The sequence below is a fragment of the Ylistrum balloti genome, unplaced genomic scaffold (genome assembly GCF_031769215.1).
Source record: "Ylistrum balloti isolate Yb309-2 unplaced genomic scaffold, AGI_CSIRO_Ybal_v1 Utg370566, whole genome shotgun sequence".
NCBI lineage: Eukaryota > Metazoa > Mollusca > Bivalvia > Pectinida > Pectinidae > Ylistrum > Ylistrum balloti.
Window position 1 is genome coordinate 345,421 of NW_026782355.1, and position 144,179 is coordinate 489,599.

The 144,179-nt window shown below is 36.0% G+C and overlaps 2 protein-coding genes and 1 long non-coding RNA gene across 3 annotated transcripts; all 3 read left to right on the forward strand.

Moving 5' to 3' along the window:
- The first annotated feature begins 5,701 nt into the window (after positions 1 to 5,701).
- LOC132556351 (thrombospondin type-1 domain-containing protein 4-like) lies at positions 5,702 to 105,929 on the forward strand. The gene is made up of 12 exons (XM_060220744.1): positions 5,702 to 5,713; positions 28,406 to 28,528; positions 86,395 to 86,584; positions 88,980 to 89,149; positions 92,338 to 92,881; positions 95,686 to 95,815; positions 98,152 to 98,356; positions 98,807 to 98,977; positions 99,322 to 99,504; positions 100,395 to 100,577; positions 101,830 to 101,983; positions 103,791 to 105,929. The coding sequence occupies exons 2-12, from the start codon at positions 28,481 to 28,483 to the stop codon at positions 103,910 to 103,912; spliced, it is 2,100 nt and encodes a 699-aa protein (XP_060076727.1). The 5' UTR covers positions 5,702 to 5,713; positions 28,406 to 28,480; the 3' UTR covers positions 103,913 to 105,929.
- Positions 105,930 to 106,095: 166 nt separating this feature from the next.
- On the forward strand, positions 106,096 to 107,434 carry LOC132556357 (uncharacterized). The gene is made up of 2 exons (XR_009554467.1): positions 106,096 to 106,302; positions 106,434 to 107,434. It is a non-coding gene; the product is annotated as an uncharacterized LOC132556357 (long non-coding RNA).
- Positions 107,435 to 139,391: 31,957 nt separating this feature from the next.
- LOC132556344 (uncharacterized) lies at positions 139,392 to 140,645 on the forward strand. The gene has a single exon (XM_060220734.1). It carries the CDS (start codon positions 139,392 to 139,394, stop codon positions 140,643 to 140,645), a length of 1,254 nt encoding a protein of 417 aa, XP_060076717.1.
- Positions 140,646 to 144,179: the final 3,534 nt, after the last annotated feature.

The following is a 144,179-nucleotide window of genomic DNA, read 5'->3' on the forward strand; positions in this document are numbered from 1 at the left end:
AAATAAGTATGGATCTAGCCCTTTATAGATTAGATTTTTATAATAAATGTGGACTATCAAAGAGAGCCATGGATAGTGTCTAGTCAGATTTAATCAATTCAGTTTCTCTGCTATCCCCATCAGAAATGTCCCACCCAAAAAACTTTTATAGGGTGAGTTTTTGAAAGGCTTCTGTTTACCATGTTTTGTCCTTACACGCCTATGTAGAATGCTTCTAACTCTACATGCTTGAAATATTGTACACCTTGTAATGTCGCTGGATACTAAATGGTTTAAAACATAATCTTAAAACACACAAGTCTACGATATTTCATTGGTAAGATATCGTATAATCGGGATAATCATGCTTTTATTTTGATATTACATAACAAAACAGCAAGCAATATTCACAATGTTTTAATGTCACAAAAGTTTTTATGTAACTTTTTCAATTTTTTTTTTATCATCAAAGAAAAGGACCTCTGTTTAATGTAGGGTGGGAAACTTGTGAGGTCATCTATTACAGTAACAACTGGTGAAGGAAATCACACTTGTACCAAACTGATACTTAACTAACTACATCTCTGTTAATTACCACAGCTGCATTGTACATATTTGTGTTACAGGAGAGTTATGTACACAGATCTCTAATTGTGGGGAGGGAACCTGCTCAAAGGAATGTCTAGTAAATGATACCAGGCATGGGCGGAAACTGTTTCCATGTCAGCATCGTGATGGCAGGGTCGAGGGGAGTCGCTGAGAGAATGAGACCATTTCTGGCTAGAGAATCTAATTAACTCTACAACACATTGTTCCCTCTGTGTGATAAGACCACTTTAATGTTGTATATTTGTATGATAAATCAGTAGGAGTTAAAATTATGGATGGTTTCTATTTCAAATATTTACCAATTAACTTTAAGAGATGTGGAATTTGTGATTGTCAGGTGCCAGTTTTTGTATCTACTGCCATTATAAACATCGATCCGTATATATACCACACCACATTCCTTATCCCTCACTCCAACAACAGCGTAAAGTTCTTATAGTCACTTTTTTGTCTCGACAATCTGACACAAAAGACAATACATGTAGGGTGTAGTGACAGGGAGTTGTAGAAACATTTCAAACTCATGTCTCTTTTGGTCCATAATGTTTACCAGGCCCTGATCATGTTGATTTCTGCGACCTCTGGCTAACATATTTATTGAAGTTATAAAGCACACATGTCCTACATGGCATTCTCATTGGAATGTTTCATTCATGATACAAGATGTATATGTATACAAGAGCACATGACAAATGTACATGTAACACATACAGAACCATGTTTAAGGTACTGGATTTTTTATTGATAACAATGAACATTGTGTGACCTTTAAATTAGCAATACACTGTATAAAAATGTGTGATTTCCTAACTGTTTGATATATCCTTCACATAACCTGATTTATATTTCTTGATATAGATTTATATCATTGTGATGTACTATGAATAATCTTAATGAATTTGATTTTTTACTCATACTAGGTTGACCTTTGACACCAGCACCTTTACATGGTAGTAGTTGTTTGTTTGCTGGGTGTTTCGCCCTGTCAACACCTGGGGTCATTTTGGGGCAGTGTCTCAGTAATAACCTTATCATCATGAGCAATATGAGGGAGGCTCATCGAAACATATCTACAGTTACAAGGGTATAGTGAGCTTCCAGGTAGGTACTGAATCACACACCTTAGATCTTCACCTGAGAAACACAAAACATTGTGATGATGTTCAGAAAACATTACTCAGACATGTTTAAAGTATCATTTACATGTATTTGACTTGATTGATTTCACCAACAACCTCGATCTTGGCCTCACATCAAGCAATATCTGATCTGACAGATGTTTACACCGAAGAAGTTATTTTTAAAAACTGAGTCTTGAACGTGATCTAACACTTAATTTTGTTTATATTGGCCTTCAGTTTTGAAGAAACCTAAAATCTTAAATAAGTACATTATCACATCTTCATGTAATTATGAAATGCTTTTACAGGCTTACGGACCTTGACTCACCCAATGATTTCATTGTTAGACTGTAGTACTTCCCATAATGACCTTGACCTTTCATTTTGTAATCTTTGTCATAATGTTATCACAGAACACTGTACAAAGACAAAATGAGGTTATACATGTAGGACTTCTACATCCTCAGAAAAAGCTAGGCTATGATTCAGGATGTTTCACAGATGGACTTTAAATTAATGAAAGGCTGATTTCTGAAGATATTTCATTTAAGTCAGATTTCAATTAGCATGCAAAATAGGTACTTGAAAAAGAGAAAAATCTGATAAAAGTGTAAACAATCTGCACATTGCTTGTTTCAACCTCATGCATACTATAGCTCTTTACTTAACTTACAAATTTGGAACCAAAGTCAAGGTCATTAGTGAAAGTCACATGGAGTGCATGCACTGTAAGGTTTGAGAGAAATCAATTTGACAGTTATAGCTGTATTCAAATAGTTTATACTCCCTTTTTGTATACATGCAGTAAATGTATCCTAACTGAATCCATTCTTTTGAGACAGAAGAAATATATCATTGGGTTTTTGTGGTTAGTAAAGAAGTGTGTGAATGCTATAGAATGCTTTTTATTTCTCACACTGGTGTACTTGAAGTCTAGAATTGGAAAGTCAAAATATTTGGAGATAAATTGTTGCTCAGAAATGTGAATTTAACTTTTTTGGGGATACTGAAGGTTTTCCTGTTGGTGGCTAATCTCTTCACTGTTAGAAAAGTAAAGGCATTAATTTTTGTACTTTCAAGCACTTTTAGATAGTTTAAGCATGTCACACTGCTTAAATACTAGCTGTCACATATTAACACAGCAAAGTTTGTGTTTAATTCTATTGGTAGTCTTCTAATGAAAACCTGAGTTAGAAGGTGGTCTCTGAGACACAGCCTCCTTTCTGAGGTGATTCACAATGACCAAGCAATGGTGAAAGGAAATAAGTTTCCAGCATGGTATTCCCTATCATTTGCTACACTGAACTTTTAGAACAGTTGGACATCAATGCAATTTGATTATGAAAATTCTTTAAAGAACTATGATCTTCACACAAATTCATATACAGATATTGCTGTACAACCCTATATTTTGCTTCAAACCTTTACTCTTCCTTAATGCTTTAATGGACTTCATTGAAATTTTGTCCGAAACATCATGTAACGTTATGGTGCTGCTGTTGTTTACCTTATTCTTTGAGAGCATGACATTATTTATTTGAAGTGACATTTACATGGCAGGTGTTGTCAATTAAGTAGAACTTATCCTTCAACAACTCTTATTCTACTGCTTGTTTTTTTCAGAAGTCACTGTGTTAATCTTTCTTTTGCTCATATTTGGGTTTGAATTCAGATTTTGTTGATACGTGTGTATTTTCTTTGTTATTGTAACAGACATGGTAGCATGGCACACACTGCCAGTCCTTGCACATCCTATAACAAACCATTTGGGACAAAGCCTATCCCTCATTCAGAGGACAGCCACATCAAAGGCCAAAAGTGAGGTGTTGTCATGAGAAATAAGGAAAGGAAAAAATATTCCAAACGAAAAAAGAAGAGAGAGATAGAAATTCCTTGTAGGGTAGGCTGGAAACACAACATAGAAATAGTCTTACTTGTAGGGTAGGCTGGAAACACAATATAGAAATAGTCTTACTTGTAGGGTAGGCTTGATACACAACACAGAAATAGTCTTACTTGTAGGGTAGGCTTGATACACAATATAGAAATAGTCTTACTTGTAGGGTAGGCTTGATACACAACACAGAAATAGTCTTACTTGTAGGGTAGGCTTGATACACAGTATAGAAATAGTCTTACTTGTAGGGTAGGCTGGATACACAATATAGAAATAGTCTTACTTGTAGGGTAGGCTGGATACACAATATAGAAATAGTCTTACTTGTAGGGTAGGCTGGATACACAATATAGAAATAGTCTTACTTGTAGGGTAGGCTTGATACACAACACAGAAATAGTCTTACTTGTAGGGTAGGCTTGATACACAGTATAGAAATAGTCTTACTTGTAGGGTAGGCTGGATACACAATATAGAAATAGTCTTACTTGTAAGGTAGGCTGGATACACAATATAGAAATAGTCTTACTTGTAGGGTAGGCTGGATACACAACACAGAAATAGTCTTACTTGTAGGGTAGGCTTGATACACAATATAGAAATAGTCTTACTTGTAGGGTAGGCTTGATACACAATATAGAAATAGTCTTACTTGTAGGGTAGGCTGGAAACACAGTATAGAAATAGTCTTACTTGTAGGGTAGGCTGGAAACACAATATAGAAATAGTCTTACTTGTAGGGTAGGCTGGATACACAATATAGAAATAGTCTTACTTGTAGGGTAGGCTGGATTAATGAAATAGAAATACTGAAATGAAAAACAAAAAAGCTATGTGTTAAACAGACCAAAGAAGAGCCCTTTAATAACCTGTAACATCATGATTATCCAAAGCACAAAAAGCTGAGAGTAGGAAGCCATTTAATTTGTGGTAAAGACTCATTATCAGCAGAGGAGTTTGATGGCAGAGATTGATTAGTGGTACAGCTGATAGTACAAGGAATTCTTTACAGCAACTTAACCTTAAACTATAGCACAAATCAAATATAGGGCTGGAAAGTGTGTTTACAATATATCTGTAAACTAAATGTTTCATTTCAGGATTTTTTATTGTATGTTTTTATGTCAATATTATTTCAAACAGATATTATTGCTATAAATGAAATACGAATGGGGTTTTTGTTGTTTTGCTTCAATTTTCTTTTTGCCTCCATAAAGATGCTGGTTGAATTCGGTGGCAGGAACACAAATAAAAAACAACATCTACGCAGCTGTCTCACATAACACCCTAGCACAAACATTGCTGTAGAATGTCCATTAGCTATGTGTACACAGACGAGAGATATCTCCATCAACATTGTTTACTGCTTTCAAATATGTGTTGACATATGTTTATTTCTGTCCGTGATTAACACAAAAAACAATATGCAGTATCATCTAATTGTAGAAATAGATTGTGATTTGGAATTCATTAGCTGAATGTCTGCCAATATTCTTACTTCCCTTCTATACACAGCATTTCAAATCTATCACCCTGGCTGTTTGTAATCTAGGCAAGGTGGCAAATTCAAGATTCGATATTTTATTTTTAATATTTTTGTGTAGGTGTTTTTTTTATGACATAACATTTTCTGGTAATGTAACAATTTCAAATTAGTCAAATGTAAACTATTTATATCATAAAATGATTGTCTATCATGAATCTGTGCGATAATTTTGTGTGTATGCGACCTCGTCAATTAATATTCTGCCCTCCTTTTATGCTTCTTTTATCACAGGATACACCTGAGACCAGACACTGACTTTTTCCTTTCTGTAGTAAAATTTAATATAACATTTGCTTACAAAAAGTCCCATACCAGTCATACCTTTGTTTTGATTTCATTGTAAAGATACAGGTGCCTTGTTTCTTTAATTTCAGTCTTGTGTTGTATATATGTAGTGAAATAGCTTGCTTCAAATTTGTTGAACATTTTAACTGGATAATTCTTGAAATTCCAGTTTTTTTAATGTGTTATTTAAATTTTCAGGTTTTGTTTGGAATTTGGTGGTGATGGGTGTTTTATTGACTATTGGAGATAGTGAGAAGTGAACAGACATGAAAACAAGTGAGTGTAACGATGCTTACATAAGTACACAGTAAAATATCAGATCTCATTGTTATTTGCCAAGAAACCATAACACAAGTTAGCTGTTACTTATCTTTCACTCCCAGCTTCATGCATTTGTTTTTTGAGACTTTTTAGAGAGTTGTGTCAGACTCTTAAAGTCTAAATGTCGTTCATAATGGTTTACCTATAGATACCACCCATGGTTATGTTACTCTCATTGTAACGACTATAAGATTTACCCCAGTAATGTTTCTGTCATTGTAACAACTAAGATTTACTCCAGTAATGTTACTGTCATTGTACTGACTGTAAGAGTTACTCCAGTAATGTTTCTGTCATTGTAACAACTAAGATTTACTCCAGTAATGTTACTGTCATTGTAACAACTAAGATTTACCCCAGTAATGTTACTGTCATTGTACTGACTGTAAGATTTACCCCAGTAATGTTTCTGTCATTGTACTGACTGTAAGATTTACCCCAGTAATGTTACTGTCATTGTAACAACTAAGATTTACCCCAGTAATGTTACTGTCATTGTACTGACTGTAAGATTTACTCCAGTAATGTTTCTGTCATTGTACTGACTGTAAGAACAACTAAGATTTACCCCAGTAATGTTACTGTCATTGTAAGTACTGTAAGATTTACCCCAGTAATGTTTCTGTCATTGTACTGACTGTAAGATTTACTCCAGTAATGTTACTGTCATTTTACTGACTGTAAGATTTACCCCAGTAATGTTACTGTCATTGTACTGACTGTAAGATTTACCCCAGTAATGTTACTGTCATTGTAACAACTAAGATTTACCCCAGTAATGTTTCTGTCATTGTACTGACTGTAAGATTTACCCCAGTAATGTTACTGTCATTGTAACAACTAAGATTTACCCCAGTAATGTTTCTGTCATTGTACTGACTGTAAGATTTACCCCAGTAATGTTACTGTCATTGTAACAACTAAGATTTACCCCAGTAATGTTACTGTCATTGTAACAACTAAGATTTACCCCAGTAATGTTTCTGTCATTGTACTGACTGTAAGATTTACCCCAGTAATGTTTCTGTCATTGTACTGACTGTAAGATTTACCCCAGTAATGTTTCTGTCATTGTACTGACTGTAAGATTTACCCCAGTAATGTTACTGTCATTGTAACAACTAAGATTTACCCCAGTAATGTTTCTGTCATTGTACTGACTGTAAGATTTACCCCAGTAATGTTACTGTCATTGTACTGACTGTAAGATTTACCCCAGTAATGTTACTGTCATTGTACTGACTGTAAGATTTACCCCAGTAATGTTACTGTCATTGTAACAACTAAGATTTACCCCAGTAATGTTACTGTCATTTTAACAACTGTAAGATTTACCCCAGTAATGTTTCTGTCATTGTACTGACTGTAAGATTTACCCCAGTAATGTTACTGTCATTGTACTGACTGTAAGATTTACCCCAGTAATGTTACTGTCATTGTACTGACTGTAAGATTTACCCCAGTAATGTTACTGTCATTGTAACAACTAAGATTTACCCCAGTAATGTTTCTGTCAGTACTGTAAGATTTACCCCAGTAATGTTACTGTCATTGTACTGACTGTAAGATTTACCCCAGTAATGTTTCTGTCATTGTAAGTACTGTAAGATTTACCCCAGTAATGTTTCTGTCATTGTAAGTACTGTAAGATTTACCCCAGTAATGTTTCTGTCATTGTAACGACTGTAAGATTTACCCCAGTAATGTTACTGTCATTGTACTGACTGTAAGATTTACCCCAGTAATGTTACTGTCATTGTACTGACTGTAAGATTTACTCCAGTAATGTTACTGTCATTGTACTGACTGTAAGATTTACCCCAGTAATGTTACTGTCATTGTAACACTGTAAGATTTACCCCAGTAATGTTACTGTCATTGTACTGACTGTAAGATTTACTCCAGTAATGTTACTGTCATTGTAACAACTGTAAGATTTACTCCAGTAATGTTACTGTCATTGTAACTACTGTAAGATTTACCCCAGTAATGTTACTGTCATTGTAACGACTGTAAGATTTACCCCAGTAATGTTACTGTCATTGTAACGACTGTAAGATTTACTCCAGTAATGTTACTGTCATTGTAAGTACTGTAAGATTTACCCCAGTAATGTTACTGTCATTGTAACTACTGTAAGATTTACCCCAGTAATGTTACTGTCTTTGTACTGACTGTAAGATTTCCCCCAGTAATGTTTCTGTCATTTTAACAACTGTAAGATTTCCCCCAGTAATGTTTCTGTCATTTTACTGACTGTAAGATTTACCCCAGTAATGTTACTGTCATTGTACTGACTGTAAGATTTACCCCAGTAATGTTACTGTCATTGTAACGACTGTAAGATTTACCCCAGTAATGTTTCTGTCATTGTAACTACTGTAAGATTTACCCTAGTAATGTTTCTGTCATTGTACTGGCTGTAAGAGTTACTCCAGTAATGTTTCTGTCATTGTACTGACTGTAAGATTTCCCCCAGTAATGTTTCTGTCATTTTAACAATTGTAAGATTTACTCCAGTAATGTTTCTGTCTTTGTCATAACTTTTGTTTTTGTAAAAAATATCAATGTTTTTTGTCCCTTTATACTCTTTAAATGTGCTTACTATTTAGTTAAATATCTGTCCTAGGCACAGACACCATTGTTTTAGGAAAATTTTATGTTTTACGTAAATAATGTAATAGGGTTTAAAGGAATTATGCTACCTTGTACGCTACTATTTCATTTGTTGGAAAAGGCAATGTTTAAATATACCAGTTCATTGGGTTAAGGAGTTATGCTACCTGTCTATTACTTTGCTATCTGGGTTAACTTGGCTGGAATTTCTTGTAAACCTTCAGGTTTGTCTTTTGGGTAGGAATTATTGGTAAGATGGCTGCTTCCCAGTCTCCTTTTCCCCCTTGTTCGGGGTGTGTGAGTGTCTGTGAGCAAACCATCCTTCGGGCACCCTGATTTCACCAGTTTCTGGTTTTGGAATTCTTCTTCGACACATACTCCTGGGTTTGCTGGGTTGTGACTCATTATACCCCCCGCAACGAAGTTAGGGGGGGTATACTGGAATCAGGTTGTCCGTCTGTCTTGGCGTCCGTCCGTCCGTCTGTCTGTAGACACATTTTGTCCGGCTAACTCCTCCTAAACCTGTGAACCGATTTTGATGAAACTTTACAGGAATATTAAGGATCATGTGTAGATATGCATGCCCCTTTCTTTTTTTGAAAATTTTGGTTGCCATGGTAACTGGTCACTATAAACAAGTTTTCTAATAAATGTCCATAACTCCTCAGTTATTTGACCGATTGTATTCAAACTTAGTAAAAAGATGTAATTAAGTAAGGCCAATAATTGGACATATTAGACGTTTCCCAAACTGTTACCGCGGAAACACAATCCTGGCCTCTGATTGGTCAAAATTTAGATATTGTCCAATTTTGACCAAATTTGGTATATAGGGTTATTAGGGGATGCCAAACATTATAAAATAGGTTTCGTTGCCATGACAAACATGTGTAGATATGCATGCCCCTTTCTCTTTTTGAAAATTTTGGTTGCCATGGTAACTGGTCACTATAAACAAGTTTTCTAGTAAATGTCCATAACTCCTCAGTTATTTGACCGATTGTATTCAAACTTAGTAAAAAGATGTAATTCAGTAAGGCCAATAATTGGACATATTAGACGTTTCCCAAACTGTTACCGCGGAAACACAATCCTGGCCTCTGATTGGTCAAAATTTAGATATTGTCCAATTTTGACCAAATTTAGTATATAGGGTTATTAGGGGATGCCAAACATTATAAAATAGGTTTCGTTGCCATGACAAACATGAGTGTTTAGTGTAGATCAAGAACATAACGGCAGACATTTTTTTGTCTCTGTGGCCCTTCAGTGGAAAATATTACTTCAATAAAGATGTAAGTATTGCAAGACTCTCTTGATCATGAACAACATGTATTCCACCCCTTCTGATTTCCAGAAATGCAGGCACATGCAGAATATGTCAATTACTCTCAGAATAACACTTTAACTTATCCATTGACTCGTTGCAGTGTGCGGGGGGTATTGGTCAGTCATCTAGGCGACAGTTCTAGTTGTTTTAGTGAGTTGATGGAGGTTAATGCCAATGACTATGCCACATGTGATGTGTTGAGTTGCTCGCATCTCAACCAGCTAAGCTTGAGTCGATTGACAGAGCTTGCAGCCTGCCCCGGCAAGATTGGGGACTTGATGGTGTAAGGCTCTAAAGAGCACCACAAGATAGAAACTGATTCCATCTGTATCTATATTGGGTATCTGATCTGTCTGAGGGTTGGATTTCTGAGACAGAACCGGCCGTCATTAAGTTACATCTACCCTGAATGCAGCATTGAGAGCTTTGGCTGTGTTGCAGGTGTCATCGATCATCAATAATGTGTTGGCATTTTTCTGTTTTGAAAAACCACCCAGTCAAGGAGCCTTATCTCTCCCATCTGGTGACTGCCTGCTTCTCAGGCCCTAGTCTTTTTGGAGAGGCCCTTCCTTCTGTGCAGAAGGATCTGAAGGAGGACTCAGTTGCCTTATCACTCAATGGAGAGGATTCAGGTCAAGAAAGCCATCACATCTAAGGGGTCAGTGCCTCTTAAGAAGAAGACTAAACATTCGGATACACAGTCTTCTTCAAAGCTGACTTTTGAGCCTTACTTCAAAGGCAACAAGGAGGAGGGTAAGATGGTTAAAAATCTTCCTGGGAGCAAGTAGAAAGGTTCTTGATTCCCTTCTCCCCTCCTTAGTCGCTACGGGCAAAGAGCTTGTCTGGAAGGGCAGCTCAGGGATCAAGCTCAGATCCATTTCTCATAGGATAAGACTTTAGGTCCCTTTCACTTCATACCTCTCCAAATGTTTCACTTGGTCAACTGGGACCCTTATTCAAGGGAATGGGAAGTTTGGCTTCCTCTGAACCAGTCAATAGTTATCGTGTATCTGGAGAGATCTGTTCACCACATTTCAGAACAATCAGTTGCTGACTTCTGTGTCTCCCTTTCCAGATTCAAGGGCTTGGGCCATGGATGCTCTTTCTATGGACTGGATGGGGATACATGCCTATGCATTTCCCTCATTTAATATTTAATCTTATATGATGTGCAGGATGCTGTAGAAGTTTTAGGAGCTTTATTGTTCTTGACTTCTGATGATGCCCTTGTGGTTTCCAGGTTTCCAGAGCTCTTGTAATTCTGGTGAAAAACCATTGGCTTTCCCCTTCAGAGTGAATCTCATTCACCAGCCAGTCTAGGATAATGGACTTTTGTCCAGAGGTCCTCCATCTTCATGCGTGGAGGTTCAGGAAGTCTTCCTCAGGTGGACTTTTCTTGAGAGGTGTCAGATCCCATTGCTCAATCTATCAGGACTTCCTCTTCTGCCATCTACCAATCATGATGGAAAATTTTCTGTAATTGGTGTTTTGGGGGTTTCTTGAACCTCTTTCTTTCTACTTGAAGTTGTCTCTGAATTGTGCTGTTTGTCATGATCTGCCTGTCGTAAAAGTCTCCATTCTGGTAAGGCAAATTCACCTGTTAAAGTTATGGCGATTATTAATGAAACTGAGGTCTTTTCAAGTAAAACCAATTTTAATGATAAAATACTTATCATAACTTTATAGAGTCCCACCCTCCTCTCCTCCCCTTTCCAGTCTGGCTGCCCTTTTTGCTCCATAAAGGTTTTTGAGAATGGGAAATCACTCTCTGTGTCTCTGTCAGACTGGCTAACGGGACATTATTGTAGAGAAAGCAGGATATTTGAAACTTAATTGTATTTTTGACTGCAAAGATGGTAAGTATTATGTCATGTAAGCAGTCTGCTCCTGTGTGACCTGTTAAAGGTGATGTTTAAATGCACCAATTAATTTGGTTAAGGAGTTATTCTACCAGTCTAGATCTGTTACTTAGTTACCTGTTAAGAAAATGTGTAGAACTGTATACTGGTAAACTGGTTATAATGTGTAGTACTGTATAGAGTAAACTGGTTAGTGTGTGTAGTACTGTATAGAGGTAAACTGGTTTGTGTGTGTAGTACTGTATAGAGGTAAACAGGTTAGTGTGTGTAGTACTGTATAGAGGTAAACAGGTTAGTGTGTGTAGTACTGTATAGAGGTAAACTGGTTAGTGTGTGTAGTACTGTATAGAGGTAAACAGGTTAGTGTGTGTAGTACTGTATAGAGGTAAACTGGTTTGTGTGTGTAGTACTGTGTATAGGTAAACTGGTTATAATGTGTAGTACTGTATAGAGTAAACTGGTTAGTGTGTGTAGTACTGTATAGAGGTTAACTGGTTAGTGTGTGTAGTACTGTATAGAGGTAAACAGGTTAGTGTGTGTAGTACTGTATAGAGGTAAACTGGTTTGTGTGTGTAGTACTGTATAGAGTAAACTGGTTAGTTTGTGTAGAACTGTATAGAGGTAAACTGGTTTGTGTGTGTAGTACTGTATAGAGGTAAACAGGTTAGTGTGTGTAGTACTGTATAGAGGTAAACTGGTTAGTGTGTGTAGTACTGTATAGAGGTAAACTGGTTAGTGTGTGTAGTACTGTATAGAGGTAAACTGGTTTGTGTGTGTAGTACTGTATAGAGGTAAACTGGTTTGTGTGTGTAGTACTGTATAGAGTTAAACTGGTTAGTGTGTGTAGTACTGTATAGAGGTAAACAGGTTAGTGTGTGTAGTACTGTATAGAGGTAAACTGGTTAGTGTGTGTAGTACTGTATAGAGGTAAACAGGTTAGTGTGTGTAGTACTGTATAGAGGCAAACAGGTTAGTGTGTGTAGTACTGTATAGAGGTAAACTGGTTAGTGTGTGTAGTACTGTATAGAGGTAAACAGGTTAGTGTGTGTAGTACTGTATAGAGGTAAACTGGTTTGTGTGTGTAAACTGGTTAGTGTGTGTGTTACTGTATAAACTGGTTGTTTGTGTAGTACTGTATAGAGGTAAACTGGTTAGTGTGTGTAGTACTGTATAGAGGTAAACTGGTTAGTGTGTGTAGTACTGTATAGAGGTAAACTGGTTAGTGTGTGTAGTACTGTATAGAGGTAAACTGGTTAGTGTGTGTAGTACTGTATAGAGGTAAACAGGTTAGTGTGTGTAGTACTGTATAGAGGTTAATACTGTATAGAGGTTAACTGGTTAGTGTGTGTAGTACTGTATAGAGGTTAACTGGTTAGTGTGTAGTACTGTATAGAGGTAAACTGTTAGTGTGTGTGTGTATAGAGGTTAACTGGTTAGTGTGTGTAGTACTGTATAGAGGTTAACAGGTTAGTGTGTGCAGTACTGTATAGAGGTAAACTGGTTAGTGTGTGTAGTACTGTATAGAGGTAAACTGGTTAGTGTGTGTAGTACTGTGTGTAGTACTGTATAGAGGTAAACTGGTTAGTGTGTGTGTGTAGTACTGTAAACAGGGTGTGTAGAGTACTGGTTAGTGTGTGTAGTAGAAGTAAACTGGTTAGTGTGTGTAGTACTGTATAGAGGTTAACTGGTTAGTGTGTGTAGTACTGTATAGAGGTAAACAGGTTTGTGTGTGTAGTACTGTATAGAGGTAAACTGGTTAGTGTGTGTAGTACTGTATAGAGGTAAACTGGTTAGTGTGTGTAGTACTGTATAGAGGTAAACAGGTTAGTGTGTGTAGTACTGTATAGAGGTAAACTGGTTAGTGTGTGTAGTACTGTATAGAGGTAAACTGGTTAGTGTGTGTAGTACTGTATAGAGGTAAACAGGTTAGTGTGTGTGTGTAGAGGTAAACTGGTTAGTGTGTGTAGTACTGGAGGTAAACTGTTAGTGTGTGTAGTACTGTATAGAGGTAAACAGGTTAGGTAAACTGGTGTGTGTAGTACTGTATAGAGTAAAGGTAAACTGTATAGAGGTAAAGGTTAGTGTGTGTGTGTAGTACTGTATAGAGGTAAACTGGTTAGTGTGTGTAGTACTGTATAGAGGTAAACTGGTTAGTGTGTGTAGTACTGTATAGAGGTAAACAGGTTAGTGTGTGTAGTACTGTATAGAGGTAAACTGGTTAGTGTGTGTAGTACTGTATAGAGGTTAGTGTGTGTAGTACTGTATAGAGGCAAACAGGTTAGTGTGTGTAGTACTGTATAGAGGTAAACTGGTTAGTTTGTGTAGAACTGTATAGAGGTAAACTGGTGTAGTACTGTATAGAGGTGTGTAGTGTGTGTAGAACTGTATAGAGGTAAACTGGTTAGTTTGTGTAGAACTGTATAGAGGTTAACAGGTTAGTGTGTGCAGTACTGTATAGAGTAAACTGGTTAGTGTGTGTAGTACTGTATGTGTGAGGTAAACAGGTTAGTGTGTGTGTAGTACTGTATAGAGGTAAACTGGTTAGTGTGTGTGTGTAGTACTGTATAGAGGTAAACTGGTTAGTGTGTGTGTAGTACTGGTTAGTGGTAAACAGGTTTGTGTTTTTAGTACTGTTTTTTTGCAAACTGGTTAGTGTGTGTAGTACTGTATAGAGGTAAACTGGTTAGTGTGTGTAGTACTGTATAGAGGTAAACAGGTTTAAACTGGTTAGTGTGTGTGTAGTACTGGTTAGTGTGTGTATAGAGGTAAACTGGTTAGTTTGTGTAGAACTGTATAGAGGTAAACTGGTTATAATGTGTAGAACTGTATAGAGGTAAACTGGTTAGTTTGTGTAGAACTGTATAGAGGTAAACAGGTTAGTGTGTGTAGTACTGTATAGAGGTAAACTGGTTAGTGTGTGTAGTACTGTATAGAGGTAAACAGGTTAGTGTGTGTAGTACTGTATAGAGGTAAACAGGTTAGTGTGTGCAGTACTGTATAGAGGTAAACTGGTTAGTGTGTGTAGTACTGTATAGAGGTAAACTGGTTAGTGTGTGTAGTACTGTATAGAGGTAAACTGGTTAGTGTGTGTAGTACTGTATAGAGGTAAACTGGTTTGTGTGTGTGTGTAGTACTGTATAGAGTTAAACTGGTTAGTGTGTGTAGTACTGTATAGAGGTAAACTGGTTTGTGTGTGTAGTACTGTATAGAGGTTAACTGGTTAGTGTGTGTAGTACTGTATAGAGGTAAACAGGTTAGTGTGTGTAGTACTGTATAGAGGTTATTTCCTTCCTTGAAAAATAATAACAACTGAAATTGGTTGATAGATTTCATACTAAAACATTAGCAGTTGGAAAAGAAAGAAATGACTTTGAGAATCTGTTTATCAATTCACCCATCCAGTATAAGGGGTTGGGGTGATATTAATGGATATTGTAACTGTCGAGATAACATTAGACCAGGTGTGACTTTCTTGTATTAAGGGAATATTGTGTCTGTCCCACTAACATAAGGCCAGGTGTTCCTTCCTAGTATAAAGGGGATATTGTGTCTGTCCCAATAACATAAGACTAGGTGTTCCTTTCTAGCTTCGAGAGGAGATTGTTTCTGTCTCACTGACACAAGGCCAGGTGTTCCTTCCTAGTATAAAGGGGATATTGTATCTGTCCCTCTAACACAAGGCCATGTGTTCCTTCCTAGTATAAAGGGGATATTGTATCTGTCCCACTGACACAAGGCCAGGTGTTCCTTTCTAGCTTAAAAGGGATATTGTACCTGTCCCACTGACACAAGGCCATGTGTTCCTTCCTAGTATGAAGGGGATATTGTATATTTCCCACTAACATAAGGCCAGGTGTTCCTTCCTAGTATAAAGGGGATATTGTATCTGTCCCACTAACATTAAGTCATGTTTTCCTTCCTAGTATAAAGAGGATATTGTATCTGTCCCACTAACATCAGGCCATGTGTTCCTTCCTAGTATGAAGGGAATATTGTATATTTCCCACTAACATAAGGCCAGGTGTTCCATTCTAGCTTAAAGGGGATACTGTATCTGTCCCACTAACATAAGACCAGGTGTTCCTTCCTAGTATAAGGGGATATTGTATCTGTCCGAATAACATCAGGCCATGTGTTCCTTCCTAGTATAAAAGGGATATTGTATCTGTCCCACTAACATAAGGCCAGGTGTTCCTTTCTAGTATAAAAGGGATATTGTATCTGTCCAACTAACATCAGGCTAGGTGTTCCTTCCTGGTATAAAAGGGATATTGTAACTGTCCCAGTAACATCAGGCCAGGTGTTCCTTTCTAGTATAAAAGGGATATTGTATCTGTCCAACTAACATCAGGCTAGGTGTTCCTTCCTGGTATAAAAAGGATATTGTAACTGTCCCAGTAACATCAGGCCAGGTGTTCCTTTCTAGTATAAAAGGGATATTGTAACTGTCCCAGTAACATCAGGCTAGGTGTTCCTTCCTGGTATAAAAGGGATATTGTAACTGTCCCAGTAACATCAGGCTAGGTGTTCCTTCCTGGTATAAAAGGGATATTGTAACTGTCCCAGTAACATCAGGCCAGGTGTTCCTTTCTAGTATAAAAGGGATATTGTATCTGTCCAACTAACATCAGGCTAGGTGTTCCTTCCTGGTATAAAAGGGATATTGTATCTGTCCCACTAACATAAGGCCAGGTGTTCCTTTCTAGTATAAAAGGGATATTGTATCTGTCCAACTAACATCAGGCTAGGTGTTCCTTCCTGGTATAAAAGGGATATTGTAACTGTCCCAGTAACATCAGGCCAGGTGTTCCTTTCTAGTATAAAAGGGATATTGTATCTGTCCCTCTAACATCAGGCTAGGTGTTCCTTCCTAGTATAAAGGGGATATTGTATCTGTCCAAGTAACATCAGTCCAGTGTTCCTCTCTAGCATAAAGGGTATATAGTAACTGTCCCAGTAACATCAGGACAGAATTTCATGTAAGTACAAAAGGGAAATAACTCCACTGAGCTTCTTCACTGAATTTTTAATCTTACCTTTTTTTTAACTGAAACATAACACCAATACACTGTTGTAAAGTAAACCTTATATCTTTACAGAAAATTACCAATAAATCTAAATATGCATATAGGCATTAAACTATAAAAACTGGCCTACAGCTTCATAATGAAATAAGACTATGTTAAAATTAAACAAAGCCTGCAGTGGTAAGCTTATCTAGTGTACAAAACAGGAATTTTGTTTGCTGTAGACATCAATCAAATAAATGTTTTGCAATCTTTTGACAAAAAGCTTTGATTGAAGCCTTGTTTGAGCTAGTTTCATCTAATGTAGCACTTGTTATTAGCACACCTGGTCTGATGGACTGGTGAGCTTATGTCGTGGCACATGGCATCCTCCTGTTATATGTCAATTTTTTTTACTATAAATAACTACTAGTCATGAATGACTGAATGGATTTTAACCGAATTTGATTTGAGGCATTTTGGGGGGGTCTCAGCCCCCTGGGGCCAGATGGATGGGTCCCATTATTGGTAATTTTGCAAGTTATTTAAAATTGTACTCCTCCTATAGGAACAAACTGATACTGCTCAGATTTGGTCTGAAGCATTCTTGGGTGAAACAGAATGAATTTTGTATATACCCAAGAAGCTGAAGGGGCAGGGCTCATTAGGTGAAAAAGAGCAAATTCTTTAAAATCCTATTCCTCCAGAAAGAATGATTGAAATTTTGTCCAAAATTTGGTCTGTAGAATTTTAGAGTTAAACAATTTCAAATTTACTTCAATTTAGATGTTTTGACTTGTTATTACCTTTTTAATATACTTCATTGACATGGGATCGGCACATTTTGTTATGCCCTGTGGTGTGTATTGTCATTTTCAAAATTAAAAGGCAAAATATGAAATTCAATATTAAAAAAGGTACAGGTTTGGAAAATATTATAAGCAAATAACTTTGTCAACTGTAAAATTTATATAATGTCATCCTTGCTTAAATATCTAGAGAACAATGTATAGTGTAATAGTATATTCATGAATCACACAGGCCAAAGGATTTCATTCTACATCATAAAGTAGATATACAATGTCTCTGACAAATTTAACACAACACATTAGTGTGACAGGGACTGACACATCGAACTCAATACATTGGTGAGACAGGAACTGACACATCGAACTCCATACATTGGTGAGACGGGGACTGACACATCGAACTCAATACATTGGTGAGACAGGAACTGACACATCGAACTCAATACATTGGTGAGACAGGAACTGATACATCTAACTCAATACATTGGTGAGACGGGGACTGACACATCGAACTCAATACATTGGTGAGACAGGAACTGACACATCGAACTCAATACATTGGTGAGACAGGGACTGACACATCGAACTCAATACATTGGTGAGACAGGGACTGACACATCGAACTCAATACATTGGTGAGACAGGGACTGACACATCGAACTCAATACATTGGTGAGACAGGGACTGACACATCGAACTCAATACATTGGTGAGACAGACAGGAACTGACACATTGGTGAGACAGGGACTGACACATCGAACTCAATACATTGGTGAGACAGGAACTGACACATCTAACTCAATACATTGGTGAGACAGGAACTGACACATCTAACTCAATACATTGGTGAGACAGGGACTGACACATCTAACTCAATACATTGGTGAGACAGGAACTGACACATCGAACTCAATACATTGGTGAGACAGGGACTGACACATCGAACTCAATACATTGGTGAGACAGGGACTGACACATCGAACTCAATACATTGGTGAGACAGGGACTGACACATCGAACTCAATACATTGGTGAGACAGGGACTGACACATCTAACTCAATACATTGGTGAGACAGGGACTGACACATCGAACTCAATACATTGGTGAGACAGGGACTGACACATCGAACTCAATACATTGGGGAGACAGGGACTGACACATCTAACTCAATACATTGGTGAGACAGGGACTGACACATCGAACTCAATACATTGGTGAGACAGGGACTGACACATCTAACTCAATACATTGGTGAGACAGGGACTGACACATCGAACTCAATACATTGGTGAGACAGGGACTGACACATCGAACTCAATACATTGGGGAGACAGGGACTGACACATCTAACTCAATACACTGGTGAGACAGGGACTGACACGTCGAACTCAATACACTGGTGAGACAGGGACTGACACGTCGAACTCAATACATTGGTGAGACAGGGACTGACACATCGAACTCAATACATTGGTGAGACAGGGACTGACACGTCGAACTCAATACATTGGTGAGACAGGGACTGACACGTCGAACTCAATACATTGGTGAGACAGGGACTGACACGTCGAACTCAATACATTGGTGAGACAGGAACTGACACGTCGAACTCAATACATTGGTGAGACAGGGACTGACACGTCGAACTCAATACATTGGTGAGACAGGGACTGACACGTCGAACTCAATACATTGGTGAGACAGGGACTGACACGTCGAACTCAATACATTGGTGAGACAGGGACTGACACGTCGAACTCAATACATTGGGGAGACAGGGACTGACACGTCGAACTCAATACATTGGTGAGACAGGGACTGACACATCTAACTCAATACATTGGTGAGACAGGGACTGACACATCGAACTCAATACATTGGGGAGACAGGAACTGACACGTCGAACTCAATACATTGGTGAGACAGGGACTGACACGTCGAACTCAATACATTGGTGAGACAGGGACTGACACATCTAAATCAATACATTGGTGACATGGTGATGTTCCGTTTTGACTTTGTGAACATACCATCGGTGATGATGGATAGAGGGTAATATTGTGGCAGATAGGCTCGTGTGTTTAAATCATGGTATAACAGAGTGATGACGATTAAATATTGATCTGACCAATTGCAATGATTTTTGCCACATTACACAGTAAATGTCCACTTTTTATTAAGGCTCTCAGAACACTGGTTCACTGTTTGTTGTACCTCGGTTGTAATTGTGTAATGAAACAGGATCATTATACTATACTAAATGGTTATAAACTGTTTCATTTTGTAGCTGTTGTTCTCAAAGCTGATCCATCTTCTTACTGAGTCAGAGAGAGAAACCTTTCTACCAAAAGCACCTTTTTCCTACCAGTTAGAGAGAATTTTTTCTATTAAAATCACCATCTTCCTACCAGTCAGAGTGAAAGATTTCTATTAAAAGCACCATCTCCCTACCAGTCAGAGAAAGAAACCTTTCTACCAAAAGCACCTTCTTCCTACCAGTTAGAGAGAATTTTTTCTATTAAAAGCACCATCTTCCTACCAGTCAGAGAAAAATCTTTCTACCAAAAGTACCATCTTCCTACCAGTCAGAGTGAAATCTTTCTATTAAAAGCACCATCTTCCTACCAGTCAGAGTGAAAGATTTCTATTAAAAGCACCATCTCCTTACCAGTCTGAGAGAAAACTTTTTGTTAAAAACACCATCTTCCTACCAGTCAGAGCGAAATCTTTCTATTAAAAGCACCATCTCCTTACCAATTCGAGTGAAAGCTTTCTATTAAAAGCACCATCTTCCTACCATTCATAGAGAGAAATTATTCTATTAAAATCACCTTCTTCCTACCAATCAGAGAGAATTTTTTCTATTAAATCTAGTATCTTCCTACCAATCAGAGAGAATTTTTTCTATTAAAAGTATTATCTTCATACCAATCAGAGAGAAATCTATTTTTCAAGTGTTTATTAGATATTGCATGTAGAAAATCCCCAGGGTCATATGACTATAGCTGATAAATATTCTTAAACTTATCCGTTGATCAGTAATCAATAATTCTAAGATTAATTCAATGCAACTGTCCCAACATCCATGTTAATGCTGTCTGTTGGAAATTGAATTTGTCTTTGAGAGTTGTTTGTCTGATTGGAAGAAGATAAATCCAATCAGAGAATACTTGACAGGTACCCCTGCCATGTATGTCACGTTGTAGTCACACAATCTGTGTGTCTCCCAGAACTTTTAGGATAGTCATGGTGTCAACTATAAGTGTTAGGCTTGTAACAAAGTTTGCTCTGACTCCTACCTCTCCTGTGGGGTCTGTGATACATCTTACATTCCCACACCAGTAAGCTGACAGAGTTATACACATGTTAGTGATGTTTGTATACATTGTATTCAGGATTAACAGGGTGTAGAAGGCACTTCTTCAAGTCTTTTGGTGACAGATTTGGTCATTGATATGACTACCAGGAAACCTCTTTGGCATCTATTCATTTGGTCATATGATTTGTCTTGGCTAAACACAAAAATACAACAGACTACACTCAAAATACTTAGAAAGACTAGTGTGTCTTTGGAATCATATCATGGCAATGTCAGTTATTTACAATAAAGACAGGTGTCTTTGGAATCATATTATGGTAATGTCAGGTATTTACAATAAAGACAGGTGTCTTCAGAATCATATTATGGTAATGTCAGGTATTTACAATAAAGACAGGTGTCTTCAGAATCATATTATGATAATGTCATGTATTTACAATAAAGACAGGTGTCTTCAGAATCATATTATGGTAATGTCAGGTATTTACAATAAAGACAGGTGTCTTCAGAATCATATTATGGTAATGTCAGGTATTTACAATAAAGACAGGTGTCTTCAGAATCATATTATGGTAATGTCAGGTATTTACAATAAAGACAGGTGTCTTCAGAATCATATTATGGTAATGTCAGGTATTTACAATAAAGACAGGTGTCTTCAGAATCATATTATGGTAATGTCAGGTATTTACAATAAAGACAGGTGTCTTCAGAATCATATTATGGTAATGTCAGGTATTTACAATAAAGACAGGTGTCTTCAGAATCATATTATGGTAATGTCAGGTATTTACAATAAAGACAGGTGTCTTCAGAATCATATTATGGTAATGTCAGGTATTTACAATAAAGACAGGTGTCTTCAGAATCATATGATTATAATGTCAGGTATCAACAGAAAAGACAGGTGTCTTTGGAATCATGTGATGATAATGTCAGGTATTAAAAGAAAAGACAGGTGTCTTTGGAATCATGCGTTGATAATGTCAGGTATTAACAATAAAGACAGGTGTCTTCAGAATCATATTATGGTAATGTCAGGTATTTACAATAAAGACAGGTGTCTTCAGAATCATATTATGATAATGTCAGGTATTTACAATAAAGACAGGTGTCTTCAGAATCATATTATGGTAATGTCAGGTATTTACAATAAAGACAGGTGTCTTCAGAATCATATTATGGTAATGTCAGGTATTTACAATAAAGACAGGTGTCTTCAGAATCATATTATGGTAATGTCAGGTATTTACAATAAAGACAGGTGTCTTCAGAATCATATTATGGTAATGTCAGGTATTTACAATAAAGACAGGTGTCTTCAGAATCATATTATGATAATGTCAGGTATTTACAATAAAGACAGGTGTCTTCAGAATCATATTATGGTAATGTCAGGTATTTACAATAAAGACAGGTGTCTTCAGAATCATATGATTATAATGTCAGGTATTAACAGAAAAGACAGGTGTCTTTGGAATCATGTGATGATAATGTCAGGTATTAAAAGAAAAGACAGGTGTCTTTGGAATCATGCGTTGATAATGTCAGGTATTAACAATAAAGACAGGTGTGTCTTTAGTATCACTTAGCTCTGATGTCAGGTTGTTTACTACTTTTTCATTGCTTACATGTTATAAACTTAGAGAAATTGGATTGAATTAAGTTTGTTTGACTACTCAGTGGTCAGAGTGAACAGGTTGCATTGTACTGTACATAAACGATAATTTACCTTTCACATTGAGGAAGACTAAAGTATAAATTTATTGTTGTCAGAGTCTAAGATGTCTACAGCAGGAGAAGATAATGTATTGGTTGTTGTTCCAGAAAGTGTACTTAATGAGAAGCCAAGAAATACAATTATATCATTACTTTAACAGGAAAACAGATAAAGTTGCCATGGTAACGGATACACCCCATTGATGGCTGTATTCCCGGAGGAAGCTATTGCATACCTGTACATAAAAATATTCACCACCTTATGGTCTCACTTCATAAACGTTATCAGAGGTCAGTGAAGGTCATCATTAAAAAGCAGACAGTGTACAAGTACATGAACAGTAAAAGTCATGAGATTTTGTTTCAGAGATACGTTTTGTTAAGAAGATTCTGTAGGTCAACAGAGAGTAAGGGTATATAATCCAGTCAGTGTTTTATATAATAATATACGCCCCATGAAAGTTTTTAGAGGTCACTTGAGGTCATCAATAAATGTTAAGGCATGTCAGTTAATGGGAACTTATTCACAAGATAGCTCTACCTCATCAGGATATGAAAGGCTACACTAGGTCATTGTTTTATGATAAAAGTGCAGAACACCCATACCACAAGCCAACGGCATAGTTTTTGTTCCCAGTAGGATCTGAGGATAGGCTTCCTGCATACTGTAGTCTGAATATTTATGTAGGGGTCAGTCCTGGATAGCTGTGACCTGTGGGTCAACAAAGGTCATCTATAAAGCTAAGGGTCATCCCACAAAAAAGAAGAAGAAGACCTAAGTGATATAATTTTGATAAGACACTTATCATGAGTGACATATGTAGGGGAATACAACAGTATAAAACATATGATGTTGAAGGTCACTGTTTCATTTACCTACTACTGACATTGGGGTGTGTTAACTCTTGTTAAAAGTAAGTTTATAATTATTGTGTATGCATGTTTGTCTGTGTAAAAGATCTGTAATATGGTCAGACATCATATCATTATCATAGACTTTAGGTATGTCAATCAAAGATGTCATACATTTGGTTTTGTAGGTAAATGGATTCCATGTAGTCAATCAGACAGTTTTGTAGGTAAATGGATTCCATGTAGTCGATCAGACAGTTTTGTAGGTAAATGGATTCCATGTAGTCGATCAGACAGTTTTGTAGGTAAATGGATTCCATGTAGTCGATCAGACAGTTTTGTAGGTAAATGGATTCCATGTAGTCGATCAGACAGTTTTGTAGGTAAATGGATTCCATGTAGTCGATCAGACAATTTTGTAGGTAAATGGATTCCATGTAGTCGATCAGACAATTTTGTAGGTAAATGGATTCCATGTAGTCGATCAGACAGTTTTGTAGGTAAATGGATTCCATGTAGTCGATCAGACAGTTTTGTAGGTAAATGGATTCCATGTATGTCGATCAGACAGTTTTGTAGGTAAATGGATTCCATGTATGTCGATCAGACAGTTTTGTAGGTAAATGGTCTCGATGTATGTCGATCAGACAGTTTTGTAGGTAAATGGACTCGATGTATGTCGATCAGACAGTTTTGTAGGTAAATGGACTCGATGCATGTCGATCAGACAGTTTTGTAGGTAAATGGAATCCATTTATGTTGATCAGACAATTTTGTAGGTAAATGGATTCCATGTAGTCGATCAGACAGTTTTGTAGGTAAATGGATTCCATGTAGTCGATCAGACAGTTTTGTAGGTAAATGGATTCCATGTAGACAGTTTTGTAGGTAAATGGATTCCATGTAGTCGATCAGACAATTTTGTAGGTAAATGGATTCCATGTAGTCGATCAGACAATTTTGTAGGTAAATGGACTCGATGTATGTCGATCAGACAGTTTTGTAGGTAAATGGATTCCATGTAGTCGATCAGACAATTTTGTAGGTAAATGGACTCCATGCATGTCGATCAGACAATTTTGTAGGTAAATGGATTCCATGTATGTCAATCAGACAGTTTTGTAGGTAAATGGACTCCATGCATGTCGATCAGACAATTTTGTAGGTAAATGGATTCCATGTAGTCGATCAGACAGTTTTGTAGGTAAATGGACTCCATGCATGTCGATCAGACAGTTTTGAAGGTAAATGGATTCCATGTATGTCGATCAGACAGTTTTGTAGGTAAATGGAATCCATGTTTGTCGATCAGACAGTTTTGTAGGTAAATGGAATCCATGTTTGTCGATCAGACAGTTTTGTAGGTAAATGGACTCCATGTATGTCGATCAGACAGTTTTGTAGGTAAATGGAATCCATGTTTGTCGATCAGACAGTTTTGTAGGTAAATGGAATCCATGTTTGTCGATCAGACAGTTTTGTAGGTAAGTGAATTCTAGGTAGTCAAACCTCCCTTAAAGGCCCTTTATACAAAGGCCACCTATCTGTAAAGGCCATTTTTGGATCCCTATGAAATGCAATTCACAGTAATCAAAAGACCATCTGTGTATAAAAGTCACTTTTGTCTGCTCCATTGAGTGGCCATTACAGACAGGTTTGACGGTATGTCAATCAGATAGTCAGTTAGTTTTGTAGGTAACTCCATACAGGTTGATCAGATAGTCAGTTAGTTTTGTACGTAACTCCATACAGGTTGATCAGATTTAGTTTTGTACGTAACTCCATACAGGTTGATCAGATAGTCAGTTAGTTTTGTACGTAACTCCATACAGGTTGATCAGATACTTAGTTTTGTAGGTAAGTAGATTCCATACAGGTTGACCACAGAGTCAGTTAGTTTTGTAGGTAAGTAGATTATAAATACATGTCGCCTTACTTAGAGTGCTAATCAAACAAATCTCAGACAGAGGATTGAGAAATTGGACAAATTATAGTATTAACGTCATCTTGAAAGCAGTGGGGACACTCTTAACTATGCATGTCTTATCAAATCCATGACAATAAATAGGATTTCTTAAGCTGCACTTGACTCATGAAGTAATGACATAAAAAAGTATCCTTCATACTTCCAGACGTACTTGTTACCAGGTATGGTTGCCGTTTCCAGGTGTGATATACCTGTAATGTGCTACCTAAAACAAGATTTTACTACCATACACATCATGTAGTAATTTCAGAATACTGGAATGTGATTTGAAATGTTCAAAAAATTTCCGTATGTATGTAGGTATTTACTTGGACAAGTGTTATTTGCTGATGTCTGAGTGGGTTTGAAAATTAGGATCTCCTCCATGATTAGGTAGTCAAAAATATACAAGTCTTATATTTGTTTGTTTTTGTCATTATTTTCTTGTATTATGTTAATTTCTACTTGATCACTGTGACAGTACAAAACTGTAGTTATCAATATCAATATTAATTGACCAGGAAAGTTTTACTTTAATGTAATTACTACATTGTTAGATACAGGTCCTCAGCTGATCAATTTACATAAACGAACATGCCAGAATGAACTGTAAAATTACATGAGTCAGTCGTTAATAGAAAAATCAATTTTGTTATTAATGGTTTTACTGGATGCTACAAGATAAAGATTATAACAGTTAAACAAGGCAGTAAGAAACATCTAGTTATATAAAACATAATACTGTTCCCTACAGATATCTACAATGTGAGAATCTATTTTGTATTATGAAATGAACTACAGCTAAACACACAGGTTTGTAATAATGTAATTATCATGTCTACCTTGACCTTTGTTCTTTATGCTATGTTGTCTACCTTGACCTTTGTTCTTTATGCTATGTTGTCTACCTTGACCTTTGTTCTTTATGCTATTTCATCTACCTTGACCTTTGTTCTTTATGCTATGTTGTCTACCTTGACCTTTGTTCTTTATGCTATTTCATCTACCTTGACCTTTGTTCTTTATGCTATTTCATCTACCTTGACCTTTGTTCTTTATGCTATGTTGTCTACCTTGACCTTTGTTCTTTATGCTATTTCATCTACCTTGACCTTTGTTCTTTATGATTTGTTGTCTACCTTGACCTTTGTTCTTTATGCTATGTTGCCTACCTTGACCTTTGTTCTTTACGCTATGTTGTCTTCCTTGACCTTTGTTATGATACTATGTTGTCTACCTTGACCTTTGTTCTTTATGCTATGTTGTCTACCTTGACCTTTGTTCTTTATGCTATGTTGTCTACGTTGACCTTTGTTCTGTATGCTAAGTTAATTGTTATCTATGGTATACATTTAGCAATGTATTAACAACATTTGTAAACTGAAGGAATCTGAACCTTATTGTTTATCAAACTGATACATTGTTATGTATTGGACACCATTCCTATACCTAGAATACTGCCTGTATTGACAGCATTATATTTACCTGTCTGTAATGCTTTATATTGGTTGTCTATAAATATCAGTATATATTATACACACCTGCTTATTACATTGGTTACAGTTATAAAGGATTCACAACACATGCATACTCAAGAATGTTTCGCTCAATTTTTTCCCAGTCATATTTTTAATAAAGATAGATTTATTTGCTTCTTTGCACCTCTGCTATAGGCTCTTACCTGTGTAAATTTGCATATTATGCAATGTCAATTGTTTATAGAGGTGTGTACAGGTATGTTTTATTGAAAGTAGGGACACTGTTGTCACTGGTGAGATGGTACACATGGCCAGCAGTCAAAACATGTACTTATCAGGTATATATATCAAGTCGGCCAAACTCTGGCAATACCAATTTTCACAAGTTAAATAAATATCTGTGTACGGTGTGTTTGTATGCTACACCTGATATGGAATGGTAGTTTTGCAGCTGAGTACGAAGAAGGAAAACTACAACTGTATAAAGCTTGTTGACACTATGGTGGAATTATTGTTCAGACAAGACAGGTTGTCAGATTAAACAGGTAGCACGAAGGCCTATATAATACTACTAATGGTTGTGTTGGGTTAGGTTCATAATACAGGAATAACTATACATGTATGTACCTTAAGTCTGAAAAATGGAGATATATATATATATTGATATGGAAAAAGGATGTCTTTAGGACATCAGATATAATGCTTAGCTAAGAAAGTATAAAGGGTATCCTGACAGTATAAAGGGTACCATGTGACTGTATAATGTGAATCATGTGACAGTATATTGGATATCATGTGACAGTATATTGGATATCATGTGACAGTATAATGGGAATCATGTGAGAGTATACAGAGTATCATGTGACAGTATAATGGGAATCATGTGAGAGTATACAGGGTATCATGTGACAGTATAAAGGATACCATGTGACAGTATATTGGGTATCATGTGACAGTATAAAGAATGTAATGTGACAGTATATTGGGTATCATGTGACAGTATAATAGGAATCGTGTGGCAGTATACAGGGTATCATGTGACAATATAAAGGATACCATGTGACAATTAATAGGATATCAAGTGGCATTTTATATTATACCCTGTGACAGTATAAAGAGTATTGTGATGATATATATGGTACCTTGCAATGGTACATATCATATCATGTGACAGTATATATGATATCATGTGACAGTATGTAGGCTATCATGTGACAGTAGATATGATAGCCCCATGACATTATACAGCGTATCATGTAATAGTTTACATGATACCCTTTTTAGAGTTAATTTTTGTTTGACAGGAAATGCTGATATGATATCCTGGGACAAACAGATAATCAATATCTGACAAAAAATAAAATACCACAGAACAGTATATATGTTACTATAAGACATTCCAACAACAATATGTGTATTTGTATGATATTCTATGAAAAATGTAAATTAGTTATTCAATCAATAAATACATGTACAAGATTTGATAACAGTGAGTGTGATATCATTGGGCACATATAAGCTGTAGCCGTGATAGAGCATTCCAGACTACCCTGTACCTATATGTCTGAGCTGTGTACCCTCCCAGTGTGGAGAGTTCTACCCTCAGATGAAGGACAGTGCTGTGAGTGACAAGCGAGGAAACTCATTCACAAAAATCAGCTACACTAACTGTGTTGGTATTGGTTTACAGGGGAGGCTGTGAGGTAGGATGTGTAGTTATAACTGCCACATACACACAGATCTGCTCAGGTGTTGGGACTAATACATGGAAAGGATGCTGGACCGCTGCCTCAGTGTACTTCTCATACTACAGGTAAGTCATTTATATCTTGCTGGATTACAGTCATTAATGAAAACATATTTCTTTAATTGATGACATTACCTCAAATTTTATTAAGATAAATTCTAACCCTGTTTTGTGTAGAAGAATATTTTCTGAGATAAACATTCATTTTGTCAAAATTTTCAGCTGATTTTTTAAGCATGATACACCTGTACAAAAATCTAAATCAAGGATCTTCTTTACCTTATGAATATGGATATTTACCTGCACATTGGGGACTTAATACTTACACACGTCAACACAAAACAGGTGTATCATAATAACCAATACACTAATTTTTTATGGCCTTTTTTCTATATTTTCAAAAATAATGACCATTTTGGCATGTCAACTAGCGCGAACAGATACTGGATTAGAGAACTACATAGTCTGTATATCACTTGTTAGGTAAGAACTTAAATTGGTGTAATTTTTCTAACAGTAACCAGCAAGCTATCCTAGCTCTAGTGAAGGACAAATGGGACAATATATGTATTTATCAGAGAAAATTTACATAAAACTTCTAAAAGAATTTGAAAATAAGAATCATATGCGTGTATTGAATAAACAGTAACTTGTCCGTTAATACTTTTTCTAAAGAGCATAATGTAATAGAAGATGGTATATATTCACACAGATAATGTTTTTCTGTATTTTTTACCTGTAATAAATCACTTTAAGTACACCTGTAAATTTAAGCTGGGTTGTAGATCTATCAAATCTGATAAGAACCATTTTTATTTTAACATTTTGAGAATGTTAGAGAACTGATCAGTACTCTCCTTATTTTCTTACTTATCAGTTTGAATGAAAGCAAGTGTTGATACAAACATTCAACTCGATAAAAATGAAACAAAATGGAAATAAACTGTTTCCTTATCAGCAGTGTAAGACTTTAAGCACTGCACCGTGTTGTCGTAACATACACATGAATAACTCCCATGAATGAGACTTTACCTGCAGTACATTAATAATTAGCAAAAGTGTGTAAACTTATTGTAACTATTACTCTATATTCTGGATATCACACAGGTCATAAGTGTGACATAACTACTCAGTGACAAGGACCAGAAAATATACTGAAATGCATAAAATTACAAGGATTTAAAGTCTCACTTTCTCGAGTTGAAAGCAACCACAAGTTTTAAGACAACTCTAAAGGAAGCATGATTTTAAATGATTTGTTATTTGGCCTATTTTCAAATAACAGAAATACAGGAGAGAAGATGAAATTTTCACCTGTTTCACACACACTAGAACAGATGACCTCTTGACCTGTTTCACACACACCAGAATGGATGACCTCTTGACCTGTTTAACACACAGCTGAACGGGATGACCTCTTGACCTGTTTAACACACAGCAGAGCAGGATGACCTCTTGACCTGTTTAACACACAGCTGAATGGGATGACCTCTTGACCTGTTTTACACACAGCTGAATGGGATGACCTCTTGACCTGTTTAACACACAGCTGAATGGGATGACCTCTTGACCTGTTTAACACACAGCTGAACGGGATGACCTCTTGACCTGTTTAACACACAGCAAGCAGGATGACCTCTTGACCTGTTTAACACACAGCTGAATGGGATGACCTCTTGACCTGTTTTACACACAGCTGAATGGGATGACCTCTTGACCTGAATAACACACAGCTGAATGGGATGACCTCTTGACCTGTTTAACACACAGCTGAACGGGATGACCTCTTGACCTGTTTAACACACAGTAGAACATGATCAACTATGACCTGGTTTCCACACAGTAGAACAAGAACACCTCATGAGCTGGTTTCCATGGTGTAAAACAGTGTGACCACCTTTTTCACATACAGTAGACAAGGATGACCTCTGACCTGCTTCACACACAGTAGAATTTCTGACATGTTTTACACACAGGGGAAATCTGTATTATTGACTAAAAGTAAACTGATACAGAATATTAGATGTGAAAAAGGTATTCTATTTCTGCTGCCTTGTGTTTTCTGCCCAGCATAGCAGTGTTTTCTGTGCTGTCGGACATCATCTTGTTCAATAATTAACAGACAAACAAATTGACATGCATGTTCCTAATCTACTCTTGTAGAAAGGATACATATATATTAATTTGTATCCAACAGCAATGTTGGTGAGAGGAAAATTGTTTATGAACAAAACAGAGGTTATATACATCTAATACACTGAATCCATGATTGAATATCAAACTCTTTGTAGCTTTGACCAACAACAAATTTGTGGTGTTTAATGCATGTATGTTTAATAGCTTGTATTGTGATATGTGTATCCAAGTATGATTACAAATCTGTATCAGAATTTGTCAATACAACTTTAAATCAAAATAATAGAACTGAAAGGTTATGACCTTCAGAACCTTGAAATCCTGTTTGTCAGAATAAATTCTGACATGGCACCTTTTGAAATATTTTAATGTACATGTACTGGTTGTACCAAAACCAGTGATTTTTGGTATTTGATAACAGACATGGTGTAAGGTTACAGCTCTCTCTCATACCTGTTTACTGAATAAAGTATAATACCTTCTTTTCATCTATGAAAGTATAAATACATTTTACCTATATGCTGGTCACCCAGAAACAGGAAATACCTGTTGTTATAATCATGGCTAACGTTTACACATTCCAGAAATTAGAAAGGTAACATAAAAAATATTGAGATGTTTTGTTACAAATATGTTTATTGTTTGGATCCTGGTACAATAAAGAAGTCTTATTCATGAAACCATCCTGTCATTTGATTTTAAATGGGGTAAACCATGTAAGATAGCTCTGTAGCAGGTATTTCATTACCTACAGATACCAAGTTAAAAGGAAACTGTTCAAAAGAAATTGTGACTAATAGTAAGGCCTAAACGAAACAATATCTTAATAGTTCATCATTACCACCCAAGGCTTCTGTTTGACAAAACCACAGGGAAAGTACATCATAAGTTTTCGTTAATTTTAGATAATTACACATGAAGGGTATTTTATAGAAAGAAAATGTTTCAAGGCCATGTAGCACTTGTGTATGGGTCATCACCTTACACAAGGGTCATCACCTTACACCAGGGTTATCACCTTACACAAGGGTCATCACCTCACACAAGGGTCATAATTCTATACAAGGGACATCACCATACACAAGGGTCATCACCTTACACAAGGGTCATGATTCTATACAAGGGACATCACCATACACAAGGGTCATCACCATACACAAGGGTCATGGTTCTATATAAGGGTCATCACCATACACAAGGGTCATGATTCTATATAAGGGTCATCATCATACACAAAGGTCATGGTTCTATATAAGCATCATCATCATACACAAAGGTCATCACCATACACAAGGGTCATGGTTCTATACAAGGGACATCACCATACATAAAGGGTATGGTTCTATACAAGGGTCAACACCATACACAAGGGTCATCACCATACACAAGGGCCATGGTTCTATACAAGGGTCATCACCATACACAAAGGTCATCACCATACACAAGGGTCATGGTTCTATACAAGGGTCATCACCATACACAAGGGGCATGGTTCTATACATATTCTAATATATTCAATATGCATTCTATGTACCAGGGTTATAGTTATATTCATATACAAGGTTCCCATTTACAAAGGGAAACATTTCCTTTGCATGTATACTCAAGGATAACTGATCACCTGTTGGTGTAAGTTGAGGTCATCAAGGTCAGGTTTTCTGTTTTGTTTACATGTTATATACTTCTGATTCAACATGGTTGTGTACAGTAGAGCCTGCTGTTAGCATCAATGACAACATCTGTTATTATCCACTTGTAACTGTATTTTTATGACATTTGTACAGCAATGTCTCCAACATTTATATTTTGAGTTTATGAATATACAACTTAATTCTGTAGATGTGTACAAAACCCAGTAATGCTGTGGAATATTTACTTTTAATCATTAAAATGAGTTAAAAACATATCACATGAAATATAAACAGAGAGTGAATTAACCGTCTGTGGCATCATTATAAATGTTGTCAATGCAGGAGAAGGCTTTCTTTTACTACAAATGATTTTGTTTTACTCAGGATCTCATTTGTCAGGTTTCAGTCTGATTGTAAATTCAACTGGAAGGCATATAGTCTTGATATCAAATTTTATAATCCTGCTGCCAAGTTGTGAACTTATATTACAAATGGACCAAATACAAATCCCAAACACATTGTTTGTTTTTGTCCGTAAATCTGAAATGTACCAAATGATTTAAACATTTCTATGATTGTGATTGAAAAAAAACGACACTTTTTGAAAATCCTAGAAATTACATATGGAATCAAAGTTTTCTGTCAGGGGATTGAGACTTAAATTATACCTGAATTTCCAACGTATTGTAATACCACAGTCACTGTTTCATAATCTAACCAGGCATTGCGTCCTCTGTTGTCGTGACTTGCTGCGGAGATATATAACTCCTCCGTCATCTTGTCAGCGTGCAGTGAGGCAGACGGGTTGAGTGTTGGATAGCATAATCCATCTCCTACACATAGAACAACAAAACATTATGGTGATTAAATGTAATTATCAGTACCACATATCATCTCTGATATATAGGTTTGGTCGGATAGAGTTTTCGGTGCACTTTGTTTCAATGGGAAAGGGGTCTAAGCCATGAAGCAACATCCCTTTTCCTTTTTCAATGTTTTCTACAAATCATTACCAGTCATAAATGATCAGGTAGATTTTGATCAAATATTGTCTAAAGCAACCTTAGGGACTTCGGGAAAAGGGAAAAAAATTTAAAAAAATGGTTGGTCTGTTCTCCCCTAGGACCTGAAACGCCAGGCCCAACTTGAAGAAATTTTGCAAATTTATAATATTCTTCTTAGTAGAAGTAGAAAATTTTATCCAGATTATGTCTGAAACATCCATGGTTGAAGAGGACTCAAGTTTGTCTGACCCCAATATTGGCTGAGGGGCAATGCCATTTTGAGAAATAGAGGATTTGATTTTAAAATCCTTCATTCTTTTTAGGAGGAAAGGTATGAAGGTAAATCGATGGGAAGGGAAACCAAGTTAGTATAAATGGAGAGACCAAGGAGAAGGGCCCAAATTTATATTCTTTAAAATCCTATAAGAATCATTTCAAAGTCCTTCTGTTGAAATGCCACCATGCCACACGCAAGTGTGGAGGAGGGAGAGTTTTGTGTTAAAGTCAGTTACCACTGTCATCCCATTTCATTTACACCATAAACCTGAAATAGTGTTTTGTGTTCATAAAATGGAAAATGCTTTAAAAGTTATCTATGCTGATTAAATTTGAAGTTTATTTCGTTTTTATCAGAGTTAAGGAAAGATTAAATAAAAACTTTGAGAATGTCATCAGTATTAATAATGGTGATATCATTTGAAGTAGTGATCAATGACGTACATAGTTTACTGGTGGAGGGGTGTACACAGCTTACTGGTGGGGGGGGGGGGGGCGTACACAGCTAACTGACGGAGGGGTGTACGTAGCTTACTGGTGGAGGGGTGTACATAGCTTACTGGTGGAGGGGTGTACATAACTTACTGGCGGAGGGGCGTACACAGCTAACTGGCGGAGGGGTGTACGTAGCTTACTGGTGGAGGGGCGTACATAGCTTACTGGTGGAGGGGCGTATACAGCTAACTGGCAGAGGGGTGTACGTAGCTTACTGGTGGAGGGGTGTACACAGCTTACTGGTGGGGGGGTGTACACAGCTTACTGGTGGAGGGGTATACACAGCTTACTGGTGGGGGGGTGTACACAGATTACTGGTGGAGGGGTGTACATAGCTTACTGGTGGAGGGGTGTACACAGCTTACTGGTGGGGGGGTGTACACAGCTTACTGGTGGAGGGGTATACACAGCTTACTGGTGGGGGGGTGTACATAGCTTAGTGGCGGAGGGGCACACACAGCTTACTGGTGGAGGGGCGTACACAGCTAACTGGCAGAGGGGTGTACGTAGCTTACTGGTGGAGGGGTGTACACAGCTTACTGGTGGGGGGGTGTACACAGCTTACTGGTGGAGGGGTATACACAGCTTACTGGTGGGGGGGTGTACACAGATTACTGGTGGAGGGGTGTACATAGCTTACTGGTGGAGGGGTGTACACAGCTTACTGGTGGGGGGGTGTACACAGCTTACTGGTGGAGGGGTGTACACAGCTTACTGGTGGGGGGGTGTACATAGCTTAGTGGCGGAGGGGCGCACACAGCTAACTGGCGGAGGGGTGTACGTAGCTTACTGGTGTAGGGGCGTACACAGCTTACTGGTGGAGGGGTGTACAGAGCTTACTGGTGGAGGGGTATACACAGCTTACTGGTGGAGGGGCGTACACAGCTTACTGGTGGAGGGGTGTACACAGTAGGGACGGAGCAGGTTTATAAAATTGTACCTGTTTCTATTATCATGTATTTGAAATTGGACTACAGTGTTGATTGGCTGTTAAAATGCCACCTATGGTAGGTGTATCAATGATAACATGTCACCTGACACTGTCTCGGACAGAATTGGTTATAGTAGTGTTGTATCGAGGTAATAAGACCACACTTAATCAATGTCAGGTGATAATAAAGCTAGGGATTAAGACACCTTAATGATAACTAGGTCAACATTAGCCGACCTTGTCACCAACGACACAACCTTTTCTGGTCATCTATCAATCCCCAAAAGTTTGGTTTGGTTTCCTTATCTGACATGTATTTGGGGTGATATCTAAATAATTTGGCAGCAGTCAAATTAAAAGATGATGACATTAATCAATTATGGACTTTATTGGTATGTTTTCAATGTGATAAATGTATTTACAGGAAGGAGCTTGTTAGAGGAACAGCTTTGTCAAGTATGAAACAGAATTTAAACAGATAAGTGAGAAGTTTATGTGTTCGACAGAAATTAATCAAATGAAATTATCTTAGTGATGAGCAGCATTTGTAAGGAAATAAAGAAATGGCCACTTCTGTAATGTAAACAGAGATGGTCATAATACACAGGGATAAGATATCTCACAATAGAGGCTGTCACTTCTCTAATGTAAACTGAGATGGTCAGAATACACAGGGATAAGATATCTCACAATAGAGGCTGTCACTTCTCTAATGTAAAGTGAGGTGGTCAGAATACACAGGGATAAGATGTCTCACAGTAGAGACAGCCACTTCTCTAATGTAAACAGAGATGGTCAGAATACACAGGGATAAGATATCTCACAATAGAGGCTGTCACTTCTCTAATGTAAACTGAGATGGTCAGAATACACAGGGGATAGAGGCTGTCACTTCTCTAATGTAAAGTGAGGTGGTCAGAATACACAGGGATAAGATGTCTCACACTAGAGGCTGCCACTTCTCTAATGTAAACTGAGATGGTCAGAATACACAGGGATAAGATATCTCACACTAGAGGCTGCCACTTCTCTAATGTAAACAGAGATGGTCAGAATACACAGGGATAAGATGTCTATAGAGACAGCCATTCTCTAATGTAAACTGAATGGTCAGAATACACAGGGATAAGATGTCTCACACTAGAGGCTGTCACTTCTCTAATGTAAACTGAGATGGTCAGAATACACAGGGATAAGATATCTCACACTAGAGGCTGCCACTTCTCTAATGTAAACAGAGATGGTCAGAATACACAGGGATAAGATGTCTCACAGTAGAGACAGCCACTTCTCTAATGTAAACAGAGATGGTCAGAATACACAGGGATAAGATGTCTCACAATAGAGGCAGTCACTTCTCTAATGTAAACTGAGATGGTCAGAATACACAGGGATAAGATGTCTCACAATAGAGGCTATCATTTCTCTAATGTAAACTGAGATGGTCAGAATACACAGGGATAAGATGTCTCACACTAGAGGCAGTCACTTCTCTAATGTAAAGTGAGGTGGTCAGAATATACAGGGATAAGATGTCTCACACTGGAGGCTGTCACTTCTCTAATGTAAAGTGAGGTGGTCAGAATACACAGGGATAAGATATCTCACACTGGAGGCTGTCACTTCTCTAGTGTAAACTGAGATGGTCAGAATACACAGGGATAAGATATCTCACACTAGAGGCAGTCACTTCTCTAGTGTAAACTGAGATGGTCAGAATACACAGGGATAAGATATCTCACACTAGAGGCTCACTTTTCTCACATGAACAGAGATGGTTGGAATTGATAGAAGGCAACACTTTAGAAATGGTCACCGAATAGGCATTATTGCAATAGAGAGAAGCTAAATAGACATGGCTACTGTAGAGAGATCATAGGAGGTATTCACAGATAGAGATATGGTCAGTTACCACAGTGACTCATTGGGAGTGGGAAAGTGGTCACTGGATATACAGTGGATACATAAATGTGATATAAACTACTATCTACCTATAAATCTCCAGGATACGGTATTTCATCTTATATCATTGGTGAATGAAAATATGTAAAAATAGGTGGGAGAATCTAATTTCAATTAAAATGAAACATTCGTTTTATCAAAACTTAATAAAGTGCTGCTTTTAAGTCTTTAGATTTCAATTTCTTTTTCATTTCAAATTGTCAAAAAAAATATAATTTGATTCAATTTGATGAGATGTAATTCAACCACTAAGTAGTTTTCATATCCCATCTCATAAATGATTATTTACTTTAATCAAGGTATATAGATGAAAGCCTAACATGCAAAGGAACTGATGTACCTACCACATTTATCATAGATACAGTGTCAAGGTCACATATAAAGGTCATTAGGTACAAATGAGTTTCTCTTCTGAAAGATAAGTGATGTATACATTGTAAACACTATATCTTTAATGTTGAAGATAAACAAATTAAACAATATTTCTGTGCAGGATAATTTGAAATTACACCAGGAAAGACTGGTTATCTAATATGAAAGTTGGAGGTAGAATATTCTGGTTATTATTACTTGTAATTGTATGTTTACCAATGTATTGTTTTAATTATATTTGTATACATTCGCCATCTTGATGTCTGACTCTGTGATTTGATTATAAAGAAGCTGAAAAACTGTAAAACATTTGACTATGCTTCATCTATGAGAAGTACATAAGAGCTGGCTTACCTCCCCTTGCTGACCTCACATGGCTTGTTTCTCTGACCAGGACAGAGGTTAAGCATTACAACCCAAAACGTTGGAATGAATATTACTTCCTGAAGTCAAACATTCATGAAATAACACATCATTACAGAATTAGCATAGAATACATTGCAGATGCATAACAGTGGTTTGCTATGTTATAAAACAATACACATATATATGACTTTTCCTTGGATTAAAATGAACTGGTCATTTGAATATAAATTCAATTTATTTCACAACAATTGTGAAACAAGCTATCAGCATATATCACTCTTGTTGGTCCAAATGGAAGAGGGCAAGGCATCTTGTTGGAGGAAAGTAGAGTACCCAGTGAAATCTACATGGTCACGCAGGTGACTCCATACATTGTCATGTATGTACAGGCAATTGAACCCTGGGTGTGTCAACTCTGCACCACCCAACCAGTCTGAGGTGATTGATATAGTGAAGCCAGCGAAAAATTGATGCTGTGGATGGTACCTAAAAGGGGAGCTAGTGAGTATGATGATGTGGATGGTACCTTAAAGGGAAGCCAGTGAATATGATGATGTGGATGGTACCTTAAAGGGAAGCCAGTGAATATGATGTTGTGGATAGTACCTAAAATGGAAGCCAGTGAATATGATGATGTGGATGGTACCTTAAAGGGAAGCCAGTGAATATGATGTTGTGGATAGTACCTAAAATGGAAGCCAGTGAATATGATGATGTGGATGGTACCTTAAAGGGAAGCCAGTGAATATGATGTTGTGGATAGTACCTAAAATGGAAGCCAGTGAATATGATGATGTGGATGGTACCTTAAAGGGAAGCAAGTGAATATGATGATGTGGACAGAATTGCCATATGAGCTGGCTACTGGTCATAGAGGAAGTAGATGCTATGGTTTATTCTCAAACCAGCTCAGCTCGCTTAATACATTGTAGGGTTTCTTATAAACTGAAAACATTCTATTTTATTCTCCCACCTCACAAAAACAAAAAATAATAAGAAGAACGACCCCTCCAAAAAAAGGAAAAAGATTTTACTGGTGAAATGCATTATATGAATCATATTATATAGCTATAAGTTAAAGACCTGAGCAGGGGAGGTAATTCATGCCAGATGAAGAGAAACATTTATTTTTATACCACTGTACACAGTTTTAGTGCAAGGATCCAAACCCTATCAAAGACAAACATACAGGATATACAACATATCAAGTCTCAGTTCCTTCTCTTGATTCTCTCATTAATTTTAATTTCTGTTCTAACCAAACTGAGTTCAGTTTGCAAATTGCTTGATATAAAAGGGGATTACTGAAGCTGGGAGGACAGTGTGTAGATAGAAGACAGATTTACAATCAAACAGACCAAATTATCTGGTTTATACCTGGTTTTAATTTCCCTTTTTGTATCCTCATTACATTTTAATGGATCAATTCATTACCTACATCCAGTTCTTGGTTTTCTAACTTAATGATTTCTTATTCAGCAAATTCTAAAAATATCTACAATGTAATGAACAAGTTAATATCTCTAATCTGCAATTCATTTTCATTAACATTCACTTTCCTGCTGGGCCCTTAGATAGAATCATGTGTCAATTACTTTGCAACAATTCAGAAATTGTGAGAGCTATTATGTATAACCATATTCAAAAAGGAAACTGATTGGCTACTTCCATTGGGTGTTTCCTTGGATGTTTCTCAAGGGAGTTTTCTGAATCTTGTGGGTGTTTCCTGTGGGTGTTTCTCTGAATCTCCCAGGTGTTTCCTGTGGGTGTTTCTCTGAATCTCCCAGGTGTTTCCTGTGGGTGTTTCTCTGAATCTCCCAGGTGTTTCCTGTGGTTATTTCTCTGAATCTCCCAGGTGTTTCCTGTGGGTGTTTCTCTGAATCTCCCAGGTGTTTCCTGTGGGTGTTTCTCTGAATCTCCCAGGTGTTTCCTGTGGGTGTTTCTCTAAAATTCTCAGGTGTTTCCAGTGGATGTTTCTCTGAATCTCCCAGGTGTTTCCTGTGGATGTTTCTCTGAATCTCCCAGGTGTTTCCTGTGGGTGTTTCTCTGAACCCCTCAGGTATTTCCTGTGGTTGTTTCTCTGAATCTCCAAGGTGTTTCCTGTGGGTGTTTCTCTGAATCTTGTGGGTGTTTCCTGTGGGTGTTTCTCTGAATCTTGTGGGTGTTTCCTGTGGGTGTTTCTCTGAATCTTGTGGGTGTTTCCTGTGAGTGTTTCTCTGAATCTCCAAGGTGTTTCCTGTAATTATTTCTCTGAATCTCCCAGGTGTTTCCTGTGGGTGTTTCTCTGAATCTCCCAGGTGTTTCCTGTGGGTGTTTCTCTGAACCCCTCAGGTGTTTCCTGTGGGTGTTTCTCTGAACCCCTCAGGTATTTCCTGTGGTTGTTTCTCTGAATCTCCCAGGTGTTTCCTGTGGTTGTTTCTCTGAATCTCCCAGGTGTTTCCTGTGGGTGTTTCTCTGAAATTCTCAGGTGTTTCCAGTGGATGTTTCTCTGAATCTCTCAGATGAATCTTGCGAGTGTTTCCATTAAGTGATTCCTTAAGTTTTTCCCTGGGTTAACATATACTCTGATGTTTCCTGTGGGTGTTTCCTGTGGATGTTTCTCTGAATCTCCCAGGTGTTTCCTGTGGGTGTTTCTCTGAATCTCCCAGGTGTTTCCTGTGGGTGTTTCTCTGAATCTCCCAGGTGTTTCCTGTGGGTGTTTCTCTGAATCTTGTGGGTGTTTCCTGTGGGTGTTTCTCTGAATCTCCCAGGTGTTTCCTGTGGTTGTTTCTCTGAATCTCCAAGGTGTTTCCTGTGGGTGTTTCTCTGAATCTTGTGGGTGTTTCCTGTGGGTGTTTCTCTGAATCTCCCAGGTGTTTCCTGTGAGTGTTTCTCTGAATCTTCCAGGTGTTTCCTTTGGGTGTTTCTCTGAATCTCCCAGGTGTTTCCTGTGGGTGTTTCTCTGAATCTCCCGGGTGTTTCCTGTGGATGTTTCTCTGAATCTCCAAGGTGTTTCCTGTAATTATTTCTCTGAATCTCCCAGGTGTTTCCTGTGGGTGTTTCTCTGAATCTCCCAGGTGTTTCCTGTGGGTGTTTCTCTGAATCCCTCAGGTGTTTCCTGTGGGTGTTTCTCTGAACCCCTCAGGTGTTTCCTGTGGGTGTTTCTCTGAATCTTGTGGGTGTTTCCTGTGGGTGTTTCTCTGAATCTTGTGGGTGTTTCCTGTGGGTGTTTCTCTGAACCCCTCAGGTATTTCCTGTGGTTGTTTCTCTGAATCTCCCAGGTGTTTCCTGTGGTTGTTTCTCTGAATCTCCCAGGTGTTTCCTGTGGGTGTTTCTCTGAAATTCTCAGGTGTTTCCAGTGGATGTTTCTCTGAATCTCTCAGATGAATCTTGCGAGTGTTTCCATTAAGTGATTCCTTAAGTTTTTCCCTGGGTTAACATATACTCTGACGTTTCCTGTGGGTGTTTCCTGTGGGTGTTTCTCTGAATCTCTCAGGTGTTTCCTGAGGGTGTTTCTTTGAATCCCTCAGATGTATCTTGGGAGTGTTTCCATTAAGTGATTCCTCAAGTTTTTCCCCGGGGTACACATATTCTGATGTTTCCCTCAGGTGTTTCTTTTGGGTGTTTCCTGTGGGTGTTTCCTGAGGGTGTTTCTCTGAATCCTTCAGGTGTATCCTGTGGTTGTTGTTTTTTTCTCGGAAATTTCCCTAGGATGTTTTTTCCTTGTGTTTTTCCCTCCCGTGTTATCCTTGAGTGTTTCTCTCTAGTTTTCCATGGGTGTTTCCCTGGGGTGTATTCCTTGTGTTTTCCCTCCTGTGTTATCCTTGAGTGTATCTCTTTAGTTTCCCATAGGTGTTTCCATGGGGTGTATTCCTTGTGTTTTCCCTCCCGTGTTATCCTTGAGTGTTTCTCTCTAGTTTCCCATGGGTGTTTCCCTGGGGTGTATTCCTTGTGTTTTCCCTCCCGTGTTATCCTTGAGTGTTTCTCTCTAGTTTCCCATGGGTGTTTCCCTGGGGTGTATTCCTTGTGTTTTCCCTCCCGTGTTATCCTTGAGTGTTTCTCTCTAGTTTCCCATGGGTGTTTCCCTGGGGTGTATTCCTTGTGTTTTCCCTCCCGTGTTATCCTTGAGTGTTTCTCTCTAGTTTCCCATGGGTGTTTCCCTGGGGTGTATTCCTTGTGTTTTCCCTCCCGTGTTATCCTTGAGTGTTTCTCTCTAGTTTCCCATGGGTGTTTCCCTGGGGTGTATTCCTTGTGTTTTCCCTCCCGTGTTATCCTTGAGTGTTTCTCTCTAGTTTCCCATGGGTGTTTCCCTGGGGTGTATTCCTTGTGTTTTCCCTCCCGTGTTATCCTTGAGTGTTTCTCTCTAGTTTCCCATGGGTGTTTCCCTGGGGTGTATTCCTTGTGTTTTCCCCTCAGGTGTTTTCCGCAGTCTCCCCTTTTTCAGTGATAAAGGTTCTACACATGAATTACATTACTAGGGGATACTTCTGGTTGTATTTAGCAAGTTTTTATTTCTTTGAGGAAATAAAACCAAATAGTTTACATATTATATAAGCAATTATTTCAGTTATCATAGCCCACTTATATCAATTTTTTATCAGTGATATTAATCTCACCTTTAAGATGAGAATTATATAAAATGGAGTGTGTATGTGTGTTTTTGGGTTTTACTATTTTACTGTTTTACTGTTTTGTCAGGAGTATGAGATATTCAACACATTCAATATACAACTTATTTATCAAATACCAAAATTCCAAAAAATAAAAAAAACAACAGAATATACATGACTAGAAGTAGCAAAAGTGTTCTGGTTAAAGGTTCCATACAATTTCAGTGATTCTAACCTCCCATGATTTTGACTTCTTTGAAGAGGAAATCAAGACATAAAAGTCACACCTATTTCTACATTTCTAACTCAAAAGTTTTTTGAACTGTGTCTATAAACAGTTGGAAAACTTACACATAATGTCTTTTATTACAGTATTACCACTGAGGGATTTTTGATAGTTAGCTACAATATATTATCCGGGTATGTTCACAGAGTCCGACATGGAAGGATTTTTATCGTTAGCTACGATATATTACCCGGATACATTCACAGAGTCTGACTTTTTAAAGTTGATTTTGTTTTTTACATTCATTATCTGAGAGAAACAGGATGTGACACAAAATGGAACGCTTTCAATCTATCTAAGATACCCAACATTATCAGGTCTGCTGGGACAAAATCTGAAACTACCAGTTTATTGATATGACTCCTGTTCATTGTCTTGTTTCATCCAAGACCAAAGTGAATCAAATTGGCCAAAATTTTAAAAATCATTCTCCGTCAGACACAGATATGGTGGAAACAATGCTGTAACTCTTTGTGGATCTGTAGATACTTTGCCATTAAAATAAAAATGAATTGTGAACTTCATGATCCCACGCAAAATCTCATTTCCTCATGAGAAAGTTTACCATAATCACACTTTGTAGTATGGATACACACTGTCTTTAGACTTATTAGAATTTATAATGGTAGTGTGATGTTGTACATGTTTGTCCTTTGTGACTCCAATAGACTTAACATAGACATGACAATTTTCTGTATCAGTTCCAGGAGACTGGAATCAAAGCACTTCTAATTATTATTCTTGGTGTTTGACAGGGCATAGGGCACTGTTGCTATTGACAAGATAACATAGTTGGAGTCCTTCTCACAAATTTTTTTTTTGTTTTTGCAAAAACACTTTCTACATTTGAATTACGTGTACAATGTACATACATATGCACATCACAAAAACAAAACCAACAGTCTTGATATAACCCAGGTGACCATTTAAGTCCCTTGGGCCTCTTGTTTTGCAGTATTTTTTGCATAAAAATAATTCATAATTTCTACTGAAAAACAGTCATATCAAATTTTCGTTGTCCTGGACCCAGTTTGTAACAACTCCCTTTAAAATTGAAAAACGTGATGATATGTTTGCTACAGAAATGGTTACTGAAAATGTTCTTAAAACAAGTTTTCAAGTAATTGTACTTATTATTTAATAACAAAACACCTACACAGAATTCAAAAACCTTTTTTCAAATACAGACTACAAACAATACCTTTTATCCTGTCTGCTAAACTTTCAAGTGACCCTGACTCAGTAAAATGGGTTTACTTGTAAATACTTACATTTCTCATGTCAAAAAATGAATGGGAACAGGAAAAACGTTTATAATTTCAATCTGATAAAAACACTGATTTCATTTTGTACGGTAGGAAATATGGATATTTTTCTTTCAGAAATGGATTCTGTTTTGGACAGCATCATGTTTACACAAGCTAAAGTTCCTTGCAGGTGCGTCTCAGGAATGATATCATGCATGAATTAAGAAAAAAGATGTAAAACATGTTGTAAAACTGAGCACAATATCCAAAAGTTATCTATTTTACATTCCTTTCATCAACAAAGTCCTTAGATAGTGATAGACAAATATTGTAAGAAATTGGATGTCCATTCCAAAAATCTAAAGCGGTGAAATTGTTGATGGTTTTGATTATCTAGTGAGAATCATCTGGTAAGTGAACCCTGGAAAGTGTTTCAGTTTTAATAGAAAGCGTTTGGTAGTGCAGCAAATTGTTATACAGAATTGATAGCAGTTGTTATAGAAGATTACAGACATGCCATACAGTCATACATTTCACTACATTTTATCACGGTGATGCTGAAATCAATTTTACCTTTTTCTGTTCTGTCCTATTTCTGTGTGTTTTTTGTTTCGTTCACACATGCTTTTGCCTCTGACATCTGTAAAAGACTATCAGAATTTTACTTCAATATTCTAAAAACAAAGCATCATGAATATTTTAGCCAAATTGGTTCTGCAGTGAGATATTTGTATTTTATTTTGAACTGTCACATTTTATAAAATCACACCTTCCCAGAGTTCATATCAATATGAGCTACAGTGATCACTTTGTATAGTCTTCATGCAGAAACTTCTATTATGGAAAGTATGCTCAATCCTCATAGGTATTGAGGAAACAGAATGCTGGCACTGTGAGAGACGAAATGAAGGCTTTACAGCTGATTTGTACCAGGTATATGAAAAGGCCACAAATCATCTTTATCCTGAGTCAGCCAGGTTCTGCAGGTGTGAAAATATTCTAAACATATCATTTATACATGTACAATGTTTATGATGATACTGTAATACACAGATATCAGTTAACTTTCTTATGCCACGGCATTATGTCAATCAACCATCCAGCAATGTTTTTTGTTCATATGACTTTGCTCCTTAATCAAAAGTCCCAGGGTCATGATATTTGGTCAGTAATGAATGCTTGGGTAAAGGCCTTGCCCAAGTTAAAGGGTACAGAGATAAAATATGTTAAAATTTTACAGTCTTTTTTTATTGACCAAAAGACAGTGGGCTATGATAGGACCAGTAGCATACTTGGTTGGTTGTTTGACAGATTTTCCATCTCCGCGACTCCTCTCGTGTCCTTGTATCATCTCACCGATTAACATCGGTATTCTGGCGATGCAAGAGCCTGGACAACCTGCATCCCCTTCAGTAGGCTGAAACCGTCTCTAGCGGTGATTGTTTGATTATCCTAGTTTTTGTAACTGGCTCCAGAGCCTAATATTGCCTTATTCTATCTCTAGCAGTTGTGACATGTCCAGAAGCGGAAGAGTTGAGGGTCTATCTAGCTTTGGCATGTGTTAGGTCAGTTTTGAAGGCTATCTAATGCTTGAAAACTAATTGTATAGTCTAACACTATCCCTAGACCCTTGGACCAGTGTTATCACACCTGTTCCTTTTTGAAAAGTCACAGAGGGATCTTAAGCATGCAAGAGTGGAAATGGGCCACCGATTATAGTCCCCTCCACCAGACTATGGTTAGTGGCTAGATTGGTGCAGATGTAATTATAGTTAATACATGTTTTTTTGTTGTTCTGTCTTGGAAACGTTTCCAATCATATTGTCTAAGCTACTTTATCACTTTTACAAATGTCTGTTGCTTTCTGCGATTCCATTCCTTTCCTCCTGCAAACATCTGTTCACTATCCCGACTTTTTATAATTATGAATGTGATTTGTGTGAATATGTTGATTTTGAAGAGTCATGAGAGGTTTCTGTAACATACTGGGCTGAAGGGTTTTTAAACTTATTTAAATGATATGACCTTGATCCATGTTTAAGGTGACAGGAGTAAAATGTGTTAAAACACTAAATCAGCTCCTTCACAAAATGTCATGATAATTTTGACTATGCTTGGGTATAAGGTTTTTAACTTTGTTGGAATAAAGGACAATGTAAGTGTATACTATTCCTACGCAGGCAAAAGCGTGAGCCGAGTCCAGCTCATTTGACGATATGCATGTGTTTGAACCCAGTATAGAATAAATGTAGGCGTGTTGTTTGTCTGTCTGTGTTACCCAGTGCATTTAAATACATGCAGTCAGCTTGGGATAGATTATATAAAAATGTATATTTTTTGAAAAGTCAGTGGAAATTCATTATTGTTTATATCAAATTGTGTATAGAATAGAAATCTGTTGTAGAAATAGGACGTAGTACTGAATGATGTCATTTTACTGTTGATTGTGTACAATGATCAGTACACTCAACTGCAAGGCGCCCAGATATGTCAACTGATGTTTCAGGACTGGGGATCATAGATTGATCAGCTTATACATCATCACCATGGTTTCTTACCTGTTATCCCTGTACTGTATTAATGAACTGTTCTTCGTAATAAAATTGGACCAATCTAATACTTTATTGAGGTTAGGAAGGAGTAATGAAGTTTCAGAGAGAGAATTATGTTACCTTCAGTATTGTACATTTTTTTTCAAATGATACCTGGTTTTATGGTGATATCTTAGTGATATAATGATAAATTAATTATTAGTTGTTTATAATCTCAGTAAACCTTAGACAGTTCAAGGATGAAATTGTCAGTAACATGCAGACATACATGGTGTTGTTGATAGGAGGGACGGCGGTTGATAATTGTACACAGCAATAATTTCTCTAGTAATCATCAACATTTCCCTCCTCACAGAATGTAATCTACACCACATGATCCACCAGATACCGATGATGTCATTCTACCTAAGACATGGTTATACATGTACTTTGGTGTATCTTAAGTAACCATGACATTTTGGTATGACTGTATAATATGTTGTCACATGTGTTTAATGCTTAGTATTTGCATTTGATTTTACAATGGTAGTCTTGGTCGTGGAATCATATCAACTCCAGTTATCTTAAAAAAAATGAATAATGATTAAACACCTGGATATTGTTAAAAGAACTGTAGGCTACTTGAAGGATAAAAAAATTTCATATCATATTGAGAATATACCAAGTGGTCTGTCAGACTGACTGTGGTACATGTACATTCTGTAGACTATCACACTGTGTTACATGTACATTCTGTAGACTGTCTGTCAGACTGTGTGTTACATGTACATTCTGTAGACTATCACACTGTGTGTTACATGTACATTCTGTAGACTGTCTGTCACACTGACTGTGTTACATGTACATTCTGTAGACTGTCTGTCAGACTGTGTGTTAAGTGTACATTCTGTAGACTGTCTGTCACACTGTGTGTTATATAATCTCTACAAAGACGTATCACACTGTGTTATATAATCTCCACAGAGACGTATCACACTGTGTTATATAATCTCCACAGAGATGTATCACACTGTGTGTTATATAATCTCTACAGAGACGTATCACACTGTGTTATATAATCTCTACAGAGACGTATTACACTGCTATATAATCTCTACAGAGACGTATCACACTGTGTTATATAATCTCTACAGAGACGTATCACACTGTGTGGACGTATCAGAGACTGTGTGTTATATAATCTCTACAGAGACGTATCACACTGTTATATGTTATATACTGTGTTATATAATCTCTACAGAGACGTATCACACTGTGTTATATAATCTCTACAGAGACGTATCACACTGCTATATAATCTCTACAGAGACGTATCACACTGTGTTATATAATCTCTACAGAGACGTATCACACTGTGTGTTATATAATCTTTACAGAGACGTACCATACTGTGTTATATAATCTCTACAGAGACGTATCACACTGCTATATAATCTCTACAGAGACGAATCACACTGTGTGTTATATATAATCTCTACAGAGACGTACCACACTGTGAGTTATATAATTTCTACAGAGACGTATCACACTGTGTTATATAATCTCTACAGAGACGTATCACACTGTGTTATATAATCTCTACAGGGACGTATCACACTGTGTTATATAATCTCTACAGAGACGTATCACACTGTGTTATATAATCTCTACAGAGACGTATCACACTGTGTTATATAATCTCTACAGAGACGTATCACACTGTGTGTTATATAATCTCTACAGAGACGTATCACACTGTGTTATATAATCTCTACAGAGACGTATCACACTGTGTTATATAATCTCTACAGAGACGTATCACACTATGTTATACAATCTCTACAGAGACGTATCACACTGTGTTATATAATCTCTACAGAGACGTATCACACTGTGTGTTATATAATCTCTACAGAGACGTATCACACTGTGTTATATAATCTCTACAGAGACGTATCACACTGTGTTATATAATCTCTACAGAGACGTATCACACTGTGTTATATAATCTCTACAGAGACGTATCACACTGTGTTATATAATCTCTACAGAGACGTATCACACTGTTATATAATCTCTACTGAGACGTATCACACTGTGTTATATAATCTCTACAGAGACGTATCACACTGTGTTATATAATCTCTACAGAGACGTATCACACTGTGTTATATAATCTCTACAGAGACGTATCACACTGTGTTATATAATCTCTACAGAGACGTATCACACTGTGTTATATAATCTCTACAGAGACGTATCACACTGTGTTATATAATCTCTACAGAGACGTATCACGCTGTGTTATATAATCTCTACAGAGACGTATCACACTGTGTTATATAATCTCTACAGAGACGTATCACACTGTTATATAATCTCTACAGAGACGTATCACACTGTGTTATATAATCTCTACAGAGACGTATCACACTGTGTTATATAATCTCTACAGAGACGTATCACACTGTGTTATATAATATCTACAGAGACGTATCACACTGTGTTATATAATCTCTACAGAGACGTATCACACTGTGTTATATAATCTCTACAGAGACGTATCACACTGTGTGTTATATAATCTCTACAGAGACGTATCACACTGTGTTATATAATCTCTACAGAGACGTATCACACTGTGTTATATAATCTCTACAGAGACGTATCACACTGTGTTATATAATCTCTACAGAGACGTATCACACTGTGTTATATAATCTCTACAGAGACGTATCACACTGTGTTATATAATCTCTACAGAGACGTATCACACTGTGTTATATAATATCTACAGAGACGTATCACACTGTGTTATATAATCTCTACAGAGACGTATCACACTGTGTTATATAATCTCTACAGAGACGTATCACACTGTGTTATATAATCTCTACAGAGACGTATCACACTGTGTTATATAATCTCTACAGAGACGTATCACACTGTGTTATATAATCTCTACAGAGACGTATCACACTGTGTTATATAATCTCTACAGAGACGTATCACACTGTGTTATATAATCTCTACAGAGACGTATCACACTGTGTGTTATATAATCTCTACAGAGACGTATCACACTGTGTTATATAATCTCTACAGAGACGTATCACACTGTGTTATATAATCTCTACAGAGACGTATCACACTGTGTTATATAATCTCTACAGAGACGTATCACACTGTGTTATATAATCTCTACAGAGACGTATCACACTGTGTGTTATATAATCTCTACAGAGACGTATCACACTGTGTTATATAATCTCTACAGAGACGTATCACACTGTGTTATATAATCTCTACAGAGACGTATCACACTGTGTGTTATATAATCTCTACAGAGACGTATCACACTGTGTTATATAATCTCTACAGAGACGTATCACACTGCTATATAATCTCTACAGAGACGTATCACACCGTGCTATATAATCTCAACAGAGACGTATCACACTGTGTGTTATATAATCTCTACAGAGACGTATCACACTGTGTTATATAATCTCTACAGAGACGTATCACACTGTGTTATATAATCTCTACAGAGACGTATCACACTGTGTTATATAATCTCTACAGAGACGTATCACGCTGTGTTATATAATCTCTACAGAGACGTATCACACTGTGTTATATAATATCTACAGAGACGTATCACACTGTGTTATATAATCTCTACAGAGACGTATCACACTGTGTTATATAATCTCTACAGAGACGTATCACACTGTGTTATATAATCTCTACAGAGACGTATCACACTGTGTGTTATATAATCTCTACAGAGACGTATCACACTGTGTTATATAATCTCTACAGAGACGTATCACACTGTGTGTTATATAATCTCTACAGAGACGTATCACACTGTGTGTTATATAATCTCTACAGAGACGTATCACACTGTGTGTTATATAATCTCTACAGAGACGTATCACACTGTGTTATATAATCTCTACAGAGACGTATCACACTGTGTGTTATATAATCTCTACAGAGACGTATCACACTGTGTTATATAATCTCTACAGAGACGTATCACACTGTGTTATATAATCTCAACAGAGACGTATCCAGTGCTGTAGCATCTTAATGGCTTGAGAAATTTTGGCAAAACCAAATTTCACACACTTAGTTAACGTTTATAGAGTACCATTTGATATGAAAAAGTATAGTTTACTAAAATTGTGTTATGTTTTCCTATCAAATCAGAGTTATGGCCCCTTCTTTTTTGTGGGGAGTGGCTGGAGATTGAGGGCTATGCATTACTTTTCCTGTAAATATATTTATTTAACTCTTCTAATTGCCTCTGATGTTTCTACATTTTCTACATACTGCTATTAAGTCCTGGCACCTGTATAGAATAAAGCTATGTGATGGTTGAAATGTCTGATGTGAAAACCTTTGCTTTTAACATTGGTTTGTATAGAAAATAGACTCGTTTTTACTTCCTTGTCTCAGCTCAACCTTAAGAAACGATATCTAAGCATTGCTTTTGCATTCTTGACCGACTTTTTTAAAAAGGAAAGTCAACATTTGACAGGAAGGGAGAGATCAAAGTCTGACATAATCGAAGAAGGGTTATAAAGAAAAGGTAGAATTTAATCTGTCAAAACTTTTTTTTATAGATTTCAAGTAGAAATAAATCCTTTAACTTGGATTACAGTTTAAGACACTGAATGTGTAGGAGGTTGTCACTGCATAAGTGCTCTCAATTAGCCTGGAATTGTAAAGATCCGTGATTTGATGGATCTAAATTAGTGTACCAGTGGTTCTCATGTAAATAGGGACAGGAAATTGGGAAATAAAAGCTGTGCACTCTACCCGTAACACCCTCCCCCCCCTCCTCCAACATGTCAAAGTACATGACGATTTTTGTGTGAGTTACGATGTTTTAAGTCTGTGTCATTTATCTGCAATAACAACACTATAATCTTTCAAAATGCACCTAATCCGTGAGGTAGAAGCCTCGGACTGGAACACTAGGTGTGTACAGGTGCATTTCGTGATAAATCAAGGACATGTTGGTGATAAATAGTATCATTATGCCATTGATTGTGTTTACTATTGTATACCCCATTACCCAATCACAGCCTCGGCACCCTTCCTCAGTAAACACTGGCTCTCTTAACTAGGGGTCAGAGTTTAGGCTGGTAGATCTAGACCACAACACACTTCACTTCAGGTATGGATCACTGTCTATAAGATAGCCTATGGAAGCACGCACATACCACAGATGTTATTCATGATCAATGAAAGAAAAAAACTCTTTATTTTCAAATTGTACATAGGATGTTATTGAAATTTGCATGATTTTGATTTTTTATTTCTGAAAGAAAAGAAACTGGGTCTGATAAATGTTGACATATGACTTAATTCTGCTAGTTATATATATATATTTTTTTTTCTCTTCCTCAGGATAAATATTGATATCATCCGATATCATGTCTGTTTATATTATCCCTACACTCATCTTCATTTCCTTCATTATATTTTTCAACATAACCCTCTCCTGCATCGACCTCATATTCTTCTGTCTCATCCTTAGATATAACAGATCAATTGTTGCATTTTAACACACCTTTCCTGGTGTTCATAACTTTTCAGAAGTTCTATTGTGATCACCTTTGTGTGGCATCATGCATCATGCATCTGTTTGTAATCCGTCATGCATCTGCAAACTTTTACCATTTTCGACTTATTCTCAAGAACCCCTGAACTGATTTCAATGAAATTTTGCAGAAACATTCCCTGGCCTAAGATGAATAAAAAAGCGAATTATAAGGTCCCCAGGCCACAGGTTCAAATTGACTCAAATTTCAAAAACCTCAACACCCATATATGGTAGAATCAAATAAAAGTGCTTTAAGATGCTTTACCAAAATTGTGAACTTCATAACCCCAGGGTCTCACATTTCCCTGTGGGGAAGAGGTAAAGTTTATTTTAGTTTGTATTGGAAAAAATTATTTTTGAGAATAATTTGTTTAATTTCCATTCAAAATATTTTTAATTTGGTTAGAATTATGAGCAAAGAATGATGGCTTGATGGTATGCCCATATCAATCCCAGGTGACTCTCAGGGACTACAGGGCAGGGCCAAAATGAGTTCTATTGACTTAGATTTCAAAAATTTTCTTTTCAAAACTCAGGTATGGTAGAATCAAATGCTCTTCATGGATGAAAGCATTTTAAGTTGTTTAACCAAAATGGCTCTCACACTTCTCCTTGGGTAGGAGGTTAACTTGACTATAATTTTTATAGAAAAATTGCATTTTTGAGAATAATATTGTTAATTTCCCATTGGAGATAACTATGTGAGAATTATTAGAAGTTTTGATTATTTATATGTATTGACACAGGCTTACTATCATCAATGTCACATTTCTTTTTCATGACACTTACCCTTTAAACTTTACATTCAGTATTTCTTATCTCAGGTGATTGGCAAGACTGCTAGGCCTCTTGTTGTTATATGGTACGGAAATGTAAAGTTAGTTTTAATATTAACAAGAATTCCTGACTAATATGAAGTGACCTTTGGTGATTTATCTCATTGGCATGTAACATACACCTGCAGTGTAACCATACATGGAATTAAATTTTTTGTGTGACCTCCACTGACAATTAGATGTAAGGATTCAATGCCCTTGCAATAATCACAGCCAAAACTAGTACCAGAATAACAGGGTCGGTTGTAAAGGAGATCTTCACAGAAATAAAATGTATACAAGAAAGACGTGATTAATTTATCGCACTAAGTATCTGATAACTGTGTAATGATTATCTGATCTAACAGTTAGATAATCATGAGCGTTTAGTCCGATAGGCTCCCTGTTTCATTTGAATTTCTTGGATCTGACCCTGCAATTTGTACAGTACATTGGCCATCTTTGGGTGCAGATCCCTGGTGCTTGGTACCTTTCGTGGTTTGTGGTTTGTCAGGAAGCTGAGAAATGGATTGGTCTATGCTGGTGTGTTTGAGTTCTTTGATGAGACTATCTACCCTAATTACTCGGGATGACATGTGATGGACCTCACTTATGTTGCTCAGTGAGGCAGCCACCATGTACTACAAGGAGATCCACCTCAAAATGACCTTGGCTGTTAACGGGGCAATAAACCCGGCTAACAAACAACAAGATCTCTTGTACCTGTATCTACCTTGACAACACCCAAATCAACTTCAGGGCATTCAAAACAAGTTAAATAGGTTGTAAACAAAATTATTGTTTAGTGAATAACTAAATAAAAATCTTTATTTTCAAAGGGGTATACAAAAGATGTAATTGGTTAACACATCGTGTCCTTGTTGAATGTCTGTAAGTCACCCACAAAGTTTTGGATATTCTGAAAGGTGGAATTAAATTAGATTTAAAAGTAATAGAAAATCATACACCGTTGAAATGATATTAATTAACTTTATTGATTTGTATGATAACATGTATCCTGGTTCCATATTCAGTGTTGAAAAGGGACCCCAGGATAATAGCATATCTTTTGTCATATCACAAATTATAAAAATGGATCACAAATTGCACTTTATCTTGTAGTTCATCATAACAGACCCAAATATCACAAGTCAAGGTTAGGATTGTCATCAAAGATTTAAACTTGCCATACATAAAATATAGCATAAGCTCTCAAAAATAAGAAAACAACATCAATTTCATTTCATAAACCTACGATCTTGAAAAAATTCTGAAAATTTTTATTATCTACATACATCTTATAAACTTTGAGTTTGACAAATAATCAAGGAGTTTATCATACTTGTAGTAATGGATCAATACTCAAAATGTTTTATTTAATACTGATGTGGTAAATTTATCAAAAAATGAAAAGGGGTTGTGCTACATATACTCACAGAACTATCAGATGCATTTCAGATTAACAGCAGATACATGTAAGAAGAAAAATATACTATAACATTCTGGGGTCATTTTCCGACGTTAAATATAGGCCTCTGTTAAATTAATGAATTCCACAGGGAATAGTGTCACAGTTTTCTGAGGTTCATTTTAACATAGGCTATAAATGCAGGGTCATTTTTATGAAAGAGAAAAACAGAAAAGAACAGGAAAGTGGATGACAATGTTTAGGAACCTTTTACTACTTGGGAATGGCACCATATTATAACAAGGTCCTACTTTCAACATTGAATATAGATCCGGGGTAATTTAGTATGATAGAGCAAACATGTTTGTCATGATATTCTGCGTTCCATTTTTAAAGTTGAATATAGAACCAGGGTAATTTATCATAACATAAGAAGGAATATGCCTCAGTATCTGTGAATCCTTTTTCAGCATGGAATACAATAGCAGGGTCATTTAATTAATTAATCAAGAAAGGAGTCATAATATTCTGGGTCCTTTCTTCAATGTTGAATATGGAATGGGGATGATTGATACAATTAATGCTATCCAGGGATGTTTGTCAGATGTTTCGGGGTCCTCTTTCAATGTTGAATTTTAAGCCAAAGCCTTTTTTTTTTTAGAGAAAATAGCAAGGAAATTGTGTCTTAATATTCTGGTGTCCTTTTTCCACATTGTCAGTGAAATAATGAGTTATTGTTTGGGGATCAATGGGTCAAGGCAAATCTTACTGTAATGACAAAGTGGGTTACTTGTTACAACCATTGGGATAAAACCTCACTGGTCAGTTATGGGGCAAAAGGTGAACCAAATCAATTCTGAAATCATATGTGGTTTTTTTTTCTACATTTCTAACAAATGTATATATGTAGTTATGGGGAGGAAGTCTTCACTGTTCACTTACATGCCTTGACCTGCAGGCAAAGACCTCATGGACCAGGGATGATCCAGGATCTACACATTGACCCCTGGTCAAAGACCACAGGACCCAAGGGACCAGAGATGATCTGGGATTAATTCATGTCATGTGTGTATTCATCTCTATTCCAAACAAAAATGTATGTGGATGTAGGGTGGGGATCTTAACTGTTTCCACGATTAGATTCATGAGCTAAGATCCAAGGGACTTTGGATGACTCCAGGGTCAGTTCCTATGTCCAGGATCAGTTCCTATGTCCAGGATCAGTTCCTATGTCAATGATCAGTTCCTATGTCCAGGGTCAGTTCCTATGTCCAGGATCAGTTCCTATGTCCAGGGTCACAGGGTCAGTTCCTATGTCCATGTTCAGTTCCTATGTCCAGGGTCAGTTCCTATGTCAATGATCAGTTCTTATGTCCAGGGTTAGTTCCTATGTCCATGATCAGTTCCTATGTCCAGGGTCAGTTCCTATGTCATAAGTGTGTTTTTTGCTCTATTATTGTGGCGTCATCACCTTTAACTTGTATCTCCAGACTGCTGAGTCATCACCTTTAACTTGTAAGACTTATCTCTAGACTGCCGAGTCATCACCTTTAACTTGTAAGACTTATCTCCAGACTGCTGAGTCATCACCTTTAACTTGTAAGAATATCTCCAGACTGCTGAGTCATCACCTTTAACTTGTAAGACTTATCTCCAGACTGCTGAGTCATCACCTTTAACTTGTAAGACTTATCTCCAGACTGCTGAGTCATCACCTTTAACTTGTAAGACTTATCTCCAGACTGCTGAGTCATCACCTTTAACTTGTAAGAATATCTCCAGACTGCTGAGTCATCACCCTTAACTTGTAAGAATATCTCCAGACTGCTGAGTCATCACCTTTAACATGGTATTTTTTCTGTTGATTACATCTACAACCATGTATCATGTATGAATAAAATACATTGGTAGATAAAGATCTAGACCAAATGTCAAAAAAAGTTGATGTGGTGATTTTAATTATTACCCTGGCTTGCAACTGCCGTTAAAGATTTCTCATTATTGTGTTGTCAGTCCACCAGAATAAACATTAGTGAAATTGTATTTTCTGTGTGTTAACATTTCCCTCAGAAGCAGTTTACTGACTGAACTGTATTATGAGACCACCCAAGTAACACAACATTCTTAGTGTTTATATTTTCCATGACAGAACCTGTATTATGAGACCACCCAGGTAACAAAACACTCTTAGTCTTTAGATTTTCCATGACAGAACCTGTATTATGAGACCACCCAGGTAACACAACATTTTTAGTGTTTAAATTTTCCATGACAGAACCTGTATTATGAGACCACCCAGGTAACACAACATTTTTAGTGTTTATATTTTCCATGAGAGAACCTGTATTATGAGACCACCCAAGCAACACAACATTCTTAGTGTTTATATCTTCCATGACAGAACCTGTATTTTGAGATCACTGTGTGTAACACAACATTCTTAGTCTTTATATTTTCCATGACAGAACCTGTATTATGAGACCACCCAGGTAACACAACATTTTTAGTGTTTAAATTTTCCATGACAGAACCTGTATTATGAGACCATCCAGGTAACACAACATTTTTAGTGTTTATATTTTCCATGACAGAACCTGTATTATGAGACCACCCAAGCAACACAACATTCTTAGTGTTTATATCTTCCATGACAGAACCTGTATTTTGAGATCACCCAGGTAACACAACATTCTTAGTCTTTATATTTTCCATGACAGAACCTGTATTATGAGACCACCCAGGTAACACAACATTCTTAGTCTTTATATTTTCCATGACAGAACCTGTATTATGAGACCACCCAGGTAACACAACATTTTTAGTGTTTAAATTTTCCATGACAGAACCTGTATTATGAGACCACCCAGGTAACACAACATTTTTAGTGTTTAAATTTTCCATGACAGAACCTGTATTATGAGACCACCCAAGCAACACAACATTCTTAGTGTTTATATTTTCCATGAGAGAACCTGTATTATGAGACCACCCAAGCAACACAACATTCTTAGTGTTTATATTTTCCATGAGAGAACCTGTATTATGAGACCACCCAAGCAACACAACATTCTTAGTGTTTATATTTTCCATGACAGAACCTGTTTTATGAGACCACCCAAGTGACACAACATTCTTAGTGTTTAAATTTTCTGTCACTGTACCTGTATTATCAGACCACCAAAGTTACACAACATGCTTAATGTTTAAATTTTTCATGACTGAACCTGTATTAAGAGACCACTAAAATAAAACAACATTCTAGATGTTTAGATTCCCCATTAAATAAATTTATTGACTGAACTTGTTTGTATTTGAAGACCACCTGTGTATAAGACCATAAGGCATTTGAAATATTAAAGTTCCAAAGAAAAATGATTACCAGACTGAACCTGTGTCGAGAAACCACTGCTTTTACTAAATTACCTTTCTAAAATTACTGAAATACCTTTACATTTAACTCCAAAAGTCGAACACTGATAGCATGTCATCAGAGATTGTTGTCAGCATGCAACTGGAGTAGACATTAAAAGTGTTTATGATGTACAGAATGGGACGTCCTGTGTGTCTCCTGTAGATTTTAAATTACAGCCCGCGATTAGCCAAGGATGTGCCTTGTCTGCATGCTTTTATCTTAACCCATAAACGTCTGTTGTTTGTTTGACTGTTTTTTTCTAATTTATTACGTTCCTCACCCCATTGTATAATAACTTGAAGTATTCTAATCCAATTTAATATTTCTGAAATAGGATTACTTACACTTCTGCCATCAAACTCCATGAAAAGGATTTATCACATTTCAACATGAATATGCTCCGTAGAGGATCTAAAGTATTTAACTTAAAAACAGTGTGGACCTCCTCCATTTTAACACATTGACTTTAATTGCTTGTGATAATTCAGACAGGTAACCTGACCAGGTATAATAGTGGTTATATTTATTTTGCATAATTCATTTATTGTTGTAGAACAAGAATTTATGCTAGTTAATTTACAAAGCAAACAGAATTTTGATTAAAATTCAAATATATCACTGATATTTTAAAGTTCCCGTTGGGTATAATATGTACCTGTATGGAACACCTGTCTCATTCCTATCACTATCTACCTGTAGTTACACGTATGTATGGTAGACATATAATTAATGCTATATAGTAGCAGCAGATGAGCTTTTCAGATCAACATCATGTGTTCTTTGTCAGCTTAACCAACTATTTTCCAAAATTTTCAAACTACCCCTACTTAAAAAGATATATTGTTTTAGATATCTTACTGAAAGAATATTTATATACCTTAAAAAACAACATATATATTTTTTCAGTTAAACATTAGAATTAGTGTTTTTTTGTTTATATTATACTGAGTTAACTGTTTTTAGCTGATTGTTTGACTGTGTTTACTAAGGAACATCATTTGACAGAGCACGCACTCCTGTGTACAGGTAAACAAAGTTGCATTATCTTGCAAGGATAAATGAAAATAAAGTAATCGCTCAATGTTTTCTTTGACATCAAGAACATGTTTGGAGACCTGATGTGTGTGACTATGATAAGCATCTCTGATAGAAAAAGTTGCAGAATCTCCTTGTTACTTTAAGATAAGATTAAAGAATAATATTGGTATTTTATTTATGCAAAACTTGTAAGCTTATCAGGTGTGTCAGTGCAGAGGTTTGTGTAAACTAACTGAACATGTTTTGTGAAGAATCGAGGCATGAAATCGCCGTAGAAATTGAGCAATGTATCATAAAAGTGGCATTGTTACCTATTGTTAACATATTTTACAAGTGAATACATTTTTATATTTTTGTCATCTCTTTTTTATTATAAGTTTATTTTGCTGAGTAATGCTGGTGTACCATTATATACACGTGTAAAAAAGCTTCAGAGCCAGTAGGAATGATTAATATATATGTTGATGAAATATGATTTCAAATTATTTTAAATGGATACATTTTACCTAATGTTTAGCAGATACAGGAGAAATGTGGGAAGTTTGAAGAGGATATTTAAACACATTTGTGAAGTTGGTGTTGTGTAATTGTCTACACTAAACACACACCGCAGAGGCATGTGACTTACTAAATATTACTTAGTCCAAGTTCAATCAATTTTGGAATTACTTTCTATATATACCAGTGTGTATATTCTCTGATACGTCTTTGTATAGTATTCCCAATTAGATTAAGTATCACCCTCTACAAACATAATGTTACCCTCTACAAACATAATGTTACCTTGTACATACATAATGTTACCCTCTACAAAAATAATGTTACCCTGTACATACATAATGTTACCCTGAATATATACATAATATTACCCTGTATATACATAATGTTACCCTGTATATACATAATGTTACCCTCTACAAACATAATGTTACCATGTATGTTCATAATGTTACCCTCTACAAACACAATATTACCCTGTACATACATAATGTTACCCTGAATATATACATAATATTACCCTGTATATACATAATGTTACCCTGTACATACATAATGTTACCCTGTATGTACATAATCTTACCCTCTATAAACATAATGTTACCCTGTATGTACATAATGTTACCCTCTACAAACATAATGTTACCATGTATGTTCATAATGTTACCCTGTACATACATAATGTTACCCTGTATATACATAATGTTACCCTGTACATACATAATGTTACCCTGTATCATGTTACCCTGTATATACTTAATGTTACCATGTAGACACATATACATATTGAAACCTTGTAGATACACTGCATACATGCAGTGATACAAGTCAGAGTGATCAAGGAATACTGATACAGTGTGGCTGGTTGTAAAATAAAGTTAGTAGATTTATAGGTAAAGTATGTAAGTATATTATTATATCTCATATTTGTAACAGTGTCAGCGTAATTGGCTAAAAAACCATCATCTGACAGGAGGATAATTAGATATAAAATGTTGTATTTCCTTTGATGACCTTCCTGCCTGGTGAGCTGATGTCAGAGTTGTTGCCCTTCCATTTGTTCATGTAAATGTCAGATGAACAAACAGACAAATGATGTTGTGATACCATATTTATCCTCTATTAAGCCCACTTCCCTGGTGGAAATGTATAGTATTAAAGTTAGTGAACTGCTTTAAGCTTACAATTCTGAAATTGACGATTCTACAAAAATGAAGAAGGGGCTTATGTGTGGTCAGAGGTTTTTAAGTGGATAAAAATGTCACAGAGTTACCAACAATTAGTCAGGATTTATGTGTTACACCAGCAGATTATTAAGGATGTAACAGTATAACAGTTAGCTGTTTCAGATCAATTTTGTTGACTTGAAACTTTTCACTTTTTCAAATTACAAAACAATTTATGACTGTGGTCGTTGGAAAATAAGAGGATTTGTTTCCACTCTCAGATATCAACCTGGGTATTAAATGTATTATATTACTCTGTATATGGTACCCTGTAAATGTTATTGTGTGTACCCTTCTATTTTCATATAATAATACACTGTGTTTATTACCCTTATATGGTATAACCCAGTAATTATCAATGCTATATATGTGATATTAATTAACATGTATATCATCTATTTAGTAAAACATCAAAGTTAAATGCATGTTAAGTGCATGGACTTTCCAACATACATTTTTGCATATTTCAATCAAATTAAACTAAATGATTTAGGCAATTAATACCATGTATATTTTGATATAATTATCTATAATTTCGAAGATTGGTACTTGCACCAAATAACACACAGATGTACGTACAGAATGTTTGTTTGTTTGTTTACAAACATTTATCAATGTAATTACCTGCACTGTGGCTGTGATTAATTGTTTGTATTTTTTGTTGTATCTCTTAAATTTTTGTTGGTTCATTTTCACTGGCAAAATCAAGATGATTAAAGCAACATTTACAAATTTTCACACCTGATGTAAAAGTAAGAATCTATATCTTTTCTGGGTTTTTATCTCATGAAAGATGCATCTAAATACTTTTCTCTTGCAGATGTAAAATTTAACAAAATCTGTCTTTCAGATATGAATGAGTATTGACATTTACTGCTGAAAAAAAGCAGCTTTAGCTGACAAACGATATGCACCCCCACCTGAATGCTAATAAGCTAAAGAGAAAAACAGTGTGAAACATTAGCATGGATAATATATGTGTATGTACGAGTTGCTTGGAGTGCTGTAGTGAATGTTACAGTATTGTGTCCTAACTTGTGATACCTATCTCAGAGCCTAGGTCTGTAGTTTTACTCTAAATCAAGCTTTCAATATATTGGATCGTAAATTTGTTTCATTTTATATCTGTTTTTATGACATACAACTTAGAAGTTTCTATTTTTACAAGTCATAGCAAGCAAATTTTAAAGCTTCAAGATGTGTTTAATAAAATTTCATATCAAATGAAATCAAATTTTTAAGTTTTTACCACACTATTACTGACAGGTTTCGAAGCTAAAAAAAAATGTGAAGGACAAAATTAAAGGGAGGCAGACATTTTGTTTTGCCATTTTCAATTCAGGACTTAACATCACTGTCCAAATCATGATATCACAATCAATCAATTTCTGACTGATGCAGTGAATGAAAATTGCTCCAGGTATATTACAATAGTGACATCTATGTAATATATAACATGGGGGGAGTTCACTGTCTGATATCAGAGAGTATATGTAATAATTAGGAATTGTTACAGTCATTTAAATCCTTACTTTATACAATGTTATACTCTGTTAGGAATTGTTACAGTCATTTAAATCCTTACTTTATACAGTGTTATACTCTGTTAGGAATTGTTACAGTCATTTAAATCCTTACTTTATACACTGTTATACTCTGTTAGGAATTGTTACAGTCATTTAAATCCTTACTTTATACAATGTTATACTCTGTTAGGAATTGTTACAGTCATTTAAATCCTTACTTTATACAATGTTATACTCTGAATTGTTACAGTCATTTAAATCCTTACTTTATACAATGTTATACTCTGTTAGGAATTGTTACAGTCATTTAAATCCTTACTTTATACACTGTTATACTCTGTTAGGAATTGTTACAGTCATTTAAATCCTTACTTTATACAATGTTATACTCTGTTAGGAATTGTTACAGTCATTTAAATCCTTACTTTATACACTGTTATACTCTGTTAGATCTTAACGGACTTGGAAAACCATCCAAATAGCCTCCAGTACTACTGGTATAACAGATTCAGACTTGATGCATATATCCTGTCCTTACTAACTTGCAATAATTACAGAGACCACAGTGCATGCCTGAAACATATTGGCATAGCCAAGGTCAGCAAGAGTTATAGAAAGACTAATTATGACTTATTCAAACTTGTAATATGGCTTTTAGAAATATGTATATAGCAACACACTTGTAAAATTTTAATACATGTATTTGGAAATAGAAATAATTTTAAAACAGAAAAAAAAAAAATTTAGCAAGAATTAGAAATAGAAATGCCTTCTATTGAACTATGAACCTTGTATACTACCAAGCTTTTGAGTACATATACATGTAACAGCTTTGTGAAGGGAATTTAAGTAACCCTACAGCAGTCATGTGTAAGAAAAAATATACTCCAAAAATGGCAAATGGGAATCTCCTTCAAGATTATAGCTGGTGCAGTAGTACTTCGGTGTTTATAGACGGCATTCTTTTGACGATTGTCCCTTTGTCGGCTGTCTCGTGATCATGGGGAAGAGTTCATGGTCATTTACTGCTAAACAAAATCATATGTGATGCATACACTGCTATTAATATCTGTTTTACCACTTTTGAAATAAACTTACTAAATCTGTTTTGACATTTATTGTAAGCTGTTGTCAGATTTTTGTGTAGTTCATTGAACAAAAAGTGTGAAAAGTGTTGAGTTGAAACCACTTTGAGGGAGACACAAATCTTAGTGAGTGAGAAACAGGGCTAGAAATGGCCCCTGTATTGAACCAAAACTGCCAACTTCATGTGAAATATGTTTATCTTTTCAAGATAAGTACAAAATATTTGTCAAGTATTTGAATACATGTAAATATTTAGTTCTCTATCAATCAACAACAGACCCTAACACTACACTTAGTCTCCACTTGGTTCCTGATATGGAACTCTTTTCATACCCTCACCATGAAATGGCAGGGCATTATATATATAATATACTGTGTTGTCCTTGCTGTTGTTCAGTCATAATTTGATTTCCGTGAGTATATACTGCTTAAATACCCAATAACAGTGAAAACTTCCATTCTATTTCTTTGTTTGCCATTGAAGATGTGAAAAAGTTTAAAACCTCGCACTAACAAATAACAGTAACTATCCAAACGCGATCAGAAGCATACTTGGTTGGTCTAACCCCCTGAGGGGAGGGGCCCAATAGGGGAAATCATTTTCAATTCTTTGTCTTCTATAAGGATGAGAGTTGAAACACCCTTTAGGCAAGTGGAATGCGACATCCATTAGCCAGTAGAATGTACAGATATTATTCAGGTGTGAAGTGAATTTTTATTATATATTACATTTTAAACTGCAATATGGCTGCCTAGGTCATTATCATTTGCATGCATTACCTCCAGATTTTGAACACCCAAGAAAAGACAAATTCTGTTGTTATCAAGTCGTACATTTTTTTGTGTTACTTTTCAATGGAATTGTACTTTGGGATATATTTGTTTGGTATGTAGCTCACACCTGATCCCTTGTCCATCATCAATCAACTTTTTACCAAAAACTTGCTACTGCAACAGTGAATTTTAATCAAATTTGGTCAGAAATATTCTTTGTAGAAGGGGAACCAATTTTATGTAAAATCTTTAAAATCCTTCTTTTTTGTAGAAACAGTAGGAAAGACAAAAGTTTGTCCAAATTTGGAGTATCATCCTGAAGTTATTCCTTCGATGAAGGGAAAACACTTCTGAACTGAATAACCTTGGGCAAGGGGGCAGAGGTGTTTCCAACACTGTTACTTCAAAAACATGATGAAGGCATCTGATTGGTCGAAATTTTGTTATTGACCGATTGTGCTTAAAATTGAAATATAAGGGCTTTCAGACAATTACAATACAATGGTACCATCTTCAAATACATCCAATGTCATTTGGTTGCTGTGGTAACCACAGAAGGCCCATTAGACTGCTTTTAATGTTGTTGACTAATTTCAATGACACTACACAGGGATGTTTATGACTATGTGTATATGTGCGAATGTGCATGCAAATTTCTTTTTAGGAGAAATTTGGGTTGCCGTGGTAACCAGGTCACTATACTCAAGTTTTCATAAAAAATACCATAACTCTTAGCCCTTTGATAGATTTTATTTAAACTTGATCAAGTGCTACAGCTAATTAGAGCCTTTAATTTGACATATAAGGTGTTCCAAAGCCTTTACCATGGGTTCTGATCGGTCAAAATTAAGATATTATCTGATTAAGTTAAAATTTGATATGACATGGAGAACGAGAAAAAAGTGGTTACCATTTGCTTGCCACGGTGACCAAATGAAGGCTTTTGAAAGGAATCTTGTTGGGACAACCCTTCTGAAACTATTGTTATTGAGTGAGATGTTATTTAGCCATCCTGGTGAATATGCGATTATTCTATCTTTGGATGGCACTTCTTGTCTATTACAGCAAAATTCCAGCATCTTATAAGGCTTGCACACAGAGACAAGTAGTACAGGTATACCAAGCACACGGAATTCACACAAGTAAACATATCTAACTTTCTGATATATCTGATGTTATCATAGACTTCATGTTAAAAGTAAAATGATAATGGAACTTTGCTTGAAATATAAACATGAACATTTTAACAGCTAGTTTACTGGACAAAATGAATCAGTAAGTCTCCTCAATGATCTATAAACATGTCCATGTCACATTTATATGTAAATCCAGCACTTCTACTTTATTGATTCCTAAGTTGAAAGTTAAATCAAGTCTAATTTGGAGTGTGCTGCTCTCTTTGATGGAATTTCTTGTACAGTTGATGTATTACTCATGACACCCAGCTATGTGATAGTCGACACCTCATGTCTAAAGAGGTGTTGATCTGTTAGCTGTGTAAACTAAGCCAAAACGTGATGATTAGCACGAACATCACACATTTCTAAGGGGAGCTGACGATAGGTAAATACTACAACTGTTACTCTATCAGGGTACAAAAGAACATGAAATAACGGGAAATGGTAGAACAAGAAGGTTGTAAGAAAACCAGCAAATAAATTGTAAACCTTTTGAAGGTACTTCTTGAGAAATGTTAAACTTCATAGTTCATCTGTAGAATTTTTTAAATATCCTTCTAATTTATTTACTCTTCAAAAAGTTAAAGTTAAATTGTTTATATATACCGCCATGCTTTAGTCGTGCTTTTTAATTTGAAAACTTATGCTCATCCCAACAGTTGGATGTGTGTGCCAAAAAATAAAGCCAATCAGGGCTAAGCTTGGTAACCAGCACACCTACAATGTGCACACTACACAAGAATGAGGCCAAGCCAATCAGGGCTAAGCTTGGTAACCAGCACACCTACAATGTGCACACTACACAAGAATGAGGCCAAGCCAATCAGGGCTAAGCTTGGTAACCAGCACACCTACAATGTGCACACTACACAAGAATGAGGCCAAGCCAATCAGGGAAAGCTTGTTAACCAGCACACCTACAATGTGCACACTACACAAGAATGAGGCCAAGCCAATCAGGGAAAGCTTGTTAACCAGCACACCTACAATGTGCACACTACACAAGAATGAGGCCAAGCCAATCAGGGCTAAGCTTGGTAACCAGCACACCTACAATGTGCACACTACACAAGAATGAGGCCAAGCCAATCAGGGCTAAGCTTGGTAACCAGCACACCTACAATGTGCACACTACACAAGAATGAGGCCAAGCCAATCAGGGCTAAGCTTGTTAACCAGCACACCTACAATGTGCACACTACACAAGAATGAGGCCAAGCCAATCAGGGCTAAGCTTGTTAACCAGCACACCTACAATGTGCACACTACACAAGAATGAGGCCAAGCCAATCAGGGCTAAGCTTGTTAACCAGCACACCTACAATGTGCACACTACACAAGAATGAGGCCAAGCCAATCAGGGCTAAGCTTGTTAACCAGCACACCTACAATGTGCACACTACACAAGAATGAGGCCAAACCAATCAGGGCTAAGCTTGGTAACCAGCACACCTACAATGTGCACACTACACAAGAATGAGGCCAAGCCAATCAGGGCTAAGCTTGTTAACCAGCACACCTACAATGTGCACACTACACAAGAATGAGGCCAAGCCAATCAGGGAAAGCTTGTTAACCAGCACACCTACAATGTGCACACTACACAAGAATGAGGCCAAGCCAATCAGGGCTAAGCTTGGTAACCAGCACACCTACAATGTGCACACTACACAAGAATGAGGCCAAGCCAATCAGGGCTAAGCTTGTTAACCAGCACACCTACAATGTGCACACTACACAAGAATGAGGCCAAGCCAATCAGGGAAAGCTTGTTAACCAGCACACCTACAATGTGCACACTACACAAGAATGAAGCCAAGCCAATCAGGGCTAAGCTTGTTAACCAGCACACCTACAATGTGCACACTACACAAGAATGAGGCCAAGCCAATCAGGGCTAAGCTTGTTAACCAGCACACCTACAATGTGCACACTACACAAGAATGAAGCCAAGCCAATCAGGGCTAAGCTTGTTAACCAGCACACCTACAATGTGCACACTACACAAGAATGAGGCCAAGCCAATCAGGGCTAAGCTTGTTAATTAACCAGCACACCTATAATGTGCACACTACACAAGAATGAGGCCAAGTCAATCAGGGCTAAGCTTGTAAACAAGCACACCTATAATATGCAAATGACAAATGGAATGGGGATCAGCCAATAAGTGTGAAGCTTGTTACCAAATGCATCAACAGTGTACAATATTTTCTCTTTCCAATTATGACGCAATTCGATCACAGAGCCAGTTTTGGTATAGCACTCTGTGTTTTACAAATACATGTATTTTCAAGTAAAAGTATTTCCACTTAATATTGATACATGTATGATAAAACAGTTGATAGATATCACATTTTTCTGTTTTCCTGAGACCTGATGAGGCCTATATTTCCCCCTATCTCACCTCGTGAAATATACCTGGTCCAGGGTAACTGATTAAATCATGGAAGTCCATACTTCAAATGTGAACTGAATGATGCTGTAGAATGGTTTTTATAGTCATAAGTGAAAAGTGACATTCTAATTCATATGATATGTAAAACAGCATTTCATTGGTCCTTGAAATAAATGAATCAGTATTATTGACTCTCTTTGACCCTAAAAGGCAGATTGACAAATTTCTTTTGAAATTTGATGGCATATTTTGTGATTACACTACTATTACCTGTAGTCAATATACTAGCATATAAACCTCAGTCTGTATAGTCACAATATTCTCTGCTCGTATCATTGGCCCTAAAAGATGTACAGAGAATAAAGATTTGTCACAAATATTGAAATGCATTGTGTTCACTAATTTTAGAATTCGCTGAATATCTTCATTATCACTAGGAATCCCCAGTGCTGATTTAGTGTGAAATTTTCATTTTCCAGTGCGTTTTGTGGACCCTGATATACTGTGTTATAAGTGTCAGAGCAGTGTAGATTGCCTTTAGTACCGTCCAGTATAATTCTTCAGGTCTCGGAGGAATCTGCAAGGTGTTACATTGTTGGGATGTCATGATTATCAGGCTATAAATTTTTATTTACATACCGATGAAAGCTCACAATTTACAGACAATGTTTTGTTGAAACAAATAATTTAGAAATGTCTTTTGTATGCGAGGAAAGTTGCAGGGGATATAGTCCAGCATTGATCTTCAGGGAACAAAATTGATGGACATATCGCAAACAGATCAGAAATAATCAGGATCACTTCCACCTTGTCCTTAGTGTCTGTTACTATGGGAACTCCACAGGGATTTTCTAACACAATTGTTTTTATCTGTTAGGCACGGAGATGATAAAGTTGTGGTCACATGGCTATCACCGTTTTTGTGCTGGGATGATTCCACCACACACTCCTAGACAGTATCATTTTACTTACTTTGGCACACTAAAAAGTGCACAATCTGCCAAAAGCTGAATTTATCTTAATCATTCTGATAAGTTATTTAGAGTTGATAAAAGTAGAAATAATTTCCTGGATACACAAAGCTGCCATAACATGTAAGTGTAATCAATGTTTCCACAAATACTGCATGTAGTAAACACTGTTTTTCATGTTGTCTAATCCAAATGAATACCAACTTTTTTCTCGGTCTCTTGCCTTTTTTATATGCCTGCCTCAAATTTTGATTGGACATTTATTTGTCTTGGGATCTCTTTGTACACTTTTCAACCGATCTGTTTTTAATTGGTTTGAAAACTGTAACATGAGATGCAGTTCTCATGGACAATATTTTGATTCATTAATATTTCAAAAACGAATTGTCTTCTGCTATTTTTAGCATTGTCCAGATCTCTTTCAGTTTTCCACACATTACTTTTATCATATCATTCATCATTAAAACATTTAGCTGTCTTGACAGTTTGCCCATTATCACCATCCAAATTCATATTCTTTTTGATACTACAAATCCTTAATATTTCTTGGGCATGGGACTGGCATATATTGTTTTTCCCTGCAGTATTCTTGTTATATCATTATCAATGATGCCACCTTGTCTCACTAATTGGATACATGAGTACCTCTGTCTCATACTGGAACCAAGATATATTTCCCTGAATAGTTTTATTTGTAATAGGAAAGAGAAACTTCTGAAAAGATTCACATGCATGAGCTGAAACTAGCATATTATGTGCTCTCAATTCTTAAACTGCTCCACAAGTTCTTTCATAAATCGAATGTCTTTGTCCTAATGGCTCTTATGTTAATTTTAGCCATTAAGATTCTACTGCACCAGTAATGGTCATCTGTCTCCTATAGCTAAACTTTAAGTGGTCAATGGCACTGTTTCTATAAAGCAAAAATATCTTGCCGGCATTAGAGAGATCCAGCTAAAGACCTCTCATGCTTGGAGAGGTCAAGGTCACCAAATCTTTTCCCACATCTCCTTTTGATAATTTGATTGTTTTTTATTATTGTATTCAAAATACAAAAAAAAAATTTAAGATTTGTTCTCAAATAGGTTATCATATATCAAAACCAGATAATATGATGTGGATAGGAACTTGCAGAAATGATCTGCCAGGAGTAAGGATGTATATATATGTGTTTCAGAAGCATGAAGATTGAGAAGTACTGCTGAAAATGTTTCTGTAAATAGAATGAAAAAACAAAGGAAAACAATACTGGGGTAGTAGGTGAGAATTGTGATGAAAAAATACAAGAGGAAATAATGGGAAAGTTGCTTCAGATATTGAAAAAATCTTAACTTTCAACATATTTAAAATGTAAAGAATGGCAAAATGTAAGGAAAATTCAGTTTGGATATATAAACAGATTGAAGATGAGGAAATATTATGGTCTTAAAGTAAAAACAACCAAAAAGTTTTAATAATTAGACTTTATCTATGAGTCATTAATTCAGTTTTGAGAAAAGTGATCCAAAATGTCTTGTTTGACATTGGAAACCACCTTTTATAGAGAAGTGCTATATTATTACTACAACCGAACTGTCTGTTGGCTACTACCACACATCAAAACTGAAATAGAGAAGAATTGAAAGAATTAAAAAGATTGCCTGCATGAGCTCCTGGGTACCAACATTGTTGCCTTCTGTATTGAATCAGAATACATAATGATCTTGTGTTGTAAACCTTGATGTCTGTGCTAACATAGACAAAATGAAGTGTTTAAATATGTATAAACTGGTATACCCTGGCAATTGATTTTCCCTAATATTCTAGTAGAATGGAAAGGTAGCTTTTTTAGTAATTCTATCAAGGATGAGTATCAGTATGTTTCCATTTTGACTTACTGTCTACATCCCAGGGTACTAAAAGATTCAGCTATATGTTACTATCATTGAAATATTTCCCTCAGGTGACATCACTTAATCTGGTATGAATTACATGTAATATTGTAGTTATCTACCCTGGGTACATCAACATGATAGGCTATTCTCCCCTAGGTTATGTTTACATGATAGATTATCTCCCCTAGGTTACATTTACATGATGGGTTATCTCCCCTAGGTTACATTTACATGATAGATTATCTCCCCTAGGTTACATTTACATGATGGGTTACCTCCCCTAGGTTACATTTACATGATAGGTTATCTCCCCTAGGTTACATTTACATGATGGGCTATCTCCCCTAGGTTACATTTACATGATGGGTTATCTCCCCTAGGTTTCATTTACATGATGGATTATCTTCCCTATTTATCTGAAGTTATAGGTCATGTTAGAGATATACAGGTACAGAAAATTGGTTATGAAAATTACATTCTTAAATGTTTATATATTTATATTCCAGAAATAAAGGTTGTGTAACTGAAAAATTACCTGTGATTTCTGATATGTGATTGCCATGGTTACCAACTCCAAAATGCTTAAAATGCAAAAATACTACTAACCTAACACTGCAATATGACAGAAGTAATTTATATCTAACTACCTATCTTAGAATTAACAACACTGTCATGGTAACAAATTACTTATATTTCAGCAAAATCCAACTCGGAATGCCTTCACAATATGGCCTCATGTCCATACATGTACTAAGGAAATTTCACTTCCTGTAAAGCTAGTTTTCAACGTGTAGACACAGATTTGAGACTGCTCAAATAATCTCCAACACTATGCAAAAATATGATTATGAAAAATATGAAACCCTGTATCATCCACTTCAAGAAGACAAATTTTAGCAAGGATTTATTATCTAAGTTTTAATCAAAACCTTTATAATGGGGTAATCTAATGAACAAAAATATCTACCATGGCCACAGCAAGAAACTGTGTACTGCTTCCTTGAATTTACATAATTGTTTATCTCCCAAAGGTTGCATTTCCTATACACTGATTATCTCCCCTAGGTTACCTTTGCATGATAAATTATCTTGCCTAGGTTACATTTGCAAGACAGCTTTCTCCCAAAGGTTACATCTATGTGACTGGTTATCAGCCATAAGTTATAAAATGTGATTAGTTATCTCCCCTTTTTTCAATTTCCATAACATATTATCTCTCCTACGTTACATATCCATGCTTTATTTCTCCCCTAGGTTACCTGACTGCTGTATACAGCTATGCTGTGTGGGACCTTTGTGATGAATGTAGGTCTTTTTATACTACTGTCAGAGTGGTAATCTACACACCTAAAATGGGCATTATTTGGCATTACCTTTAATCAACAATTACCTCTGATTACAAATTAGGCGAAATTAGGGCCAATTGAACTTTCCCTCAAATTACACGACTGTCAGTCTGAAGCAAAATCAATTGATTGGCTTCATTAGTAAAACAGGCCAAGTTCATTTACACAGGAAGACATTGTAAGTGAATGGTGAATTTGTATTACAAGAATTAAAGTGACTGAAAACAAGTAATGTGGAGTTTGTATAATATAGATAAACTTACAGGATATGAGTTCACTTACAGAGTATGAGTTAACTAAAAGGATACGAGTTAACTAAAAGGATATGAGTTAACTAAATGGATATGAGTTAACTAAAAGGATATGAGTTAACTAAAAGGGTATGAGTGAGTAAATGGTGAGTTTGTGTTACATGAAAGTAAACCAACTGGAAACAAGTAATGTTGAGTTTGTATAAATAACCTGACATGATATGAGTTTACTTACAAGATTTGAGTAAATGCCAGGATAAAAGTTAACTGATAGTATATGAATTAAGTGACAGGATACGAGTTATAGAATTTGAGAAATTGAGTTAAAAAGGGTGGAAAGGGTGTAAATTAGGTGTAAGATGAGAATTCACTGACAGGATACTAGGTTAACAGGCCTACAGGTGATATTCATGATTCTAGACAGAATGGTGTTAATTTTAACAGGAAATCAAAAAGATATGTCTTTGTTGTGATTCAGGTGATAAAAAGAATGATGATGTAAACACCTGGGACAAATCAAAATTGCTTACTATGATATTCCTTGTAGACCATCAGGAATAATGCATATGACTTGATCATCATGGAGCACTTGGCTATGTAACTAACCATTCGCACTTTATTGCTTTAGAGATAAATCACTTTGTAAATGTACAACAATTAAATTGTTTTAAGGATGTTGCGGGCTTGTGTTTTTGGTGTTTGGCCAGCATTGTATTAACCTCAAAATTGTGATCAGGAGATACATATGTATATACTTACATGTATTCTCTAATGCGATATGGGAACCTTTTTTATATATCCATCAAAATACCTATCACTTGGAAGCTTTGAAACCTAATAACTGACACATAAATCTCAGTGAAATTATGCCTTTATGTTCATATCTTAAGCATGAGTATGTGTCAGACATAAATATATTTATGTTATGTGCTAAAACATAATTCTTTCATTTTCCAAACTTTCCATTTCAACACATTTTTACAGATGTGGGTCATAAATATATGACCAAATACAAAATTAATGGACAGGTAAAGCCTCAAATAAAGTTGTTTTCAGAGAGATTTCATCAGACATAACTGTCCAGATGTTACAGAGGGGTTTAGCAAGTAAATTTTTTTTCTTCTTGTTTCAGAGATTCCAGTTATCTTTGTCTCAGTTTCCAGGTTTTTGCATCACTGAATTTGGTTGGGATAAATTGGCTTAACCTTAATTACACTTCGTATTACCTTTTATTCCATACTTTTATTGGGAGGGGGGCAATTATCCGTCTTTTCCTGGATTTGTTAAAGTTTGTGAGTGCTCTAGTTGCTTCATTCTGTGTGGGATTCCCATCAAACTTCACATGTTTATTAAGCATCAAAATGTCTCAGTTTCAGGGATTTTGGATCAAAGTAAAGCTCATTGTTACTATTTTTAGAAAATCCTTGTCAATGCACTAGGAGCTCATTCCAAAAGGAATATCCCATCAAATTCACACTTCCAAAGCATCAAATTATCATGTAAAGTTGGTGTTTCAGGGTTGTCAGGTCATGGTCACTGTTACTATTGGTTAAAAATATATATTTTTACAGTGTAATAGCTTGTGAAGGTCAGTAGGGAACGTTTACAGTGTAATAGCTTGTGAAGGTCAGTAGAGAACGTTTACAGTGTAATAGCTTGTGAAGGTCAGTAGAGAACATTTACAGTGTAATAGCTTGTGAAGGTCAGTAGAGAACGTTTACAGTGTAATAGCTTGTGAAGGTCAGTAGGGAACGTTTACAGTGTAATAGCTTGTGAAGGTCAGTAGAGAACATTTACAGTGTAATAGCTTGTGAAGGTCAGTAGAGAACGTTTACAGTGTAATAGCTTGTGAAGGTCAGTAGAGAATATTTACAGTGTAATAACTTGTGAAGGTCAGTAGAGAACATTTACAGTGTAATAGCTTGTGAAGGTCAGTAGAGAACATTTACAGTGTAATAGCTTGTGAAGGTCAGTAGAGAACGTTTACAGTGTAATAGCTTGTGAAGGTCAGTAGAGAACGTTTACAGTGTAATAGCTTGTGAAGGTCAGTAGAGAACGTTTACAGTGTAATAGCTTGTGAAGGTCAGTAGAGAACGTTTACAGTGTAATAGCTTGTGAAGGTCAGTAGAGAACATTTACAGTGTAATAGCTTGTGAAGGCAAATAGAGAACGTTTACAGTGTAATAGCTTGTGAAGGTCAGTAGAGAACATTTATTGCTTCAGCATCATTCAGGATGCTTGTTTCTTTCGTTTCAGTTATTGGCAGGTTATATGTTGGCCTTTAATATCATGTAGATTCATGTTTAAGTAACATGTCCAGTTTTTTGTTTTATTTAGTTGAGTTCGTATAAAAAGATATCCTCTGTCCCATTTCTTTCACCATAAAGAGCATACTTAATCATCATTTTTTTGGTTCAATTTTTATTTTTACATTCTGAAGGTGAACTGGCCTAAAGAAATGATTCTAGTGTGGCACAAAAAGTTGATTAAGCAATATATCACTTTGACCTTGGTGCACACAGATGACATATATTAAAACATCAAATGATTTCCATGTCATTAGGCCTGCAGTGGGATCAGATGTCTGACATCTAACTTGTAACAAAACTATAAGAGTCTTTGTGCCACATGACATTTTTGACATGAGCTACAGGTAAAGTAGGTGAACACACCTTGTTCATTAGATACTAACAGTCTTTGATATTGTTTGATGAAAGAAATAAGGTGAGGACCCATAAAATTGTGCCGTAAATTTTACTTCTATTGTAAAACTGAAGATATGCATACATCCATGTGCAGGTTAATACAGTGCAATGTAAGAGTGAATGTCTCCATCCTAATATAAGTTGTCTTGGAAGGTACATGTAGCTTGTTTTTTTCAATTTCAAAAATAATAAAAGCAAAGATTTTCATTTGAAGCTAATTAATTATTGTAAAATCATGTTTTCTTTGTGCTCAAATTTCCTGGTTTTCTATAAATGTGCATTTTCACTGGCACTTGATTTCATTGATATATCTTGCTCCTGAAATTAAGTCATACTATAATCCATGTCAACTTTTGTCCTTTTGTCATGTTGTGGACACATAAATTGTGGATTTAGCGTACCCATGAATGCAGTGAAAACAAATCTCTCAAAAAGAAATGATTTTATAGTATATATCAGAAGGGAAGAAAATGCAGTTATGCGATTGAAAGGAAACATGCATGTAAATCTGTAACCATTTTATTTTTGTGTTTCCTACTGTAGCTTCTGTAGAGATAAATGTGTCGTGATGACAAAGGGCCGCCCTCATATATCATGTACATTAGACCTAAATTCCGAGTCTTGAACTGGATTACTCAGTGTTACAAGAACCTGCGTAATTTTCACTCTGCAATTTGTATGTGTCCCCCATGAAACATCTTAATTCATTTCATTCATTGTAGCAGTGATAAATTGTTGAGATATCAAAAGTTCACAACATTATTGAGCACAGTTTGCAAGATTGACGTTTTCTTGTACCAGTCAGCAATAGACCGGAGACCCCCTCATAGAGATTGGTGATATCCATTACCACAATATCTGTCAAATTGTCCAAAAATATTCAATTATGTCACACTGTTTTGTCAAATTCAGACATAAGAGGTAAAAATCACATTTACACAGCACAGTTCCATTTGTTTCAGGGCATTTTGCAAACATTTTGAAAGGATTACGAGGGAGTCTCTCTTCTAATACATTTATGTTTTGACACTGTGTTTAAGTCTTTATTGTTAATGTAATATTCAAGGCTATTCTGCAGAAAGATGGTATTAATTGTGTACAGTATAGTTGATCTGTGTGACTTTGATACATAGCTGCCAATGACAATCAGCAATTTGAGATGTATCACACTGTAGGCTTCCATTCATTATTGCTGTCTTTGTTGTTGTCATCTGAGTATGACAATGGTAACAATTTTGTTTAAGGTCGGTGAAAGATCATACCAGCCAATACAAGATCATACCAGCCAGTACCAGGCACAGCAACTGTTGGCTATTAAATATATCATTGAGAGGGTGGAAACCAACTTAGAGAGAATGAAAGTGAAACTATGAGATCAGAGTCTGACCACACAAATAATTAGCTAACAGAGCTGTATATAGTGGAATATTTTTACTGGATATTGAAATGCTGGTTTCTTTACAGATGTTCTAATCTTACCAATTAACCATAAAAACTTCCATTTTATGCTAAGAGTGCTGCTGTAGGGAAATTGTTTGCTGAAAATAAAAATACTTCTATAAACCATGATTTTTTTAATAGTAAATTAACAATATAGTGACTTTTTTCAAGCAATATCATTTTTACAATTGAAACATTAATAAGAATTAACATTAGTGATTGAAAATATTTCACTTTACTATAATTACAAAACAAGTTATTTCAACTAAAGAATAAACATTACTCATTAAACAGATAAGTATATCATCACAAAATGCAATGTACAATTGTATATAAAACTGACATTAATTATTTCTGGAGAATGATTGTGAAACAGCTACTTCAAAGTTATCAACAAAAATAATTTTCAAAAATAGGGATCTGTGAAACATAATTACTTCATTTTCAATTGTTTTACAATGGACAAATAAATACTGATCTTTATGGTTTTTGTTTTAAAGGGAGATAACTTCAATGCAAATCTCGGGTAGACATAAGAATATAATATGTAATGATACTGTCTTAAACATGAAATTGAATAATGATTATTTTATGAACTTCAATAAAAGTTTGTAAATACTTTGAAAGTACACAACTTTAGATGCAAATATTCATGGAAAAGTAATTATGATCTAACCCTCAATAACTTCCATTTGAAATAAAACATATAGTCTGTATGTCCTAAGTATTATTGTAGACCAGTACTGCTGTGATATTGGCCCAGCAGAAGACTTCGCATGGTCTGTACCCAGTATAATTTACCTAAGTATACCTTTGCTGCCAATAGAAACATCAATTTTGGTTGGGGATTTGAGCTGATAACCTTTCACTGAGAGACTGGTGTGTTCTCAGTTAAAAGTTGTTGACATTACAAGTTTCACATTTTTAAACTTTTGTCTGGTTTTGTAATTGAAGTGTGTCCATGGTACTGTGTCTGTAGAATTGAAAACTAAAAAGGTCAGGAGAATGCCAGTTTTGTGTACCCAAGCCATAAAGTGTTTGTCTCTAAGAAACCACAGAGAACAGGCACTGCTTTACAAGCATTCTGTTTACACAATGAAAATAATAAAAAAGATTAAAACAAATTTTTAGCAATATGAAATCATACTTCAAGTTTTTCTGATTTAAATTAATTTATTTTTATGGAAAAGAAAACAAATATCATCAATTTTTATGGTAGATTGTTACAGTTGTAATATTGACAATGATAAAATTACTGTATATAGGAAATATCTGCCCAGGTTTACTTTCCCTCTCACATCAAATGTTTATTTCACGCTGAAAGATGTCAAATCCAATATTTCAGTCTTTCAAGTATAAACTTTAACTTACTCTTTGCTTTCATAGTTATGTCAAAACGAAGATACTTGCAAAAGCTGAATTGCCGCAAATATTTCAAAGAACAAAATTTGGATGTATATTTCTCAAAATTGTCACTTAATACAAAGACATGTACCTATAATCCAGCACATCATGCACCACTGAACCCACTTTACTTATGATTTGGAAATATGTGGAAGAATTGTTTGTCCAACTATTGAACCAATATACCACATTAGTATAAGGTAGGTTACAATATGGTGTCAATAAAGGATATCTTGGTGATGTAGACACTTGGTGTGTGCCAGGACGTGTTACAGAGTTGATACCGATGATGGATAACTTGAGAAAGCTCCGATATATGTTTAGTGTGAATCACAAGAAAGCAACTCGTCAATCTTGGAGGTGGACATGTTTAATATATAATTACGCGTCTGTCCAAATTTGTGTTAGGTAACCGATAATTGATGATAATATGAGTCTTAATGATGTAATGTCAAGAATTAAAGTGATTCACACCCTGGGATTATACACCCGTTTGTTAAGATGATATATTATCAGTGTTAGGAAGATTTGACACACACATTCAGGAACTCTATATTTAGAGATTTTGATCATAGGACCTGAATATCAACTTTTTAGTGTTCCTCATATATACGATACAAAACATGGAATATCATGGCTGTGTCAGACTATCCTGATACAGTGTAAAGGTCAATATTTCCATATCCAGTTTGGTAACCTTTCCCACAACTGTTTTTACATCAGTATTTCTCAAGTTATAAGGAAATGTAGTCCTAAGCTCAACATTTCAGGCTAAGTCTGTATATGTCATTGGTAATGGGTAGGAATAAGCAAAGCCTATAAATAAAACTATATACAGAATTTGAAATGGAACTCAATCAATACAACAATGAGGCTACTGGAAAAAGTAAGATAAAAGGCCGCCTGAATTTGCCTCTGCCGTGTTAAGCTTTTTTGGTACCAATGTGAGCAAAAATCAATCAAGGCTTGAGTGGACTGATGTAACATTAGGAAACTTCCCTGTTTACATAACCATAAAGTTTTATCAATTATGCACAAAATGCATATCGTTTTCCATAAGTTTACAACATTAATATGGAAAGAATGGACATTTGTTGATAAGCATTGTGATGACCATAATATCAGATAATTCAGTTCAGCATCTCTTGCCAACCTATTTTTGGTAATGGTGCACATTTGAGAAATAATGCTAATCAGAGCTGAATATCAAAGCTGCTACAGATTCCTGTAAAATAAATGTCAAATTCAAAACATAATGGCATCTGATTTTGCTGTTGTCTTCTTTGACTCTTTATCAGACAGTTTTTATCATATCTACATATCACATATGGTCCTAATAAGTGTAGAATATAAAAAAGCATTTAGACGCACTGGAATAATAAGTGTTGTATGTAGAAAAATAAAGTCTTAATTAGTGTTATTGTCAGACACACTGGGCTTATAAGTGTTGTATATAGAAAAATAGGGTCATAGTTAGTGTTATCCTCAGACACACTGGGTCCTAGTTAGTGTTATCGTCAGACACACTGGGTCCTAGTTAGTGTTATCGTCTGACACATTGGGTCCTAGTTAGTGTTATCTTCAGACATACTGAGTCCTAGTTAGTGTTATCTTCAGACAAACTGGGTCCCAGTTAGTGTTATCGTCAGACACATTGGGTCCTAGTTAGTGCTATCTTCAGACACATTGGGTCCTAGTTAGTGTTTTCTTCAGACATACTGAGTCCTAGTTAGTGTTATCTTCAGACACATTGGGTCCTAGGTAGTGTTATCTTCAGACACACTGGGCTAATAAGTGTTGTATATAGAAAAACAGGGTCCTAGTTAGTGTTGTATATAGACACACAGGGTCCTAGTTAGTGTTGATATTGTAGTCAGACACACAGGGTCCTAGTGAGTGTTGATATTGTAGTCAGGCACACAGGTTCCCAGTGAGTGATGACATATTTAAACACACAGGGTCCCAGTGGGCGATGATGTATTCAGACATACAGGGTCCCAGTGAGTGTATTGTTGTTTCTGACATACAGGGTCCTAGTGGGTGTTGCATTCACCAACACACAGGGTCCTGTGTAATCTCACTATCTGCTTCTATTTTACTTTTTATGAACATTATTGACATTAATGTATGCAGAAAAGTCTTATCTTTATTGCTTCTTGATTGAATTTGTTTCAGACAGATGATTTCCCATTAATATGTATGTACCTAGCAGTAATAAGGCAATGTTCCTGTGTAAAATCTACCATTAATATGTATGTACCTAGCAGTAATAAGGCAATGTTCCTGTGTAAAATCTACCATTAATATGTATGTACCTAGCAGTAATAAGGCAATGTTCCTGTGTAAAATCTACCATTAATATGTATGTACCTAGCAGTAATAAGGCAATGTTCCTGTGTAAAATCTACCATTAATATGTATGTACCTAGCAGTAATAAGGCAATGTTCCTGTGTAAAATCTACCAGATCAAACTGTATCACTAATATAATGATGTAATGCTTCTGCAATGGTGAATACGGTAAATACCATTCAATCCTGTTAAATCTGATCACAATGATGTATACGGTAAATACCATTCAATCCTGTTAAATCTAATCACAATGATGTATACGGTACGGTAAATACCATTCAATCCTGTTAAATCTAATCACAATGATGTATACGGTAAATACCATTCAATCCTGTTAAATCTAATCACAATGATGTATACGGTAAATACCATTCAATCCTGTTAAATCTAATCACAATGATGTATACGGTAAATACCATTCAATCCTGTTAAATCTAATCACAATGATGTATACGGTACGGTAAATACCATTCAATCCTGTTAAATCTAATCACAATGATGTATACGGTAAATACCATTCAATCCTGTTAAATCTAATCACAATGATGTATATGGTAAATACCATTCAATCCTGTTAAATCTAATCACAATGATGTATACGGTACGGTAAATACCATTCAATCCTGTTAAATCTAATCACAATGATGTATACGGTACGGTAAATACCATTCAATCCTGTTAAATCTAATCACAATGATGTATACAGTAAATACCATTCAATCCTGTTAAATCTGATCACAATGATGTATATGGTACGGTAAATACCATTCAATCCTGTTAAATCTAATCACAATGATGTATACGGTAAATACCATTCAATCCTGTTAAATCTAATCACAATGATGTATACGGTAAATACCATTCAATCCTGTTAAATCTAATCACAATGATGTATATGGTAAATACCATTCAATCCTGTTAAATCTAATCACAATGATGTATACGGTAAATACCATTCAATCCTGTTAAATCTAATCACAATGATGTATACGGTACGGTAAATACCATTCAATCCTGTTAAATCTAATCACAATGATGTATATGGTAAATACCATTCAATCCTGTTAAATCTAATCACAATGATGTATACGGTAAATACCATTCAATCCTGTTAAATCTAATCACAATGATGTATACGGTACGGTAAATACCATTCAATCCTGTTAAATCTAATCACAATGATGTATACGGTAAATACCATTCAATCCTGTTAAATCTAATCACAATGATGTATACGGTACGGTAAATACCATTCAATCCTGTTAAATCTAATCACAATGATGTATACGGTAAATACCATTCAATCCTGTTAAATCTAATCAAAATGATGTATACGGTAAATACCATTCAATCCTGTTAAATCTAATCACAATGATGTATACGGTAAATACCATTCAATCCTGTTAAATCTAATCACAATGATGTATACGGTAAATACCATTCAATCCTGTTAAATCTAATCACAATGATGTATATGGTGGTAAATACCATTCAATCCTGTTAAATCTAATCACAATGATGTATACGGTAAATACCATTCAATCCTGTTAAATCTAATCACAATGATGTATACGGTAAATACCATTCAATCCTGTTAAATCTAATCACAATGATGTATACGGTAAATACCATTCAATCCTGTTAAATCTAATCACAATGATGTATACGGTAAATACCATTCAATCCTGTTAAATCTAATCACAATGATGTATACGGTACGGTAAATACCATTCAATCCTGTTAAATCTAATCACAATGATGTATACGGTACGGTAAATACCATTCAATCCTGTTAAATCTAATCACAATGATGTATACGGTAAATACCATTCAATCCTGTTAAATCTAATCACAATGATGTATATGGTACGGTAAATACCATTCAATCCTGTTAAATCTAATCACAATGATGTATACGGTAAATACCATTCAATCCTGTTAAATCTAATCACAATGATGTATACGGTAAATACCATTCAATCCTGTTAAATCTAATCACAATGATGTATACGGTACGGTAAATACCATTCAATCCTGTTAAATCTAATCACAATGATGTATACGGTACGGTAAATACCATTCAATCCTGTTAAATCTAATCAAAATGATGTATACGGTAAATACCATTCAATCCTGTTAAATCTAATCACAATGATGTATACGGTAAATACCATTCAATCCTGTTAAATCTAATCACAATGATGTATATGGTACGGTAAATACCATTCAATCCTGTTAAATCTAATCACAATGATGTATACGGTACAGTAAATACCTTTCAATTATGTAAACGGTGAGTACCTTATCAGTTTCGTTGAATCTAATTATAATAATAACATAAACCTTGATCATGAATTATGAGGTATATGTAAGTTCTGCTGGTACATGTAGCTGTTAGCATAAAGGATAGCTGTTTGGGACAAATGAAAATAATATCTTCACCAGATTTGATTAATTTTTCAGATTTAACATCTAAATTGTATTAACAAAGCTCGTGGAATGATCTCCTGTTGTAGTACTACTATTAGTTGATAGCTTTTTTTTTTTGTTTTGCTTTCTAAACAAAGGATTAATTATTGCTGAGCAGCAATGAACATGAACCAGTGCAATTGTTGAACAACTGTGAACATGAACCAAGACCCTTCTTCAATTGATAGTGAATATGAACTTACATGCCTAACATCAGTGAACACAAAACAGTACATATGCTTAACATCAGTGAACACGAAACAGTACACATACTTAACTTCAGTGATCATAAAACAGTACACATGCTTAACATCACTGATCATAAAACAGTACACATGCTTAACATCACTGATCATAAAACAGTACACATGCTTAACATCACTGATCATAAAACAGTACACATGCTTAACATCACTGATCATAAAACAGTACACATGCTTAACATCACTGATCATAAAACAGTACACATGCTGAACATCACTGATCATAAAACAGTACACATGCTGAACATCAGTGAACACGAAACAGTACACAAGCTTAACATCAGTGAACACAAAACAGTACACTTGTTAAGCATGGTTTTGTGTACTTGCATAGCAGGAATAAGACAAAAGTGTATAGAAGGAATTATTTGGGGTATGGGCGAGTACACCGGCTTAGGCACCAGACTGACTGACCTTTCTGTTATGTAATAAAACATAAAACTATGTATTTAATGGTCTTCCATGTTGTCTTCCCAACACTTCATTCAATAGATACACACGAAATTTCATAAGGTATCATAATTCATCAACTTTATCAGGTGATTTTCAGTTATACTTGGATTATACTAGGTCAGTAAAAGTAAAATTCCGAGGAGATGTGTAGTTAAGTACCTTTTGTCACACAGATGTTAAAAGAATTTGTAACAAGTTTATCAGGAATCCTGGTGTCATATTCACATGCTATCAGTTGTTATCTACCTTAAAATATTTGGGAAATAGCATGTATGTATTTATTAAAATTTTGCTTGTCATCATGACTTTTTCATCATAGTAATTTAAACCAAGAAAGATAACTCTTACTGTTTGTCTCAGCAGTGTTACAGATAAAACAACGAAAGAAAGCCCAGAGACGCTGTCCACAACTGCTGAGATTGATCAAATAGAACTTGTACTATTATCATCTGCTATAATCTAGGTTTCCAAGTGTTACTCTTTTCATTTGTAAATCAAACTTAAATTAATAATCAGGCGCAGATCCAGGATTTTAGGTTAGGTTAGAGGCGGCCTACATTTTAACTGAAAAATTATATCTTCTATATTAAAGGATCATTCTTAAAAAAATTGATCTAAAATATAAGGTATGATAACGTTATGGTAAATCTATTAATGAATTACAAAAATATTGGGAGGGTATATAAATAATACAGTATCCCTCCCCTAAGGACCCCTTCTTTCACACCTGATGACAATTATACAAATCGTCAACAGAATGAAAACTAAAGAACAATGGCAAATCAATGTAAGACAAGTGATTCTTACGGTAGCATAATAATAACCATTGTAATCGACTTTTTCAATGTCTGATTTTGGGTGTAGCTCCCATTTTTTTTTTTTTTTACCCAAATTCATATAAATGATGATCAGTTACAGCATGTGATACAGCCAGTTTTTGAGAGACCAACATTGATGTGATACAGCCAGTTTTTGATAGACCAACATTGATGTGACACAGCCTGTTTTTGAGAGACCAACATTGATGTGACACAGCCAGTTTTTGATATATCAACATTGATGTGATACAGCCTGTTTCTGAGAGACTACCATTGATGTGATACAGTCTGTTTTGAGAGACTACCATTGATGTGATACAGCCTGTTTTTGATAGACCAACATTGATGTGATACATCCTGTTTCTGAGAGACTATCATTGATGTGATACAGTCTGTTTTGAGAGACCACCATTGACGTGATACAGCCTGTTTCTGAGAGACTACATTGATGTGATACAGCTTGTTTTTGAGAGACCACCATTGATGTGACACAGCCAGTTTTTGATAGACCAACATTGATGTGATACAGCCTGTTTTTGAGAGACCAACATTGATGTGATACAGCCTGTTTTTGATAGACCAACATTGATGTGATACAGCCTGTTTTTGATAGACCAACATTGATGTGATACAGTCTGTTTTTGAGAGACCACCATTGATGTGATACAGCCTGTTTTTGATAGACCAACATTGATGTGATACAGCTTGTTTTTGAGAGACCACCATTGATGTGATACAGCCTGTTTTTGATAGACCAACATTGATGTGATACAGCCTGTTTTTGAGAGACCAACATTGATGTGATACAGCCTGTTTTTGAGAGACCACCATTGATGTGATACAGCCTGTTTTTGAGAGACCACCATTGATGTGATACAGCCTGTTTTTGAGAGACCACCATTGATGTGATACAGCCTGTTTTTGAGAGACCAACATTGATGTGATACAGCCTGTTTTTGAGAGACCAGCATTGATGTGATACAGCCTGTTTTTGAGAGACCACCATTGATGTGATACAGCCTGTTTTTGAGAGACCACCATTGATGTGATACAGCCTGTTTTTGAGAGACCAACATTGATGTGACACAGCCAGTTTTTGATATATCAACATTGATGTGATACAGCCTGTTTCTGAGAGACTACCATTGATGTGATACAGCCTGTTTTTGAGAGACTACCATTGATGTGATACAGCCTGTTTTTGAGAGACCACCATTGATGTGATACAGCCTGTTTTTGATAGACCACCATTGATGTGATACAGCATGTTTTTGAGAGACCACCATTGATGTGATACATCCTGTTTTTGAGAGATTACCATTGATGTGATACAGCCTGTTTTTGAGAGACCACCATTGATGTGATACAGCCTGTTTTTGAGAGACCACCATTGATGTGATACAGCCTGTTTTTGAGAGACCACCATTGATGTGATAAATCCTGTTTCTGAGAGACCACCATTGATGTGATACAGCCTGTTTTTGATAGACCAACATTGATGTGATACAGCCTGTTTTTGAGAGACCACCATTGATGTGATACAGCCAGTTTTTGAGAGACCACCATTGATGTGATAAATCCTGTTTCTGAGAGACCACCATTGATGTGATACAGCCTGTTTTTGAGAGACCACCATTGATGTGATACAGCCTGTTTCTGAGAGACAACCATTGATGTGATACAGCCTGTTACTGAGAGACTATAATTGATGTGATACAGCCAGTTTTTGAGAGACCACCATTGATGTGATACAGCCTGTTTTTTAAAGACCACCATTGATGTGATACAGCATGTTTTTGAGAGACCACCATTGATGTGATAAATCCTGTTTCTGAGAGATTACCATTGATGTGATACAGCCAGTTTTTGAGAGACCACCATTGATGTGATACAGCCTGTTTTTGAGAGACCACCATTGATGTGATACAGCCTGTTTTTGAGAGACCACCATTGATGTGATACAGCCTGTTTTTGAGAGACCACCATTGATGTGATACATCCTGTTTCTGAGAGACTACCATTGATGTGATACAGCCTGTTTCTGAGAGATCATCATTGATGTGGCACAGCCTGTTTTTGAGAGACCACCATTGATGTGATACAGCCTGTTTCTGAGAGACCACCATTGATGTGATACAGCCTGTTTCTGAGAGACCACCATTGATGTGATACAGCCTGTTTTTGAGAGACCACCATTGATGTGATACAGCCTGTTTTTGAGAGACCAACATTGATGTGATACAGTCTGTTTTTGAGAAACCACCATTGATGTGATAAAGCCTGTTTTTGAGAGACCATCATTGATGTGATACATCCTGTTTCTGAGAGACTACCATTGATGTGATACAGCCTGTTTCTGAGAGATCATCATTGATGTGGCACAGCCTGTTTTTGAGATACAGCCTGTTTCTGAGAGACCACCATTGATGTGATACAGCCTGTTTCTGAGAGACTATCATTGATGTGATACAGCCTGTTTCTGAGAGACTACCATTGATGTGATACAGCCTGTTTCTGAGAGACCAACATTGATGTGATACAGCCTGTTTCTGAGAGATCATCATTGATGTGATACAGCCTCTTTTTTTTTGGAGATGATAAAAGTAGGATGCAGTAAATTATCTTGTATGTTGGGAATAATATTAATCATCCAACTTGTTGCATGTCATTTAAATATCTAAAATGGGTAAGAAATCTTGACTGGTTCTGTTATCCTTCTTTCATGGACAGGAGAGTGTATCTAACTGAAATTTTTATGTATTTTATTTTGATTTGTTTGTTTCAGGTGGCATGTTCACTGGTGTTGAGTGAGAGTACGTGTTCCCAGTGTGACCGTGGCGCACTAAGATGTCAGAAGATATCTGGGATCTATACAGTCAAGTATTTGAGTCAAGGCTACCATCCTATTGTGGACATACCAGCAGGTGCTTGTAACGTCAATGTTACAGAGCTCAAAAACAGCAGAAACTACCTCGGTATGTATAGACTGACTTCCACATCTCATGTGTGTACCTATTTAGTAAGGAAATTAATTACAACATCAGGTTGTCCTGTGTCTAAAGTTAAAAATCTTCATAATTTTCCTCTATTTTCTTCGTAAAGTATCTGGGAAAATCTCAAAATTAAACACGATGCAAGGACCCTTAATTATGTTAAGTTAGATTTATTTGAAGATAAAAACAAACAAAAACAAAACGACCAGCATATGTTGAGTCATTATTTGTGTTGTAAAAAAGTAATTACCATCAAGTGATGAACAGAAAACAAGCTGCCATGAATTCAAACCTGATAGCAGAAAAAAATCTATAAATGATACATTTAACAATAAATGTCTAAAACATGACCTAAAGGTGTTTTACCTACAATATACTGACATGTATTAAGGAGTTATGCTATACTGTACATATCAAATTCTGACATGTATTAAGGAGTTATGCTATATTGTACATATCAAACTCTGGACATGTATTAAGGAGTTATGCTACACTATACATGTTATTCTTTGACATGTATTAAGGAGTTAAGCTACAATGTACATATTAATCTTTGAGATGTGTTAAGGAGTCATGCTACACTGTACATATAAATCTTTGACATGTATTAAGGAGTTCTGCTACACTGTACATATAAATCTTTGACATGTATTAAGGAGTTAAGCTACAATGTACATATTAATCTTTGAGATGTGTTAAGGAGTTATGCTAAACTGTACATATAAATCTTTGACATGTATTAAGGAGTTCTGCTACACTGTACATATAAATCTTTGACATGTATTAAGGAGTTAAGCTACAATGTACATATTAATCTTTGAGATGTGTTAAGGAGTTATGCTAAACTGTACATATAAATCTTTGACATGTATTAAGGAGTTATGCTACACTGTACATATAAATCTTTGACATGTATTAAGGAGTTATGCTACAATGTACATATTAATCTTTGACATGTATTAAGGAGTTATACTATACTGTACATATCAAACTCTGACATGTATTAAGGAGTTCTGCTACACCGTACATTTCAGTCTCTGACATGTATTAAAGAGTTACATTTTACAGTAACTATCAAACTCTGACTTATGTAGAGGAGTTACACTACAACGTGTGTTTTTTACGTACATAATATGTATACCATAGATTGTTTTAAAGATATATCCTTCTGTATCTATAATGATACGCTGGCATGTAACAAGGATGCCATTGGACACTATAGGACATGTACGATGTATGAACGATGTTTGCTTTACTCCATGTACAGTACCCCAATATCATTTATTGATTTCTTGTTTAAATAAGCTATTCAAGAAGAAAACAACTGTACATCATAACTTTTTTCAATGATTTGGACTTGACCAATCTGATACTTTAGACCTATTTGATTAATTGTGATTAAATTTAAAGGGAAAGGTTAGTGGATTTGGTATTTTTGTTTCCCAACTGAAAAATCCCTAATGTTTATCATATATTCATATATTTTTGGGTATTACAACCAAGCCGTATGCTGTAGTTATCAGTGGCAGGTGAAAATGTCCTTCATTTTTCACCTGGATACCTGAAAGTATGCAGGGGATTGATAGATAAGGGTAAATCGGGAGAATCAATCACAACAGGCAGCAGGCAAGTTCTTTATACCTTATTATGTACCTCATCTACAAATTTTGCCCACAGTATTGGTCTTTTTCAGGACAACACATCAGTGAAACTCTACCTCTAAAGTAGTAAAAATGTGGCCAGCTTTCTTATATTCATTATGACATTTAAGTATCTAGCCTGTTGTAATTGATTCTCCTGGTGTGTTAATATATCTATCAATACTGCTTATGAAAACTTTGTTTAGAAATATTGAAAAAAGCCAAAGATGACATTAGAATATGATAAATGAAGAGAATCCTTGTATGTTTAGTTAGACATAATTTAATGCTTGTTTGTAAACAATAGCTGTGTTAACTTGAAAATTAATTGTGACTTGATGATCTAATAACATAGCTGCTTCCTGACACAACAGAGAATCATACTTCTGGATCAATAGTATCTATCCGATATCATATCAATTAAACATCAAGGGAGAGAAACTAATCAACATATACCCATGGGGAGATAACTCTAACAAAGCAGAAAGTTTTAGACATTATAGTTATGAAAATAAAGTGAAAAATAATATGGAGTTCCTTGGGAAAGATCTCTTACACAAATCACAGGAATTACCTCTGAGGTATGGTGTAAACTTTAGGTAGGTAACTTTCACACAAGACATATACATATGGACAATGATTTCAGTCTCAAGTTTTCAGATCCTTAAGATACACATAATATGTTCCCTTTCATTTTATAGACTTTCAGAAAACTTGATGTTTTCTCACTTTTATAGCTTTAAAAGCAAGCACAGGACACTGGATTTTGAATGGTCGATGGGTCAAGAACAAACCTGGACTGTATCACGGAGCAGGAACACAGTTTAGGTATGACAAAGACAGTTCCAGGTGTCCTAGCGAGTGTATCTGGGGACATGGGCCACTCAAACACAAGGTCACGGTACAGGTAAGTTGGTTATTATATTTAACAAGGTCTGTAGGTAGATATCTGATTGTATTTTGTTGTTAATTAATCTTTGAAGTTCATTAAGACTCAGTTTGTTCCTCTTCTACTGATGCCATCATATACATAACGAAGGAGATATATTCTTCTCCATATGATTCCATGGTGAACCTGTAACCTCTTGTTAAGTGTTAATGTAACAACAATCCGACATTGAATCTGATGTAGTTTATGTCATTCTAAACACTCTATCCATGGGCTTATTACTTGTCAGATATCATAAAGGTGCTAAAATCCATTGCCACATGTAAGATAATGTTTTGTCCTTTATTCCCACCAAGCAAGATGCGTTACGTTTGAGAGTAAATATTTTGCATATCATTGAGAGCTACTACACCAAGGTAACTTTAATAAGAAAAAAAATTAGCATATTTTCATCATTCATGTTAGAAAAAAGATATAGAAAGTCATGGTCATTACTAATATAGGCATTACATAGATGTTCCTAGGATGATAAAAAAAATCAGTAAAGGGTGATGTCTGTTCATTTCCTTTTTTTTTTTTTTAGATAGCCTCTAAATAACCATGTGGTCTAGGGCAAAGACACTTTATGTGACTTGCTGAGTAACACAATATCAAGTTTGCCTACCTAAATGAACTTGACATGTATTCAAGGTCAAACAAGTCAAATATATCAAAGTTTCCAAAAACCAACTTTTCAAGCATGTTTGAGAAGATATTTATCTTAAGTGCAAACCACAATTTAAAACTGTATTTTCACGTGCTTTGGAAAATGTCTGTTTCCTTTCCCAAGCAAAGAGTGCATGGTGACAGTCACTGAATTTTAATGACATTCACTATTCGGCAAATTGAAAAAAGTGTTACAATAAAAGTCAGCTGTCAAATTAACAAGACATATTTTCATCCGAATGGCACTATTAAACTGCAGGCAGTCTTAGGAACAGTTGATGTATTCATCCACTTTGCCCCTTTTAGCTGTATGCGAGATAATATGGGATCTGACGTACTAGGATGTCAGGGGAGTTCTTACCTCACCAGAAGGGTCAAGTGAGCTTATGCAACTGTTTGACATCCATCATCTTTTCCGTTTAAACAACTTCTTCTTGATAAACAAAAAGCCTACAATCATGATATCTGGCTACAAGGTTCTTTGAATGAAGTCAGACAAGATTTTTAAAAAGAAATGACCACGACTCATATTCAAGGTCACAGTGGTCAAATATGTAAAACCATTCAAAGGACTTCTTCTGATGCAACCAAAAGGCCTAGCATTGTGATACTTGGCTGATAACTTCTTGCAATGAAGGTGAACATATCAATTGAAAGGAAATAACCATGACCCATACATGTATATTCATAACCATAGGGGTCAAATATGTTAATACCTTCAAACAATATTCTTTTAATGAACTGTCTAGATTTATAATATTTGTCAATTAGGTTCCTGAGATGAAATCCAACAAAGTTGTCAAAAGAAATAGCCTTGACCCATCTTCTTGGTCACAGGGATCAACATCTTCTTTTCATAAATCAAGACTTGTCAATTATGTGAATATTAACGTATTTGTTAAAAGCCTAAGATTTCATGGCCAGTTGAGTGATGCAGGCCTGTTGGGCCTTGTGGTTAATGAATCATTGATTCTGAGTAATTACATTAATCCTATGTATTGATTAGTGTTATTGTAACACATTGTTCAAATTATCTACCAGGAATCAAATGTATAAAAAACATCTAAGAACAAGCTGCTGATATTTTAGGACTCATAACTCATTTTGGTAAATATTGTCCAAATAAATTTCTTAATTGATTTGAAGGTCTTAGAGGTCAGATGCATTTAGAATAGATAGAAGGATTTAGGTTATAGAGCTGACACCATCAGTTATCACTTGGTTGGATATAAGGTTCCTTCACTCTTCAGTCAGATACCCTGAAGTATGCAGGGTGACTGAGCAGAATCAGGTAGGAATGTCAGTCACAACAACATCAGAGTAGCTGTCTAAATTTATTCCATCACTGTCGACCAGTTTCACCTGTTAGTAAGCTTCATAAGGACAACCAACTCAATGTTCTACCCTTAAAGTACACACAATGCTGGCACCCTATTCTATACACAGAGATATAGTACTGTGATGAAGTCTTTGTTGATTCCAAAGTTAATTACGTAATATAAAGTCTCTAGTTTCGATTCTCTCTCTGTCTTTGGGAGGTGTTTGGGGTTGACACTAATGCCTCCCAAGTCTTGTCACTAACAGTGACGTCTTCCTTCAGCATCTTCATGGCTTCACCAAGTCTAGCTTTGCCTTAGTGAAACTTTGTTGTTAAATGATATTTTAGCTGCCTCCTGGGTTTTGTTGCTCATGGCTCTGTGGTATAAATTAGGGGCTCCTTTTTCTGAGCTAATCTACATTCCTTCTGTGACCTTTTGCAAATCTTGCACCTGTACCAATGCAAGTACATACCTTCGTAGATTTCATATAACTTCCAATTTGTATCCCAATACAATGTATTCTTCATGTCATTCCTTGCTTGTTGTGTGTTTTCTTATTCTTCACCGTGGTAAATGTTACATGATTATGTTGAGGCCCTCATGTTGTTTCGTTTACAAAATTTGTACATAGTATTCCTGCAAACAAAGGCACGACTGATGTTTACATCCATCTTGAAGCCAATAACAATGATATTCCTGATATTGTGACCCTGTTATACAATGCCTCTTTGGAGGCTCCGATACCCTCATTGTGGGGTATAAAAATGTATAGTGCAGGTACGTCCGCAGTACAGAATATGCTGTCCTTTGGAAAAATTCCTAGTTCCACAACACTCCTTAATAGGCCATTGCTAACCCTCATGTATAATTCCATATGATTCCATTTTAATGGTGTTAAGTAGTAATCTCCATCGCTGGGCAAAACTGGTCGTCAGTAATGTATTACACTGAGAAATCTTCTCTGATGCTGTTGTGATTGATACTCTTACCAGAATAGATAGAGATACAGGCCCATTGGGACCCTTATTTCATTATTGGTCTTTTAACATATTATAAGTTAAATTTGTTCCAAAACTGTTTTTCACTTAAGTTTTCTCTTAGTCCACTATTCAACAAAGATTGATGAATATTTCATGATGGTCGACTGACAACAAACAATAATTTTGTTCTGTCAATACACAGATATTGTATGCCTGGACGAATGAAGGCGTTATATATGAGTTCACCCTGCCCCCAGATGTAGAGTATACATCTCCTACGAATCTAGTCCCTGCGGGGCATACCGTCCATAGGCGTCGCCATCACCATCGCCGGCCACATTACCGACCCTCAAATTTACGAAATGTTTCAAGCACCTCTGTGAATCAGAATAATTATGGAAAACATTCAAGAGTAGAGAGTGATCCTACTTTCTCACACCATTTGGGGTCAAAGATTAGAGTTGAACAACAACAACCCGGAAGTATTCGTCTTCAGCCACGTCCAGAGTATGTGTCTCCTGCAGAAACCAACACAGGCTATCAGGCCCTGCGGTCAGTAGGATCGAGTGTGAGATATGGTGTCAGACCACTGTTTACTGAGCACAGGGAAGAGCTGACCAGTGAGGACAGAAGCACAAGCCGTGCCCTTGAGATACCAAGTGGTGGGACCAACTCCCTTGTCCTTCAAAGTCTGTATTCATGGAGGATAGCAGGATTTACAGCCTGTACTCATACCTGTGGGTCAGGTAAGGTGGCTTAAGATACAGGACAAGGTTTCATGTTTAGCTAACAAGGTCACGGACAAGGTTTCATGTTTCGCTTACAAGGTCAAGGACAAGGTTTCATGTTTAGCTTACAAGGTCAAGGACAAGGTTTCATGTTTAGCTTACATGGTCTACTTATTGCCGGCATCTGACATTCGGCATCAGTGAGCTATTACTGAAAATTGCTAATTACATTTGTACTAGTCATGAGCGACTGAACAGATTTTAATTGAAGTTGCTTAGAGGCATGTTTGAGGGATGGGGAAATCATCCGAGGGGTGGGGCCCAGAAGAGGAAATTTAGCAATTTCTTTAAAATCCTTCTTCTGTAGGATGATTGGATTTTGTCCAAATTTGATATGAAACAGAATAGGGTGAATGGGAATCAATTTTGTATACACTGTGGGTCAAGGCCCCATCAGGAACCTGGGTGAATGGTCAGGGCCCGATAGAGGAAATAGTGTAAATTCTGAAAGATTCTTCTTCTTTTGTAGAAAGTTAAGGAATCTATCCAAATTTCATTTAAAACATCCTGGCATGAAGGGAAATCAGTTTTATATAACTGTGGATCTTGGAACCTGAGGGCATATGGGCAGTTTCAAAGAGGGGAAATAGAAATTTTTTAAGGCCTTCTGTGATTAAAATTTCAAAAATGTATAAAATGAATGTCTTTTTAAAAATGAAACATCACATACTTCTTCTTTTGTAGAAAGTTAAGGAATCTATCCAAATTTCATTTAAAACATCCTGGCATGAAGGGAAATCAGTTTTGAGTAAACTGTGGATCTCTGCTCCCTGAGGGCATATGGGCAGTTTCAAAGAGGGGAAATAGAGCAATTTTTTAAGGCCTTCTGTGATTAAAATTGTGGCAAGCAAAAATGTATAAAATGAATGTCTTTTTAAAAATGAAACACTTCACATACTATAAAGTCCTGCGTCCCCAGTTACTGTATAGTCTCAATGTTCCCTGTTACTGGATAGTCTCAATGTTCCCTGTAACTATATAGTCTCAATGTTCCCTGTTACTATATAGTCTCAATGTTCCCTGTTACTGTATAGTCTCAATGTTCCCTGTTACTGGATAGTCTCAATGTTCCCTGTTACTGGATAGTCTCAATGTTCCCTGTTACTGTATAGTCTCAATGTTCCCTGTTACTGAATAGTCTCAATGTTCCCTGTAACTATATAGTCTCAATGTTCCCTGTAACTATATTGTCTCAATGTTTCTTGTAACTATATAGTCTCAATGTTCCCTGTTACTGTATAATCTCAATGTTCCCTGTAACTGTATAGTCTCAATGTTCCCTGTAACTATATAGTCTCAATGTTCCCTGTTACTGTATAATCTCAATGTTCCCTGTAACTATATAGTCTCAATGTTCCCTATATAGTCTCAATGTTCCCTGTAACTATATAGTGTCAATGTTCCCTGTAACTATATTGTCTCAATGTTTCCTGTAACTATATAACTATATAGTCTCAATGTTCCCTGTAACTATATAGTCTCAATGTTCCCTGTAACTATATAGTCTCAATGTTCCTGTACATATATTACTGTAACTGTATAGTCTCAATGTTCCCTGTAACTATATAGTTTCAATGTTCCCTATAACTATATAGTCTCAATGTTCCCTGTAACTATATAGTCTCAATGTTCCCTGTTACTGTATAGTCTCAATGTTCCTTGTAACTATATAGTCTCAATATAGTCTCAATGTTCCCTTTAACTATATAGTCTCAATGTTCCCTGTAACTATATAGTCTCAATGTTCCCTGTTACTGTATAATCTCAATGTTCCCTGTAACTGTATAGTCTCAATGTTCACTGTAACTATATAGTCTCAATGTTCCCTGTTACTGTATAGTCTCAATGTTCCCTGTAACTGTATAGTCTCAATGTTCCCTGTAACTGTATAGTCTCAATGTTCCCTGTAACTATATAGTCTCAATGTTCTCTCTTACTGTATAATCTCAATGTTCCCTGTTACTGTATAGTCTCAATGTTCCCTGTTACTGTATAGTCTCAATGTTCCCTGTAACTATATAGTCTCAATGTTCCCTGTTACTGTATAGTTTCAATGTTCCCTGTAGCTATATAGTCTCAATGTTTCCTGTTACTGAATAGTCTCTGTGTCTCCCGTTACTGTATAGTCCTTGTGTCTATACTGTTACTGTATAGTCTGAATGTTCCCTGTTACTGTATAGTCTCTGTGTCTCCCGTTACTGTTAAGTCCTTGTGTCTCCTGTTACTGTATAGTCCCAGTGTACCCTGTTACTGTATAGTCTCAATGTTCCCTGTAGCTATATATTCTCAATGTTCCCTGTTACTGTATAGTCTCTGTCTCCCGTTACTGTATAGTCCTTGTGTCTCCTGTTACTGTATAGTCCCAGTGTACCCTGTTACTGTATAGTCTCAATGTTCCCTGTAGCTATATAGTCTCAATGTTCCCTGTTACTGTATAGTCTCTGTGTCTCCCGTTACTGTATAGTCCTTGTGTCTCCTGTTACTGGATAGTCTCAATGTTTCCTGTAACTGTATAGTCTAAATGTTCCCTGTTACTGTATAGTCTCAATGTTCCCTGTTACTGTATAGTCCTTGTGTGTCCTGTTACAGTATAGTCCCAGTGTACCCTGTTACTGTGTAGTTCCTGTGTTCCCTATTAGTCTATAGTCTCTGTGTCCTTGTTACATTATATAGTCCTATTACTGCTTCAAGTGGTAATAGTTAGAATGGAGTATTTGTTTTGTAATTGTTAAGATATATAAATGTTTTTCTTTGCTGTACAGGTACACAGGAGACAGAAGTGTTGTGTGTACTTAAGACAACCCAGGTCCAGGTTACGGACGACAACTGTGATGTATCACTTCGCCCACCCAAACAGACCGTCACGTGTAACAAGTCACCCTGTCCTCCACAGTAAAATCTTCCTTTAATTTTAGATTTTATGAAATAATATTATGTCTAAAAACATCAGATTTTAAGGAAACTCTTTTCTTTGAGAGGGTAGGGGTGTTTAAAGGGAATCTAGGACAGAAAACTTCAAGGAGAATACCCACATGGTAGCTGACAAGAAACTCTATTTCAAGAACTGATGGGGAATCCCCACTTCGTAACTGACAAGAAACAAGAATTTACATGGAATCCTCCTTTGGTAATAAGAAACTCCTTTGAAGAATTTGTGGGGAATCTGGCCACAGGGTAATAGACAGGAAACCACTTTTGAAGAATTCTTGAGAAATCCCCACTTGGTCACTGACAAGGAACTTCCTTTATTTTAAGAAATTATCAGGAATTCCCTCATGATAACTGAATGGGTCTACTTTTTAGGAATTGAGAACAATTGGCAGGAAACTTCTTCTGAGGAATTCATGAGGTATCTGCACTAAGTAACTGACAGGGAACTGCACATTAGAGTGAATAGGGTACCCACACTAATTGGTAAGAGGGAATTCCTTTGTAAGAATGAAACGGGACTCCTGTCTCGGTAACTTACAGGAAATTCCTTTTAAATAATTTATGGACAGTCTGTACTTGCTAATAAGGAATTCTGTTTAAAGGAATTTTTGGGAAATCCCCTCTTGTATTTGGTAACTTAAAGGGAATTCCTTTCTAAAAGTTGGTAAAGGATGAACTTTGTAGGTGATAAGCTGATATAGAAAGTTTGAAGAGTAATAACATTCTTCCATTCAAGCTATCATCCATCCACTGCATGTAGCTTAGGCTAAAAACAATAAAAATGACAACTCCTATTCTTATGATGTAGTAAGTTCACTAAATGAGAGCTTTACCAAGCAAACAAGGAAAAAAGCTGATGTAACCAACAGTAATGTTTCCCAGGGGCATCTCTATGTTTGCATGATCCTTCTATCTATGTGCTTGTTGCAGATTTATCCAAGTTAGAGTAGAATTTAAATTACATCATCATCCAGCTTTATAGTAGCTATATGTCAACTGACTTTTTTATTTCATACATGTTGAAATCATTTACATTTTAACAATTCTGATGTTGACATGAAAATTGCTGTCATTCAGATGAATTGTAGCATCCCATTTTAAATTATACACATTACAACTGTTAAACCTTCATCATGAAATCTTAACTGATGATGTGGATGAGTTTTAAAAGTATTACCTGAAATCTTATCATACCTGTAACACCTTCGTCAACCCACCCATTCAGGTAAACAAAATTGGCTGATGCAGCACTGTTTACATAATGATTTGTGATGTGTTAGAGAAATGACATTAGTGCTACCTGCTTTACCTGTAAAAATACCTGTTGACGAGATGATGGGGAGGCGGGGAAGTTCAAACAAGGTGGTATAGCATTAAGTCTGTCATTTGACTACAGCATTCCATAAAGTACATACAACCTAATAGCTATTACATTGGACCGTAAATCACATGTATTATCATGTATGGCTGCCCACCTGTAATGGTTTACACAACAACTCACCAGTCCAACAGGTGATTGTCTGTTAATCCAACATGAGACTAGAACTGTTAACTTGTCTGACAATTGAAGGACTAAGTACATGTATTTACTAACCAGTTTTTACAGGCTCAGCTTGACCTTTCTCTGATATGTGTTAGAGTGAGATGTGACCACATCATTGAAGATTTGGATTTTAAAATCCCATAAATTATAAAGTATCTACAACAAATATTTATATATTAAAAGTACCTATAATTTTATAAAAAATAAATGAAGACTTAACAAATTTTGTTTAAATAATCAATAATTTGTTAATTTGTATTGAAGTGCACTACCTTGATGGCTGTGTTTGTTATAGTACTCAGTAATTCTAAAATCACATGGGTTTTTATCTCAATAGATGTTTTTGTCATTAAGAGTTCAAAGTCAGGACCCATACATATTTCTAAGAACAAGATACAGTGTTATTTTTTAAAACTGCACTAATTAATTTACTGTATTTTAAATGAATGTGTTTTTATCGCCGACTAAAATATATAAATCACAGACTAGGAGATATGTGTACATCAAATCCCATGATCATAAACATTGACATCATCACATCCATTACTTACATTTTTTTGGTAAAAGAAATCTTTCACATGTTTACAATTTATGTAATGAAAGAAAGTTCTCACAAAGTTTCATTATGCGATCCAGATTATAGCTAAAATGAAATATTTTAGATTTGTTTGTTCACTATATCAATTTTCCTCTAACACCTGCAGGAATCCCTGTAAGTACATGTACCCTATATCTGAGTGAATGATATTTGTAGGTGGGAGCTTCACTCCTGGTCAGTTTGCTCCGTGACATGTGGGCGTGGAACACAGTCAAGGCGAGTGGAGTGTAAGAGACGAATCTCTGGAGAAAATCATATCAGTGTTTCAGCATCCCTTTGTGATGCTGAAGAAAAGCCTGCAATAGTACAGCAGTGTGAGAATGATCCCTGTACCCGATGGAAGACAGGGAACTGGGGCCAGGTATTCATCACTTCTTACATGTAATGTATGATAACGTGTATCAAACCAAATGTACAAGTTAAAATGATCCTTTATAATGTAGAGCAGTGTTAATAGATCCTATTTGTGTAGTTATCTGACAATAAGCCATGCCCAATAACAAACCTACCTGTAGCTCTAGTTGTTATCTAAACTAACAAATGTTGGCTGCTTCGTCATTTTCCTGCACTAAGGATGAAGTTCCACAATGAGTGCTGACCATTTGTTTAGGAAATGTCATACATTTTTTTTTTTTGTCTGAGCAATGAAAACATTCATAACAAATGAAATTAGATAATATGAAGTAATAGGTTTTCAGTGCAGTGCTGAGGTCCCAGTACTCATCTGAGATTCTACAGCTTGTTATGAGAAGCTCTGTTTCAAGTATTGTGCTGAGATCTTTCTTGCTGTTATGAAATGTTCTGTTTTCAGTGCTCAGTGAATTGTGGTAGTGGTGAGAGGCGTAGAACTGTCCAGTGTGTGGACTCTCAGGACAGGCCTGTAACAGCAGAGCTATGTGATTCCCCTACCCCTCGGGATGTAGAAACATGTAACCAGGGTCCTTGTGAACACCACTGGTTCTTCTCTAAGTGGTCACATGAGGTATTGAAAACAAATATGTTTTATTTCAATGAAACAGCAGATTATCAGGTTGTGTTTGTGATCTCTGTCATATTTGGTGGCCTGGATTTTCTTCCTGATAAATACAAAACATACTCTCCTGAACAGTCCAATATGGCTAAATAATAAATTTTTTCATTTCAGAATAATTCCTGTCTTGTCCGCTCTGTAAGGAAAGTTGCTTTAAAGAGACAGATCAAATAAACAAAACCAAAATCAATTTTACATTTTACTAAATTTGAAAAAATTATTAAATTTTCCCAAACTTTTTTAATGATCAGTAATATTTTTAATGTTAAAGCTTATCATCTCTTCTGTGTTGATAGTGTTCCAGGTCCTGTAATGGAGGAGTGAAGACTCGCAGTGTTCATTGTGCCACTATTCGAGGCCACAAGTCCCTGGATGTAAACTGTGATCTTGCCAGTCGGCCTGAAGACCAACAGCAGTGCCAGAACAGCAGAGGCAGTGGCCACTGTGGCAATGATTGGTTTGCTGGTCCCTGGAGTCAGGTACAGTGTACATATCAGGTGGTAATACCCAATAATATATACATCTGGGGTGTATAACAAGTCTGTCTGTCTGTAATTTTTTGTTATTGCTATTTTTTCTAGAAATACTGCATAAATCTTTCTCAAATTTCATCTTGTAAGTACCACTTGATCCCTAAATGTGTCCTTTTGATTTTGGGACAGATCAGAGAAACAAAATTGCCGACAGGCAGCCATCTTGGATTTTGACAATGACATTGTGTTGTTGCTATTTCTCAAAAAGTATGTGATGGATCTCCCTTACATTTCATTTATGGGTTTCCTTGTCCCTAGTTGCACTTGTTAGTTTTGGACAGATCAGAAAAACAGTCCCCAACAGGCAGCCATCTTAGATCATAACAATAAAAGTACTATATGGATCTTTCTCAAATTTCGTATGTAAGTTCCTCTTTGTCCCTGCTTGTACTCAGAAAAATAAAAAGGCTGACATGCAGCCATCTTGGATTTTGACCCTGAAAGTTTTTTATCAGTTTCTTCAGAAATAAGTAAAGGATCATTCTTAAATGGTGTATATAGGTCCCCAGTTGTAACCTTTTGATTTGGGAATGATAAGAAAAACAAAATGGCCAACAGGTGAACATCTTGAATTAGGTAGTTAAAATTTATTATGGCTATTTCTGATATGACTATATTGTATAACAGCAAAAACAGAGGAAAAGAGAAATAAAGAAGGGAAAAGATTCAACTTCTACAGAAGAAATAAAAACAATGGTGGATGCCAAGATATCTTGTATAGCTTACAAAACAACAATTCACTAGTATGATATTTCAGACAGAGTTACATAAGAATGACTTTTAAAGAAAACTTGTATATTTGTGTCCTGCATAACTCAAAATAACTGTTTCTGCAGTGTTCCACTTCCTGTGGTGAAGGTGTAAGGGCACGCCATGTCTTGTGCCTGGCAGTGGATAAAAATCAGAACAGTCGGGCTGTACCACTAGACAGGTGTGATAACAACACAAAACCAGCATCACAAGAACTATGTCAGAAGTCCTCCTGTGGAGCACAGTGGCACATGTCTGAATGGACACAGGTAACTATTTCAAAAGATTTATCTCCCGCCTACAGTGGGAAACCTCAAAATGGACACAAGTAACTATTTCAAAAGATTTATCTCCCTCCTACACTGGGAAACCTCTAAATGGACACAGGTAACTATTTCAAAAGAGTTATCTTCCCCCTACAGTGGGAAACCTCTAAATGGACACTGGTAACTATTTCAAAAGAATTATCTCCCTCCTACATTCGGAAACCTCTAAATGGACACAGGTAACTATTTCAGAAGAGTTATCTACCTCCTATAGTGGAAAACCTCTAAATGGACACAGGTAATGTTCTGTCCAAAAGATTTAATCCATTTATATCATATTGAACAAGTGAATGGAAATGAGTAACTGTTCAAAGAAATTATCTCCCTTCTATGGTGATAACAACACAAAACCAGCATCACAAGAACAATGACAGAAGTCCTCCTGTGGATCACAGTGGCACATGCCTGAATGGACACAGGTAACAGGTTCAGTGAAATCTCAGTTCTGTAAAGTTATCTCCCCTTCTATGTTTGGAAGTGTCTGGACACTTTTTACTTTTCAAAGAAGTAACATCACTGAATCTCCACATATCTGTTAGGCAGTGTAAGAGTTACATGAAGAAGTTGGTAAATGTGTAAAAACTCTCACCAAGGACATCACAGTCATATGTACTCATAATTATCTAACCTTATTTCAGACATACACGTATTATTGATAAATCTTCTTTGTTGTAAAACTTAGTTTCAGTAGTTTGAGTAACAAACTGATAACAATACTAGGCAAATGGTCAGATATCAGTCACTGCATTGTCATGATCTATTCAGACTTCTGGTAAAAAAGCTTCTGCATTTGTTTCGGTATCTGCAATGCAATATGACATTTTCTCTCATTTCTACCTGTGTAACACTGGTCTGTCCATGGCAATACACCCATGTTCATTATTCTTGTGTCAAAACACACTCCCATGTAATACACATGTGTATACGTGTGTAGAAGTGTGATGTATTCCAATTCCCAATTGACATCATTGCCCGATACAAAATATATGTACATGTGTACAAACAGTTATTTGTAGTTACTCCTTTACCTTTTGTTTTGATTTATACACCTATATGGTTATAAAATAGATGTTTGACAGACAAGGCTTTAAGTGCCCATGCTCCCTAAATCACCATGATCAACATTGTACAATATAGAACCATTCCTCCCAAGATGACTTTAACTTTGAAACTTGGCTATATGATAAACTTTCAGTGCCCTGTAACCTGTGGAGAAGGTCAGGTGACTCGTACTGTGATGTGTCTAGATGAGGCTAAACAGCCTTCGACAAGCTGTGACCAGTCTGACCGTCCTCCATCTCGGGATACTTGTACTCAGAGAACGTGTATGAGCAGTTTGTCAGATGCAGGTAACAGATTCTAGAGATGCGATGGTGATTTACCCTTCAAAAACCCAGCTCAGGAATAACTTATCTTCTTATCATCACAAGTAAAGAAGACAGGAATACATACAATTTACCATTTAAAAGGCCCTGTTTACCAATAAGCCCACCCTCATAAACTTTAACATGACCCACTGCTATCAAGGATGTACTCCTTTGATGTTTTGATTATAATTCAATATAAAATGAATTCCAACATGATATATAAGACTTTTGTCTTTTTGTGTACTCTGTTGTCTTTACTTGTACTTATAAGTTAAAAACAGGTGATTTATATCACGTTTTGAAGAAAATTTCATTGGTGGACTACATTTTTGTAAGCGACGTTGATGTCGTGATTTGGTTAATGGCGTCAACAATTTCAACATCCTCTGATTGCTAAGGTAGTTCTCAGTTGAGTATAACTGTGGAAGTCATGGGTAGATTTCAACTAACTTTTGCATAAATTATTGCCACAAATCACAGATTTCAAATTCTTTGATTCCAGCTTGGTGACCATTTTTCTGGATTTCTAGGACCCAGAAATAGATATTTCAGTTGATTTTTTTATCTTGGAAAAACTAGCTAATAGGATGAAAATTGCAAAAAATAAAGCACAAGGACCCCGTCTGTTTTAATCATGAAAAGCATCCTCAAAAATGTTTCTATCAAAATTTAAAGGTTTAATACTAGAAAGATACTCAAATAAAGGATTTATGTCATTTTGGAATATTTTCCTTTTTTAGTTGCTATGCAGTTTAAAGTTCATTAAATCAAATTTTTGTTTTTTTATAAAGTTGTGAAAATAACAATATATTTGTTATCAGTACTGGAAAAAGGAGTGCAGTAGTATTGATGTTTTGCATTTAATCTTCTTTCTAAAACCAAACTTTTCAAAAAATCATCAACAGAACAATAGTATAATACCAGATTTGGTTTTAATTCTCAGAGGTGTACATCCTTAAATATGTATATATTATATAATGATTTCAGAGGTGTACATCCTTAAATATGTATATAATATATAATGATCTCAGAGGTGTACATCCTTAAATATGTATATATTATATAATGATCTCAGAGGTGTACATCCTTAAATATGTATATATTATATAATGATCTCAGAGGTGTACGTCCTTAAATATGTATATAATATATAATGATCTCAGAGGTGTACATCCTTAAATATGTATATATTATATAATGATCTCAGAGGTGTACATTCTTAAATATGTATATAATATATAATGATCTCAGAGGTGTACATCCTTAAATATGTATATAATATATAATGATCTCAGAGGTGTACATCCTTAAATATGTATATATTATATAATGATCTCAGAGGTGTACATCCTTAAATATGTATATAATATATAATGATCTCAGAGGTGTACATCCTTAAATATGTATATATTATATAATGATCTCAGAGGTGTACATTCTTAAATATGTATATAATATATAATGATCTCAGAGGTGTACATCCTTAAATATGTATATAATATATAATGATCTCAGAGGTGTACATCCTTAAATATGTATATAATATATAATGATCTCAGAGGTGTACATCCTTAAATATGTATATAATATATAATGATCTCAGAGGTGTACATCCTTAAATATGTATATAATATATAATGGCATGTATATTTTGTAAAAACCTGTAAACCAAAGATGTAATTGCAAACAAAAAACCAAAATGAGGCAGCTCACCTGTTTGTTAAAATATCATACATATAACACTTTTGCCATGCCAACATCTGCTGAGACAAACTTCTTTATTTTTCAGATCCCTCCTGCAAAGATCGTTATAGCAACTGTCAGTTAGTTGTACAAGCTCGTCTGTGTCGCTATGACTACTACAGTCAAATCTGTTGTGCTGCTTGTTATCATGAACAAAAAGTCAACTGACATAGCTCATACAATGACTGATATTAAACACATATCTGCCTGTAAAAATATTCTGCATTCCAGAAAGATCGGTCATGTAACACGTTGATTGTAAGACCTATTCAAGGTTAGATGTATGTAGTAATCAGACCTAGAATACCATGAAATAGGTCACTGTGTGACAGTTCTCAAGGTTCATACAATTTACTGGCTTGTTTGGTAGTAAAAAGGCTTCAGAAATAGTCTTGTAAGAATTTTGTCGGTTCATTGTGTGAAGCAGGCTTGAAGAAAATCACTAAACACTGCTGAGAAGAGAATACAACCATAAATATATTGTCCATTGTTTTCAGCATTGTGTACAGGTAGGTGGAAAGTTCTGTGACTATATGGAAGTTATGACTGGTTGTGTCTGAGTCTGTAGGATGAATTAATATCATTTTAAAATGTTGACATCATCATATGTAGAGTTATTTGATTGTTGGGTTTCTTGACATGGATTAAATTTGAGCTGGTAACATGTCTAAGTGGCTCTAGTGAGGAGCTGCATTGTCAAGGCCTGTAAAACTATGTACAGTGGATGATGATGTTGAAATCTTATACAAATATAGATATGATTTAAATATCTAAACCTGTATAGATACAAATATTGTACAATGTTCTAAGCTCCCTATAATTTGCTATCACCATAACCATTAATTGTTGCTGTGTAGTTAATACTAGAGCAACAATCGTTCCACTCTTTTATGACAATCAGAAAGCTGCACAGAGATGCTAATTAAAATTTTAACCAGGTAAGCATGTCATTTTCTATCACATGACGTCATGCATTTATGCGTTGATAAACCATGAAATAATGTAATAAATCACAGGACAGTCATGTGACATTTTATTAGCTTAATGAATTCTTGACTTGTATCTGTTAAAAGTTGTTAGTTGTTTTTCCTTGCCTATAATGTTATTTGATTCCCCGATATTTGTGAAAGTATTCTGAAAGAAAAATTGTCTGTGCTTATGATGATTAGGGTTAGGGTTCATTTCAAACAAGGTCCAGTCCTAGTTCACCTGCTAATGCTGTCATTTACTGATAGTTTATCTACATGTAAGAAAACGTTCTCTAATTATGTGACATATGCAGTAATTTCAGTTGGTAATTTTTCTGGCAATATGTTAAAAATACATGTAATATCAGTAAAATATTTTTTTCGGTCAATAGCCATTCTGAGTATGTCACAAACTACAGCATTTCCATTGTAGGACATATTACTTATGTTTGTTACAGATCTTGATAAAAGACAGGTAGTTGTTATCATTATTAGGATTAAAGAACATTATAAGGTATTATATGAATTCTCAATAAAACATTTGAGTTTCAGTTCACATTAATTCTTTCTGGATTCCATCATTGCTTAGTGATGTGAACTTAATCTAACCAGTGTTAAGATACTTAAATTAGGTAGGGAGATCTGTGTATGTCTGTGTTTGAGAGATAGGAGAGAGGTGAGAGAGCAGGGGCGAAATGATAGAGAGGTGGATACGGGTAGGAGAGGAGGGATGAGAGAGAGGAAGAAAGGGGTGAGAGAGTAGGGATGAGATGATGAGAGAGAAGGTGAGAAAGCAGGGGTGAAATGAAAGACAGGAGGATATGGGCAGGAGAGGAGGGATGAGAGAGAGGAAGAAAGGGGTGAGAGAGTAGGGATGAGATGATGAGAGAGAAGGTGAGTAAGCAGGGGTGAAATGAAAGACAGGAGGATATGGGCAGGAGAGGAGGGATGAGAGAGAGGAAGAAAGGGGTGAGAGAGTAGGGATGAGATGATGAGAGAGAAGGAAAGAGGTGAGAGAGCAGGGGCGAAATGATAGAGAGGTGGATACGGGTAGGAGAGGAGGGATGAGAGAGAGGAAGAAAGGGGTGAGAGAGTAGGGATGAGATGATGAGAGAGAAGGTGAGAGAGCAGGGGTGAAATGAAAGACAGGAGGATATGGGCAGGAGAGGAGGGATGAGAGAGAGGAAGAAAGGGGTGAGAGAGTAGGGATGAGATGATGAGAGATGAGAGAGATAGAAGGAAAGAGGTGAGAGAGCAGAGAGAGGCGAAATGATGAGAGAGAGGTGAGAGACGGGTAGAAAGAGAGGAGGGAGAGGAGGGAGAGAGAGGAAGAAAGGGGTGAGCGAGTAGGGATGAGATGATGAGAGAGAAGGTGAGAGAGCAGGGGTGTAATGATAGACAGGAGGATATGGGCAGGAGAGGAGGGATGAGAGAGAGGAAGAAAGGGGTGAGAGAGTAGGGATGAGATGATGAGAGAGAAGGTGAGAAAGCAGGGGTGAAATGAAAGACAGGAGGATATGGGCAGGAGAGGAGGGATGAGAGAGAGGAAGAAAGGGGTGAGAGAGTAGGGATGAGATGATGAGAGAGAAGGTGAGAGAGCAGGGGTGAAATGAAAGACAGGAGGATGAGAGATGGGCAGGTGTGAGAGAGAGGAGGAGAGAGAGAGAGAGGAAGAAAGGGGTGAGAGAGTGAGAGAGAGGGATGAGATGATGAGAGAGAAGGAAAGAGGTGAGAGAGCAGAGGCAAAATGAGAAAGAGGAAGATATTGATATTGGCAGGAGAGAAGGGGGGGGGGTGGTTGAGAGAGGAGGAAAGGAGTGAAAGAGTAGAGATGAGATGATGAGAGAGAAGGTGAGAAAGCAGGGGTGAAATGAAAGACAGGAGGATATGGGCAGGAGAGGAGGGATGAGATAGGAAGAAAGGAGTGAGAGAATAGAGATGAGATGATAAGAGAGGTGAGAGAGCAGGGGTGAAATGAGTGAGAGGAGAATATGGGTAAGAGAGGAGGGATGTGATAGAGGATGGATGAGTTGAGAGAGAGGAGGAGAAAGATGAAATGATAGAGAGGATTGGCAAGTAAGCGGGGGGAGTAAAATGAGATGAGAGAGAGGATGAGGGAAGGAAGGGAGGGTGAGAAAGGCTGGAAGGAAGAGGAAGAAGAGGGAAATGAGAGAGGAAAGGGAGAGAAGGAAAAAGATGATATGGAGAGAAGTAGAGGGAAGAGAGAAAAAAGTGAGAGGAGTATAATGGGGTCACATGTCCATGTAAATAACATTTTACACACGGAGACAGGAAGATTGATTTTCTCCTTCACCAGAACCTAAATGTATAATCCATTGGCTGAAATTGTAAACGACACCAGATCTTACTTGATTTGAGAGGCTGGCACATGTTTGATGTAGATGTATATAGGAACAGGAGTATATCTATGCAATTTATTGTGACGCCATTTTTTATTGTAGATATTTATTTTTTATGATCTTAAGTTTGTACTGTGCATTAACTGGCTGTCAGTAATAATTATCCTATATATATATATATACATATAACTTACTATCAGTAGATATTGTAGATTTAATGCTTTGTTATATAGGTACTGAGGGCACGTATAATCTGTAATAATGGCTCTGTTTCAGAAAATGTTGAGCATTGTGCCTTGACAGATGTACTTAATTTATGAGAGTTGTACATCTTCATCCAATAATAAATAAAATAGATGTTATATTTGTTTTGTTTTTCTTCCATGTGCCTCATTTCTTGGTGAACTTTTAGAGAGGCCTAGTTTTGAAAAAATGAAGACTTCAAACTCTTATCACTGGTATTAAATCAATTTCCCTATTACCTGAATTAATTACATACCACTAAATAAAGGATGGAGCATCAACACCAAGGATTCCGTGATCGGTAGTTTTATTAGTTGATAAGTTTCGGCTAGCTAGACTAGCCGTCATCAGAACCAATTACCCGGAATTACATGTTGTAACTTCTGAAACAGTTCTCGCTAAACACTGATCAATTATTTGATGAATGACAGAGACTGAATTCAGAAAAAAAGTTTCTAAACAATGCACCTCGATCAATAGATACATATGACTTAGGAATGGTTACATGTAGAAATCCAACTTTATAAAATGGGTGATATTTAACAATCTTTGGTGAAGAAAATGTGCAAAAGTTAGTTCCCTTGCCCCAGTATTAGGCTAAATTCGCGTAACCTGGTGGAAACGGTTCAGGTCATCTTGAGATTATTCCACTGTACGCGAACGCACCGGATGTACGTAAAGTTTCTACAGTTTCTAATATCCTGTCAAGCATAAATCAATTAACTGACATTAGGATACCACCCATTTCACTCCTACTTTATAGCACAATGCACCCGGAAATATGTGAGCCACCTACCTTACTTTTTATGCTGAAATCCTGAAAACTTATGATATTCAGCAAATTAGTTTCGAACAGCTTTGGCTGGACCCCTCAAACTGCACGTGCCAATAGCTGTACCTGGCGGTTTTTTAGCAGGTTCAACCGGTCCAATCGGTCCAACCTTTTCAACTGCTTACGCGAAAGCTCCCTTAGATACCATTAACATACAAGAACGGCTATTCCATTTTACCGTTGTCATAAATCAACAGAACAATGATCTAGTATTGTGGATATTAGAAATAGTATTTAGAAAGAGAAAACTTTAAAATATTGATGTAATCAGAGACCCAATCTTAAAAAATACATAACATCCCAGGTAAGTATCAAGCACTTTCAATCAGTTCATATTCTGAAAATTTAAAATTGACTACTTCATTGATTTCGGCCTGTGGATACCATTTATAAATATATGGTCTTACGCTCCTGACAAATAACATTGTTATATCAAATACTAAATTATGAATGAAACAATATATAAATCTATCGTACACCAGCGATAAAAATAGAAATAAATCTGTTACATTTATGTTCAAATACTTAGTGGTCAGGAGGAAAGTTAGATCATTTCCACAAAAAGTGTTTGATAAAACATCGATGGATAATTATAATGATAATATTGCTGTGTTAAGTACAGTCACTATAGTGATAACAAAACAAACATTTAGAATCACTTACGATACACCTATAAAGTGTGATGTAAAACTTCTGTCAGTATACAATAGAAATAAAACATTTTGTATCACACCTGACTTCCTTACTTTTTATGTTAAATATTTCGTGTGCACAGCTCTAGGTATAAGGTCGTTTCTTTTTTTTTTTTTTATATAAAATCATTCTATTCAATCTTTAAAAAAGAAGAAGGAAAAAAGAAGAAGAAGGAGAAGAGAGAAAAAATCAGGAGAAGAAGAAAAGAGGAAGAAGAAAAATTGCCGACATATGATATCAATAGAATCCCGACACCAACTCAAAATTGATGAAAGAAGGCAGAGCACAAAAAGAGGGAAGGGTGTCTTCAGTGTCTTCAACCATGAAAAATACTGTCAATTTAGGTACATGTAAATAATGCCATGTTCCCAAATGAGAACAATGTTAGTGAAAACTCCATGCATGGTAACGAGCATTGAACACATCTGATTTTTCCCAGTACGATCATGGTGACAACCGTAGAATTAAAGTCAACATACTCTTCGTTAACCGACATTTCTCAGATGACTATCTTGTGGGTTTTTTCTGTCACAGCTTTCAATATCTTGCACAGGAACAGTCTCTTGAATAAAGAATTGATTGTGACATGTAAACACCAAAACTTGGAGACGCAAATATATTGTTATATAAAAACAGAAAATTCACAACAGGAAGATCAAAATCATCACGCTTATCTATTGGTTTCGTTATTGGAAAAGACCGAGTTAAGCTTCCGTCGTGTCCTAATTGATTTCCAATTCTGTTGGGTACATGCTAAGGACATGTCTATCAAAATTGTTATTTAAAGACAAGTTGTCTTCAGTATGTCTAAGACTGATAAAGAAGGATTTGGCAAATGTATTTGTGACCTGTTTTGAGCTCTTTGATCAACTGAACTTCATGCCCAGAAAAATAAATGAATGAGCTATTAAAGTGATAGAAACATTATCATGAAAAACAAGTCAGCTATGAGAGGGAAGATCTAACAGGTACTGAAAAAATCGACACGGGTAGTAAGATTCATCATCATTCTTTCTTACATCCAATTGATCTTTCCATGCTTGTTAGTACATCTCCTCCTTCACTTTAAACTTACATGTTATGAAAATGTGCTAAGCTTTCTGTTTCCCTGATAAACATACTTTTACTCATTTTCTTTTTCTATGGAGAGGACTGATAAACATCTACCTACAAAACGCAAACATTGTCAACCGCTTCAACTGTATGATTTTCATGTTTCTCCACAACATTAGTTTGTTCTTTAAGACGTTTAAGAAAGTTGGTTTATTTCTCCATTGTCCTCGACATCAGCTATTTTACGTCCATTAATTGATATTACCAACAGATTTGACGAATGTCATTGGATAGTGTCAGTACAAATCTCTCTCTCTCTCTCTCTCTCTCACTCTGTGTCTCTCTCTGTGTCTCTCTCTGCCTCTCTCTCTCGCTCTATTTGGGGATGGAAAGGTGTCTACGATACAAGGTGCCAACTTTGTGTTTCTGCAGAGCGTACATGAAATTTATTCGTTCCCTTAACTTTTGGTGTGACATTCAATTTGAAGATAAAAACATTTCTGAGAGTATCAATAATGAAGGAAAATAAGTTTTGTAGAGAAAGGAGATTTTCCTAAGCAGGTAAATGATATACATTATAGACAATGTATTCTGAAGTCAGGAGACGTTTTCTTTCCAAAAGTAAACATTTCACCTCACATAAAAAGTTACATAACCATGTATCATACCAAACCAATGATACATCAAAATTTATCAATTATACTAGAAAAAAACAAAGATTTTGTTGATTATAAAAAGGACTTCTTGAGCCAATATTGATACTCTCAGGGTGTTAACACTCCAGCTGGAGTCGCGTTGACCGAGTGCTTAAGGTGTCAGACCGTCTTTATTACCCTCCACCTTTGGGTCGCGGGATCGAGGCCTACATGGGGTAGTCGCCAGGTACTGGACGCATGTAGGTGGTCTTTCTCCGGGAACTCCAGGTCTCCTCCACCACCCAACACCAAAATTTGGCACGTCTTTAAAAGACTAAAGCAGTTGATAGAACGTAAAGCAACAGTAAACTGAACTTCCTCTCCAGAACATATCACCTCCATATGACGCTTCATGTGGTGTAGGATATCGAACCTCTTTCGCACCAGCACATTTTTCTTCCATGACCCAACATGTGGTTTTCGAACTGGAACCCCTTCTTCTTCAACACCTATCAATTTCTGGATGTCAAGTTTGTGTAGGAAATCTTTTTCTTCACTACCACCTATCGCCTCCTCGACGCCATACATGAAGAAAGAAACGGATTTCCTTCCTCATCACCACCTGTCACCTCCTTGACGCCGCACCTGAAGAAAGAAATGGATTTCCTTCCTCATCACCACGTGTCACCTTTTGGACGCCACACCTGAAGAAAGAAATGGATTTCCTTCCTCATCACCACGTGTCACCTTTTGGACGCCACACCTGAAGAAAGAAATGGATTTCCTTCCTCATCACCACGTGTCACCTTTTGGACGCCACACCTGAAGAAAGAAATGGATTTCCTTCCTCATCACCACGTGTCACCTTTTGGATACCACACCTGAACAAAGAAATGGATTTCCTTCCTCATCACAACGTGTCACCTCCTTGACGCCCCATGTGGTGTAGGAACTGTACCCTCTTCCTCACCACCAGGTACTTGGACTAGATATTAATGTATATTTTATGAAAAGAAAATTCGAATAAATGGGAATTTATTTTGCACCTGGACATCTATGCAATGTCTTTTTGATAATTTCACTTTGGTCTTATTTTTCAATTTTAATTTGATTTGATAGAAGGTAAATGAATAATTAAACCAGATACAACAGCAGACAGCTGAGTATTCCGACATGATATATATGGTTTCTCAGTTATTCTCTACTCAGACTTCACCCGACATAAAATATCCGCCATGTTAATTAAATCTCCAGCCAATTATGTAACGGATGATAAAATCAGCACTGTTCCTGTACATTGAGATTAAAAGTTGGCATGTGTCTGCACGTTTTAATTCCGTGTTACTGCCTGACTACATACAAGGATTTACTGGATACCCGGGGTAATGTGTTTTAATCAACACAATTCTGTCAACGATGTCAGTAAAACAGGACGTGAACCTGAAGAATAAAACAGTCAGATATTTAGGTTAAAAGTTTGTTTTTACATGTATCTTAAAGAGATCCCAGATCGACCATCGTATGACATTTATTAACTCTTAGGGGTCGGATCCTTAACCTTTAGGGATGGTGAACGAAAACTAACAGCTCCAATTACATAAACAATAGCCACACCTAAATACACCTGCCGTCGTGTGTTAACAGATTTTGATGGAATTTGACCTGCAGCCTTATACCAACAATAAGATCTCACATAAGTCTGACAATGTAACTAATTCGACCGTTATTTGCAGAGTTATGGCCCTTTTAAATTGTATTTCTATTGGACTCTGTAAACACCGTAACTTAAGTAAATATAAACAGATTTTGATTTTAAAAAAATGACATTCAGCCTTGTATCAATACGATCTCTGATTAGTTCAGCAATGTGACAGATTTCATGTAAATTACAGATGTATGGTTCTTCGCATTGTAAGTTGAGATCAGCTGGCGACCGTACAGACCTGAAGGTCTCTGGTTTTACTTTCACATTTGATTGTGATTGACCGGGGCTTTACGATAGCAGATTTACTTGTTACTGAAAATTGTGTATAATGTATACTACAGAATTTAATAGACAGTTAGGGAACCAAGTGCGTAGTCGTAAATAAATATATATGTATAGCCAAACATTTATTGATTAAGTATACATCTAAACATGGTAAACACTTTATATGGTAATCACGTAATCTCACGTGATTAATCTGTTCAGGATTAGTAACCGATAAGTCAACATTACGTAATAAAAAGTGCAAATTTATACACAATTTGTATTCATGTCAGTGTAATAGAATAACTTGTTTCGAGAAAACTAAACTTGAAGATCTCAAACGTTGGCAGATGTTATAATTCATGGACAATAGCGTAACGCTGTGGTGTGTTACATGTACAAGTGTACCGATGTTGTGTGTTACTTGTATAAGTGTATCGCTGCTGTGTGTTACGTGTACAAGTGTACCGCTGTGGTGTGTTACTTGTACAAGTGTACCGCTGTGGTGTGTTACTTGTACAAGTGTATTACATGTACAAGTGTACCGCTGTGGTGTGTTACATGTACAGGTGTACCGCTGTTGTGTGTTACTTGTACAAGTGTACTGCTGTGGTGTGTTACATGTACAAGTGTACCGCTGTGGTGTGTTACATGTACAAGTGTACCGCTGTTGTGTGTAAAATGTACAAGTGTACCAGTATGGTGTGTTACATATACAAGTGAACCGCTGAGGTGTGTTAGGTGTATAAGTGTACCGCTGTTGTGTGTTACATGTACAAGTGTACCGCTGTGGTGTGCTACGTGTATAAGTGTACCGCTGTTGTATGTTACTTGTACAAGTGTACCGCTGTTTTGTGTTACTTGTACAAGTGTACCGCTGTTTTGTGTTACATATGCAAGTGTACCGCTGTTTTGTGTTACATGTACAAGTGTACCGCTGTTGTGTGTTACTTGTACAAGTGTACCGCTGTGGTGTGTTACATGTACAAGTGTACCGCTGTGGTGTGTTACGTGTATAAGTGTACCGCTGTGGTGTGTGTTACATGTATAAGTGTACCGCTGTGGTGTGTTAGGTGTATAAGTGTACCGCTGGTGTGTGTTACATGTACAAGTGTACCGCTGTGGTGTGTTACTTGTACAAGTGAACCGCTGTGGTATGTTAGGTGTATAAGTGTACCATTGTGGTGTGTTGGGTGTATAAGTGTACCATTGTGGTATGTTAGGTGTATAAGTGTACCGCTGTGGTGTGTTACATGTACAAGTGTACCGCTGTGGTGTGTTACATGTACAAGTGTACCGCTGTGGTGTGTTACATGTACAAGTGTACCGCTGTGGTGTGTTAGGTGTATAAGTGTACCGCTGTGGTGTGTTACATGTACAAGTGTACCGCTGTGGTGTACAAGTGTACCGCTGTGGTGTGTTAGGTGTATAAGTGTACCGCTGTGGTGGGTAACATGTACGAGTGTACCTTTTTGATGTGTTACATGTACAAGTGTACCGCTGTTGTGTGTAAAATGTACAAGTGTACCGGTATGGTGTGTTACATATACAAGTGTACCGCTGTGGTGTGTTAGGTGTATAAGTGTATCGCTGTGGTGTGTAACATGTACAAGTGTACTGCTGTGGTGTGTTACATGTACAAGTGTACCGCTGTGGTGTGTTACATGTACAAGTGTACCGGTATGGTGTGTTACATATACAAGTGTACCGCTGAGGTGTGTTAGGTGTATAATTGTACCGCTGTGGTATGTTAGGTGTATAAGTGTACCGCTGTTGTGTGTTACATGTACAAGTGTACCGCTGTGGTGTGTTACATGTACAAGTGTACCGCTGTGGTGTGTTACATGTATAAGTGTATTGAGTTATTTGTATTCTATAACTTATTATTTATACTCTTTACCGCTGTTGTGTGTTTTCAAGTGTATTGGTATGTTCTACATTTGTGTTATTTATATTCTACATTTGTATATTTATATTCTACATTTCGTATTTATATTCTACATTGTATATTTATATTCTACATTTCGTATTTATATTCTACATTGTATATTTATATTCTACATTGTATATTTATATTCTACATTTTATATTTATATTCTACATTTTATATTTATATTCTACATTGTATATTTATATTCTACATTTTATATTTATATTCTACATTTTATATTTATATTCTACATTGTATATTTATATTCTACATTTTATATTTATATTCTATATTTTATATTTATATACATTTTATATTTATATTCTACATTTCGTATTTATATTCTACATTGTATATTTATATTCTACATTGTATATTTATATTCTTTATCTCGTATTTATATTCTACGTTTTGTAATTTCATTGTGTTTTATAACTAATTTCCTATATTAATAAATCAGTCGTATTCTACGATTTTCATTTCCATTGTATTCTGTTCTATTTGTTTTCAATATACGTAATACAAACGAAGAGTGGTATACAAGTGTATTTAGGTTCATTAGGATGTGATATGTTGAAATACTGAATACAAATGTTTAGTGCTTCTTTGTTGATAGACAGAACAACCCCGGTATCGTATTTAAAGTCTTCATTGTTGTTAGGGAATGTAACACTACATTGGTTTACAAAATCAGGCTATGAATTCTGGTCCAGGACGTGGTTCTCAATCAGTTAATGTTCTGTCTAGTAACGTGTAAAACTTGTCGACCACGCTCAGGGCTGTTTGTTTAACATTGCAAATTGCGAACAAACCATTCTCGTAAATACATCACGAAATCTAATACAGCTTGTTCAGTACACGTGCTTCTTCCTGAAAAGCGAAAAACATTTTAATGGTTTTAATTTATCTTTCTTGTAACAAACAAAGAGTTTTTGTACTGTGCATTAAGGTGGTATAGGTGTTCAAACCTTTAACGTAGAATAAATTTCATTTGATGATTTTTATTTTCATAAATTCGCAAACCTATGACCAAAAACACATTTTCTGTCTATAAAGAAATCAATTATAAGTAAAAATCTAAAGTTTTGAGAAGTCGTGCTGTACCTGTAAATACGGTGTAAGTAGGTATATGTTGAAAATGTATCGAAGGAAAAATCAGGAGATATCTTAAAACATTGAAATTCCTAATCCTGAAGGAATTAGAATGTTTTTAACTTAGACGATGAAGACAACTACAAGTATCCTGTGTTATCAACCTTCAGCAAAATATCTCATCAGTTGTAGGTACAGAAATTCGGTCATTCAAAAGTATGAAATTAGTATTGGACAAGGTCTTTGTACAAGCAACCTGCTTTCAAACTTAAAAAACGCAAACATTCAGTAATTAACGAAACACCCTCGGTATGTGTTATAGTCAGGTTATGTCCATATGTGTTTATTGCATTTAGTCTTTTTGTGAAAAAAAAATAAAACATAGACAGGAGAACGTACACGGAACAGTGTGGAGAACCAAATATTCTAATACAACAGATTTTATGTAGCGAATTTATCAAAGCTGCATTTGTTAAGTGTAAATTATCACTATAACAACAATGGCTCCAGTGATAATGGCATCTGTTGATATAAAATGGCTTCTATACTAGACTAGATAGAGGATCCTATCTCTTACATTATATCGGCAACAAGTCGGCCCAAAAGGCATAGCCAATGTCCTGTACCATGTCATAAGTAGAGAACACCAACAAAAGATCAGTGACATCACTCCTTTTGTGGAACATGCGCATAACACCCCTCCCTTAATCTGAAGGGATGGGTAAAAATAGGATGCGAAAAAAAAAGGATATTGCCAAACCGATTTGGAAGATAAATAGACAAATGGATACTAATTGTAAGGAAAGGGACATGTTTTTGGAGGTTGATTCCATAATTTACAGGGACTCCTTATTGGAGACTTGATGAGGAGTTGTCGGACTAGTTTGGAAAGGAATGAAATCGATATAAAGTCTGGTAAACTAAAGTTGTGTGGGGAAACCAAACTTGTTACAAAATAATCAGTTATTTGTCTACTTTTGTTTCTTGAAATGAACCATGCAGATGCTGTTTAGCTTAAACTGTATTTTATTTTGTGAAATGAGTACAGTACAAAAGCAAATATGCATTTTGGATTCAGAAACAAGTACAATGTACTTATATTAATCTGTCTCCGTGTCTTATTACATGAACAATGGACAGCACTGACAACATAATGTAATTAAGTAGGTGCATAAGTACAGGGAAGGGGAAAAGAAAGGGTGCATGGGTTCAAAGGAGGAAACCGTTGTAGGATGACGAAGCAAGAGTTTAGGACTGCTATAGATCTATATTTGATTGTGGTTCACTCAACAAAGTACAATATACAGATGCTGTTTGAAGGTGATGTAATGAGAAAACTAGGAATTTAAAAGTATGTTTTCAAGTTTGATACTATTGATTAAACTTTCCTTAGATCATCGTACATTTCTGTACTTCTGTACTCACAAAGTGTGTGAGGGGCTATATTCAAAGCTATGGGCTAGTTATCTAACTAATTAGTCGTTTGGTGAAACGATTTTTAAAGGACAGAAATTACATGGACAGCTAATTAGGAAAGAGACAAACTCGAAGGAAAACTTTGATCTATAGAAATAACTACAATGTCTTCTCGTGTGTTTGTATCGGAGTTCTCGTTTACTTGGTACTGTTGACTTAGAGCTACTGCGTGTAGTTTGTCCTCCTTAATAGCACCACATGTGGTGTTAATTCACAGATCCTTCTGGCTTATATAGAGTGACATTTAATCCTAATGAAAGGTAAAAGACCTCATTAAGAGTTTATACAGTGTATTAATAGAATGACTTGTATAGGTATTCCGTGTCCTGTAATTATAGCAGATATGTGCAACATACTTATATACACAAATCAGAACCGTATAATCTATTGTACGTTTCTGAGAAAATGTGTTAAAAATTTTTAAAAAGCAAGTTTACAAATTAGATTTTAATAAATGTAGATAAAAGAGTACGTTGTAGAAATATGACTTGAGTTACAGTTATTGCTGATTTTTTCATGGCTGTGTCGGTTGTAGTGACTACCAGTGTGCCATACATGTTACGTCGATTTTAGCTTTCTTTAAACCTCCTCGGATACACTGGTTAACATCTATACACAAAGCTGTAGTCAAACCCGTAGATAAAGCATCAATGCAACTGCACATGTTTAACACAAGCTATACACATTAGAAGTATTACACGACAAGTATATCTTGAATTATCCCGCATGGCAGAGGTGGGCAAACACGAGAGGTAAAAACCTACCTGTTGTGTATTACCTGTATTTACCTGAGAGGTAGGATCAATACAGTTATACACACAGGTACTGTTTATCTATCCGACCCTAGGTCTTCCGAGGAAACGTTTCTCCACCGGGCTTAATATACCTATCTTTAAGTTAGATCGGCTAGCCGATCCGTGGACACTGGATTACCTGTACTCGGACACGACAGGACACAAGGCTTTACATGTATCTGTATGGATGTATGGACATCAACACACAGGTATACCAAGGTAAGTCATGTTGTGCAGATACCAAGCGGTTCTACCGAAATTGGTATCGCGGTTTATTATCCTATGGAGTGAAATAAGCCTTACTTAGACATCTTGGATATTTTGTCCGATATTTTGTCAGATTCACAATATCTTTATTAATCGATACAAATCGTCTCTTAACACGAAGTGCCCTACACATCATGTATTTTCGTTTGATTAATATTTGTATTAATAAAAAAGTAATTTACACTCCTGTATAAGAAAATGGCAAGCATGAATGAATTCTGGATATCAAGCATCTATATAATACAAACAGATAATAGAGAACGCCAAGTGCAAATCCCGAGATAAAAAGACACGAGAGATTAATAAAAATCATCACGACTTGTAAAATTGTATAACTGATGATTTTTGCCGATTTATTAAATACCTGATATCGTATTGGTTAATTTGTAAGTTTTCGATAGAAAACTCAAAGTTAAACTCGTGTTGTACTGTACTCTCTGTCCCCCGTCTTATTTTCGTGGTACAGAATCCTACCCTCTCTAATTGTTGTGCTGTACTCTCTACCTTCCGTCTTATTTTCGTGGTACAGAATCCTGTCCTTTCTAATTGTACTGTACTCTCTGTCCCCCGTCTTATTTTCGTGGTACAGAATCCTGTCCTTTCTAATTGTACTGTACTCTCTGTCCCCGTCTTATTTTCGTGGTACAGAATCCTGTCCTTTCTAATTGTACTGTATTCTCTGTCCCCCGTCTTATTTTCGTGGTACAGAATCCTGTCCTTTCTAATTGTACTGTACTCTCTGTCCCCCGTCTTATTTTCGTGGTACAGAATCCTGTCCTTTCTAATTGTACTGTACTCTCTGTCCCCCGTCTTATTTTCGTGGTACAGAATCCTGTCCTTTCTAATTGTACTGTACTCTCTGTCCCCCGTCTTATTTTCGGGGTATAGTATTCTACCCTCTCTAATTATTGTTCTGTACTCTCTGTCTTCCGTCTTATTTTCGGGGTACAGAATCCTACCCTCTCTAATTGTTGTACTGTACCCTCTGCCTTCCGTCTTATTTTCGTGGTACAGAATCCTACCCTCTCAAATTGTTGTGCTGTACTCTCTACCTTCCGTCTTATTTTCGGGGTATATAATCCTACCCCCTAATTGTTGTACTGTACCCTCTGTCCCCCGTCTTATTTCCATCTCTCCATGTTACAAGCTTCTTCCTGGAGGGACCACTGATTGAGATCTACACATATTTTATAAATTAATCACTCTACTCCTAACTTGACTGTCGGTCGACTGCCGGCTATTTGTATCGAGGTGTTCTATCATGGTTTAAATCGTCGCGAAAACAGGTTTGGTAACTTAAATAATTTTATGTGATGATTATAACTCTCATGTTTTAATGTAGAACTGATAACAGATATTGCCACTATCTAAAATAAGGACATTTACGTCAACAACGAGAGCTTTTTAAAGTAAAGTACATCAGTCAGTAAGTCTGATTAACATGCCAACCCTTCAGATACATTTGTAATGTCTCACAAGTCTCCGATGATTAGTTTACACAGTATCACACTGCTAAGCCACCAATTCGTTCTACAAGACTGTTGATATATAATGTTATTTTTTCTGAATACGAAACATGAAGCAATGGCAAAGTTGTTGTCCGAACTGAACTTATGATATTTCTAAACTAGGTACATCTAAATTGGTATTTTTGTTATGTGTACCTCCGGTGTATTAATGAAAAAATATGTACGGTTTTAGGTTTTAAACTTTTGTGTTCCGGGTGTGAAACATTTAATAAAGTTATTTGGAGGGTCGTAATTGTTGCGGTTTTCATTATTATGGAAGACTCTTTCAGATTTATTGGTTCTGTATATTAGAGCTATAACCTTCTCGCGCTTTGATCGCGATAGTAATAAGTGGGGTTTATGTTTCTATTCTATACAAGAATATACGATAAATGAATTGTAACTTTAAGCATGCGTTAAACAAGGAGTTAGTCCTTTTTCAGTCGTGTTTTAGTTTGCTAACTAAAAGCATTAGCAGACTAGGACCTTCGGCAGTTTCCGTGACTTCCTCTTCGAGACAGTAGAGCCAATGAAACGAACAGTAGTGACTAAAAAGGAAGGCAGGACTTTGACAAGTCCTAGACGGATGAAACAGTTTGTATGATACATTCTAACTGACGAGTCCTAGACGGATGAAACAGCTGTATGATACATTCTAACTGACGAGTCCTAGACGGATGAAACAGCTGTATGATACATTTTAACTGACGAGTCCTAGACGGATGAAACAGTTTGTATGTTACATTCTAACTGACAAGTCCTAGACGGATGAAACAGCTGTATGACACGTTCTAACTGACAGGTCCTAGACGGATGAAACGGTTTGTATGATACATTCTAACTATCAAGCCTGTGATCGATGAAAATGAAAAACGCTTGAAGCATGTAGAAATGTTGGCTTCGATTTTATTTCAGAAAAAGCAATACTTCAAGTATGTCGCTAACACGCAGAAGTCAAACGAAGTACAACATGTTGATCAATGTATGTATTTAGATCAGACTACGGATGTGAGCATGTATGTAGTGAAAAACTGAAAGAACAAAATGAACACTCATAAGTCACTTACCAAAATTTGGGCACACAACACGAGTAATTGGGAAAAATCTACTACGGCTCATATTTAGCAAAAACATAGAAAGAACACGAAATCGAGATGGGAGCAAATAGTGGGTCGATTCAGGATGAAAACATTATGGGGCGAAATGGGACAGTGGAAAAATTGGCAGATTGGTAATAAGTTCCAACTTGTGTAGCGTATCAAAGGCAGTGACTATTTTACAACAATTGGAAGAACATAATTCTTCAACTCGTATGGGACAATAAACTCACTCTTTGGGGGACTAGAGACGGTAAAATTCCTAGAATTGTACTGTGTGAATCGCTCAGCGATGTAAACACGTCCGACATCTTGAAACGTTCAGCATATGACACAGATAATGGAAATCCCCGCTACAAAATATAGACAGGAGTTCCGAGAAGGGGGATAACCCTGCTACACTAACATGACACTAACTGACGAGTCCTAGACAGATGAAACAGCTGTATGATACATTCTAACTGACGAGTCCTAGACGGATGAAACAGCTGCATGACACATTCTAACTGACAAGTCCTAGACGGATGAAACAGCTGCATGACACATTCTAACTGACAAGTCCTAGACGGATGAAACAGATGTATGTTACATTCTAACTGACAAGTCCTACACGGATGAAACAGCTGCATGACACATTCTAACTGACAAGTCCTAGACGGATGAAACAGCTGCATGACACATTCTAACTGACGAGTCCTAGACGGATGAAACAGTTTGTATGATACATTCTAACTGACAAGTCCTAGACGGATGAAACAGCTGTATGATACATTCTAACTGACGAGTCCTAGACGGATGAAACAGTTTGTATGATACATTCTAACTGACAAGTCCTAGACGGATGAAACAGCTGTATGACACATTCTAACTAACGAGTCCTAGACGGATGAAACAGCTGCATGACACATTCTAACTGACGAGTCCTAGACGGATGAAACAGCTGTATGACACATTCTAACTGACAAGTCCTAGACGGATGAAACAATTTGTATGATACATTCTAACTGACAGGTCCTAGACGGATGAAACAGCTGTATGATACATTCTAACTGACGAGTCCTAGACGGATGAAACAGTTTGTATGTTACATTCTAACTGACAAGTCCTAGACGGATGAAACAGCTGTATGACACGTTCTAACTGACAGGTCCTAGACGGATGAAACAGTTTGTATGATACATTCTAACTGACGAGTCCTAGACGGATGAAACAGCTGCATGACACATTCTAACTGACAAGTCCTAGACGGATGAAACAATTTGTATGATTCATTCTAGCTGACGAGTCCTAGACGAATGAAACAGCTGTATGATACATTCTAACTGACGAGTCCTAGACAGATGAAACAGCTGTAAGTTACATTCTAACTGACGAGTCCTAGACGGATGAAACAGCTGTATGTTACATTCTAACTGACGAGTCCTAGACGGATGAAACAATTGGTATGATACATCCTAGCTGACGAGTCCTAGACGGATGAAACAGCTGTATGATACATTCTAACTAACGAGTCCTAGACGGATGAAACAGTTTGTATGTTACATTCTAACTGACGAGTCCTAGACGGATGAAACAGCTGTATGTTACATTCAAACTGACAAGTCCTAGACGGATGAAACAATTTGTATGTTACATTCTAGCTGACAAGTCCTAGACGGATGAAACAGCTGTATGATACATTCTAACTGTCGAGTCCTAGACGGATGAAACAGCTGTATGATACAGTCTAGGTTATGATTTAACACTACGGTGCCTAAATCCAATTTGTATTGAAAAATGCTAGCCTTAGAGTCTTTTTACAATCGTTTAAAACCTACAGTTTAAGTGTTCTTTGGTTTTGTATGAGTGCGTGTGTTTTAAGCTGTGTTTCGCTTTAACATGTCAAAGCAATCTCAATTTATTTATTCATTAAGCAATTTCAACTTATTTACTTTTTTTTTATTCTTGTTATGCTTATTTTTAGAGGCCTATAATGACTCTCAGCCAAGTATAATCATCTAGTCCGGGAAAGAGAAACCAGTCATGTTCCTTAATCTCAGAATTGAAACTGTATGATGACACTGTAAGAGTTTAAATATTGTGTTACTACTGTTTTGGTGACACTATACTACAGCGATTCAGTCATGAATAGAAAACTAAAAACATTGTTTCTACATTGTAGTAATCTATAGCCACTTAACGAGTACAAACATGGTCGAATATATCTACCATCAACAGACTAACCACTTATATTCAATGGTAGCTACGCTTGTAAACCACTGTAACAGCCCCATCTCACCAGTCTGGCTTCATACAAATGTTTGATTTATTCTTTAGAATAACGTGGATCCGATTGTTTATCCCTGCCGTAGACACTAAGTGTATGTAAATCCCCTAACAAGCATTGTTTGTGACGTAATGAACCAGTTTCAATGGTTAAATGCTGAAACAAGATAAACATACGGTGTTGTCTCCGTTAGAATCAATAACTGTTCAATTTCGCTTTCCATTAATAGGCAAATGAGATTTAACGAGGCAGAATTCGTTCAATAAAATAGTGTTTGTTCGTAATGCATAGCGAATAAACATGATGGGAAAATTGAACTCTTTACTTTGTCGGATGTATTGTTATCTTATATTTTACATACCGGCATTTTCTACCTTTATTTTGACAGTGTAAGTCACGCACACAAAATTGTATTAATGGATCAAAATCATACATTTTCATCCTTGAGTGATTGGCACGTTTTATTAAACAATACAGGTATTACGCGACAAAATAAGACTGATTGGTGTTAGATGGAACATTCCTTTCATTGCTAGATATAAATATTTGATGCTACATCGGAGACTATTCTCCCTGTACATTTAAGGTGTTTCCCTATAAAACTTTACATTCGGCCATAGTTGGGTATTTGTAGGAGACAGTTCTGTGATATTAAAGTTCATAGTTATAAGATTGGATCAGATCTGTGATATAACAGTTCATAGTTATAAGATTGGATCAGATCTGTGATATTCATAGTTATAAGATTGGACCAGATAGTTATAAGATTGGATCAGATCTGTGATATTCATAGTTATAAGATTGGATCAGATCTGTGATATTCAGAGCTATAAGATTGGATCAGATCTGTGATATTCATAGTTATAAGATCTGTGATATTACAGTTCATAGCTATAACATACAAGTATAAATCTACATTAACACTGACAACACTCGTTTGAAAACCAGATCTACTAGATTGCCCACCTCATCACGTTCCTTAACATACATGCCACACCGGGATATCTTTTGGATGATTTGATTCATGTTTTAATTAATTTGTTTCCATACAAACTGTTTACTAAATGTTGTCAACCTTTTTTATAATGATAATGTTTTACTCCTCCACAAAAGAGGATGCTGTGAGAAATCATTGATTTATTAAGTTCGTAGATGGTATTAGAATAATACCGTTATTTACGATATTTCTCATGTTTCATAACACAATTGTATTGATGACTCTCGGAGTTATACAATGTAAACTTATGTAAAAAATATTTAAATAAATGAAGGAGTGTATTGCGCAGAATACACTGAACTACCTAACCCCACGATATGTTAACCACGCCAATGTGAGAGAATAATTGAAAGCCTTTTAATAAAGTTTGTAAAATAAATTTATATTTTCTATAAAATGAGGGAGGTATTGGTTTGTCCAGTTGACAAGTAGGCTGTGTTGGTCACCGTTAGATAACTGTTATGGTTATAGGGGTGGAGAGAGCTCAAGTGGCCATGTGTTCATTAGTTTATCTAAGGATTTTCTCCTGACCTGATAAGTCTAAAAACGTGTGTCCGAAATGTGTATTTAAGAAAAATTCACCTGTCTATGATAAGTCCAAAGCCGAGACTTAACATTGAATATTTACATAACGCTTTCGCTCTATCACAAGTCATAAGCTCTGTAAACCTAAGGTAAATACAAACATAATTACAGGTATACAGCCTCTATTACAGGTGGAATTCACCTTGGCACAAATAAAATCGCTTGAATTGAAGAAAGATACTATTGAAGAAAACTTCAACACGTCGCGATAACTCAGTAAATATCAGACTGACCCCAAAACGACTCGGATTTGTTACATAGATTGTACTATTCCTACTGTTGTATATGATATATTTGTGATAGTTAAACAACTTCAATAGTTACAGAGTTAATACAGAGCTCTCAAATACAGAGACGTATTCCCTTTAAAAGTCTTTATCCGCTATCCCCGGCGCTGTTTGGAGCTGACATTTCCATTCTAGAGAGTTAGATGTATTTATTTTAGCAGTGGGGAATTACAGTCTTATAATACTAAACAGAACCACTTATAAATCCTTCTACCAATATTTTCATTTCTGTTGTACTTTTGACGTTTCGTGTTTAAATGTATTGGTTACCATTTATGTGTGTATTCTTTGCTAAGTTATGACAATGTTGAACTATACTAGCCATATTGAATTTCACAATATTACAACTGTACAGACCAATACAATGGGGTTAGTTTCATAAGTTGTACTTAAACAACACAGAAACCTCCTCAAAAGAAAATCATAAACTAGATACATGTAGGTAGACTATAGGTCAGGATCATGTCTATTTTTACATTTACTTTCTATTGAAGTTCATTGCTAGATCCCACGAATATACATACAACCAATGAAGTAATAACGGCAGTACGGACAAGTGAATGACCAAACCATCGAGGCAACCTGTCCCTTTATCAAGACACAAATATTACATCACATACATAGAAAATAAAACAAATAGAAAGTTATAAAGTTAAATAGAGAGCGTTGGTGTAAATTTAGGTGTCTCGATAAAATCGAAAGGGTTGGTATAAATTTAGGTGTCTCGATAAAATCGAAAGCGTTGGTGTAAATTTAGGTGTCTCGATAAAATAGAAAGCGTTGGTGTAAGCGTTGGTGTAAATTTAGGTGTCTCGATAAAATCGAAAGCATTGGTGTAAATTTAGGTGTCTCGATAAAATCGAAAGCGTTGGTGTAAGCGTTGGTGTAAATTTAGGTGTCTCGATAAAATCGAAAGCATTGGTGTAAATTTAGGTGTCTCGATAAAATCGAAAGCGTTGGTGTAAGCGTTGGTGTAAATTTAGGTGTCTCGATAAAATCGAAAGCGTTGGTGTAAATTTAGGTGTCTCGATAAAATAGAGAGCGTTGGTGTAAATTTAGGTGTCTCGACAATCCCCTCTGCCGATGGACACCGATATACCTTTAGTAATTGCTGAAAAGTAAGTTATATTTCACGTTATTGATTATTTCAGGTTAAATGATGCAGGGAAGGTATGATAATGAAAAGATAGTAAAAAAGAACAATAACAGTATACAGTTGATTGGAAGGTTTTCTATTGGACGTAGGCTATAAAGAAGGGTAGAAAAAAATAAAGGATTAAGGTGGACGGGGGTGTTGATCAAACCAGGAAAAAAATAGTCTTTAGTTCCATAATATTGGTGTTGTTGTGCCACTAGAGGATACAGCCCGCTGGAAAATCAAACATTTCTTCTCTCCGATCTTAAAAGTACACGTACAGAAAAAGTCCTTGTGGAATTTTAGCTTTCTTGAAATACATACAGTATATATATATTTGCTACCGGTTCCAAGTCACCTGAATATTTTTGGCGATACATTTCTTTTAACTCTTTTGGTGGCAATTGTTTAAATAAAGTATACCACCCTACTTCATGTCATTTCATTAAAAATCGATTTTTAATATAAATGATTTGTTTCATTTGATACATTGAAAATCACACAAATCTGATAATGTTGAAACAAAACAGACAGCAAAATACTCTTATCATTACCATTGAATTACACCTGATATACAATCATGAATTGGTCCCAATAGAATCCATGTAGCTGCCATGTCTCATTGTCCGTTAGAATGTGATAATGTTATGGTAGTTTATCTGACTGTTATTGACAGTGAAACAGGCTATGAATACAGTCTCGACTCCTGTATTAACACATTCTCTTTTCTGATGAAGGTTCCTTACTCAACCTTGACATATTTTATCTCTTCCTTTATCTACATATACCAATACTAAAGTTTCCTATATATGTTTATGACATATGTACAAATTTAATTCCTGATGTGTCACCAAATGTTCTGCAGTATGCTCTAGAGGATAAGCTTTATTGACAATATCCGACATGTTAGTATTGGTCAAGACAAGTAAGAAATGTCGTGTTCTCCAATATGAGCAAGTTCACTAAACGATAACACCCGACAATAACCGACAACACAGGCGGATATGTCTGTTTATATCCTGGTAGATAAATCAAGAGAACAAACAGATATACGATATCACAAATTATGTATACAAAGACAGATAGGATGGCAACATATATGAATAATAATGAATCTTTGAGACGGGACGGTCAGACCGATCCAATTCGTTAATGATTCAAAATGAGGTCAGACCAATTAATTAGTAGACCCTTAGTTTGGGTAGATATCTAGCTACCGAGACATTGACACGGTGCCTTCATAATTTATACATCGTCGGAGGATATAAAACCACACACTAGATTAAGTCACGAGACCTGTGATTATTCAGGGCACCGGAAATGATAAGCTTAAATCTTCGGACTGACAAGTGTTATTTATTCACTGACGTAAAAATATGATAAAATGAGAAAAATAAACAAAAATTTAAAAATATAAACAGAGCTTGAATCTTGACAATTATTCCATGATTCTCGACTCCAAATGTGTGTAAGCAGTCTTTATACCGAATTTTATGTTGATGTTTAATATTCCGTTATAATCGGTGACAGAAGAATATAGATCTAATGCCTTTCGACAGGTACAGGTAGACTTCGTGCACTGAGTTATGACACTGCGCCTTTATGAAATCATTTATCATCCGGAAAACATCTAGATACGACACTTAGTCTTCTTATATCTTCATAAATATATATGCAAACAAACTTCACCAAAAATAAACATGAAACTTACAGCTGTTGGATGTTAGACACCTGAATTAAGTCACTTGTTATAAAGTATGACAGAGAATGTTCTAAAGAATCTCAGGTATGACATGATTGTATTAAAAGTCTTTAGGAGATCTATATTAGACAGAAAGAAACGCTTCGTCACAAGGGACGATGGAAAAATGTCCTATAACAGGTTTATAAATTGTCAATATTTGACCGATTTATACTGTCAAAAATATCGATGGTAGTTCGTGCATCTGTCAACGACATTTTATGTAAACGATTCTGCTCTGGAATTCAGACATATTAACTATGATTGAGTTCGTCCTTAAGCTATATATTGTTGAATTGCCCTCTCTCTGTGGTTTACATCACAGCTTTTCTGTCACATTCATAGTTCTACTCTTGGATTCCAGTTATTTAGATCTAGATTTAAAATTGATAAATAAATCCATAATAGATCTGGAGAGTTAATGCAACTAGCTGTTATAAAGTCTCCCTAATGACAATATAAAAAATATTGTCGTAAGCTCACTAGATTCCTCACTTTTATCCTTCGCTTGTTTCCCGAGTTCGCGATGGATCGACACTTTCTTTTTCTCTTTTTATTTTCAGAGAAAATATGCAGATATGGTTGTGTGATTACACTTCTGCGAGTTCCGATTAATAATAAAAAATACTTGAAATTAATTATATTTCGTGTAAGATTTATTTTCGCGTTAATACGCAAAGATTATCATCAATCGCTAATTCAAATTCCTCGCGATTATTTCCATACTGATTAGGTCACAGTTAACGATAACGGAGTCCGTATATCTACTAGCCAATCATTCGCGAAATCCTAGTCATTTCTAGATCACCGTTCGCGAATTTATGTATCCGCGAATATATCAGAAGAGGTAAGTTCGCGAAATAAGATATTCGCAAAACGTGAGTGATTTGCAGTATGATAAAACAATCAAATAAGTAAAAGCTCTCTACATTATCTACCTCAATAGACAATAGGTTTAAATTCCGATCAACATATCATATATATATAAAAAGGAATTATCTACGGAGATAAAAAAGTTTATTGACAACGTGTGTATGACACAGGTCATACAGATTTTATCTTAAATACATCGTACCTTGTATACCTGGCCTATTATCGACCTTGTCATTCATCCTAGGCATACAATGTACGATGTCTCCCTAACTCAATCGGTCTTAACTAGATCTTAGAGAGTTTCACAATAAGCCACGATGACACTGTCAATAATGAATAAAAAGTTATGTAAAAATCTTCCATAGATATCAGATAAAAGGACCACTTGTATAAGGCGTGTACACTTGTATATGGTACGGATTTAGGTTGAATGGAGAGGCAAACCACATTTATAGACAGGACATAATTTCTATCTTACAACTTATAAGACCACCCTCGTTGGCAAAATACTGCATGGCCGGTTTTGCTAATTACTACAGTTGATTAAAGTCATGACATACATAACACTGGGATGTTGAGAAACAGAAAGTAACAAACATCCATGAGCGGAGAAAAAGTGAAATATTTTTCAACCTAAACACCTTACGATAACTTTAGTATGGTCTTAAAACAAGATGACCTCTGTAACAACATGATATACATGCAATACAAGGACGGTAAAAACGACGAGGTATCGGAAAAAATCCAATGTGTAATGTGTCTCTCTTTCCATCCTGACGGTACTCCATTTTAAATGTTACTGTTGTGTAGCAGAGAGGCGCCTTCTTTTCGGATCATTAACTATTCTTCTTTTTATCCGAATGAATTCATTTTAAGATAGACAACGCTCCACCCGATATATATATGCGGTTCTCAGTTCAAACACTTAAGTTTAGATATTCTAACCTTAATTTCAATAAGTCTGGCTTTTGATCGCGTAAATGTACATCACCATTTCATCATATACCCGCCTAATGGTTGGCCATGTTACTGCTACCACTTTCTAGAACCGATATTCCTTAGTTCTGTTCTCACGTTAGGTACCTGATAGAGTTAAGTGAATTGTTGAATTAAAAAGAAATTTTAAGTCTATCTTACATGTTCTTTACGATCCTGACACCTGATGTAGGTATATAAATTACCTATGTAATTCCCCTGTCTGACCTTTAAAGAATGTGTCATGAATACGTATTTGAAAAAGATATGTTCAGCCATTTGGTCATTCTAAACTAAACAATTTTGTTTCATTTCTATTTACCTCGATTAATCCAAGAATTTTAAGATAAAATCATAGGTAATAGACGAGGATTCTAGATCTACATAACATCCCATTAAGAAGGTTGTAGGTGACCGATATATCAAAAACATGCTAAAGATATAGGCTTCTTGTAATCGAACAAGATGCCACGATGGCCATTTGTATGGCTAATCGATGGGAATGTTCGTTTTGCCCGGATACAGTCTTCTGTTACAATACTTTATGGTATCATTAATATTCTACAAATTGATTTTAAAGCTTCCGAAAGATTGCAGGAATCCATATACAAACATTGTACTGATACAGATCGTGTACTTGGTAACCAGAATCGCGAGATAAATTTCCCTCATTGTATATTGAAAACAAAAACAGGAAACGCTTTTCCAATATTAAGTTTTTCACATATCACGCAAATCACGGAAATGTGTTTGACTAAATATGTCGGAATACGTTGTAGCACGCATCAACAAAGAGAGATTTACTTCCACTCTTGTTACTTTGAGTAGTTATCGGAGGCTGAAGAAAGACGCACATCAAGTTCCAAGTTTCTTGGGGACGTCATAATCAGCTAACTACAGTGATATGGTCATTAGACTTTGTAAGTTTTTGTTAATATCTCGAGTTGCTTACATCCAATTATATCTGTCTGGTTTTATCATTTCGGTAAAGATTTCTTGTGGCGCAAAGTAAATGTACTGGTCAAAATATCTGTGATTTTTTCCCTCCTTCACTTTTCATTGTTAAACGCTTTTGTTTGGAAATAATTTTGTTTCTATGAAAACTTTGCCATTGGTTGGTTACAATGAACATTAACCTAGCTTAAGTTCGTTAAACCAATTGCATGTTCTATCAATATTATTCCCAGCAAGTTAACGAGTATACACTGGAAAAATAGCCTTTCATCTGCGTCAATAAATGTTACAAGTGAAATTATTATTGAAGGTCTGAAGTCCTTCAAAGTCGATATATAGAATCCTTTACATATAGAGTGTGTTGTAAATTTAGTCAATGTTAATTTGTTACGAACGATATTATTGCGATAAATATATATATGTAATACAGGTATCGATTTTATTGAAATACTATCAGGTGCCTTCTTAAGAGAGAACTGTATTTCATTTCAATTGCTGGATATATCTTTTCCGGAACACTTAACAGAAATTGGCAGGTACACATTGTTATATTGAAAACTCCGTGTCACAGATGTGTCGGTACAACTTTTTACTGAATGTTTGGAGGTGTTTAGGTATCTAGCCAACATCTTGTATCTTATGCAAAACTGACACCTGGTCTGTTTGTACAAACAAGCTGTTAGCGTGATGGCCACTTTAAACGCTCGTTTTTCATCCTGTATGACATTTAGAACACTTAAACACATTTGTATATATAGAATACAACGTGAAAGAGATCATGTCAAACGAATGATTTCCGATATTTTTCAACGCCTTTTCACTAATGTACTCAGAGTAATGATTATTAAACACGCGTTTTTTATATTATTGATAAAAACGTCAGCCATGTTGGAGGTTTGTGTCAGCGTGAAGTCCACAGAAGGGAGAGTACGAACTAACATTGAACACTTGGCATTTTCCGGGTGATTATTTCTTTGAAATAAATATGAATCAGATTTCAGAGGTATCGTATCATTTGATTTTATCTAATCAAAATCGTACGTTTATTTAATTGGCTGTGTGAATATGGCTGAATGGTGTGTATTATAGCTCTTTCACGTTTGAAGTCACAAAACTCATGTTTAGTTTCACTCACAACAAAACACTATTATTTTCCCGTCTCGGTGTAAATTGTGCTTCGGCCATTATTAACAGATAAAATTATTTAAAAAAAACATCCCATGAAGCTATCTGTAAACAAACAATGACTTTTTTGCTTCCGTTAGTGAAATAGACATGAGTTAAAGTCGTTCACTAATGTTATGGTATAGTGGGACCAGTGACAACACTAGGATAACCTTATGTACTGTGGTTACGTTTTTGTCAGTATTTTTTCTCCGGATTATTATCCTGTTTCCCTGTTTAGTCTTTAAATGACAAGAAATTCATTGACTAATTGTCATTCGTAAACACCAACCAGAATTGAAAATCAAAGAAGCGACAGATTCATCAACTGTTTAACTCGATCTTTTCCCAAAACAAACATGAACAGCTTTCCAGCTGTCTGTATGATAAGCGTTATGCTTTCCACTTCTCTATCTTGAATTTTCCATTTCTCGTTAGCAAAATACTCATGCGTTCCAAACCTATAGTTTTAACATGTCGCATTTGATTTGATATGAAAAGGCATGTTTCCAATATCACGGTTGTCTTAATTGAGGTGGACATCTAACAGATAAAGTCACTCCTAAAGTGTTACGGTCATCATGGTGATCTCGTTGAAAACTATCTTAATAATTTGTATGATATGAAGCTGGACATGTGTGATGCTCGTTAGTTTGCCTGTTGGTTCCGCCGTTGTACCTTGTTCTCAGTTGAAAATGTGAAATTACTTACTTGGATAGACCAAGATTTTCATGGCTTGTGTTATCGACGAAGGTGCCGGTGCTATACTTTCCGAAACACCTGGTCTTATTCCCTTTTTTAGACGAATCTCCAATGTTAATATTTCTTTTGTCCTAGTTTCATAGAATCGATGTTTTCTTTGTGGTTCCCAGGTTTTTTTCTAAATGTTTCATTTACTTTTTATATATATTTCCTGTCACAAAATCAGATTCAAGGTTATTGAAACCAAACCCAACCCTTCCAGCAGTCATGGAAACAAGCGCTCTTAATATTTAATCCTAAAAAAAATGTTCCCACCTGCTTGATGAATTACACATAATAGTTATTTTTCATTAAGAATGAATATCCTACATATATATTGATCAATCTGTTTTAAACACATCGCAAGTTGTTGACGATAAAGTCATGCTTAATGTAGCAGCTTATTCATTAACATACACATTAATGTGTATACTAGTAGGTGCACTGATTGGTAGCCAGGTAACTGTAGACAGGTAATGAAGCCTCACATTAAATGTCGCGACTCTCTTTGAAATAGTGTACTGTTACAGTGTATGTCCCCTTGTTCACGTGATCTACACGTGATACTTTGACTAATGCATCAAACAGATCCATTTACTCTTCATTAACGAGTATGTTTAATGAATATTGATTTTCTTCAGCAGAAGAAGAGAACGGTGATCGTGTACTCTCAATATTGTATCCGATTACGTACAGGGGATGATTATTTTACCGTCCTTATTTACATATATACAAGAATACCAGACAGGTGTGCTGATTTCTTGTCATAAAGAACGGGTGCTGATGTACTTCGTCGGAATCGACATGTTGAACTATGAATTTAATTTTGCAGTTAGTGTATTTTTTGCATTCATTTCGAACAATTTTTATTTTTCCCTCTTGAATTTTAGGGTTCAAATTTGAGGCACGTAGCATCACACGTATCCTAGAAGGACGGTTGTATGATTCAGCTTAATGAATTACCTTGACTATACTGTATCTAATTATCAATGTGTACAAGCTATGAAATAAGCTGGTCCACATCGATATGATGTACTTGTATCCCAATGTCTGTTTACACAAGCTGGAGAGATAATAAGAGATGGATGTTGTCAACTGAATTCTGAACTAAGATAAATTTGGAATTTTAACAACACAGACAATTCCATATAGTAGATTCTATATATATGTGTTAGTGAAGGTGGCACGAAATGATACCATATGACGCTACATCTTTAACATTATCTCTACTAACTCTTTAGATCATTCAAAAGATAGATTCCTATCCTGTTGGGAAGAAGTAGTGAGCGTGCGTCGTGATATAGAGAACCATGACTCCGACAAAACAATAAACCTGGGAACAGCAGGACAAAGGGACCGATAGACTGTTTAACACGCAGACACGTAGCAGAAGAATGTTTAGTCAAAAACAAGGTAGATAACTGGGGTAACTTAGAGTCATCGTCAGTTTTAAAAGGCTATCAGCCACATTTATCTCGGTCATAACTGAGGATTCGACAAAACCTTATTTTAATGCCAAGGCATCAATTTCGGATACCTCTACACGTCTCCTTTATCAATTGATAAATATATCTAATCTATTTGTGAGCGTGATCCTGCTGTTCGAGATTTTTTCTAGTATGTCATTTTTACAATGACACGTCAAATTGTAAAGACAAATGTTATCTGTTGTCTTGGTGTTTGTGTACCGTTCTGACTAAGACACTCCGTCAAGTGAGAACCCTGCTGTCACCTCCTCCTGTCTGTGTTAATGTCTACCCCTCTTATTCAACCATTCGCACCCTAATTGCAATTCAAACACTTGTTACTCGGGGATTTAAAACATTCCGTTGTTTGATTGATTACAGATCCTCTGTATGATTTTAAACACTTAAGTGTACTCTAGTTTCGTGTTCTTCAAGATAAGCAATAAGCGACAACTACCAACAAGATCAGTGACATTTATTCTCAGTGAAAACAACATCTGTAGATGAAAGGCGAACAAGTGACCCTGTTTGAAATCCAATACAACAGTTTATGAAATGTGACACCAAGACAATTCTCAACTTTAACACGAAAAAACATACACGTAAGTAAGTTAATAATGGTCAAGTCATATCATTGTGATGATGGTTGTGGTGTTTAGTCTTATATCTACTTCGGTGTTCTGGAGCCATTGCTGAAGTCGTCATTGTTAATCTTCAATATTTACAATTACAACAGTAATAGATCGGACGTTTGTACTACACGGCGTTGTTGGGTATGTATTTTTTAAAACATTAAGCCTTTGTGTAATTAAAACAATTTGATATCCCAGTACACTAATCAAAGACCTACACATTTAAGATTGGTATATTAGCTTCCGTCTGATTCTGCGCACTGATGATCAGATCTGACACAGTATCACTTCCGCTTTTAGTAAATGAACAATTACAGTCTACAGGCATGTTACCGATCAGTGATTGCAATCGGCGTTATTATGACCCGATCACGCGCGATGAGATCGCAGATAGGGATTAGTAACACGGTATAAGTCCTAAAATATATTGTCACCAACCAACACAGGACCCAACAACTGAACCAAATAATGTATACGTCGTCTGTATATCATAATTAACACTATTGTTGGGTGTATGGGTGTAGTGTCGGTACCGCCTGTGGAGGAGAAGACATTTAAATAGGATTATCTGGATTACTCTACAGTGTCATATATACCATAACGATGACGTAAGGGGTAATCCTCCCTCTAATATTATATAACAGTCTCCTGTTGGATAAAAACATGGTTCGCCATACTGATCGTCTGATATTGGGATATCTAGTCATTTCCGTACGAGTCTTCGGTAAGTACCATTCGTTACGTAGATTGTGATCAAAACTACAACAGCAATGTTTTTGTTCGTGTAAAGTCCCGATTGTTTTTTACAAGACCATGTAGACACATACACCCAGCCCGCCATAATTGTTTACATACAGTTTGACTTTGCCTTACACAGCATGTGTTTAGACAATCCGGAGATTAGATATAGTATATTTATAACTTGATTGAGTGTTTTACTTGATTAAAACACTAAACTAATTTCTCTTATCATCTGTTAACCTCCCAGAAATCACACTATACATTGTCTATATAATATTTCCTCTTCTGTTTAACATCCAGCCTCATATATATATGTTCTATCATCATTAAAATCACAACAAACATTGCATATAAATTATTTCATCATCCGAGAAATCATACCACATATTGAGTGGTTTAAGCTGTTGAACGTCCTAGCAAAGACAAAGTGATTAAGCTGCCTTTTCTCATTGTCAGCATTCTGTTTCTCGTGACTACTAGTAAATGGTGAGGTCGACAGTAACCTCTACACGGCCACTAGTCTTTGTATAAGTTGATACAATTTAAGATAGAGATGCCATACTAAAATGGCAATATATATTTTCCTAATGAGTATAGTGTTCAGATTTTATTCACGAACAATATCGACAACGTTGGCGTGGGTGTTTTGTTTCTGAACAACATGTATTTATGTGTGTTTGTGATGATGACTTCTACTTCTGTTACAAAAGTCGTATATTTTCAGTATTATCACTGTAATATGTCAGCAACATCACTTTGAATACAACCGTCAACTACACCATAACTCCTGAGACATAAAAATATCAGTTATTGGGTTCGTTTACAGCGATTCTGACGCGGTTCTCTCTTACTTCATATAGCAGGTACTGCTTTTACTCAACCTTAAGATCAATTTGAGAATAAAACCCTGCACCTTGTCTCCTAAGTGTCGCCGCTTGGGTTCATTTGATTAATCAGTATGGGTTAATTTGTCTGACAAGAAAGTCGCTTGGGAAATATTATTGAAGCTAATAATAAAAAAAACTGTATTGTTTTGAGATGTATGATATCAGCATTCGTTCTCCAGACTGTAAAGTATACGATTTTGTTGTTTATTGTTTGTAGCAACCGGGGTGTTTAAACATTTCTGTTTTGTCCTCTTTATTTTGTAAAGTCAGACATTCGATAAAAACGATATAAAATATCGACTATCGTAAACTAAGACATAAAAGGAAACCTTATTTGGGTTTAGCACACCCTGATGGCTCTCACATATCGACCTTCTGACTTGTTCAATCAGTCGAGCACCTTACAAATACTTCGCTGATCGTTCAAATCGACATGGATAAAGCTTTAATTAATTTGGCAATTTTTCCATCCGAGTGTATAAAAACACGCCAATTGTACGGTCGGTGATTTCATTATACGTCCTAATAAATCAGCAGCATATTTTCGTGAATACCAACGTGCTAACTTGCCAATATCAGCGACCATTTGAGACGTACAGGTTTTTTTTACCTGGAGATAAGTATTGATTGAGATCTATAAATCTCAGGTGTTGTGTGTATGTTTATGTAATGACCAATCAATTGATTCTAACAATTGTTTGTTAATAGTGTAACCTTTCTTAGGGTTTAAAAACCCACTGGCTCCGCGTTAGAATATGTTTATAAGGCAAATGCTGACTACATTAAAATACTTAAAATTGTCCCAAAGCTCCGTGACTCTAACTAAAGCAGAATGTATAAATGTATACATACTAGGCCGCATATTCTGAATTTAACCAAACAAATTGTTGGTTGAATGTAAAATCACAAGAATATATATATATATAACAGCAACTAACAACGAGGACCATGTTAGTTCAGACGAGGATAATAAATCTAGTAAAAACCGGGTCTCTTAAACCCGAACACCGCGCAGCATTCATACAAATAAATAAAACGGGTTCTTTTCTTAAAACGAAAGGTAAAATGCACAGACGTTTTAGTACATACGTTCAATATAATGAAGACAACTGTAGTATCTCGAAACCGCATAATTCAGTTGTACTGTCCTGACAGCCTACGAACGTTGACTACTAGTACAATAGACCAGTATCGACACCAGGGTACCGTCACGTCATTTATCAAGTAACGTTTTACTAAAGCATTTTATTTTAGTTTTTTATTACCAAATTGATAAAATACAATTCTGATTATAACACGATTGTTAATATCCGGATATTAAATAGTGAGCCAGGCGGCGACGGTAGAACAAAACATCGGACATGAAATAGTGAGCCAGGCGGCGACGACAAAATGAAATAGTGAGCCAGGCGGCGACGATGGAATGAAATAGTGAGCCAGGCGGCGACGATAGAGTGAAATAGTGAGTCAGGCAGCGATGATAGAGTGAAACATTGGACATTTAATAGTGAACCAGTCGAAGAGAGGAAAACAAACACCGGACATTAGATAGTGAGACAGACGGCGACGTTAGAATGAAACATGGGACATTTAATAGTGAACCAGCCGAAGAGAGGAAAACAAACACCGGACATTAGATAGTGAGACAGACGGCGACGTTAGAATGAAACATGGGACATTTAATAGTGAACCAGCCGAATAGAGGAAAACAAACACCGGACATTAGATAGTGAGACAGACGGCGACGTTAGAATGAAACATGGGGCATTAAATAGTGAACCAGGCGGAGAGAGGAGAAAAAAATGCCATGAGAATATTATACGGCGAAATACTTAATTATCTCAAATTAGTATAGGGGGCGGGTGAAATGAATTATACATAGCTATGGTTTACAATGCTCCAGATAGACAGAGAATTGCTATCATCTCCCTACGAGAATGATAAAAATCAGTACCAATGGCACGTTGTTTAATTAATTATATACATTTTTTTTTTCATCTCGTTAAAAAGAATGAGTCACCATCCCTACATTATTACAATTAAATCTGAGCCTGGTCTCTACAGAGGTTTGGAATCTTTAACTGACCTGATCATTGTAAAATGTCTCATTATCATTTCACAGTTACAATAATGATTTAAGTATATGAGTAGGTACTGGGACCCTATTAGTGAGTATAATCATGTACCAGCGTGTGTCACCGTCGAGGTGTCAGCATAGGCATGAGTACCGAGAACAGTTATTGTATATAACAAGTTTTTGTTGTACAATATCAATACATTGGTCATATATTTAAAATCAACTTAGCAATTAATACCTTGTAATGATTAGTTGTGCGTCAGATCTTGACGTAAAGAACATTTAGCCATTATTTATCGACTGTTGCTTATCAATGCATATTCCAATTTGATTGTTAAAGATTAAAACTGCACTGAACAAATGAAGAAAAAGACGGTGCCGAAATATTTTGTTAATTTCACAACAATCTGTTGGTAGATATAAAGTTTGTGTTACTGTTGTACAACAATCTGTTGGTAGATATAAAGTTTGTGTGACTGTTGTACAACAATCTGTTGGTAGATATAAAGTTTGTGTGACTGTTTTACAACAATCTGTTGGTAGATATAAAGTTTGTGTTACTGTTGTACAACAATCTGTTGGTAGATATAAAGTTTGTGTTACTGTTGTACAACAATCTGTTGGTAGATATAAAGTTTGTGTTACTGTTGTACAACAATCTGTTGGTAGATATAAAGTTTGTGTTACTGTTGTACAACAATCTGTTGGTAGATATAAAGTTTGTGTGACCACTTTACAACAATCTGTTGGTAGATATAAAGTTTGTGTGACTGTTTTACAACAATATGTTGGTAAAAAATATTTATGATGCAGGTCTTTGTTTATGTGGTGACGATGTCGATACATATACATTTAGATGGCCGTATGATATATTTCTGTGTCATTAGACCCCTTCAATACTTATGTATTGTTTGAGTAAAATGAGAATTGCTGATATTGAGAGGATAACACGTAAGGTATTTGATGTTAAATGTATTGAGTTGGCCTCGGAAATTTGCAAAGGCAAAGTCGTTCGTGCATATTGCATAAAACGACGTCAACTAAACAGAAGTCTTAAAAATAAAAACTGTTATAACTTGACTTGTATGACAACTTTTACATCTGATGTCTATAACTGTGTTTTTTTTACTTACAGACCTTGTATCAATCGACGGTGGGAATGAAATCAGTAAATGTCTTCAAAAGGTCACGATGGCCACGTGACCTTATATGATGTCTACATCGTCTGGATCATCTCATAACACGTCATACATTAGTGATACTAATTCCCGCAGCGTCAACACAAGACTTTCCCGAACAAAACAAGAGTGTGATAAAACACTAGCTCGGTACGAAAAAGAACACAGCGGAACCATAAACAAAATGGGTGCACGGGAGAAAGTATTGAGAGACTCAATGTTAGCGTATACAGAACGCATGCGCAACATTGCCAGTTCTCGGCAATTCATAGAGCCAGACAGGTATTCTTCACCAGAATCTTTACCACTTGTGGTTCATGCAAAACATATTCCTAAGTTTCCAGTTGTAAAAAGTAAGAGAAAACCAGCTTCGCTCGATGAGCTAATTGGAAGCCAAGCTGAAAAATCTAGACGCATGTACAATAAAACCGGAAGTAAGTTATCTCTTCCAGCACTTCCTGACCGACTCAATAAACGTACGCACCATGTGAAAATAAGTTTTGTGAGTGCATCAGACCTTTACGACTTTGTAGATTTCAGTATCAGAAACAAAGCTTCGAAAGAGGAGGCACTAAGGATGCTCAAGAATGAAGCGTTTAGCAAACGTTCCATGCGTCAACATGGCGGTAAACATAGAGACAGACCAGATTCTGATAAAGCGACGAAGTCGTCAGATTCACCTACTCCATCATTTGATGACGACAATGACAGCCAAGGTAAATCGAACGATTCGCATGGAAATCCAGTGGATCCAATTGTAGTTAACCATAGCAGTTCCTCCAATGATAGCGATAGATCAGAGGCAAGGAGCAGCGACGAGTCTTCAACTAGTGGTGAATTATCAGACAATGACGTACCTGCTCTTTCGTTCGATGCGTTAAAAATCAGACCAAGGAGGGCAAAACGAATGACTCTTCACCAGCCGCAGCTAAATATTATTCCAGAAAATTCCATGATATCTCAAAAGGCAAACAAAAAAAGACAAATATCTGTGACTTCGCCCCCTCCAAAACAATCTCCTCGCAATATCTTAAATACAGTTCCTATGTTATCAGCTATCCCTGAGTATGAACATTCCAGCAACGGGGATGAAGAATACTGGAATAAGAAAAAGAAAGCAAGAGCTCTAAGAAGGGGGGATAACCAAACTCACCATGGCGTTAGACTCGAACCAATTTCACAAGTTGAGCACCCACAATTAAAAACTAAAATGAAAGCACAGAAGAAAATCCGCAAACTGATTTATCTCCGTGATGTTCCTGAGAAAAAAAACTATCGTGAATGAAAAATATTTTTAGTATATGTTTAACTTATAGTGATGTGGTGATTTGGGATCTACTGTATTAGTTCCTTCCTAACTTTTCAGAAAATGACAGAAATATATTCTGGACGTCGAACAGACAGCTGGCCTGTCTATTTGTTCACTTAAATGGATTCTCATCAAGGTTGCATGTTCAAATGAGATATCGTGACATTATTTACAAAAACCTTCAATGTGTATCGTATAGAGCGGCATTCAGTACGTACATATGTAAATGTGTAAGACACTGTCGGGTGATGTCGCCCAATTCTAGATTATTGTGTAAAAGCTTTGAGTGTCTATTAACTTCGTGTGAACATATTCCTTATTCCTAAAAGACGAGATAAAAAAAAACAAACCGAAGTCGTTCAAATGAATTAGTAATAAGAACTGAAATGATTGCTTATAGTATTAACTGCACGATGTCTACGCACGTAACGGATCTATCATAAACGCTTCCACCATAAAACATACCGACAATTCATACTACTGAATTCAACATTGGTTCGTAATTATACACCCGAACGATAACCTGTTACAGAAAATAGGTTCGAACACAAATATATGCACTCTCGTTATAAGATATTTGATTTCTATGAACACGCAATCTGGTCTTGTTTGCCTATGTAATCAAAATGGGACCATTCAATAGACATTCTTATTCCAAAAGTATATAATTGTTGGCTAGATGACGACATTTTGTTAAGAAATACTTTTCTTGGTTTATTTTACAGAATACTGCTGAAGATAATGTGCCCTATTATTTACACCCTAGAAAACATGACACAACAAATATCACACAGGTATAGCCAATATAGGCAACGCCCATTTACAGAAACCTGACGATACACATGCCGAAAGCTATCATAGACACTGGTCATTATAACAACGAATGTGGTTCACACACGATACGAGAAACCAACTCTGGTGTGCTTTCATTTAGTAGCTATATTATTTTTTCACAATTGTGAATTGCGGGTTTAACGAAACACATATTTTCAACATTTTTAAATGATGAATATCGTTAATTAAAAAAACCTCCCGGCATATACATTGTGAATTAGACGTAAGTACAAACACGGCCGCTGTTGCACAAGAGGTTTGTGTTTGGCACATTCACCATCCGGATCTTTAGCACTCGACACTGACAATAAATATTATTTTTGATCTAATGTATCTCACTGTTTTTATTGGAAGGTATTAGTTACAAACAAAGACGATTTATTTGTAATCTCGCTTTACAAACCTGTCACTTGTCAAGAGGAGGACGGCTTGAGAGATAATATATATAAAACGAAGTGGTTGAGGAGTAACAGAGTTCTCCTCTCTTACCAAATAACGTAAATTCGAAAAACCAATTTTGGAAGAAAGACATCTTTACATCTGTAATGTTTTAAAGGCACTCAAAATAGATTTAGACCTTCAAACACCAGAGAATCAAGAGAATTTATTTCAAATCAAATGTGTCAAACAATTACGTCAGTTGTGTACAATTATCATGACGACAACACAAAAACCAAAAAATATAAACACCAGCTGTAATATGGTGATAACGAAAAACTAAAATGTACTTAAAAAAATTATTGTATCACAAGCCATCTATCAATGATATAAGATGCACACCTTCACGCCGTCTATACTTAAAATACTATACACGTAAAAAAGGAACGAATCACACCCATATATCTATAGTAGCTTGTAATAACATTAACACTTCCGCGATACCAAGATCATACCAACGTATGAATACCATCATAATCCAAACAAAATTCAATCAAATAGGGCAAAATATCGGCAAAAGAAAGATTTACATGGAGTACAAGGAGAATAAGACCAGGTGTTCCGGAAAAGTAAACGTCTTTTGTTCTATCGATGACACCAACCATAAAAGTCTTTGTCAATCCAAGTAAGTTATGAAACGTTGTAAGATGAAAACAAGGTATACAGCAACGTAGCGATAATGCAATCTAACGAGCATCACACACGCCCAGCTTCATATCGCGCTAGAAAATAGAAAAAAAATCCAATTAGATCACCATGGCGACTGAAATTGTTCTAAACAATTCATGGATATGCAGTTTTTGAAACCCTGTGAATATCTAATCAAAATAAAAACATCATAGATTTTGGATGTAGGAATGTTGCTATACAGAAATCGAAAATTCGCAATTGGGAAATGGAACTTATCACACTTATCATACAGCTCGGTGGAAAGCTGTCCATGTTGGTCTCGTTGTAAGGAAAAATCGAGATAAGCGGCTAGTGTAGACGAGTTTCTGGTGTCCTTGATTTCCAATTCTGGTGGGTATATACAATGAACGTGGACAATAAATATCTTGTTATTTAAAGACAAGAGGTCATCACTATATCTTATAGTGAAGGACTTTTCAAGGTCTTTGTTCTTCGATGAATTTAGGATTAAAACAATACAGTTTTACATGGTTAGGCAGCGAAACATCGCTAAGGTATATCAGAATTGGCTTTGTCCTTGATGTAGTGCACGTACATGTACACGTATGTGTGTCTGGGTGGCTAACGCGGTAATGTTATCTTTGCTGTGGAACAGAGACCGCTTTGTTTCAACACACCCCGCTATGACAATTCAAGCTTAGTCTCCTTTTCAAGTCGACAGGTTGTTAATTACATCACGTCAGATTGCACGTGGTGAGGTTTAAGTTCCGCCGTTCTTTGTGTGGTAGTTTATTCTTTGTTTCCGTATATCTAGTACGGACATTAACACAAACCCAATCAGTCAAACATCTACATAGTATTCCTCCATTTCCAATACGCTTTTCATTTATAATCTAAATTGGTAATTGGAAACTATAATTGGTAGTATTCAAAAATACCATTTTGTTAATAATCTAGTGAATTTTAGCAATTAGGACACCGGGTTAAAACAGAATTTTGAAAATCAATTTGGTCAAGCTTATAGTTCTGGGGCCTGTGTATTTCATGATCACACCGACGCCGGGTTTGACAGCTCCAGTCAAGACGATAGCACGTAGTTCATTCTCTAAGTTACGGGTCATAAGACAAGAATTATGTGTAATTAAAAATGGTATTATGTTCTGTAATTAGTCAGTATGTTACGAGAAATATATTCTACAATGTCATACATCTTATAAGCACGTGTTCTCATAACGTTGAAATTCAAAGGTTGGAAAATTTCAAATTAACCTTTTATATTGTAAAAAGTTCATGTACGTTACTCTTCAGTTTGGTCAATAAGCACGGGATTCAAACATGTACAAAAATAGTTACCACAATTTAGATATATATAATCACAAAAGACATATCTTACTAGTTAATATTATGTATAAAATAAGCTTGATCCTGTAAACATCGTTTTAGAGGTATATTAAAAGAAAAGAAATAAAGACTTTCAATTTTTGTGACTTTTGTTTTAGTTCATTTCGTCCATGTTTAAACATCAAACACTGACAGAAATGTATTAAGTGACGTGACTTCAGTCGTTACAGTCTCACACATATAAATATTCTGGTAAATTAAGACTTG

Excerpts from the sequence above, each read along its gene's own strand:
- LOC132556344 (XM_060220734.1), top strand. The coding sequence starts at position 139,392 with ATGATGTCTACATCGTCTGGATCATCTCATAACACGTCATACATTAGT.
- LOC132556351 (XM_060220744.1), top strand. The coding sequence starts at position 28,481 with ATGGAAAGGATGCTGGACCGCTGCCTCAGTGTACTTCTCATACTACAG. Across the intron at positions 92,882-95,685 it reads TACTCATACCTGTGGGTCAG|GTACACAGGAGACAGAAGTG; the intron begins GTAAGGTGGCTT and ends TTTGCTGTACAG. Across the intron at positions 98,978-99,321 it reads TCTCTAAGTGGTCACATGAG|TGTTCCAGGTCCTGTAATGG; the intron begins GTATTGAAAACA and ends CTGTGTTGATAG.